Source organism: Haemorhous mexicanus, chromosome 9 (assembly GCF_027477595.1).
Source record: "Haemorhous mexicanus isolate bHaeMex1 chromosome 9, bHaeMex1.pri, whole genome shotgun sequence".
Lineage (NCBI taxonomy): Eukaryota > Metazoa > Chordata > Aves > Passeriformes > Fringillidae > Haemorhous > Haemorhous mexicanus.
Window position 1 is genome coordinate 30,668,023 of NC_082349.1, and position 139,671 is coordinate 30,807,693.

At 48.5% G+C, this 139,671-nt stretch overlaps 3 protein-coding genes across 11 annotated transcripts in view; 2 read left to right on the plus strand and 1 right to left on the minus strand.

The window, feature by feature from the left end:
* Positions 1 to 4,310: 4,310 nt before the first annotated feature.
* Positions 4,311 to 12,559, minus strand: SEC22B (SEC22 homolog B, vesicle trafficking protein). The gene is made up of 5 exons (XM_059854797.1): positions 12,394 to 12,559; positions 12,031 to 12,140; positions 7,613 to 7,773; positions 7,139 to 7,285; positions 4,311 to 6,340 (listed from the first exon to the last, which is right to left on the minus strand). The coding sequence occupies exons 1-5, from the start codon at positions 12,466 to 12,468 to the stop codon at positions 6,186 to 6,188; spliced, it is 648 nt and encodes a 215-aa protein (XP_059710780.1). The 5' UTR covers positions 12,469 to 12,559; the 3' UTR covers positions 4,311 to 6,185.
* A 281-nt stretch (positions 12,560 to 12,840) lies between these two features.
* On the plus strand, positions 12,841 to 90,372 carry PACS2 (phosphofurin acidic cluster sorting protein 2). Of its 7 annotated transcripts, none has more exons than XM_059854803.1 (24): positions 12,841 to 13,002; positions 39,531 to 39,618; positions 42,595 to 42,684; positions 46,487 to 46,612; positions 48,647 to 48,809; positions 49,877 to 49,950; positions 50,691 to 50,747; positions 52,956 to 53,015; positions 54,248 to 54,405; positions 56,123 to 56,213; positions 56,922 to 56,999; positions 57,734 to 57,855; positions 58,332 to 58,467; positions 59,098 to 59,202; positions 60,629 to 60,735; positions 61,447 to 61,601; positions 64,819 to 64,929; positions 66,847 to 66,955; positions 73,854 to 73,896; positions 77,321 to 77,363; positions 78,519 to 78,654; positions 81,820 to 82,046; positions 84,611 to 84,724; positions 85,667 to 90,372. In XM_059854803.1, exons 1-24 carry the CDS (start codon positions 12,875 to 12,877, stop codon positions 85,783 to 85,785), a joined length of 2,640 nt encoding a protein of 879 aa, XP_059710786.1. In that variant the 5' UTR covers positions 12,841 to 12,874; the 3' UTR covers positions 85,786 to 90,372. The 7 variants fall into 7 exon arrangements, with proteins under 7 accessions (XP_059710786.1, XP_059710787.1, XP_059710781.1 ...); XM_059854804.1 differs by having other exon boundaries at positions 56,925 to 56,999; XM_059854798.1 differs by having other exon boundaries at positions 12,842 to 13,002; positions 50,691 to 50,771.
* A 5,901-nt stretch (positions 90,373 to 96,273) lies between these two features.
* MTA1 (metastasis associated 1) overlaps positions 96,274 to 139,671 on the plus strand; it is a 74,695-nt gene continuing 31,297 nt past the window's right edge. Inside the window, exons 1-11 of one of the 3 annotated variants that reach the window (XM_059854808.1) lie at positions 96,274 to 96,469; positions 111,062 to 111,129; positions 113,466 to 113,559; positions 120,343 to 120,469; positions 120,639 to 120,702; positions 125,892 to 126,009; positions 127,580 to 127,682; positions 129,658 to 129,757; positions 131,188 to 131,376; positions 132,459 to 132,533; positions 139,165 to 139,223. In XM_059854808.1, the coding sequence (XP_059710791.1) occupies positions 96,442 to 96,469; positions 111,062 to 111,129; positions 113,466 to 113,559; positions 120,343 to 120,469; positions 120,639 to 120,702; positions 125,892 to 126,009; positions 127,580 to 127,682; positions 129,658 to 129,757; positions 131,188 to 131,376; positions 132,459 to 132,533; positions 139,165 to 139,223 (1,025 nt within the window). In that variant the 5' untranslated portion in view covers positions 96,274 to 96,441. The remainder of the gene's footprint in view (positions 96,470 to 111,061; positions 111,130 to 113,465; positions 113,560 to 120,342; positions 120,470 to 120,638; positions 120,703 to 125,891; positions 126,010 to 127,579; positions 127,683 to 129,657; positions 129,758 to 131,187; positions 131,377 to 132,458; positions 132,534 to 139,164; positions 139,224 to 139,671) is intronic. The other 2 variants (XM_059854807.1, XM_059854806.1) reach the window with 2 other exon arrangements.

A 139,671-nucleotide genomic window follows, 5' to 3' on the forward strand; every position in this document is an offset into this window, starting at 1 on the left:
AGGGTGTTTCATAGTTACAAGATGTCAGCAGCCAAGAGGTTTAAGAAAAGCAGGAGGGAGAGAGGCTTCCAACAAAACCCTCAGGGCTGGCAGCCTTGTGCCTGTGCTGCAAATAGCTTGTCCTGTGGCTCCTCTGCAAACTCTTACCAGCCACATGACTTGGCTTATGCCATGATTACCTTACCTGCCAGCCAGCCTGCCTTAAAAAGAAACAGAGAAGTGCAAAGGCATTCCTGCATCAAGCCCTGCAGGAATGCTCTGGGCTCCCTGTTCTGCCTCTGTTGCTAATCGCCGGGGGAATTTGTACCCTCTGCCTTGGCTGCCTGCCTTTGCAGCCCCTGGAGTATTTAAATTGCAGCTGGAGCTGCGCAGCTTTTACCAAAGCTGGTCTGACCTACAGAGTGGCCATTAAGCTCCCGAAATGCCCCTGGCTCTGGGCAGCAGTGGAACGAGAGGGATTTGTGGTCACCCTCGGGGTCACAGCCAGCACTGTCACGACGGCTGGCACCGTGGCATGGCCGTGGCTCAAGGAAGGGGCAGCTGCTCACCACAACCATTGGGTTCCCGTTTTTGGGTCTATATCCAGGACTGGCTGAAGAAAAGGGAATCTGTAACTCTCCTCTTGACCTTGAGCAGGCTCTAGGTAGCTGCAGCAGCGATTGGCAGCAGGCAAATCCCACTCCTCTCCCAGAGCATGCACAGCCCGGGCCAGCCACCCCTCCTGTGCCATGGTGAGGCACTGCCATGCAGGCACAGCCCCCAGAGCTGTGGGGGCACAGCAAAGCAGGATAGGGGCTTTCTCCTATTCCTGTGGCACCCAGAGCCCGGCCTCAGTCCCCAGACATGCTGTTATGTCCCTCCTGTCACTGGGCAGGAGCCTTGTGCTGCTCTGCAGCCAAACTGTGCCAGAGGCCACCCAGCCCCTCCTGGCCTCCCGTGCCAAGGTGGGGACAAGATGCCACCGCAGCTGCAAGGGGCTCATGGCTGTGGAGGGGGGAACATGAAACTGCAGGAAAGGTCCTGAGGAGCCACACACACCTCAGGGTCTCCAGGCTCGGGAGCCACAGGTCTCAGTGCACAGGATTTGGGGTTGCTGTAGCTCCTGCAAGCACGCTTTGTTCTGCTCTTCTATGCAAATCCTGTCCCTGCTGCCAATGTGGGGGTGCCCCAGCTGAGGAGGGTGCACTGCTGCTCCGTGCCGCAGTGGGGCTGGGGAATCCCGTTTGCAGAGAGCATGGGCAGCGTGCCAGGGAAGCAGAGAGTGCTGGGGTGGCCAGAGAGCTCCCGCAGGGCTGGGGGGTGAAGGGCAGAGGAAAAGACAAAATAGAGAAAAAGCAGTGACAGAGGAAACAGGTTTGTCATCTCTCTGCAGAACACTGGGGCACAGCCACGAGGGGTTTTCTGCAGCATGATCCAAAATTGCATTGGGCTGCTGCATGAAGCCATGAATGAGCTCTAGAAAGCCTCGTGACGGGCCCCAACAGCTCCGCTGGGGTGGGCAGGGGAACAGGGACTCCCCAACTTCTGCTTTGGCCCCTGCAGTGGGTTTGTGAGCTCTGACGTGAATGCAGCAGCTGGGAGCAGCCGTGTGAGCTGTGCAGGGCTCAGAGCTGTGGGCAAACCCCGGGGCAGCCCTGCAGGGCACCCAAACATCGAAAGCAGAGCCAGGAATACATCTGGGCAGCCGGGGCAAAGACCGTGCAGGAAGTGCAGGCTGGTATCTGTAGGGGAGAAGTCAAACCCCACCTCTCCCCAGTGCAGGATGCTCAGCGACCATCAAAGAGCTCAGGTCTGGGGTGACCAACAGGGGCAGAGAGGTGGGGTCAGGGCTAGGCAGGTGCCCCAAGTCCTGCCCTGGGGCTTGCTGAGTGCTCAGGACCAGCCCAGCTGCATCACCAGGGACAGGGGAGATGGCACAGCTCAGGGGTGCTCTGGGGCAGGATGTGGCACTGACTCAGGCCAGTGGAGGAGGGCTGGTCCCACAGTCAGCTGGCCCTGGCCAGCTGCCAACGCAGCACCCCGCCCCCAGAAAAGCCTTCATTTTTGGGTGGCAGAAAATCGACCTCCTCCTTTCCAAAAGGTCACATTGAGGCAACACAGCAAATGTGAGGGGAGGTCCCCTCCTCTGTGAGGGGCAGAGGGGACCTCCCAGCCCCTCAGCCTGGCTCTGTGGGACATGCCTCCCTGGCCCTGGTGGGATTCAGAGCCCTCCAGAGCTGTGGCAGCTCGCATCGGCCACACAGGGAAGGGGAACAAGGACCAGGTGCTCAAAGGCTGAACTTCAAGCCCTGCCACCCTGGCTGCTGCTGTCCAAGCACTTCTCTGGTGTTGAGTGCTCTGGGCAGGTGCTGCAGGCACAACCCTCCACACCACTGGGACATTCACCCATGGCAAAACAGCTTCCAGAAACCATGGAATCCCAGAGGAAAAGATGCTGGGACTGGATCTTTCTCAAAACCTACTCAAAAATGGGGCTTACAAGTGCAAGGAGCTTCTTCAAAGCAGAAGCAGCTGGTGCCCAAGTCAACAGTGAAACCAAAACCCTCCTGCTCCCAGAGTGGTGCCAGTGCAGAGAGCAGCCACAGCCTGTGCCAGGTGAGACCTGGTTTATACCTGACACGGTGGCTGGAGCACCCAGCCAGCTTTTGCCATCCTGCTGGTCTCTTCCTCTCCCCTCGTGCCCCACCCAGGTAGGTTTGGCAACATCTGGGAACCAGCTCTGCCTGTCTGCTCTTGCTGTGTCACTCAGGAAGGAAACGCCCATCACCCACACCCGGCGTGCCCAGTGGTGTAAACCCCACCGAGGGGAGTGGGGTACACAGCCCCCGCTCCCTGCAGCAGGCACTGTCCCCAACAGCACAAAGACACCCAGGGGTGCCCCGACCCGAGCTGAGGGGTGTCAGCAGCCAAAACTGACAGCTTTCGACCTCCGTGCTCACACGACGAGCAGAGGAGCTCCCAGGACACCCTGCACGAGCATCTTTTCTTTTCAGCTCTGTCTGTACCCCGTGCCAATATTTCCCCAGTGGCAATGGGCACACCGTGGGAGAAGGGAGAGCTCAGCTCAGCTCTGCTCTCTAAACCCACCCAAGCAGAGGCTCAGGTGCTACAGAGCCGCCTGGAGTTTGCTCTGCTCCCAGGTGGGTCCCACACGGGACAAAACCCCTCGTGTCTGCCAGGCTGGGGGGGCAGGTGCAGAAGTGGGGGATTGCCCTGCGGACAAGAACTGTTCAGAGCCTCTGGAAGCACAGGGGGACCGCAGAAGCAGAAATGGAGATGGTGCTGCCTGCGAGGTGACAGGCAAACGCCCTGCGGGAAGCGCCTCCCTCCGTCCCAGCCGCAGAGCCCCGGCTGCACGGTGGGATGAGGCCGGGCAGCACCGCCTGCTCCGGGGGCCCTCGCAGGCACATCCCCGCTTCACGGGGAGGCTGCGGCTCTTTGGGGTGGCCAGGGCATGGCGAGGAGCTGGGGGCGCCCTGAGGATGCGCTCCCTTTGTGTCCGCAGCCCCGCGCAGGCACTGCCATCTGCAGGCAGAGCCCCGGGCCGGCTCCGGCCGCCGCCAGCACCGCGACCCCCGAGCCGGCAGGGACCGGCCACCGCACACGCGGCAGCGAGTCCCTGCTGCAGGGGGACCCTCCCAGCCGAGAGCAGCCGTCATGAAGCATGCGGAGAAAAGGGCAGCGGCTTCTCCTCCCCTCTGCCCGAGCAGCCGGACGGGAGCTGCGCTCCCACCGGGCTGCGCAGGAGGCGCAGGGAGCCAGCAGAGAAAACTCGGTCCACGCGTCCCTCGCACGGAGCATCAGCAGCGCCCCGCCCCTGTTCGAGGGACGAAAGGGGGCTCCGTGTTTTGATCGCAGCGAGGAAATTGCTCGTAAGGTGTTCCCTGGAGCCCCAGGCTGGCCTGCGGGAAAGGAGGATTCCTGCCATCCCTCTAGGCAAGCAGCACTCGCAGTTCCGTACGGGGGATACACACCCCACTCACTCACTCCCAGTTCGTGCTGCTTCTCGGGCTGCCCCTATGAGCAGCGTGGCACAAAACTGTCCCCACAAAATTCTGCCCGTGCCGAGGAGGTTTCCTGCCAACAGGCAGAATTGTGCCAGCAGGGAGAGACCCCTGCTACAAACAACGTACACCTTCTCTGGCAGAAAATGGTCAAGATCACATCTTTCAACTAGTTCTGCCTCCAAAGGGGAGCCCTTATCCCAGGTGGTTCCATCTATGGGGTCTTCACTCTCCTGTGTTCCTGGAAGGAAGGAAAGCATCCCCCAGGGTCACAGGAATGAGACACAGGACACTCCACGCCGCAGAGGGGATTTTCAGAAGCATTTATTTCCCTGCTGACACCAGGGCTGCAGAGGGCAGCTGCTCCCTGAGCTGCCCTGTGCTGCAGAAACATCACCCCCTCAATCACAACAATGCACGGACGGGTCGGTGTCTGAGCGGTGAGACCTTCCAGCACCCACTTACACAGACCTACATCACTGGGACATTCACCTGGTAGGGACACCACTTAAAAGGACTTAAAATCATTATAATAATTATAATAAAGCAACCTACAAAGTAACACTTAGAGGCATCATGCAGAAACCAGATTACTTTAGATATATGGCAGCTCAGAGTTGCTGGGTTCATCGGTAGACAAGTGCTTGACTGCATTCTGCCAGTCCAACAAGGTGCCAAGCTGGGCAGCATTCCCAGACAGGACAACAGCTGTGCTTCCCATCCCGTGGCAGGAAACACTTCCAGGTCACAGTTTATACATCCAGAACTACACAAGGTTATGTGCTTGTAAAAGGTGCTGGGAAGTCCTGACACTTCATTCTGTGACACCACCTGCTTCCTCTACCAAGTGGCAGACATTTGAGTGCAGCAGAGTGCCTGAGCTGTGGGGTTTCTTTTTTCTCTCTCTCCTTTTTTTTTTTTTTTTTTAAATAAACCCAAAATCTGCTAAAAATGTTATTCTCAGCACAGGTGGACCAAAAAAAAAAAATTATATTAAAAAAAATCACATTACACTGGTGATATAGAGATTGGCCCATAAGAAAGAAGAAGCTCTGTACTATTGCCCCATAATGAGTTTTTCTTCACCTACAGTTTCAGCTTCCCAAGTGAGGTAGGGAGAAGGTGACCACGGGTAAAAGAGGTGGCGTTTCTAAAGGATTTCACTGTTTTGAAGTTATCTTAATCCTTCATGTAGTGTTCTTTACAGAAACACTGCCTTTTCTTCACAACAACATTCAGAGTTTTGGTTTTTTGGTTGTTTTGGGTGAGGGAAAGAGGGAGAAAGAAAACAAGGATCCCAGAGATGAAATGCTGGCAGTCTTGACACATTTTGGAAGGAAAGCACAGTTATAAAAAGGAAGGAAATAATGTAGTGAATCTGCAGCTAGAAGGGAAAAATAGAGAGTGCTGACATAGTTTGCACTGTGCCCATTCCAAGAGCATTGAATTACACACCCTGTTCATGTGGAAACATACTGTTACACACAGCTGTCAGGAGAGGGAGAGTGGACACTTAGAAACCTGGAGTTTAATTTTGCAGGAACCAGTTAATACAGAAACCTTCCACTGCCCCTCGAGTACTGGACAGAATGTGTTTTAAGGCATAGTTTAACATCCATTTCTTCCTAAAGCAATTTAAAGTGTAACAAGCCAGGATGTCAGACACAAAACACTCAACAGGTATTCTGACAGAGGTGAAAGCTGGTTTATGTACAGTGAAATACTTGCCTGCAAACAGGGGAGTCTTGAAAAAGAAAGAAAGAAAAAGAACTGCAGACCCAGATTCTAAAAAAGCAAACATTACCAACACAAGGAATGTTCATTAGAGTCCAGTTCCCACTATAGCTACTCAACAGGAGGATGTACAATATGATTATGCTAAACAGCACTGATTGACTGTTCCCAGAGTGCCCAGGGAGGGGGAACAATCTTGGGAGGCCAAACTCTGCAGTATCCCAGTGCAAGCTGCCTCAGAGGAAAAGCCTGCAGTCAACAAGCCTTCACACCTATTGTTAGGCTCCACTAAGAGATGCAGTAGCCAGGTGTCACCCAACAACTCCAGGACACTCCTGCGAAGGTGATGGTCCTGTGTGGATTCTAATGCACATCCCCCATGAGCAGTGTCCTGCACACATTCACCTGCCAGGCCACTGGCTTTCCCTCTTCCATGGCTGGGCCAGCTCACAGCCACCAGAACCTCACATAGACAATCAGCATGATGAAGAACACAGCTACGGCCGCCAGCTTGGCGTACGTGGAGCGCATGTTCAGGTACTTGGCGTCCTGGCGGTACTTCTTGGACAAACTGGACAAGTTGTTGGCCTTGGAATCAAGAGCTGTTCAAGGGAAAGGGGGGAAGAGTCAGGATTAACTGAAGGTTCCCCAAATGTTACATGAAGTGTACAAGTTTCTCTGGAGCAGCTGGAAGCACAGCAGTTTCACGTGGCAGGTGCCCCGTGCCCCCTGCTGCGCTCCAGGGCTTGTCCTGCTGGGATGAGAGCCACAGAGCTGGAGAGGGGCTGGATGTTGTATTGCACTAAACAGTTATTGAGCTGTTGTTTTGCACTGGGTGATTGGAGATTTGCACTGGGTAGTCCTCACATTGCACTGAACAGCTTGTTATATCACGTGGTTTGTTATTCCCCTCTCCCACCACATGGTCTGTCCCTCACCCACCCCTGTCCCCAGTACTCCCTGGTGGCCCGTCCCCTGGCCAGTCCCTCCCCTTGCCCCTCCTCACTGGTATCCCATTGGCCGTGGTCCTCTTCCTCCGCCCCGCCATTCCCCGGGTATAAAAGCCCCTAGAGGGGGCTGGCTGGCCTCTCCCCATGTGTGTTTTTCCCTCCGGTGGTTCTCAAGTCAATAAACAGAGGACATCCGTTCCCGTGGGGGCTGGGGTCCAGAGCTAGCTGGAGTGGGCCCAAGCAGCCCGGCCAGACCCGGTCTTACAGCTGGTCCCTGCCACAGCAGCACCAGCACCTGCCAGCTGTTTCAAACCACAGCTGATCCACCTGAAACACCCACTGCATCCACTGCTTTTCTCAGCAGGGTCACGCCTTTCCCTCAGGATGCTCTGCCCACCCAGCTGCCCCAGGAGACAGAACTGTGTGCCAAACACTGGCCACTCCCAGTACCTGACAGGGCCTCTCCTCGCTGTAAGACCTCCTCAATGTTGGCCACCATAATCCTCTGCACATCCTGCAGCTCTGTGTTGATGGAGCCCAGGTTCCTCCTCGCCCGGCTATCAATGTAGAGCTTCTTGGTTTTCTGGATGTAGGTGTCTGGAAGGAGACAGGGCTGTCAGGGGAAGTCTCACCTAGCACAGAGCTGCCTGGCTGCAGGAGTGGGAGCACTGCTGAGACAGCCAGAAGACTACACACAAATATTCACTGGAGCGAGGCCAAGAGACTAAAAGCAGGAAATCTGAATCTACGGACAGGCACCACTTCCATACCACTTCTCTATTCTCCTGCTCAGAACACCCGTGTCTCTAGTGCCAAGGAGAATTTGAGCTGTCAATTCCACAGGACAAGTTGCAGAGAATCCCATGGCTGCTGCTCCCTCCCAGCAAGAAGTTTCCTGACTAGCCACAGGGAGAGGGACCTCACCAAATTCAATGAAGGAATAGGGCCTGGAGACTGTTGGAACCTTCTTGCCATGCTGCTCATCAAACTCTGAGTGCAAGTCTTCCAGGTATGCAAAGGCCAGTTTCTTGGGGAATCCAGCTTCACACAGGACCAGGTAACACACTCCCTTCTCGATGATGTAGCTAAAAGAATGGCAGACAGAGCATTAATCAATCAATTTGGAACCTACCCTGTCAAACACCACCCTGCACGCCTCTATTCATTTGAGGCAATGAGAACCAGGTACAAGAACTTCTGGTTTTCTATGTCTGGATCAAGTGTAAACCCTTCTGCAAAGCAATGGCTTATATTTTCTTTAGCCAAAATAAATTTTCTTGTAGTCTCAGACCCTACACCCATGCCAACAGTCTTGGGCTTTGACTTCAGCTGAACAAAAGCTGACCTGTGAATACCATTAGCTTAACAAAATACCAGCAACAAAAGAGTTGTAATTTTGGAGTACAAAAAAGAGAACACCCTGCAGTCAGGAGAAGGGGAGCACAAGAAAGTTTGCCAGCAGAGTAGAGGGGAAGGTGGCCAACACGTCTCTAACTGGCAGCACAGCCAAGTACCCGAGGCCCACAGATGGGAAGCTGAAGCTCTGAGAGGAGGAGGCACACACAGGAGTTTGGTCTCAGTGTGCTGGGAAGGCACCCAGTCCCTGCCAGCTGTCCCTCTCCATTTCAGAGGGCTGGCTATCCCCTTCCTCACCAGCACCAGCCTGCTGGAGGGGTGCTGCTATGCACCTGCATCACCACAGGGGCAGCTGGGGAGGGGCACTGCTGCTAGGTGGGCTCTGGTGACCTTATGGGCTTGCCATGGGTGGGTGTGACTGTGCCACCAGTTCTCCAAAGCACACAGTGACACACCTGCTGCTGTGTAAAGCTGCTCGGTTTGCCCCTCAGCTGAGGGCACATGGGTCCTCTTCTCACCCACCACCAACCTTGAGATTATTTAGGCTTCACTATGTCACTCTGCTGCTCCACATTCCCAACCGAATTTTCCTCCTCACTTAGCCAGTACAAAAATAAAAGCTACAATACTCCCACCAAAACCAAGGGGGTGAGACAGTAAACAGCCCTGTAAACACTTCTGAATGCTTATCTTTATTCTTCAGGGTGGAGTGTGAATGCTACTTTTAGGTTACCTTCCTTTGACTTTCTGCATAATGCCATTAAGCATTAGTCTGGTTAGCATAAAGATTAGCAGTGTCTTAAAGAAATGATCCAGTCCTGAGGGCACTGTAGTAAAATAAGCAGCTTAAAATTTTGTTAACAGACACATCAGGCTTATAAAACAACTTCAGCCCACTCCCCACTGTTTCTCCAGATAGCCCAGCAGGACCATGTCCTTTAAATCAGCCATCCTCACCTTGTTCCTGGGCTCAGGAGTATCCATTTCTCTTGCCTCTATATGGCCCGTGTGTGAACCCTGGCAGCCTTCAAACAACAACAGATTTACCCCAACCAGAAGAAGAAACTCCAGCAGCCATCATCCATTCCACAGAATGTCCCCTTGTGCCCGTGACCTTTGGTCCTTTTTATGTTCCTCAGCTGGGACTGCATCACTTCCTTTACCCCTGGAGACCTGCTTGCCACATTGGGGTTGCTAAAGATCATCACCCAGACCTTGATTTAGCTACTGCCATGATGAGCAAGACTTGAGCAAATCTATTGAAATGAGGAGAACCAGTGTCAGAAGGGAATTCTGGCAGCACTGCTGGAGCAGCACTCTCCAGGTGAGAGCACTCAGAGGAACATGTCCCTGTTCCTGCTCTGTTTATCTCTGCCTGGCCCGGCTGGCTCTGCCTGGAGCTCTTCAGCTGCATTTCCCACTTGCTACTCCCTGGTGTGATATTCAGGGTGTTGGTCTGTCAGCACCACGGGGGAGCGAGCTCACCTCACTCTGCCCCAGATTCAGACAATTCTGTCAACTTCAGACCAGAGTTTCTGCACAGCTGGGCCTCTCAGTTTCATACTTTGTGTGCACCTCCAAGCTTCAGCACAGCACCTGCCTGCATGTTCTCACACAAGGGGCAGATGTGGCCACTTGCCACTGTTAACTCTGCACAGAGAGCAGCCTGCAGGTCTCCTGTAATCACATTGGACATTTTGAGAGAGAAAAGCTTTATCCTGGTAACAGTGGCAAAGGCCAAGGGTTGCTTTTAAATGACAGGTAGGAGTTACTTCAGCCATTCATCAGCCAAAGGTCACCTGCTCACTGACAGCACAGCAGAGCTGTTGATGCAGCCCCAGTGCTGCTGCTGCAAGGGTGACACAGCTCCTGCAGCTGAAACCTTGGCACAGCATTTGACAGAAATCACCCAAGGGCTCACAATTTCAACTTCAAGTTTCAGGAAGGCTCAGCTGTGCTTTGAACTGATGAAGCTGAAGATGTTCAACAGCACCTCAGCAAGTTCAGCAATACCCTGGGCAGTGCTGCTGACTCCCCCCACAGAATGCCCTGTCCTGCTTTGTGCTGCCCTCAGCAAGCAGAGCTCTGATCTGGCACAAGAAGATTGGTGAGCAGCGTGGCCATGGGTCAGCGTTATTTTAGACTAAATCTCGAATTCCCCCGCCACCTCCCCTCCCTGCAGAGGAAAGTTTCTGACCTAAAACTGTTCTTTTCACACAGGTCCTGCTGTAATGTCCCACCTCAAAGGAGGCAGAAGCAAGTGCTCTGCAGCAGCAGCTGTCAGTGGCCAGCAAAACCTATCCAGGAATAACTCAGCCCAGGAGGAGGAACACTCTTGTCCCAGCCAGGTAACCTGGCTGCTCCTTTGGGACAGCTGGCAAAACAGGCCTGCCCAAGCCCTCCCTCCTCATCACAACTGCTGTCAGTACAGCCACCACTAAGAGGCTCTGATTTCCTGGGCAAGTGTTGCCACCTTCCCAGACACCTCTCTGCTTGCATCATGGAGGTAACTCAAGAAGGGATTTGCTGGGATCTACACAGGCTCTATCCCAAGGCTTCACTGCCAGGCAGAGCAACACCCATGCTGTGCCAAGGAGACACTCAGAAACAAGGCAGTTCTTAAATTCTGTGAAGATTTAGCTTGTAGAAAAAGCAAGAGGAAGAGCAGCACTTAGCACTTAACTCCAGCAACAAATCCAACAGGAGACAGGGGTGGCCAGGCCAATCAGGGCCATCCTCTGACACTGTAACTCCCTATCAAAGGCAACCAGAAGCCCAGAGAAAAGATTTTTTTATAAATCTTGTCACAGTTAGCAGACAAAGACAACCACAAGAAAAGCATCTCCCAAAACCTCACGGCTTTTGCCAGAGATTGCCCATCCCAAAAACTCCTGTTGCCATCTCTTCATGCCTCTGAATCTCTGAAGAAAGGGTCGGGGTGGGAGGTTTTGCTCCTGTTGCTGGAGCAGAGGCCCAAAGCCAACCTTGCCCTGCATTCAAAGGCCACCTCCCCCTCTGCCAGCCACAGACACACACCCAGTCACTGGAGTCACCTGACACTGAGGGATCCTGCTGAGGGTGGCACCGTGGGGATCCTGGCACAGTCCTGCCACAGCTGCACAACCCTGCCTGGAGAGCTCACCTGGCACCTGAGACTTCCAACAGCCATTCCTGACATGGCATTAATCTGATTCCCAGCAGGATCCTGACTAAGTGCTGAAGCATTACTCTGCCAGGCAATGACATGGCACAGAAAGAAGCCTTTCCCTCCTCACACACAAGCTTTCCTGCTTTCCAGCTCCCCCTCTGTCCACTCCCCTCTCCACCTCCCCTGCTATTAAGGAGTAAGGATGCCTGACCTCTGTAAGATTTCCTTATTTCACACCCAAGCTCTCTTGCAGGAGTACTACTGGAGAATCCCAAAAGCGCTTCTAAGTCAAGAGCTCTCAAAGAGTTAAGGAAATTAATTAAACACACCCAACAAATCTAGCAACAAGGAGACTGAATTTACTGGATGAGAGAAAGAAGTCTGTCAGGTATTAAGACAACAATAATAGAAATATTCAGAGATGCTCGATGTGCTTGTAATGCATGAAAGCTGATCTCTCACGGGGCACAGAGAGGACAGTCCTGTGCAGCAGGAGCTCACAGTGGCACTGCCACACTGGCTGTACAAGGACAGATCTCTTTAAAGAGAAGACACAGGCCGCCCAGAAGATGCAGTGAAGGCACAACAGAGAGTGCAGAGAGACAAAAAGGCAGGGAGGGAACAGAACCTGTACTGTCTGCAGCACAGGCAGAACCCCGAACCTGCAGGAAAACCAAGTGCCAGACACCTGTGCCAAGCAGTGCCAGCTCGCACACTCCCTTTGGAGCAGGGCTGACAGGCAGCCCCGTTTCCAACAAACCCCCAGGCCGACTGAAGGAGCCCTGGCCGGTTCCCGGGGCAGCGGAGCCGCGATCCCCGCAGCGCTGCCGGTACTCACTGGAAAGCCATGGCTCCCGCCTCCAGCGTGCATCGCGTCGGGGACTGCTCGTTCAGCTTGCGGAAGAGCTGCTTGGCCTGGCTCTGGTACTGCTGCAGGTCGCGGCCTGACTGAGGAGGCAGGGAGGGAGGAGAGCGGGCTGCTGGGCCGGTACCGGACACACCGGGGGGCTCCGGGGCTGCCGGCACCGGCCCGACAGCACCGGCGGGCTCTGCCCGCCCCACCCGCCACCACCGGGAGGCAAACGCCGGTGCCGGAGCCGCCCTGCTGTGAGAAGGCACTGCGCGGCTCCCGGTGGGTCTCCCCCCGCCCGCTCCGCACGGATACACCGGTCCCTCCCCGCCCGCGCCCCGCCGGCCCCACCTGCTCGTCCTCTTGCATGGAGGCGGCGAGGGGGAGCCCGTCCGCCACGCGGGCGATCATCGTGAGCAGCACCATGGTCGCGCCCGCCGCCCGCCCTGCCACGGAGCCGCCCGGAAACTGCCACCGCCGCTTCCGGTGCGCGGCCGCCGCGCCGGCGGCACTTCCGCCCGCCCGTGGGAAGGGCGGCCGCTCCGCGCGCGCGTGCGCCAACGCTAGGCCACGCCCCGTATAGCCGCGCCCCTGCAGGCGCGCCCCGTTAGAGCGGCGCGGCCCCGCTGCACGGCCACGCCCACCAGGGTCCGTATGGCCACGCCCCCTCAGCAGCACCGCCCCGTTCCAGCCGCGCCAAGTAAGCCCCGCCCCCCGCCCCTCACCGCCGTGGCCCCGCCCCCGGCCCCGCCCCGTGACGCGCCCCCCGCGGGCGGGGCGGGGCGTCGGCGGCCCGGCGCGGTGGGCGCGCGCCAGGGCGGCGGGCACAGCCATGGCGGCGGCGGCCGAGCGGAGCCGCCTCAGCTTCCCCGGCGGCACCGGGGCCCTGGGGCGGCCCGTGCCTATGAACCTCTTCGCCACCTGGGAGATCGACGGCTCCAGCCCCAGCTGCGTGCCCAGGTAACGGGCGGGCGAGGGCGCGGACCGCACCCCCTTTCCTCCCCAGCTTCGCGGCTGCTCCTCGAGCCCCGTTCCCATCACCTGTGCGATCCTCCCGCAGTCGCAGGGCCCCTTCCCACCCCTCGCCGCCACCGCAGTGACGGGCACGGCTCCTCCCGTCCCTTGCGTGGCTTTTGGGATGGGTGGCGGTGCGGGACTGCCGCCCCTGCGGAGGGCGGGGGGCTGCTGCCGGTGCTCAGGTGTGTGCGGGGTCACCTTCGCGGTGCGTGTCCCCCGGCAGCCCCCGGCGCGGGCTCTGTGCTGGAGGCAGGCTGTGGCTCCCCCGGCCCCGCCAGCCCCGCGCTACCGGCGCCTTTCCCCGGGCAGTGCCCCGCAGGGATGGGCTCGGGGTGCGCATCCCTTTCTCCGGGGATGGTTCTTCGCCCTCTGCCCGTCTCCCTCCGTCTCCGTGCCTCTGCCCTGTGTAAACACGCGGCCGTGCTCCCTGCCGCGCTGCTTTTAGCCCGCATGGCAGGCATTCCTCTTAGTTTTTATAAATTTTGCGCTGTTCAAGCCTAGCTCAGACCAGAATGCCTCTGCGGATTTAAACGTGCCGGAGACAAATCTTTGAAGCGCTTCTCTTTATCTTTGTTTGTTCGTTTTGTTTTAAACGAGGACATAGGGAGCGAGCAGAAAGGAAACAGAGTCATCAGGCTGACCTGGCAGGGACGTGAAGCTCTGCAAGCTTTACAAACCCCCCCAAATCCCTCTGTCTGCTGCGCCATCCACACAGCGGGTTGGACTTGGTGGCCATGCCCCTGTATTGCAGGGACGAGTAGCTATCATAAACACCGTAGTGATCTGACATCGTGGGCAGGAAGAGAGAGGGGTAGAAGCAAACCTGAGTCCTGCTATTGCAGGTAATCTGGGTTTATAGCAGTTTATCTGTGCTAGCAGCACCTCAGGCAGCAACTTTTTCAGCTTGTGTCTCGTTCAGCCTTTCTTTTTTGCAACGGGAGATCTCAGGCTCTGGCACCCGGGGGAATGTGCCCCTCTTCCAGGAGTCCCTTTGCTGTGGAAGTTGTCACTTGGATGGGAATAGCTGGAGGAGCAGTTGGTGCTTTTTCATTTTGCACTAGACAAGAAAGTGTCCCTGCTCCTGGCAGGGGGTTGGACTTAAATGATCTTTAAAAGGTCCCTTCCAGCCCAAAGCCTTCTGTGGTTCCAGTGCAATTGGCACTGTCCCTGCTGTGCAGAGGACACGGGGGTTCTGACAACAATTCTCTCCACGGCACCCTTTGCTACAGGAAGGCAGTTGGGTTTCCATCCCATCCAGCCTTGTAACAGTGGCTGTTAAACAAATAAAAGCCCAAACGTCCGACACTGTCAAGGACTTTTCATTCTGCATTATCATTTATGCTGATACTTGCAGATCTGCAAACGAGCTCACAACATAGCCTGCTTGTTTGCAAATCTGTGGATGACCAGAAAATGCAGTGTAAGGACACTGACCCTGCCTTGGTGTGGTAGGGGGTGGGGAGCACAAGGGTGGGTCCTGGGTGCTGGAATTGTGGTGGGCAGCAGATGGGAGGCAGCTGGTTGAGGTGCCTGGAGGAATGTGGGGAATGCAAAGCCCATGTGGATATCTGGGCAGAACTGGGCTTTGAGGGGGAAAGTCTGGAATTGCTGAAGCGAGCTGTGAAGCAGGGGATGATGAAAGTGCTCAGATTGCCTGCCCTGAGGAATTGGTGGAAGAATTGGGGCACTTGGGACCTTGTAGGAATGAAGCTTTTGGTTGAGGGAGTTGGGTGTGGCGGTGGGTCCCTCTGCTCTGGCCCTGCTGTTACCATTACCTTTGCTGGCTCTTCCTGGGTGCCCTTTTCCCCTCGAGCCAGGGGGATGAGCTCCAATCCAGCTGCTGCACCTGCTGCTGCCGACCCTGTGAACCTGTCTTTCCCCAGATGTGGAGTTTTCTGCTGGACACAGCCCACAGGCTGGGCACAGGCTGCACTTGTGGCTGTGGGTGCTGGGTGGGTTTGTTAACCCAAAGTGAGGTCAGGAGCAGCTGAAGTTGCAGGTTCTGCAGGGGTATTGGTCCTGTGGCACGGTGAGGTGTGTGCTGGGCAAACACCAAGTTCTGCAGCAGTCAGTGCTGCTGTTTCTGGTCATTGATCAGCATGCTTTGTGCTTCATTATGGGCTCTGCAACAGACCCTTCTGTCAGAGAAAGCAGGAGTCTGAAAACCTTTAAGTTATGCCACTGCCTCTGCCTCTTAAATTCACATGGTGATGATTTTTACTATGGCACAATGACATTTAAGGTTCTTTTATTATAAAGCAAGAGATACTAGAATGAAATCTGCGTGGGAAACCATATCCCAAGTGAGCTTGCTGTCCCATCGAATGTCTGCTGGGATGTGAGGGGTGGATGTGGAGGAGAGTGGGCCTTGCTGTGTGGTCAGACACTGTGGAACTGCCTTGGCCTCTTCTGAGATTTCCACCAGTTCCCTTCTGGGTCTCTGTTGGCAGGAGACGCTTTCCAAGCAGAGAAGAGATTTGAACTTGGCACAAAGTCAGAGGATTCACGGAGAGGAGCGCGTGCTTGGGGAGGGAATGTTGCTTCCTTCCCTTTTCCTTTTGGTTCAATAAATCTTAGCCCGTTTCTAAGGTGTTTCTCCCACCATGGCCTGGAGCAGGAGGGGCTGGGTGGAAGCAGTGCCTGGGGTGGTCTGTGCCTGCACTGCTCTAGGTTATGGGGGTGGGTGCTTGTGTGGATGTGTGTGTGCTTCAACATGCTCTGGTGGGTGATTTACTGAAAGTCCACTCAGCTTGGGTGGGGTGTCAGCAAAATCTGGAAGGCTGCCTTGGTGCATCCATGGAGTTTCCTTGTGTGAGAAGGCTGTGTCTAAAACTTAAGGAATAATAGTAGGGAGGAGTCATGGTGGTGTTCTGCAATTGTGTGCTTAGTGTGAAACATGAGGTGAGGTGGTGTTTTGAATTTGTTCTGGCTTCTCTTACTCCTCTGCCATCTGCACAAGTGATTTTATGATTTATTCTTCAGCACATGTAGCTCCTGGGAGGTTTGACCATAGCGTTTCTGAAATGCAGCTACTTTCTTTTAGTCATCTCAGAAATGTGACTCAAAATGTCTCACTATCTGGGCGTATCCACTGCATACCAGAAGGGAGAGATGCCTACCTTCTCCTGCTGTTTCTTTCTTCTGTGCCCTGACAGACTTTTCTTTGAGGAAGGTTACATTACATAACTCCCTACCACCTGTAAACACTGAGAATGATCAGCAGAATGATCTTCTGCTGACATGCAGCAAGAGGATCAACACCTTCTCCTCACACTGAAAGAGTAGAAGTAAGAATTTTTCTGTGGATTTTGGTGTTGGTTTCTTTACCTTCAATCTTTTGTTGAATCTGTGGGTGTGAATGGCAGGATGCAGTACTGTCCCATGTTGAAGTAGTCTCACGAGGAGATTAGGTGGAGGTTGTCCCGAGGAAGAGAGGTCCTGGGGGGAAAGGTTTGTTGGAAGGGTCTGCTGAAGCAAGGGAAGGCAGCAATAGCCACTATTCCCATTTGGAGTGGGTTTTGTTTCAGGCTGCTGCCTTAGCTGTCACAAACTGGTAAAAGTTGCTGCTAAGCTTTGAACTCTAAAGTGGATTGAGAGCAAGCTGGATGTGGAGCAGGTGTGACCCAGTGTCCCTGGGGGATTGAAGGAAGAAATCTGTGGAGCAGACCAGTGCAAAGAGTGCCAGAGGGCTGGGGTTGCTGACTGGGCACTGCCTGAGCAGTTCCCCTGTTGGCTCCCCTCTGTAGCTTGCCTGCTGGGTGAGGACATGCAGAGGGGTTCCACACACGTCCCCTGGGCCCACGGGAGGCTGGGGTGTAGGGTGCTCAGGGCTGTGGCATGGCCGTGCAGCACTGGGACATGCACAGCAGCCCTGGTACGGCCATCCCCAGGGGCATGGAAAGTGATGGGCTGAGATTCTGGATTCAGGCAGCTGAGTGGATCCTAACAGCGTGCTCCTGCCCCAGGCTGTGTGCTCCTCTCTCTCTCTGCCAGCTCCCATCTTCCTCCACTGGCCTGTCTGGCTGTCTGCCTCCAGTGGGCTAATGAGTTGCAGGGGGCTCTGTGAGTGTGGAAAGGTGACAGCACTGCAGTTGTGTGACAGGAGGGACACAGTGAGGACTGCTGGGGCATGGAGCCACTCCAGCACTCTGCAGGTTTGCACCCATACCTGGTAATTCCCTCTGCTAGCAGAGTGTTGAGGGGCTTGTGACCTCTGTGAAGTCCACAGCTGACTGTCCCTGTGAGGATTTGCCATGAATTCACTCAGAAGTGGAACACTTTGCCCTTCAGTGTGAAGGATGCATGCCTGCTCTGGGAATGGGAGCTTCTCCTGGTCAGTGAGAGCATGTTCTGACCTGGCTTGAGCAGTGCCAACTGTGCATCGTATCATCAGAGAAAGGGGAACAACTTGCTAGAGTAAGAATTATGATCAGGTGATGCTATGTAATTAAAAACACTGATTAATTCAGATAGAGAAAGATGTTAATGTAAATGTATCTTAACCTTCTATTCTGTCGGTATGTTAACATTTAGGAGAGAACTCTTCCTGGTTAGGATAACTGCTGGCACATTCATTGGGAGCTGACAATAGACTTTCAGTACATTTGGAGCTAGGAAAATGTCTAATTACTCAGATGACTAGGTACATTTCAGAAGTGCTTATTTGGAGGCTTTGTTTTGACTTTGTTTGAATAGCATGAAATGCCTAACATTTTACCTCGAAAGGAAATTGAATACCAATGAGGGCACAGGACAGGCTTAAAAAATATCACTGAGATGATGCTGAATGTGTGAGATGTGTGAGGAAAAATATCCATGACTGAGCAATGGAGATAAACTGCTTGGAGTAAAGCACAGTGGCCAGAACCAACCCTTCTTCCTGGAGATGGAACATCCTATTTCTCCTCCTTAGTCTTTGGGGAAGAGATCAAAGCCAAGGGATCCCTAAGTGTTCCCCATGTAAATCCTATCACTTCGTATGATCCTGCTGAATGTAGCTTGGATGCTTGTGTTATTCAGTGGAAGTGTTCTGTCTAGAGGCCGAGTGGTTTGTTGGAGTCAGAGTTCCAGTGAGACCTATTTTGAGTCACTTTTTTAAGGTGAAGCTTGTGCATGTCAAGAACAGCTCTGAAACAGATCTTAAAACCTCAGAGCTGCTAGCCAAAGTCTCTGGATAGGATTTTCCATGGTTTTCACCTGGATGCTTCGTGCATGCCCAGTGCAGAAGGGTGGTGGGAGTGGAAGGAATGGGCTGCTCTTTTGAAAGGCCTCTTTCCTTGCCTTCCACCGAGTGAGGGTGCCCAAAGCATCTTCCCCTCGTGTCCCCTGGCAGGTCTGGCCTGTGCTCCTGCAGCCCTGCTTGGCAGAGGTGACCCTGCAGCTGCTTGTCCAGGAAATAAAAGCTCTTGTCAGATGGGGCTGTTGATGCTCCACCTTTCATCAGCTCTGAGCAGGCGGACAATTTCTGTGGCAAGCTTGTGGCTGTATCAAATTAGCTATGAAATGATTTGCATAATAGATTAATCAACCAGCAACCAAACATCCCTCTTTTCTGCCAAGAAAAGAAAAGCAACAACTCAGCTGTTACAAGAGGCCATTATGTTCCTTGCAACCCTGAATCTTTCTTTTTTTCCAAGAGCGCTCCGTGTTGTGGCCTCACGCAGGAAGCTGGCCTGCTCGCTGCCTTCATTTGCGTCACATCTTGGCAGCTTTTTCCAATTCTTTTGGGCCAAATTTTGCCACCGTTATGGTGACCTTCCAGGGAGGGTATTTCCTATGGAATTGGTGGCTGGCTGCCAGACGACTCTGTGTTGCCAGGTCCTCTATTAGCCTTTGCCTTTCCATTGAAATTCCTCTGGGCCCCTTGAGCTCCTTCAGAATTGACCCATTTCCTTGGGAAGCTGGGGAGCAAGTCACCTCAGCACATAACTGTGAGTGGGCAGGAACTGGTCACCGTGGTTTATTTCTCCTGTGTTTCTACCTCCATATAAGCCTGCAGTATGGGTTTGCTAAGCTGTACAGTCCTCCTGCTGCTCCAGATGTGCCATCTGTGTGTCCTTGCCTGGCTGAAGGATGCCCAATCAGTGCTGGGGGAGTTTTCAGTCCGAATGGATCCCCACGTGCAGATGATAAGAAGCTTAACTGGCTAATTGAATGTGATAGCGTGAAGCTTCTCTCATGGTGAGGTTTAATTGGATTATGATACTGTACAGTGATGTGGAGGCTTGCAGGGCCTGCAGCCAGCTTCACTAGGAGAGAGTGGGTCCTTGCTAATCGCTCATTTGTTTAAAATAATGAATTGCCCAGAGAGCTCTGATGGGCGTGCACTGCTTGCTGCAGCCAGTATCCCTGGAGGAGGGATCCCTAAAAATCCAGGGGCTGCCACACATGTAGACCCTGCCCTTGGGCTGGTGCAGCAGTGGTGGAGAGCCTCCAGGTGAGGAAGAGACGAGCTCCTTTTGTTGGGAACACAGATGTGTGGGCTCTGTTTGTGTGCTGGAGTCTGGAACGCGTTTCCTCCTCTGCACCCAGCTCAGCCTTTCCCGCAGCCTCTCTGTGCCTGTGTCACTTGTCACAAGCTGTGCCTTTCTTTTGAGGTGGCCTCCTTGTTCCTTCTTGCCTAGCAGCTGCCAGTCTGCAGCCAGGCTGCCTTCCAGCACGCTTACTTGCAGGGCAATAACTATTTTTGATCAGGAGCTCAAATGCTTCCCCTGCCCCAGTGGGAAAGCAGTCTAATTTTTAGAGTACGCAGCAAAAGTAGAAGTGGGAGCAGCTTTTGTATGATGTGAAGTTTGTTTGGTGGAGGCTCTGGTGTGCACAAAGCAAAGCTGGGGTCTGCAGGCCAGCCGGTGTTTGGGGGCTCACCTGGCTCGGGGTGTGTGTGGCAGCACCTGTGTTTTGGGTGCAGTGCTGGAGCGCTTTATGGAAGTCACTGGCGGAGCTGCTGTTCCTGGGAGTTGTTGCGCTGAAAGTAACAGTGTTTGGTTTGCTGATGTTTCAAAAGGGTTTCAGACGTGCCTGATTGCTCAGATCTCATTTCAGAAGAGTTGTCAAGGAAAATAGCATTTGTTCTCCTGTAAGCAGATGGATTAGCATAAAATATCAGCTTTGATGTAGTGTGAAGTGTGCTCCTCAGCCATAGCCTTTGTACTGGTTTGGAGAGTTAACTGTTCGGCTCCTCAGCGTTTGAATGGGCTGGGAAATGCCCAAGGATGCTGCGTGCCAGGCAGGGAGCAGCACCTGGGCACTGCAAACTTTTGATTAACTTTTGTCCTGTTTCTTGCTGTGGCTCATCCATACAATCAGATAAATGTGATCACTTCGCTGTTTCTGGGAAATGGCAGCTTAGCCACTTTCCCCCCAGTGCTCTAAGGTGTGGGACCTCCCTCCCCGAGCTCTAGTTTGGTGTAATGATAAACCCGCTCCCCTCTCCTGCTTGTTTGCTTTTTTGGCAGTCAGGGGCTCTGGAGCCTGTAGGAGGAAAGTGAAATGCAATAGCCAAGGGGGAATGCTCGTGTTTAACCAAAACGTGCATAGCTCGCAGGTCCTTCTGGACCTCAGGGAGATAGTTAGTTAGTTTTGTTCTAAAAAGGAAAAAAAGGGAACAAACCTGGTGATCCATGGTGACTTTTTTATTTTTTCTTTCTCCTTTTTTTTAGTGTGTGTTGTTGGGGAGAAGTGGAGGTTTGAAGGTGGGAGGCTGTGAAGGAGCAGGGCATGAAGGGTGTGCCTGTGTGTGCAGGGTGAAACATTTTCACTGCTCAACGAAGCACTTTATTTTGCTGTTTAACATCTTCTGTAAAAGACACTGTCTGCTTTCATCAGATCCCTTTGCTCTGTTGAGCTGAATTGTTCAAAATCTTTTCCTGCTCTTTTTATTTTTCTGTAATGCCATTGCTGTGCAAGGGCTTGGAAGTGCTCCTCACTGCTGCTAAGTAAACATCATGTGCAGGAGAGAGATTGCTCAAGAAGGCATCTTTACCTCTGCAGGGAGACACGTGGAAGACTGTAAATGGAGACATGGGAAAACCATGGAGCTCATGACGTGGTTCTGGCCTGTGTTTCAGGGGTTTCTGGTGCAGGGCTCTCACTGATGGCCGAAACGAGCTGCAGCTTGCACATGCGCTTGTCTGCTACGTGTTTCCCAACAGGCACTAGGCCAGATCTAGATATAGAGCAGAGAAGAACTCCCATGGGGAGATTCTTAGGAAGCCTTATCTATATATAGTCCATATAAGTCTGTATCCCCTTTCTGCTGGGAGGACAGCCTGCCCGGGAGCGTGGTTAATGCGGACACGCCCCGGCTTCCGAGGGATCACGGCTGCGTGTCCTGGCTCCCGCCGCGCTGGGTGGCACCGGGAATGCTCTGCTGAGAGCCCCAGCTGTGCTGTCCCTGCTGGGGTGGCAGGCTGGTGGCACGCTCCTGTGGCCAGCTGGGCTTGTCCTGTGCGGGAGCACGAAGCTGCCGTCGGGCAGAGGGAGCAGCTGCGGGGCTGGTGGTGCTGTGCCTTCCAGCACGCTGCTCTGCTGGGCGCTCTCATTAAAGCAATGAGGTCGTAGCTTGGCAGTGACTTGTCGTGAGAGAGCTTATGCAGGGTTCTCATGCCAGTGCAGTTCCCTTTCTTGCAGCTGCTTACCAGGATGTTCTGTCAGAGGGACCTGCACGGACATTCTGCTGCTTTGGGAATGAGAAGCAATTTGCAGTGCTCAGCCCACCTGCAAAAAGAAACCTCAAACCGTGAGCAGGTGTCTTAGATCAGAAGTGGGAACACACAGTGAGGTGGACAAGGTGCCCTTTCACACAGCAGTGTGGTCTCCTATTCATTTCTCTATGGTTTCACCATTAGGATGTCTGAGGCCATTCGCAGCCTTCCTTTCCATTTAGTCCATGATGTTTTCCAGCTGGTGCACCACCATAGCTGTTTCCTAGCTGTCCTGGCAGCTGCTAGTGCCAGCCATGGAGGAGCACAGCCTTCTTTCTGCTGCAGAGAGTTTGCTGCCTGCTTAGCAGTTCTGCAGCACATCCTGGGATCACAGAAGTGAGAGTCTGGGGGAGCTTTGCACCAGCTTGAAATGTCAGCAGACAGCTCACAATGTTCTGTTGGACCGGCAGGAGACGTGGCTTTCTCTTTGGATGCATTTGGCTTTGGGATTGTGGGCCTAGGTCTTCAGAAAGCAGCTCCATTTTTTATGCTGGAGACATGGATTTGTTTCTCTTTTAGGGAGCTGGTCTGGTGGTGTAGCTCCTATGAAAGTCACAGGGTTGCTGGAGGACATCTCCTCACACACGATTTTACAAATATAGCAGGATCGTTTGAGGTCACTCAGTCTTGAGTTTCTTCAGGGATTGCACACTTCAGCTGGAGGCTGTGCCAGAGCTCAATTTGATTGCTTCTGGAGGGGCTGTGCTGAAAATGGGGTCTAATCTCAGTGTAGTCCTGCAAACTTCCCAGATCTTGTATGTGCAGTGTTCGCTTCAGCTTGTTGTGCGTGTCCTGATTTCAGTGCTGCCTCAGCCGTGTGACTGTGGTGGTGTGTAACAGACAGGTCCTTGCTGTTCTCAGCAGAGCAGCTGTGATTCCTGTTTCCCAGCATCAGGGCTGTCTTCCTCCTGTTCCATCTGGGCAGTGTGTGTTTGGGGGTGCCGGCATACCGTAAGGCTCCAGCAGCTGGCTCCCAGAGGAGCTCTCTCGGGTGTGTGCAGAGCTGTTGTGCTGTCCTGACACCATCCAGGTGAAGGTTAGAGGTGGCTTTTACCTGCTCCTCCGAAGCTGGTGTGCCTGGTGGCTTTTTGCAAACTACCCACTTGGGCTGCTGCTTGCCAGCACCTTCTGCCATGTGCCAGTGCGAGCATCTGTGAGTTCACATGGCAAAGGGGATCATCAGGGTGGAGGCTCCCTGGAGGAGGTGGGCTGTGCTCAGTTGGATCACTTCTCTGTTGTGCCTTGCATGATGGACCAAATAGTTGTGCAGGTAGAGTCTGCAGGTGAGCATGGAGCAAGGAACTCACTTAACCCAGCCCTGCACCACCTTTCTAATTCGGTGGAGTTTCTCTTCGGGCCAAGGAAATGACTTTGAATGACTGTGGGAGGAGAAGTCCAGCCCCTTGTTTAGAGGCTGATGTATAGCTCTGTGCTATAAACCCTGGGTGGTCCAAAAGCTTGTGTGTGTTCTCCAGCTCGGGGCTGCTCTGTCCGAGCTGCAGAGCGGGTCAGGCTGAGGAGATGGTTGCAGTGGAGGTGGTCTTTCCCTGCTTTTGGCTCTGCTGGGAAAAAGGCTTTGGGAGCTGTGAGATTGTCAGATAGACACTTTCTAACTTGGGTATGTGACAGTGTAACCAAAGCTGCTGGAGATTGCTGCGGATGGAACTGAATCTTTCACACCGATTCTTATGCAAATTTAAACATGTGCTCCTGGCTTCTAATGGGACACCTACAAACACAACCGGCTCCTTTCAGAAATCGGCATCTGTGCACTGGTCTTTAATTGCTCGTGGCTTTATAGTCAGGCTCACAGAAGTGCACCTGTGGTGGTTTCTCAGTGCTGTCCTTCCCCGAACAGGTGAAGTTTCCCTGTAGATTTTGCCCAGGTCACCTGTTGTGGTGTTTGTTGTTGACACTGCCCATTGCCACGCTGCTCTGGCTCAGGAGCAAATGAGCCTGAACGTTTCAGTGCTCTTTTCCTCGCTGATGTTTTGGGGCTCGTTAGAGGTAAATTAAATGACCTTGAGGTCTGCAGAAAATAATTTGGTGTATTTGAGTGCAAATCATCTTAAGTTTCTATCCAGTAAATCTATAACTGTGAATTGATGAGCCCATTAAAAAAGTATTATTTATTGGGGAAGATGGGTGTCTGCAACCTCCTGGTAGAGTTTCAAATTCAGGCTTGTTTTTTTTCATGCATGTGCCACGTGGTAATGGAGCAGTTGGTCAAAACCATGTGGACTTAATTTCTTTAAAGTACAAACAGCCTAGAAATGTTTGTTTATGTACAAAATAATCTGCCAGCGACTGTAAGCATTTCCATGTTTCTGCAAGAAATGAAGGTAATTATATAATCAGCAAAGATTCATATGGCTTAAATTGTCTTCCATCTGGCATTAGTTAAATTGATGTTTTCATCTGCATGACCTTTCAGGGTGGGGAGAAATTATGAAAATGGAAAACATGGCTGAGAAAGACCTTCCTTGCACATCTAGCCCATGTAAAGGCTGGAACAGAGCCCCTGAGCAGCCCCTGACAGCTGCTGAGGTCCATGCCACGGTCCATGTTACTGGCTGGTATTGTATGAGCTTTGAAGTGGGTGCTTTTACTTGACTTGAGGAGTTGCCTGTCCTGTATGCAGTCCTTCCCCAGTGCATGAAAGTATGGGCAGGCTAACTAGATTAACTACAGCAGGAAGAGCTTCCTTCTTAAAAGAAAGCTATTGTTAGAGCATCACTTCTCATAAATCTGAAGCACTTCTAATCCTGCCCTCCTCCCATTTCCACTCTTCCGTCTGCCTGCTAGTTTACAGTGTGCAGGGCTTGCTCTGAGTTTCTTGGGGCTGTCCTGCAGCCTTTCCCCTGTGATCTCTTCCTCTCAGATGGGCAGTTTCCAGCATCAAAGGATCCCTCAAAAGGACCTCTTTCATGAAAATATATCTGCGTGCTTTCTCGGTGGTAGAAAGATGATATGCTGCTTTCCCGATCAAGTTGCACCCACTGCCTCAAAATGAAGGATTTGCAAGGAAAGCTGAGAACTGCAAGAACTGGATCATATATATTTCATGTTGTTAGGGGCTGAACTCCCTTTTATTTGCTCTTCTACCTCTTCCCTATGCTGTGCCTGAGAACGTGCCAGAATTCAAGGTGCTCCCATTTCTTTCAGGCTGGGAGGATCAGTATCTTCTTTCTGCCATGATTCTGCTTTATTTTGCTTAATAGAGCTAAAGACCATTTCTGTAGACTTTGTCCTTGCTTCACAAATAGACTTTGAGTGTCTCCAGGTACTTGGATAAACTTTGCCTGTTCATGTTCAGTCCCAGTGAGGATTTGAGACAGCCACTGGCAGATACCAAAGCAGATCAGAGGATTTTTTCCTCCCAACATGTAGCCTTCAGCAGCTCAAGTGTAAAGCTGCTCACTGAGACAAAACTTTGGTGGCTCCTTACCCTTGGCCCAGGGGGATGTGCCTGAGGATCAGAAGCCTGGATAGTGCTTAGTTCAAGCAAACACATGGCACTTTTTCCAGGGAGAAGGGATTTCAGAGCTGGATTTTCTCAGTTCAGCCTTCAGTCAGCATGCTCCTGTTTTTCTGACACCTAAATGGCAGGTCCTGCTGGGTGTCTTTAAAAAAACCATTTGTAATGAGCTTTTATTGTTCATTCAGTTGTTTCCTTGTTGCAGGATCATAACCTAAATGTCCAAGAGGCTATTTGTGTTCCTGCTGCACCTGCATTCAAGGCCAGCTTTCTGCTGCTGGCCCCTTGCTGTGCATGTGTGGAGAGCAAAGTGCTCAGCTCTCCTCACACGTGCTGATGCACTTGGACCACTCATCTGCCTTGTCTGGGTTTGCATGCTTAGCTTTGTTTGGCTCCATTGCTCTCCTGCAGGTTCCAGTAGCCTGATTGCTGGTGTTTTGCACAGCCCTTGGGATCCAGGGAATCCCTGGATTAAGAAAACAGTTGCACCCAGGTGCTGGAGTACAGGATCTGGTCTGGAGCTGGGTTGTGGGTAGGTTTAGCCCGACCCCACCAATGTCCCAGCCACTGCCTCAGTGTTCTGTGGTATTTCCTTCTGTCCTGGCCTCTCTCAGCATTGCCACTGGCCCCTGCTGTGCCTTTCAGTCCCAGAAGCAATGCAGAACGAGCAGTAGAACGGCCTGGTGGGCATCAGTGAAGCTGTACTGTTCTTCACCAGCCTTCTGGGGTGCTTTGGATTTTGTGCACTCCTATCTTACGTAAACAGCTCTTGTCAGGAGAGCAGACAGGACCCCTGCTTTGCCAGGCAGCGTGCTGGGCCCTGGGCAGGTGCCAGTGTGAGGCTGCCACCACTCTCAGAGGTGCCTCTTGGCTCCTGGGTTTGCACACCCCTAAGGTTATTTCACTGTGCTTTGCTTTGCATCCACCAGGTTGCTGTATTTCTCTCTGGCACTGGTCAGATTTGCTGATGGTTCATATTTTAGCTGGGAAAAATGCCCCTTGTTGGGATTCTGGTATGTCTGTATACAGAAAAAAATGTTGAGTGGGCTGGGAATGGCTTCCAGCAAAGTTGTATCAGTTTCTTGGAGCTCTTTTGTTTGGTAGGAATTCCTTTCTCTTCTCTCCCCCTTCGCATCGCCCTGACAGCCCACCTCTATTCTTCAGGGGCTTGCTGAGGTATAATTCACAATTGAGTGATTGAAGTGAAATATGCACAGCTGCAGATCCATTTTTAAAGTGATGCTTCATCATTCAGGCATCTCTCTGACCAGGTTGGCAGCTTCAGTGGCCATCAGAGTGCAGGAACAAAAAAGGATTATGTTGAAAATGCTTGCATTTGATTTTTACCAGGCTCTGAGAATGTGTTGACCACTTGCTACTTTTGAGTGCAGATAGATGGGAAGTATCTGGAGCAGGGGAGATCTATGCTGGGGAAATATGTTTGTGTCCCTGAGAAAAGGGGATGTAGCTGAGTTTTCCTTTGCTCTCCCCACACTGTATTGTGCAAATCATACGATAGCTGGAGTATGATAAAAGACAAAAGTTAGAAAAATGCTGCGTGCTGCAGCTTTCCTCTGCTGTCGTGTTGAATGGAGAATTTTTGCAGCTCTCTTTCCCTCTTTGGATCCATCAGATGGCTTTTGTGATTCCTTGCTTTTCCTGGAGTGTGACAAAGCCCAGGGAGTGGGAGTGCAGGCAGTATCCTGTTACAGTCACCATGGCCCAGTGCTGCCAGGATTTCCATGGGGCTGCCTGAATCTCAAAGATCCAACGTCTGTTTATCAATGAGGTGAAAGGATTTATCAAGTATCTAGGTACTTGAATCACTAAACTTGAATTAGTGTAGTGGCAGAATTCAGTGTAGTTAAATGTAAACAGTTCTCTAATATTTGGAAATTCAGTATTTTGTCTTGTGTCCCACAGTTCCTGACTCTTGAACAGTGAGTTGAGGCTCCTCTAGCTTTTGTTTCTCTGTCCTCTGCCAGCAGACTGCTGCTGCTCCTGCAAAGTCTCCTGGGCCTACCTTGGTTCCAAAATTATCCCCGCATTTTCCAAGCTATTGCATGAGTAACTTTGGGCTTTTCTCCTGCGAGTGAATTCACTCTCCATCAGCTCTCCAAGAGGACCAGTTCTGAGTGGGAGCTAATCTGTGTTTGAGGTGGTACATCTGCAGACAGAGGACCCCACTGAGGATCAGTCATGGGGAGCCACCTGTGTCTGCAGTGTTCTTCTGATTCAGGTGTGAAAACAGAGAATGGCTTGGTACTTTGTAATCAGATGAACATTTATGTGTGATTACTTAACAAATGATAACACACATGGCTTAGTGAAAGGTCATGCCACGAAAACTGCTTCAGTTCCAGTGCTTCCCTTCAGCCAGTTTCAAGGTGCTTGCTGTGAGCAGAGCTCTGTTTCACGGGGATGGAAATGAAGGCTCAAAATAAACACCCTGGAAATGGTAGAAGATCTACACTGGTGCTCTCGAGAGGCTGGGCTCACCAGGATTGTGCTGGAAATATATAATGCACATAAATACATTTCTGTTGTGTGATCAGCCATAGACCCTGATGCAAAGGTTGATGTGCTTGGTATTACCTGTAGTCACTGGTGAAAATCAGATATTGAGTGGTCCTCTGAGGGAGGACAGCATAAAGTCAAGGATAAATCCCACCCTGATGTTGTGGTACTTGGCCTTGTCTCATCCCCAGTGGTGATCCTCAGCTGTTTCTGTGATGGACATGCTCTCTGACAGCCTGAGTAAGTGTGCCTGGTTCCAGATGTGCCATGCCTCATCCACCAGCACTGCCCACAAAATGATGCTGATATCTGTTCCTTGCTCTTAGCCTCACTGTCATGTTAGCATTAGCTGATTGCATCAGCAAAGGCATTACAGGAGAATGTTGTCAGGGGGCTGGGACTGCTCTGGCTGTGGAGTTTGGTCTCCATGAATGGTCTGATGGTGTGATGTTGTTTACAAATGGAGTAACTATCTCTTTCCTGCATAGGCTTCTTGGTAATCCCTCCCTGCAGTGAACCTTAATATCCTGCTGGAGAAGAGCAGCCTCTCATTCAAACTCAGCTTGTTCATGCCTCATTTACCTCAGTCTGCTTATTTTGTAGAGCATCTACAGTTTATCTTGATAAATCCAGTTTCGGTGGGAACTCACGGGCCTGATGAAAGGTTCTGAGGACTGAATGGATTATGATTGTTTTAAATTACTTTTTGTTTTATTGCTTGTATTCCACATTAAAACAGTCCTAGAGGAGTCTGGAACAAGTTCTGAGCATCTTGGAGCACCCTGTGTCTTTCAATGCCCACTGTTTTGCTGGCTTACACAGGTCACACTGATGTTTTAATAATATTCTTGGCAGATTGAACTAGCAAATTCAGGCACTTGGTTTGCTTTGCTGCTCCCTTATTGCTCTCAGGAATGAAATATCACCAGCAATAATGCTGAAGAACTGTAATCTCTAAATAATATTGTATCTCTGCTTGCCAGCTCAACTTCCCACGGCTGCTGAAGAGGTTTAGAGTATTAAGGAAATGCAAATGTTTTTCTGGAGCAAACCACTGTATTCTGCCTGCCACCACAAGTGTTTGGCACTGGGATTCTTCTGTACTTCTTCAGTAAAATTGTGGTTGCTTCTTTCCCTGATAAACATAAAGGTGATGTTAGCTTTCAGCAAAGAGTGTAAACAGAGTCTGAGTTGCCAGGTTTTCTCCCTTTTTCATGAGGAGCACAGAGAAATCTCAGTCATGAGGGGTTTCTACAGAGAAGAAAACAAACAAAAAACCTTGTGCTGAGTTATTTCCAAACAAGTGCTTTCTTTTTCAGTAGTGATTCTTTAAATGAGGGCACACAGGGTATATTTAGATGTAAAGAGACTTACTGTGGGGGAAGGCATTTTTCAGGTTTTGTTGAGAGACGTTTTGAGATCACCTGGAGACAGGGATTTTCCCTAAATGAAGCTGCTCTTCCTGGGAGGGGATCAGAAGTGGGCTGAACACTGGGGCTATTAACAACCCAGCTGAGGTGCATGTCCTGGCTGTCCCCCAGGCCACCAGGCTGGCCTGGTGTTGCAGGTGCCTCCCCTCTCAGGGCATGGGGAGGGTGTTTCTTGCAGTTTTTGCCAGGGCAAAATCTGCTGCTGCTTCAGTGTGAGGTCACCCCCACGGGTCAGCTTTAAAGCCTACAAGAGATCCCAGTTTCTGTTAATTTGTGCACTTTTGGTGAGTTCTGCAGTTTTCAGGGCAGTGTTTGGAGAGCTCATGTTGTGCTTGGCAGCAGGCTGGGCACTGCACCCTCTGTGAGCCTTTTCAGGCCAGTTCAGCTGGTTTTGGAAGTTAGGATCCTGCTTCTGGTTACTGCTGAAGTTCCATCCCTGGCAGCGGTGCTGGTAGTTTCACTTCAGCCATCCCACTCTTGCATCAGCTGGGGTAATGTGTTCAGCTGTTTGGCTTTCAGACTCTCACTAGATCCCTTATTTCTGTTCTCTGATGATTTCCTTCCCAGCTTATCTGTGCTCTTCTGAGCAGACAATGTGCAAATGAGCAAGCGCTGCCCAGAATATTTGATGGAAAAAATGCAAGGGATATGTGCTGGAGCACAGCTTCCAACAGAGGCATTTCCTTGCAAGGAGTGCTGAATGCTTTGGTATTTTCAGACCTTTTTTGACCACTGTTAATATTGGAAAGCTCCTCTCAGTTTGCACCTTCCTTTCTGGGGAGACAAATCTGCAAGGGACAGTACCTTTCAGCTGCTCTACCCTCAGTGTTTTGTTCCAGTTTGAGGGCTGTTCATCAGTGCTTCCAGCAAGTTAATGCTGAATGCCCCAGCTTTAGTGGCAGGATTTAGAGTTCTTTGTGAATTACATGTAGTGCTGATGGAGGCTGCTTTGTCAGCTGTGTGTAAAAACCAGCACTGTTCAAATAAACGCTTCTGAGAAAGAACCACCTTTCTTTTCTAACTGTTTTAATGTGTTGGGAGCATCCTTTGAGCTGTGGCCAGAGAACAAATGGGCTGCCATGTTGCAATCCCATGGTGAAGGCACCTGTGCACAGGTGAGGCAGAGCTGTGGGGCTCAGAGGTCAGAGTGCACAGCTGAGGTGCTGTGAGCTTTACACAGGGTGCTTGGCATAGCTGTAGCAATTCTAGAAATGGCCCTTTGTGGAGCTGGTGTTTCTCCTAACCTTCCTTCTTGACCTGCTGTTGGATACACTGAGTTTCAGTTCTCCTTCCTTGTAGTTCAAGTTGTTAGTTCCGTATTTTTGCATGCTGGAGAGAAATCATATTTTAGGGGGCTAAATAGTTCTCCTGTGTTTTAGGCACAATGGGAATTGTGCAAAACAATTAGGTTTCAAACTTTGGTAACTAATTTTGATACTTTGGTTGTCAGACCGTTCATCTCTGGGGTCAGGGGAGAAGGGAGGCAGCATTAAACAGGAGGCAGTTGAAGGAATAGTGCAGACCTTGGCTCTGAGAGTGTTGGGGTGGCTGGCTGCACATGCCTGTCTGGAAGAAGGCCAGAATGGCAGGCTTGGACAGCCTGGCTGCAGTGGGAATGGCACTGGGGTCTGTGAAGTGTTCTCCTAGCCTGAAAGCAAGCCTGCCAGCAACATGCTTTGCATATTTGATTGCTGTGCTGGCTAATACCAAACGTGCCATCAAAGTTCACAATGGTTTTCACTGCCCTGCCTTTACTCTTACAGGACATTGAGTTCTCAGTGAAGAAGCAAGCAGCATTTTGGGCTCTAAATTATGGCTGTGTGGCTCCCCCAGCTTGTATATGTCGGGCCACATGGCAAAGTTCACAAACAAAAGCCTCTTCATTGCTCCTTGATGCAGCTGGTTTAAATCAAGGTTACAGAAAGTGGTTAGGAATGGTCCACCTGTCCTGGCTTTGCTACCTTGGGTCCAGATGGGTCAGCAAAGGGAAAATCAAATTCAAAACCAACCATAAAACCCATCCCCAAAATTCATCTTAAAAAACTCCAACACCAGTTTTCAGACAGTCTGTTTATTTGAAACGGTGTAATGTGGTTGTCTTCCAAAGAAGCACCAAGTCTTAAGAATGACATGACATCAGGATCTTGGCTTTGAGTGGGAGGACCGTGTGCCTGACTTGCTAGTGAGCTTGGAGTTGTTCTTGGATGGCTGAGTGAGAAGTAATTTGATGTGACCCATGGTGCGAGCCAGTCTGGTCTCTGGGGTGACAGGTTGTTCAGCTCACCTCTGTGTCAGGTGATGTTGTGGGAGCTGTTTGAAGTGGAGAGAAATCAGGCAGAGAGGTGGCACGCTGTTCATGCCCTGAGAGCAAGTTCAGCTTTGGCTACACCAAGAAGCCATCTGTTTTTCCTTGACTGCTTTCCTAGCTGGAGGCTTCCTAGTCCTGCTTTCTCCTGCTGAAGAGATCACAGTGACAGATAACCCGAGCAGAACTGAGCCTTCTTTGCAAGCCCTTCTGAGTGAGCCTGAAGTCCAGGCTTCTCTTGGCATTGTTTCTTCCTCTTGATGGCTGATTTACAGACAAAGGGGAAGATCAGAATGTTTGAGGCAGAGTCCTTTTTCCCTAAAGATTTGTGGGCCCTGGGGACAGTGTGCTGTGACTGGGACTGTGCTGTCTCCCCAGGGTACCAGGTGGGGACAGGAGTGTGCAGAGCACAGTGGGCCCTTGCTGTGGGCTGTTCAGCAATGGGAACAAAAAGCAGAATGACACCAAGCATTTTGAAAGTAGAGTGTAAGAGTCCTTGGAGACCTGTGCTTCCTGCTATGGGAAGGAAAGCGCTGCATACCAAACCAGTGTGGCTGATGAGTGCTTGTCTCTGAAGAGGCGGCCCTGCCGCCTGCGGACGGGAGCTGCTGGGGCAGAGCGGGCTCGGGGAGCAGCGCTCCCTGCGGCGCTGGGCGAGGCTTTGCCATCGGGCGGCTCCGGAGGGAGCGAGCAGCCGCAAGCCGTCCGTCCGTCCGTCCGTCTGTCCGTCCGTCTGTCCGTCCGTCCGTCCGTCCGTCTGTCTGTCGGAGCCGCTGTTTGTCGCACGGTGACGTGCGGCGGTGACAGCCCCAGTTGCTGTGGAGATGTTGCTGCCGCCGCCGCTGCCGTGTTTGAGGATGCTGTGCTCAGTCTGAGGCGTGGATAGGGGAGGAGAGCGAGGGTTATCCGGGCAGGGCAGGTGCTGGAGAAAACCTGTGTCTTGAGGCACCTATTTAACCCTTTTATCTGCTGACACCTCTAACAGAGCTGGCTGCACAAGGAGGATTCCCATGGGTGTGTGCTGCAAGGCTGGGCGCTGCCTTTGTTCTTGCAACAGGGGCAGCTTGGGAGGGGGATGCTGCTGCAGGCCGGGCCAGGTGTGCTGCTGCTGCTGCTGCAGCAAACTGGGGCAGATGTGCTCTGCAAACCGCAAGGCGCATTGGACACAGCAGGAAGCCTTTAGCTGCCATGGTCCTTCTCAGCTGCTGGTGACTTCATGTGGCCCCTGCTAGCCCTGGAGGGCTCAGGGGCAGGTGGGAAGGGCTGTGGGCAGGCAGGGAATGCTCTGCAGCATGCCTGGAGCAGGCAGTCCCGGTGGCCAGCCTGCTGTGTGACAGGCGCTGCTGTCTGGGGCAGCTTGCACAAGGAAGGCACGCAAGGGTGAGCCAGGGAGTGGATGGAGGGCTGCTGGGTTTGTTGCAGCTGCCAAGGTCTCTCCTCTTCATTTCCCACCCCCTGATTTGTTTTTTTGTGTCTCCTCTCAGTCTAGGGCGTGTTCATTTGCTCGTTTGTGTATCTGTTTCTTTGCCAATGTGTGAGGCGTGTGGTGGGAGCTGCCTTCTTCCCTGGCTGGCTCACGTAAACACTGTGGGTTAGGTCTTTGCTTTGTTGCCGACTAGCTGAGAAATGAAGACCTAGCTACAGAAATGGCTTGTCCAGCCCACGTCCTAGATGCTCCCCCTCCCTGACAGTGGTGTTTTGGCAGAGCTCAGTAGGTGCTCAAATGGGAGATTGGCATTTCTGGGCTCTGCTGCAGTCCATGGGTGTCTCCTGCGAGCTTGTGAGACCCACGGCTGCCCCAAGCCTTTGGTCTGATGGATGTGGCTGTGCCTGGTCTGCCTCCATCCCCTTCCTTGGTGGTGCCTCTGGCTGCTCCAGCTACTACTGAATGAACCCAACAAATATCATATGTGTTAGTGTCATCTGTACTGTAGAAAATGTCATCCTGATGTCTGTCAAAGGAGCCTTAACCGTGAATCAGCTTTTCATTATTTGCTGACTTTATTCTTTAAAGCTAATAATACATCTTCCTACTGCCTCAAAACTTTGAAAACATTGATCAAACCTAATTCACAGTACCACAGGCACTTTCACTGATGCTCCCTTTGGTGTCAGGATGCTGTGCAGTCCTGTTGTTCTGGATGCTGGGCTTGGAAGAGGCAAACCAGAAGAGATGTATTTAACTGCATTTGTGCCCATGCCTGGCTCTTCAGGCAGCATGGTGTGAACACACAGGTGAGTTTGATCAACTCCTTTATACTCCGTAGTCTGTCTGAGAAACAGATTTAATCCCTGTTTTGTCAGTGGTTGGGTTTTTTCCTTCCTTTAAGTCATCCTGTGAAGGGATTTGAAATCATCAAATTGAAGAGTAAGAAACCAGTGTATAACAATGTGTGCAGGAACTGAGATCTGACTAAGCCCAACAGATGTGTGAAGAGCTACCCCTGTATGTGTGAAGAGCTACCCCTGCTCTTGCTGAGATGATTTCCTAAAGGAAGAGAAAGCTGCTGGTTCTCAGTAGCCCAGTCCAGAGCATGTAGCTGGAGCTGAGCAGTGGGTGTCAGACAGGCTGATTTCCTGCAGGTGTGACTTGGAACACATCACATCTTGGCCAGGTAGTCAGAACAGTTGTGTGTGACACAAGTGCCACCAGAAATTCTGCCTGGCTCCCTGAAGAGTGTGTGGAGCTGTGGAGGTTTGGCTTTAACACCTGTGTGTCTCACCAGCAGTGCTGTGTCTCAGCAGTGCCCTTTCCTGCCCAGATTACTGAAGCACTAAGAAATGAGAAGTGCCAATGGAATATGGAAACTCTGCTTTTTGAGTCAGGGTTATTTGGCTTGCAGGGACCCTGATCCCCTTGTGCCCTTGGTGAGTCCCCTAGAGCCAGCCAGCAATGTCTTGACCTACTGAAGGAAGACATTTCTCAGCATTTTCCAATTGTAATGCTGGATTAGAGTATCTAAATTCAGATGTGCTTTACTCCTTGGTCATATAAACTTCAGGTAGCAAATCTGCCCATGGGGAGTTCTAGGATCTTGTAAAAATTCTACAGATCTGCACAATTTTAACATGCCTACCCCCTTGTGCTTGCTCAGTTTGGAGCAGGCATATATGTAATTTATTTGAAGTGAGCAGGACAAGTATTTCAGCTATGAAAGGGTAGTGTCTGGCTGTACATGTGTGTCCTTGTGAGGTCCTGGGTAGAACCTGTTGTGTAAAATAAGCTGCCATCCTCCTACCTGGCTGAACAAGACCTGCTTGCTCCAGCATTTCTATAGATCTTAGTCTCCAGAATCTTAAGAGCTTAATTCTCTGTATGAGTGCTGGGAAGAGGATTTCGAGATCCTTGAGAACAAGAACAATGAAAATACTGGCTCTGCAATTGTTTCCTGGCTCCTTAAGCCTTACTCAAATGGATCTATAGCCAGAACAGCTGATTACAGGTCAGCTTAGTGAGAAATGTGAATGAAGGACTATTAGGTTTCTTTGCAGGTTACTCAGGTTATGTTTCTGTCATGACAAAAACTGGGGTGCCTGACCTCCTCTTTTGATTTCACCTCGCCTGGGAGCTTCCCTGACAATGGGACCAGGATTAGATCATGTTGAGGGAGTTGTCTCATTAAGCTTTGGAAAGTGAGGAAGCATCTTCCTGAGGCTCCTAGTGCTGCCCTTGACCAGAGCCCAGTGACATCAGAGGACAGTACTTCTGCCCTGCCTTCTCCCCTAGCTGGCTCTTAGGCCAATACAGAGCCCTGCCTTTGGCATGTAAGTGCAGCAACAGGTTTGTCTGTGTGCTCTTCTTTTTGTCCTGAGAAGCTGCTGGTGCAGCTGGCTCTTGGTGTGCTGCAGACATCCATACCTTCCTGAAGCAGCTGTGCCCCAAAATGCTGTGCAGGGCTCCTGGCTGGGGCCTCTCCTGCACAGACACCCCCGTAGCTATGTGCAGGATGGCTCTGTTTGTCTGGGCAAGCCGTGTAGGGGGGTGTTTCCCTCCAGTTCTCCTTCCAGTGGCTCGTGGTTTATTTTGGGACTGATGTGGATGTAAAGCGTCAGCTCGAAGCAAAACACTCAGCGTGGGTGTTGAAAGCACCAGCCTAGGGGCTGCTTGCTGTCCTGAAATGCTGAAATAACTTGGATGAGGTGAAACTGTCCAGTGGCCAAACGGAAGCCAATTCCTTCCTTATAGCCATTGGCTGGTGGAGGTTTTCAGACCTCAGAGGAGAGTGCTCCTGGCATGGAACACTTTCTCTAGGAATAGTTCTTCACAGCTCTTAACCTGGACAAAGGCTATCTGTGTACTACAGTCTTCCTGCCCCAGCTCCCCTCTTGTACTTGGAGTCCCCTGTAACTGTGGTGCATCCTGTTATTATTCTCTACTTCTGTGGGGTTTAATTAAAATGCAGGTCTTTAATTTTTAATTTTTCCTTCCTGTTGATTCGACTGTCTCTGCGTGAATGAGGTCTCGGTGCAATTACTGTGCTCCCTGTGGAGAAACAGACATTTAATTCAGCAAGGCAGACTTTTTCTTGGAGGGGGTTTATTTTCCTGATCTTCCTACTCAGAGGGATGCAAAAGCAAAACATCCAGAGAGTAAAGAACGTGACACTTTATTTGGTTGTTCTGGACACGTTTGCTGCATCTCAGTTACCGAAATGTTGTGTTCCTTGCAGAGAGCTGCCTCCTTAAGCAAAGGGCTTGTGATGAAGCTGCTCAACACAACTTGCATTAGCAAGGCGAGCTGAAACCATTGGGTCAGTCGAGGTTTCTCTTCAAAACTCTGTTCTTGCAGCAGTGTAAAATTGCAGAGTTTTATTGTAGCATTAAGCTGTCTCATGATTTGTTGACCTGAGAACAGGACCAGGCAAGTACCTTGTGCCTGCTTGCCATGGGGGCACATCAGTGGCCAGAGGCTCCTGCTGCTGTTTGGGACCCAGCTGAGCTCCTGGCAGGGAGATCAACTCTGAAGCTCCAATAGAAGGTGGAAATATTGGTGCTCAGATTTCCACTGTCCTTATTTAAGTCTGCTTCAGCTAACTTGGTGCTTTTGCTAGCTGAACTCTCCTTGTGCAGCTGTAGGTCACTGCTGAAACATGCAAAGACAGGATTTCTCTGCACCCCCTGAATTGCAATCCCAGGCTTTCAAAATACTTCAGGTTCTTTCAGCTCCAGACCTGAGGCTTCCTCAGTTCCCCTTGTGTGTGCTAGGTTATTTTCTCTGTGTTCACAGAGATCATATCTATATGTATCAGACACTTCCAAATGTAGCCTTGTTCTTTCTCCATGTCTTTCCAGCTCCAGCCGTGTCTGTTGTGTTTGACTTACCGGTGTTTAACCTAACAGGCTTGTTGATAGAAGTGACTTGTGAGGCTGATCTCTCTTTTGACCCCTGAGACTTGCTGGGAGTACAGTAAAACCTTGGTGGAAGAGAAGTACAGTGTTATCAGAGGCAGTTCTGGCACCCAGATCCTTGCTGTGCCTGTGAGTAGTTCGGGATCCTCATGCTGGTGGCAGGGACACACTGTGCATGTGCCCTCTCATTGTGGTTTGAGTAAGGTATGGCCCCTCTCTGCCACATCTTCTGAAGATTCCTTTGATTTGTAAGCTGCCAACTTAGACCCAAATAGTGTGTTGAGGGTCAGAGTGATTTGATGGGATTTAAACTGATTTTTATCCATCCCCCACACACCCTGCCCCCCGCCGATGGAGAGGATAAACATTCCATTGTTTTTTGTGTGAAGTGCCTTTTAGTACCAGCAGCCCAGCAATAGGGGATGAAGAAAGCAGATGTGTCCCATATCTTTTTAAACTGCTTTTGTTTTTCTGATCACTGTAAAGGAGGCTTTTAATTTTTTAAATTTTTTTCCCCCAAGCAGCGAGTGCTCCACAGGGTTTGATCAAAGCTCATAAATGATGAATTGAAGGAATGCCCGGCGGAGAACAGAACACCCTCCTTGTGCTCTGCTCCGTGTGCTGAGAACACCATTGTTTCTTCCCGTACCTTTTCCATCCTCGAGCTCGGGGCTGGAGAGAAAAGGCCTTTGTTCCTTGCCTGTCAGCTGAGACAATGCCAGTGTGTTGTCCTACCTCTGCTCTCAGCACCTGACTGGCCGGAGCTCTGTGGGTTTTGGCAAGCTGAGCACAATTGTCCTCCAGCTATGGTGTTACAAAGAAAACAAAGGGCTTCACAGCCTCCCTGCTCCAGATCCTGGCCCACGTGTGTCTGTCTGTGCCTGCTGCTGCCTTCGGGATGTGCAGGGAGAGCCAGCACCCTCGCCTGTGCTCCAGGCTGACAGATGCTGCTTCACCTGACTCCCAGTGCACACAGGGGGACAGGAGGGGACAGAGGCCCAGGCAGCCCTGGTTTTTTGTACCTCCTGGTAATTTCTGCAGCATCTCTGGCTGTGCTGTCCTGCGATGCAAAGCGCTGCAAAGGAGAGAGCTTGTAGTCCTCTCCTTCTCTTGGTTTTTGGGGTTTTAGCAGGAATAAGATGAGGAGGGAGAACAGATGGCACGGGTTGGGGTGGAGAAGAGGCTGGCAGTGACTTGTTTGGAGATGTGCTGGAGTGCAGACCATAAGCCTGGCTCTTTCCTGCTGCTGGCCTTGTGTGAGAGACCAGGCAGAGCCACGGGTGCTTCATGCTTCAGGGTGAGACCAGCAGTACTTGATTCAACACCTGCCTCTGCTCCTGTTGGGAAGAACCTTTAGCTGCATCTCTCCTGCTGTTTTACACCCTGGCTGATCCTGTCTACCCTCAGGCATTGCAGCAAATCGGTGGAAAAGGTGGTGGAGGTGCAAGTCAGCCTTGCAGTGCTGCTTTGTCAGGCACCTGGCACCAGTGTGAAGTACTGTAGCTCAAGTGCAGGCTTCAGTCAGTGGCACTTGTGCCAAAATGCAGCATCAGCTTCTCTTTCATTCCCATCTACTGCTGGGCTTCACCCCTCCATGAGCAGCCCTGATGTTACACTTGATCTGGGAGAAAGAGCTCGGCAGTGGGTTTGAGAAGAGCAGTGCTGATGCCTGCTAACATTCCATGCCAGAGGCCAGAGATGCCCATGCCATGGAGTAAGGGCCTGACACAAAGGCAGTGCTGGCTCCTGGCCAGTGTGACAGATGATGTCTAGTCACTACAGCCCGCCCAGCAACTTTCTCTGGCCTCTGCCATCCTCAGACTGAGCTGTCTTGGCTTCAGGTTTATCTTTGCCTGAAGTTTGTTTGTGGGTATGCTTTCTGAATTCCCCCAGCTGGTGGTAACTTCTGTGAAACTGTGACAGCACCAGTGTTCCCATTACCCAGAGCCTGAGCTGGGCTGCAGAGGCTGATTTCCATCTGCTCCCAAGCTCCCTGTGCTGGGAGGCAGAAGTGCAAACAGCTTTAACCAGAACAATGTAGCATTGCCTGGGTGAAGAATGTGATTTACTTGCATATGTGTGGCATGTGAACACCAGGGCCAGAGGGCACCACTTGAGTCCTCTCCTTTCTCTTTCCTTTTTTTCTCCCTGCCCTTGCCTGAGCCACTTGCTAGCACTTTTGTTTGGGGGTGAGCAGAAGAATGTGTGGGTTGACAAGATGAGGTGGGAGCGAGATCTTTGGGAGCCAGGAGTCTGAAACTGAAAAAGCCAACAATCTAGGAAAGCCTTGTAGACAAGTTTAAAATTAGATTGACCCTATGCTTTCATATTGCTGGAATTTAATTCCTCTGACCCTGAAGCTTTTGGTCTGACTCAAAGCAAGGGTTCCCAGGCTGTGGGCAGTGGAGGCCAGTGCTGTCTGGGGCTCTCGTGTGGCCGTGGGTCTGTATCAGAGACAGATGCACCCCCTGGCCACCTCCTTGTATTTATGAAAGGTTGGAGAAGTTCAGTCTTGGGAAGCCAAGGGAGCCTCAGCTCATATATTTCTGCTGTCTTTGTCTCAGTGTGGGGAGCTTGTGTCTGGAGCCTCTTCTCCCTCAGACTGGGATACTGCTGCCCGTAAAAGCTGATCAGAGCTTTTCCTTTTTCAGACATGATTGTAACTGTTTATCTTCTGTTCCTGTTTGCAGGTTGTGCAGCTTGACTTTAAAGAAACTGGTAGTCTTAAAGGAATTGGATAAGGAGCTTATTTCCGGGGTCATTGCTGTCAAAATGCAGGTAATTACTGCCCAGTTCTAAGGGTTGTGCTGTTTGACCAAGAATACTGGCAGGTGCCCAAACTGAGCTTTACCCCCACCTAAGGATCCACAGACTTCTTCAACTTCTGCAACTTCCATGTTGCATCCATAGACTTCTTCCCAAGTCCATCAGCATGTTCTGGATCTGTGTAGACTCTTTTCTGACCCTTCTCCCATGTTCCAAACTCATTTCACTGTTGTAAGTGAAAAGTATTGTTCACCAATGGCTCAGCATGAGCTTATCTGCATGTAAAAATGCTCTTCACAGATCACATGTCCCCTTTTCTTCCTGAGCTGGCACTAAATCCAAGCCTGGATCTCTGTTTACCAGTCTGGGGCTGAACATCTCAGTAACTGGGTCTTGGTTTGGGGGAGTCTGGGCCTTCCCCTGCTGCTGGGCAGCTCTGCTGTCGAGTCTATAGCCAGGCTTGTCAGTGGGTTTGTAGGGTGCCTGTACCGATTAATTGCTTTTCCTAAACTACAGTTGTCACCCTAGGTGAATAACCCAGGTCACAGCAGATGTTTGTGCTGTTTAATTAGGTGCCTCCATGTAGGTCACTCTGCCTGGAGGCGGGCTGGGGAGGAAGGGGCTCAGTGCATCACAGCATCGGCTGGGCCCACGTGCTCCCATCACTGCAAACCCCTAAGTGCTTAACCAGGAGAAAAGCCTAGCAGACCTATAAGTAGAACATTAACTGGCCTGAAAAGCTGCTGCTTTTCAAATGAAGAGCTAGGCAAACCCCTGCAGAGAGCTGGTTGTGTCAAAGCACGCAAAGTCTCGTTTGGAAGGTGAAATCAGGAAGAAAAAACATATAGCTGAAGATTTAATTGGTATCTCTCATCTCTGAGTGATCCAGCTAGGATAAAAATGGGCCCCTCTTAAGTTGGAGGGGGTTTGTGCACCCACGGCAGAGGGCAGAAAGGCAGGGCATTGCTTCACACACCTGGGTTTGTGGCAGCCTCAGAAGAAGTGCTGCTGTGGGTTTCCAGGCTGTCAGATACTGCTTATCAAGGCTGAAAGCTTTCCATATGTTTGTACTCCTAGATGATGAATGCATCACTGTAAGCACCTGAGGCTTGTCAGAGACTGATCTATGCCCAGAGAGTGCCAGACTTGGGTTGAAGAATTCAGAAGCTTTTATTAGAGCAAGACCTTCTTTTCCTGTCCAGACTACTGCTGCCTACACTTTCTGTAGGTGGAAGCTTGTCCAGACCCCCAGATCCAAAGGGAATTTTAACACGTGGGAGTTTCACATCCCATTTTGTGTATGTGTTGTGGTCTGCATTGCTGCAGGGTTCAGGCACTGGAACCTGAGCAGTCCTCTCCACACCAGGCCCTGCTATTAAAGTCCCTTCAGAGCTTGCAGGTTATGATGCTGATGCTGACAGGCTTTTCCAGGGATGCTTTATTTGCCAGCACTCAGGTTTCTGACATGGCTGTTGTTTGAGGCTGGTGGTACTGGACCATCAGATACATGGTCTCTGTCAAATGACTGCCTTTGTGTGGGGAATTGCGTGCAAGTTGTCAGACACCAGAGCCCTTCCAGAGGGGATGGCTGAATTCAGACCTAATGAGAGCATCTCACCTGCATCTCCCATGTTTCCTTGCAGCCTCCAGAGCAGAGATGTTCAAAGAGCTGCCAGCTGTATTTCCCAAGCAGTTGTTCTGTTTATCTGCTGCGGTCTTTTAAAAGCAACTATATTTGGTCTTTCATTAGATTTTGGTTGCGTAACCAGCAAAGCAAGATTGCTGCCATTAGGAGCTTTGCACAAATGGAGCAGCTGCCACTGCTGCCAGTGGCCAGGCTGGCTGTGCTTCACTGGCATGTGTGCTGCTTGTCCTGGGGGCAGCCCGGGGGTGCCTGGCTCTGCTCTGTTGTGTGCTGTCAGCTCTGTTGGAGCTCAGGCACCTCGGTGTTCCCAGAGAGGAGCTGGAGCTGTGCAGGGCTGAGGCAGCACTGCAGACTGTGGCCTTTGCTGGGGCTGCCTGAGCCGTGCCTTTGGGGACGAGGGGATGTAGATGAGGCTCTGCTGCTGTCTCATCTCCTGATGCTCTCTGAGGCTGATGGGGCAGACTGCATTTCCTCCTGGATGTAGCTTGGAGGTGTTTACCCCCCTCCCCAGTCTGTCTCTGATTTCCCAGATGCTGGTTTTTCGAGAGCTACATTTCTGTGCTTCTGGGAGACCAGCCCATCTGGACAAAGCCAGATCTGCAGCCTCAGCAGAACGCTGAGCCAGAGACCTCTGAAACTTGCCACTGTGTTTGAACAATGCAGAAGGGTTTGCTGGGCAGCAGTCTGTCATGTTTTCCTGCTAGTTTTCCTTCAAACATTCCCTGAAATGAAATGCTCACACAGTAAATAGCCTGGTAACTCTGTTAGCATAAGGCAGCCCACACACACAGGGTTGATTTGGAGTTGCCCTGTGATACATTAAATCTCCAGACTCCACTGAGATGCTTAGTGAGTTTTTTCTTTAATATCCCTAGCTACTGGCAATTGTTTAAACAGGTTGAAGTCCCCATTTTCCCCGGGGAGGGGTGTGTGCACAAAAAGAAAAGCCCAGTCTGCCATGGCTAACGCCAGGATTAAGACATGATGCTGCAGCCTCCAGACCCAGGAGACGAAGAGCCTTGGACCTATTGGCTCAAGTGAAAATAGGAGACTTCGACTCCGGGGATGGGGGTTGACTCACAGCTTTTCAGTGCTGGGGTTTGGCAGAACAAAAGCTGCATTGTTGCAGTTAGGGACAGTAAATATGCCCAAATCTTTATTAGTCAAATATCTCCCTTTCATCTCATTAATATTTCACAGAAGTACAAGGTCAGAGCCATCCGTTCACTTCTCTGTGGTAGTCCCTGACGACGTTTCCTGGTGTGCAGTAAACAGGGCTGGGATGGGATGTGAGAGGTGCCTTCGGGGCAATTCACCCGCTGCTGGACTTTGTTTCCTTGCAGGGCTCCAAGCGCATCCTGCGCTCCCACGAGATCGTGTTGCCCCCGAGTGGACACGTGGAGACGGAGCTGGCTCTGACCTTCTCGCTGCAGGTAGGCTGGGACGGCTGCTCCGGGGCTGCTGCTGCTCCCCCGAGCTGCTCTGCAGGGAGCAGGGCTGCCTGGTGCCTCGGGGCTGCACGTCCTGGTGAGCAGCAGCAGCAGCACAGCTCGTCTGAGCGGCCTCTCAGGGCGCTGCCTCCCAGCTCCTCCACAGAGCATCCTGGAGCAGGAAGGCTTTGCAGGCTCTCCTCTTCAAGGCATAGCTTTGGCAAGAGCTGAAGCACAGCGAGTTGGCTCTTTTTTGCCTTTTGTTGCCTTCTTAATGAGCAGGCAGTGGAGGATGGCAGCCGTGAGGGTGGTGTGGAGTGTCAGGCTGACAGAAGGCAGTAGTAGGAATGAGTCAGGTGAGTCTCTGATTTGCAGTTGCTGAGGGAGGCACCATTTGGGGAAGCAGGAGCAGTGTGCTTGTAGTTACTCCTGGCTCTGGGGTCACAGGAATAGCTGTGAATTGGAACAATTGCATTTTTTGGTTTCTCCTTTCTTCAAAGCCTGCTGCCCGGGTGCTACCTCCTGAGCAGGGAAATAAGGTAAATAAGGGCTGGCTTGCTGAAAGTGAGAGAGGATCCTGCACACGTAGAGCTGAGCCAGACAGACCTCAGGAGAATTCATACCTGGCTTATCTTTGTTTTGTGACTGTGGGTTAGATCTTGACTTCAGGACTTTAGTTAGGAGAGAGGATCAGGTGATGGTGTGAGGCTGGTTGTTACTCAGACCTGTGCAAGCTGAAGCAGGTAAGCTTTCACTGCAGACAGATGATAACCCTGCAGCTGCCCAAGCAGATGGCTGGGTTAACTGCAGCACTGCATCCCCTGTTTTGTGAACAGGAGTAACCAAGCTGCATGCCAGGAATATCCACACCTGGATCCTGTGGCTGCAGCTTTCCCATGGCTGGGAGCAAAGCTGTAAGACAAGCCAGGTCTCCCTCTGCCAGTCCTGTATCAGCAAGGAGCAAGTCTGCAGATCTTTTAGGAATTCATTTGGATTGTGGTGTGTTGGGTTTTTTCCTGAGGCTCAGAGCAATGCTGCAGCAGGATGCAGAGCACTGCCTTTAACTCTGTTTCCTCTGATAGGGCTGGGGGTTGAGCCAGAGCAGGGGACAGGGATGGCTGTGGCACTGAGCCTTCAGCAGAGTGGGTGAGCTTAAAGCAGAGAGGTGCTGCTGGTCTCTGACTGCAGGAAGGGTTGGTGGTCTTGGATGCAGTAAGGCCTGGGAAGCACTCTTGAAAGGGCACAGCTGGATTTTTATGGCAGCTTTTACTGCTGCTTAATTGGACAATGGCTAAAAGCTACTTCTAGCTAGCAGCCATAGCTTAATTCAGCTACAATCTGAATGTAGTGCCTGGGATATATTTGAGAGGGCTGATGGGCCACAAAGTAAAAGCATGTGGGTGTTACAGAGCAGGGGTTTGCTGTCTTGCAGCAGTGTCTCCACATTGCAGTCAGCTCTCGACACCGAGTGCTTGGCTTTGTGCTGCCTGCCTGGATTTGCAGCCCCTTGTGCCTCTGTGCCACCTGTCTGCTCAGTTCCTTCTCCTGGGTGACATTCCTGGCCTTTGCAGGGAGCATTCCCTTGCCAGAGCTGAGCTAGGGCTGTTCTGCTGGCTGGTGCAGCAGTGAGCAGCCCCTGGTGTTTGGCTCAAACTGAAGGGAGGAGTTTCCTGCTGCCCTGTTACACAGCTGGGACTGGAGTTTGTGCCCTGTGCAGTCCTGCTTCTCCTCCTAGCTAGGGCTAAAGCTAAGCCAGCAGCAGCCCTTCTGGCAGGTGAGCTGTCATCACCCTTCCTGCTGGAATGTCTGCTTCTCCTGACCCACACTTCTGAGGGTTTCACAGAGCCCGGGGAAATTCCCCACATATTCCAAACACAGTATCACAGCTCTCTGGCATTAATTAAGAGCTCTGCACTTAATTCCTGTCTTTAATCTAATAGATCTTTCCAGATGGGAGAGATTACATTTTTGGGGCTTCAGAAAAAGTCTTGCCCTGACTCTCACTGTTCTGGTGTGTGCATTTTCTCACCCCACAGAGGTGCCTTGAGGTGTTTGGTCCTCCCTCTATAAAAGCTTTCAAACCTTTTGAGCCAAACTGTTTTCCTCTCCAGTCTCTGTCATGGGCTGACACTGAAAAGTCTGTGTTGAAGCAGTTCTGGAGAGTTGATAAGTCATGGCTGGTGTTAAAAAAGCTGGACTGTGCTATGCAAATAGCTCATCTTTTCTTCTGGAGGGCCTTGCTTTTGATGGAGGAGCTGAGTGGCCCGAGTCCCTCAGTTCCTTCCTTTACCACCTCTGTGAATGCTCATCAGAGGTGGCCAGGCAGTACAGCTGAGAAAAACAGAAACTTGCACATCTGTGGACTTGGGCTGTTTAATCCCAGAAAACTGGACACATTCAAACTGAGCTGGCCTGGCACCAAGGGTGACTTGGGACTCCAGTTCTAGGTTTGTACTTAGGCAGCCTCGGTGTAGCTCCAGTGCTGTGAACTGAGAGAAAGGAGTCCCTCTTCCCTGTTGCCCTTCCAACGTGTAGAAGGGTCCCAGAAGCAAGGAAATGATAAATCTGAGTGTGAAAGGTGCCTCTGGCTTTTTGAGCCCCTCCTGCCCCTTCTCTCCAATAACTTCTTCCAGCCTTCCTTAGGGATGTTGCACATCTGTAGAGTCACAGGTGTTTTGGGATTGTCTTGTAGCTGCATGGATTGTTCCTCTCTTTGCAGTGCCTCTGCCCAGGGCAGGGAGCAGTAGATCCTGCCCTTGCAGGGCAATCAGCTAATTAGTATTCTCCTTGCTTGGGTGGCCACTGCTCCCAGCTCCCTGCCGAGCAGTCAGGCTTGCTCTGGACTGCAAATTAGTATCTCGGGGGTTTCTGGTGGGGTTTGCTATTTGATTTTATCAAGTGTTTTGATGGGTAGGAAGTTAATTTTCATAATGTCCCAAGGCAAAAAAAGAAAGTAGTTCTTCTCTGCAAGAGAAGCATCCTTTGCTTGTGAATGTCCTCTTTGAGATCCCAGCAATTAGGTTCTCCTGCTTATTTAGTACTGCTTATTTAGTACTATTTATGTTGGATATTTGGAGCACATGTCCCAGTCTCCTCTCTTCTTGGGATGAGAACTGGTCAGGTTGCTGCTTTATCTTTCCCTGAAGACTTTTCTTCCTTTGGACAGCTTCTCCTTCATGGTTATGGTTATGGTTAGCCTTACTCATTCCCTAATAGTCTCTGCTTGGCTTCACAGCTTTCTCTTCCTGGGGACTTGCTGAAGGAGGTGTATAAACAAATGTATTTTCTTGTATGGAACGTGCCTTGGGAGGATTTATGTCTTTGCAACAAAACCTGGCAGTAGGACAGGAGTTTTTTTTCTTGACTTAATTACTTAAAATACAGCCAGTTGAGAGGTGTCCTTGTGCTGGAGGGAGGGCAGTGTCTTGCCAAGAGAGTGGGGGTCTGTGGCTGTCCCTGCCCTGCCCACTGCTTGTGCAGGGCAGCCCGTGAGGGCTCCACTTCTGGGCATCCTCTGCTGAGCTCTTGGGGAAAGTGTCTCCTGGAGGCTGCTCACCTCCCTGGGCCCAGCCCTTCCCAAACTGCAGCTGCTCTGAGGGCCTGGGTTGTGTTTTTGGAGTGCCTGTCTGAGCTGTTTGGGCAGAGTCTTCCCCAGGATAGTGAAGAATTGTGCACGGAGTGTGAGTGAGCTGCAGGCACTTAGAAAAGTCCTGGGGCTGTTCCTTGGGAATGGAGGTTATCCACGAGGCTTGGGAGACATTGCCAAGAAGCAAAATGAACTTTTCCACTGTGTTTCCCACCTCAGTACCCTCACTTCTTGAAGAGAGAAGGCAACAAGCTCCAGATCATGCTGCAGCGGCGGAAGCGCTACAAGAACAGAACCATTTTAGGCTACAAGACCCTGGCTGTGGGATGCATCAGCATGGCTGAGGTGAGCTGCTCTTCACAGGGTCTGCTTACACACCTGGACATCTTCCCTTCTCTCCAAACCCACTGTTGTCACTTGCCTCACTGAGAAGGACCTGACAGGATTTCAAATAGCTGTCTTAATAGCTGCAATCAGTATTCACAGGGCAATATTTTAACCAGATTTTATTACTGAGCAATAATATTGAGCGTTTTCTGCCTACATATGTTAATAGCTAAAGCTTTCACAAGGATAGCTTCTGACCTTTTGAGGGCTTTGTTATTGTTTTGTGGCTTTATTAGAGTTAGGGGGTCCAGATCAAAAGTGCAGAATGAGACAGAGTCACCTGGGCAAGCCTTCCAGCCCTGAGAAGTGGTAAAGTTAAAGCAAGATTTGCTGTGCTTCTCAGTGCCACAGTATGAGAGTTCAGGATTGAGTAATTTCTCTCATTTGCTTGAAAAACCTTTGGCCATTGGTATTTCATGGCTGTTGGTAATTTAGGTGGAGCTCTATTCATGAGAAGTAAATGATAAAATTAATGCTGGAGTCGAGTATGGATAAATTATTCACAAGGGCTTTCTGAATGGCATAGCTCCATGCTTTGTTACTTCATGCCCTGTTTAATCTCTGCTGTTTCAGTGTCTGAGTGTTTAGAAATGGGCTTAGCAGTAGCAAGTTCAGTTTCACACCAATATTTTTCATCAGACTGCATTCTGTCAACAAATGACTTTTATCCAAAATAAGCCAGTGTTATGCTGTGGTGAGTTATTATTACATTAAATAATTCACTCTAAAGAGTGCTTCTCTTGTGTGAGTGCAGCTTCCCTCAGCCCTGCAGTGAGTGGTGAGCTCCTTATTTGAATTGGCCAAGTGCATGGTGTTGCAGCTAACATTTTTCCTGTACTGTTTGATTTGTTGGACAACCAGAAAGTAAATAGTGCTGTAAGGCAGAAAACATGTGGGTCCATTAATTAGAGTCACTGGTGAACTTCTAAGTGTTGGGCATTTGCTGCTGCTACATGTGGTTTTTCTTATGTCTGTTTGTAATGTCAGCTGACTGGGGTCAGAAGGTCAAAAATGTTCAAAGGTTCACCATGTTAGGAAATAGTTCCTTTCCAGCTCATCTGGAATATTTATGAAACTGAAGTCTTCAGGAAAACTGATTTTACAAGCCTCCCCCCCTCCCCTTTGGAGTTTATAGGATGATGACCCCTAAACTCCACTGACTCATTTCTTAAAAAAAAAAAAAAAAAGTTCCCTTGAGCTGTTGAAACAAAGCAGGGAATTGGAGTTGAGAGTGAGCAGTTTCAGAGCAGGGGGACATGTGTTCCTCATCAGCTCAGGTCTGTTTAGGTCCCTGTGAGGAGGGACAGAGCAGCCTGGTGTGTGTAGGAAAGCTGCTGTAAAGGTGAGGGAATGGGCTCACTCACTCTGGTGGAGCAAGAGAAGATCACAAGATTCTGGGGAGAAACCTCTGAGCTGGGAGTGGCAAAGGAAGGAGAAACCTGCACCAAGATGTCCCTCTGCCACCACCACTGACTTGTTTTTCATGATCTGCTGCTTCATTGTCCTGGGGTGGGGGCTGGTTCCACTGAGATTCTCGTGTCAACTCTCCACAGCAAGGATATTTTGCTTGAGGAGGTACTTTACATCTGTATCTCACCAAGAATTTTTGCTTTTACGGGCTCTCTTGTTTGGTTTTAAGACAATATCAAATTCCTTCCTTAGGTGTTCAGAAGGTGGGTAACTTGATAATTCAAATCAGTACTGTGCTGGGGAAGCAAGTACATAGTAATGAGGTAGTCAAGTACTCTGCTTCAGGGGTGAGCTAATCAGCTGTTAAGCCCAGAATGTTTTTTGTTTCCTTCCATCACTTTCATTAGCAGTCAGATAAAATCTCAACTAGCCTTGTGGATTGCCTGCAAGTGGCTCCTGTGGTTACAAGGTCCTGGAAATGTAGGGTAACTCCATTAACATAAATAACTCTTGTAGTATGCAAATGATACAAGTTTAAATACACTTCAGTGCAGATTTTGTTCTGCTTAATTTCTGTCCCAGGTCATGCAGCACCCTACAGAAGGTGGCCAGGTTCTGAGCCTTTTCAGCAACATCAAAGAGGCTCCAGTGAAGGTGGCAGAAATCTGGATCTTCTCCTTGTCGAGTCAGCCAATCGACCATGAGGACAGCACTATGCAGGCCAGCCAGAAAATCAAGTCTACAGGTGAGAGTCCAGCCACATTCTCTGAGGACCAGTGTCTTCCTGAACCAGCTGGAGTTAAATTACCCCACCTGGGCTTGGATGCTTCCTGGGACAGATGAGGACTGGTCTGCACAAGTTGCTGTGTCTCTAAGTGATCAGTGCAAAGAAAACCCACTTTGCAAAAGTGCTGCTGTGCCAGCAGGGAGTGTACCAGGGGGAGGGGACTGAATTGTCAGAGCTTCTCCTGCATGCTGCACCACACCTGAGCCATCAGCAAGGCTTGGCTGTGTGCTCACCAGTGCTCTCCCAGCATTACTGGTGGATGGTTTGAGAGCCTGTAGCTTCTCACCTGGCTATCAGTGTTCTATTCAGGAGATTCACATTGAAGCTACTCTTCCATCTTCTTTTGCCTTTGAGTATTCTACAATAAATTTCAGTAACTTTAGATGAGACCTGCAAGCCTGCAGCATGTTTTGCTGGGGATGATGGCCTGGCTTATCAAGTTTGAATCCATGATGTTGTGCACTGTATAAGGAAGTCACTGGGTTCAGACTTGTGGTGATGTTTTTATGTGGTACAGCCCTCTGCCCACTGCTGTAAGAATGACCTGCTGAAGGTAATGCACGTGTGGTGTTTGTGTGTTGCTGCCTGGGGCTGGGCAGCTCACCTGAAGGGGTATTTCCATGAAGGTTTTGTCGTGTTTCACTTGCCCCTTTAAGTCAGCTATGCACATGTTAGGGGGAAAAGTGAATTCCCCTGTGGAGAAACCTCTTTACTTGCTGCTGTCTACCAGGTGGTTGGTACTTTCCAATGGGAGGAAGTTTCCTCCTCCTACTAAAAGGAGGAGGAGCCTCATCTGTGTCCTGCTCCTTCCTTCTTACTGGGTGTGTTTCTCCTCATTCCTTTCCTCCAGACAATTCCCATCTCACTGGTCTAGCACGGATAGATGCCTGCTAGTTTATCTTCTCCTTGTGTGCCTCCTTTCTTGATTTGTGGCTTCAGCTGGCCTTTTCTTCTCCTGAGATGAGACCGTGCCCTCACCTTGAAGGAGTTTCACAGGATCTTTCCCCTCTTTCCTTCCCTTTCAGACAACTATTCCGAGGAAGAGTACGAGAGCTTCTCTTCTGAGCAGGAGGCCAGTGATGATGCCGTACAGGGCCAGGTACTGTTCAGGGCATGGCTTCTCCCTGAGAGGGCTCAGTGGAGCATCTGCACTCCCAGCTCCTGCTTGAAGCTAAAAGCCTATTTCTGTATCTCAACCACGCCAGTGTGAGACTGTCACCAAGTGCTCAGCTGCAGTGGAGAGGGCCTGCACAGTAACCCATTTCTTCTACTATGCTGTGATTTATCTGTTCACGTGTTTGGACTTGAGCTCCCTGGAAAAACATTGGCATCCTTGTGCTTCTCTGCTTAATGGTCAGGGAGTCATTTGATTGCTTCTGTAGTGCTCATTGGATTCAAAGAGCCCAACTGGATCCCCAGCTGTAATTAAAGAGCCAGTGGGGTCTGAGGCAGCCTTTAGTCTTTAATACCTTTTGCACAATAGGTCCTTATGGAGAATCCCCTGACTAGATGTGAGATGCTTTTGAGTTCTTACTTGCCTTTAGACTCTGGCATCACCTGTCAGAGGGTACTGAGAGAGGGACCCACCAAGATGTGGGGCTGTGACTCTCCTTGTTCCTTGAATGTAGAGCTAGGGCTGTTTTGCTTCTCCAAGCTGTTATTCCTGTCCCTGCAGACCTGTCTCACTTCCTTTTTCCTCTACCATCATAACTGCAATTAAGGCAAATGCTGGATGCCTGGAAGACACAGCAGCAGGTTCATCTGCATAGAAGGAACATTTTTAAATGCTCATGTGTCTCAGAATGACCAAGGTAACACGGGAATCCTCTTTCTGTTCAGGATTTGGATGATGATGAGTACGAGATGGGGAAGCCCAAGAAGCAGCGGAGATCGATAGTAAGAACGACGTCCATAACCAGGGTCGGTGGAAATCAGTTTTACTAACACTGATGGGCTTTGGCCAGGATGTGCAGTGCATGTGGCTTGTGGGAGAGCAGGCACGCTGGCCCAGCATGGAGCTTGGGGGCATGGTCACAGCATGTGAAGAGCTAGAGAGAGCAGCCAGTTCAGGCAGTGGGACCATCCAAGGTGTGTGCATGTCTTGAGTGTCCCTTGGCTGCAAGGTTAAGGAGCTCCAAAAGTCATGCAAATGTATGAAATTCCATCCTCATGAAGAAGCCAGTGCAGGATCCATGCTCATGTAAGTCCTGAAAGCAGCTCTAAGTGAAGGAAAGCTCTCCTATTTGTGCTCTGCATGAGAGAGGCCAGTGAGAGGTTCTCAGAATGAAGTGGCTTAGTCAGGGGTTGGAGCTTGATGGATAAACTTCAGGTGGTGCATGTGGTGCTGAGGCAAAAGAAGTAGCTGGATATGGTATACATAGAAGCTTTAGAAAGATGCATGTGGCTGTCCAACCTCCCTCACAAGCATGGGTGTGCCTGCAACGCTGCACTCGTGTGGAGCAGGGACTTGTGCTTCACCACCCCATGATCTAAGGCTTTTTCTGAAATCCATGTTTTGATGAGGTCTGGTAAAACCCTGTTTTGACCTGAATCTGTCACTATGAAGATCCTTCCAGTGAGACCAGGAGTGTGCTAGTTTGTACCCTCGGTGTCTGTATTGTTTTGAACAGTGACCAGTCAGGACAAAATCCACTGCTTGGTATTAAGCAAGGAACCCATAAGAGGAATGCCCTTGCAGCCCTGACCTCTGAACCCATGCTGAGGGTCCAGATGGTGCACAGCTGGGTTTGGTGATGCCAGTTAAGTTACCATCAGGCCAGCTCCAAACCAGATCTGCTCTCTATGAAGCCATTCAGGCCAGCAAACAGCTCCTGCCATGTCACCCCAGCTGCTGCATGCTGAGTGTCCCCCCTCTCCGTGGGCTGCTGAACTGGTCCCAGGTGTTGTCATGGATGGGTCTGCTTGACACCCTGAGCCAGAGGAGAACTGTCACTCTTGTGTCAGGGTGTCTTGCTTGACACCCTGAGCCAGAGGAGAACTGTCACTCTTGTGTCAGGGTGTCTTGCTTGACACCCTGAGCCAGAGGAGAACTGTCACTCAGCCTCAGGGATGCACTGGGGATGGAAACAGGGCTGTCGTGGGACAGTGTGCTGGATTTATGTCACCTGAGCTTCAGCTGTCTGGAAGGTGGCTGCAGCTGCAGGATAGGAGCTCAGAGATAAAGGATGCAGTCTGTGTGAAGTGTCTGAGGCCAGAGTTGGGAGTAGACAGTTAGACTGGAAAGACCTCATGAGAGTCAGCAAATGAGCAGCTTTCTTCATCTCAGAGTGGCCTGGTGCCAGCCATTTCACCTCCCTTTCCTCCTGACACAAGGATGCCACCTCAGCTGCTCTGTACCAGTACTGAGACCTGGGCCCTTCTCAAGGATGTGCACATCAGGTTTGTCAGTGACAGGCAGAGAAGGGCTGGGCAAACCTCAGCTCTTTGATCCTGCAAAAGGGGGAGCACCTGGGGGTGAGCAAGCACAAAGTGGGGGCAGCAGTTTGCCTTGTGTTGTTCTGGCCTTAGTTCCTGCTGTGCCCAGGATCTGGGAGTGTGACTTGAGAAACATTTGTGTGATGGGGCAACTGCTGAGGATAAGTGCCACAGCTTTTCACCAGTGCTGCTAGTGAAATAAGTGAACCTGCCATGCAAACTCCTGCAAAAAAATCCCTGTACTTTGGTGGTAAAAATCACATTTGTTCTTGGGGTCACTGGGTAGTTCTCTATGTTGGCTCAGCCTTGTTAAGAATCAGAAAAGTTGACTTTCAGGTGTTTTCCAGGAATATATCAAAAAGGCTCAGGGAGGTGATCTGGCAGATAAAAATTGTTATCCATTGTGTGTCCAACCAAGAGTGGAGTGCCATCTTTCAGATTTACAGTGCTCCTTGGAGTGGGACCTACCATTGGTGGTCATGAAGTTATCACAGGTGTGGAAAAGCTGATTTCAGTGTAAGGACAGCAGGGAGGTGGCCTGTGGTGCCAGGTGCTGTTTGATTTTAAATAGCAGGGTAGCACCAGTGTCAGATGTGTCTGGCTTCTTGCAGGCTGGGAGAAATCAGCTCACTTAATGCTTTACTTATGTAAAATGTCTTTAACTTGCAGCAACAAAACTTCAAACAGAAGGTTGTGGCATTGCTGAAGAGGTTTAAAGTGTCTGATGAGGTGAGTAATTCCTTCTGTAGACCTTCCTGCCTCGTGTGCTGCCCTCTGCTTGGTGCATCTTGCTTTAGTCTTGAGGAACACTCCCCCGTTTCCTTCTGTTCCCTCCATTTTGTTTTCAAGTCCACAGTGGATGTGACCTTTCCTTACACCCTGGCCTTGCAGGCAGGCTCGAGGGCCAACTTCTGAATGTCAACAAGCATTTTGTAGATGCAGTTTTATCAAAAGCAGATTTTGGCAGCCCTGTTTGTACCCATTAGTTTTGCAGATTGCTTTGAAATTATCTTTGACCCGTTCAAAGGCAAGCAGTCCAAATGGTGTGTATTGCCATCCTGTTTGATCATCTTACTAGAACAGCCAGGCAGGACATGAAAAACTTGGATAGGGAGCTCAGTCCACAAGAGTCAGCTGCTTGGTCAGAGCAGAAAAGGATGAAACAGGTCCAAACCCCCAGAAACCTGTGTAACAAGAAGGATCTAATACAGAACCAGTTAACATCTCCTTTGGCTGCGTGGCTGTGTGCTGATTCTGTGGCCTGTGGGAAAGAGTGAGTAACTCCTCGTGCTGCCTTACTCTTCCAAGCAGTCCTGCTAGCTTTGCTCTTCTTCCCAGGTCAGCTCGGCAGAGTCAGCACCCACAGCTGGGAGCTCTGGCAGCCGAGCTGGTGCTTTTTTCGGGAGCTGCCACTCCAAAAGCAAGCTCTGGACAGGCACAGCCCCTGCTTGCTCCGGGGTGTGTGAGAAGCAGGTTCAGTGGGAGGTGTTTGTTCTCCCTGCCTCGGCGGTGGCAGCGGATCCTCCTCCAGGTTTCAGGCGCCTCCTGTGGACATTTCTGGGTATCAGATCGGCAGGTGTCAGGGCAGCTTTTTCAGTAAAAACCAATGCGTGCTACACTGTTGGGAATACTGGAGTTTTGTACTGGTTCTAGGAAGACTGAGATTCCTTTGGAGCTTTACAGCTTTGTTTATAGGATAGGGTTGAATAGTGGCCATAACCAACGGCATGCTCATGGGTGCCTGGTCCAATATGTAACTCCTGCTTAACCAGGCCTTGACAAGCTTGATCCAAGACAAGCATTTCTCATGTACTTAATGTTCCTTGGATATAGTAGCCTAGCACCAGGAATAGAATCTTACTGCCAGGACTGGTGTACTGCAGTGCTGGGGGGAGCAGGGGAGACGTGGGATCAGTCTGGCTCCTAGCAGAGCTGGTGATGCCTGGTTTTGTCCTGTGTAGGTTCTGGATTCAGAGCAGGACCCAGCAGAGCACGTTCCAGAGGTGGAGGAGGATTTGGACCTTCTGTATGACACGCTGGATATAGAGAATCCCAGTGACAGCGGGCCCGAGATGGAGGATGATGACAGTGTCCTGAGCACTCCAAAGCCAAAGTTAAAGTAAGTGTGAGGCAGCTTTTGCTGGGCCAGAGGGATGGCTGGCAAACCCCATCCAGTCTGCTGGGGTTTGCCAGCTTGTAGCTTTGTCAGCCATGTGCAGTGTCAGATGTTGGTTTTATTCCCACTCTTCTGTGTTTTTTCTTTTTCCTCTCCTGACATGGTGGTGTTAGAATGGGAGTGACAGCTTGTGATCTAGAGGTAGGGTGTGTGGGGTCTGACTTCCCTTCAGTCCCAGTTCTTCCTTGTTGCCTTTGCAGATGTTCTGCTGCCCTGCCACCTGAGCACAGGGAAGGTAGAAACAGGAAGGAAATGTGTGCTAAGGCAGGAGTAGAGGCAGAGATAAACAAGGCACACTGTCTTTCTGGAAAGACCTTTCCTATAATAACACCCTGTGTGGAAAGAGAGTCTTTGCAGGGATTAAGGAAGCAGAGCTGCAGGAAACAAGGGGATTCCTCGGGGCCCAAAGGCACTGACTGCAGCACACAGGGATGTGCTCCTGCCTGTTCTTCAAGAGCTCCTGTGGGTCAGTCCCAGCACTGTGGAGCTGACCTGGGGGTTGCTGGCTCGGGGTCTCGAGCAGATGCAGAGCCCTGAGCTAACAGAGCTGTGTCACACTCTGCTCAATAAAGACTGAAAATGTGAGACTGAGCTGCACTCCTGCTTCTGGCTGGTGTGTGGTTGCATGCTCAGACCCTCAGTGTGTGCTGGCTCTGAAACAGAGACTTAGGACCACTGCAGCTGGTCAGTACAGCATCTGCTGAATCTGCTAATTACCAGGTGTCATTATAGCCTCATTAATGTTGAATAACCTCGTTGGGCTAAGAATAGATTCTGGGTCTGGAGAGAGCTGTTCCCTGTCAGTGAGCCAGGAGATGCCAAGGACAGACTGGGGCAGCAGTGGAAATGGTGGGGGTGCTGGCATGTGAAGGTGTTTGGTGCTTAACCCAAGATACCAGCCAGCTGGTTGGCCCTACCATGAAGGGACTTGAAAATTGTTGTGTTGTGATAAGCACTGCTTTGAAACGAGCCAAAATGTTCCACTCTGCACGCTGAGAGTTCATATCCTGTTCCTTGGAGCTGAGGAGCAAACTGTGCTGGGCTATGTGATTGCTGGAGTAATGCTGGAATAAGAACTTAATGTGTGTGGTCCTGGGGAGACACTCTGTAGTTTCCTAGGTCCAGTTCTGGTGTTCATATCTTGAAGAGGATGTGATAAATGTTGATGCCTTTGAGGCAGGTTTTTCCCACAACAACAAAAAATCACTTCCTTACCTTGTAACTGAGTCTTGTAGCCTGATGTGATGAGCTGCATTTTGAATGGAAGCACAATCTGATTGTGTGTGGTACCTTATCTTACTGAGCAAATGTGTAATTGGAGCCTAGGGCTGGCAGCCAAATCCAGATACAAGCTGGAAACAAAATGTATATTAGCCCAAGAATCACTTACCCAGGAGCAGAGTGTTGGGGTGTGGGGGAAGCAGTAATTCAACTTGCTGTATGTCAATCAAAAGCTAGATTCAGGAATGCCTGGACTTTCTGGCTTCTCTTACTGTCCTGGGCACCCTCCTCTCCTTTCAAAAGTAGCCTGTTTTACTGGAGCCAGTGGGGAGCAGTAAGATCTTCTGGGAACTTTTGCTGCTGCTTTGCTGTGAGTGTGGTGGACTTGCCCTGTCAGTGTTTTTGGTAATAAGAAGTGGATTTTCCTTTTCTTATTCAGACCTTACTTTGAAGGACTGTCACACTCCAGCTCTCAGACAGAAATTGGTAGCATCCACAGCATCAGGAGCCAGAGAGAGCCACCGAGTCCTGTAAGTCACATTTCAAGTGTTACCTCTCTGCACTCTCTCTAATTGCATGTGTAAATTAAAGCACCCTCTCTGACACCCCCAGCCCCCAAAGATTTGGATGAAGAGATACAAATTTTCTGCTAAGAAAACCCATTTGGACTTTTTAGGGACTGGAGATTTTTTTGGCCAGTTTGGGGTTGGTTTTTTGTTTCTTGTTTCTTTGTTTGTTTTTAAATGCAAATATGGTATTAACTCAAAGGTGCATCTTCAGGTTATGTATTGAATACTTGCTGATGGTGTAAATAGCTTCAGATTCCCATGTGCCTGAAATGACTGCCAGAGTGGGAGATGTTTGCCTGGGAGTTTTAGAAACTTCCTAGCACTCTGTGGAGGAAGTTTTTTTTGCTGTTGTTGGGATATTTTTCCTGGTGGCTGACAGTGAATGGTCAGGGGCTGCTCAGCTACTTTTCCATTCCCTCCTGAATGGGCATCAAGTGTCAGTCCCATCCCAGAGCCATTTCCTTGCCTCTCCTGTGTGTTGTGCATCAGCTTTGCCACATCCCACACTGATGTGTGCAGTCCTGGTGTGAGCAGGGAGCACTGCTGGCCATGCTGCAGAGCTATGTGATGTTTAGATGGAGAAGCCTCTCTTCTGAGCTGCCTGACCCAGAGAACATGGCTGGAAACTGTGCTGGTGCTAAACCTCCTGAGGATTTTTCTTCTCTCAAGCAGGTAGAAGTGCCTGAAAAGACAAAGAGTCTTGGAACCAAACATGCAGGCGACAGTGTTTCTGACACTGTCCCTTATGTAAGTTGAAAATGCACGTGTTGACCTTCCTGCTGTCAGTTTGGGTGTCAGCTGTGGGCTGCATTCTGTGGGGTGCATTTGGCTGTCTGTATAGCTGCACATGCAACTCAACTTCCATGGGTAAAGTCAGCTGCAGTGAAGATAGCACTGAGTTCTCCTCTTGGCCTTAGTTTGGAGCTTCTTGTCTTTCAGCCTTCTGCAGGTGAAATGCTTTATTTGACCTTTTGCTCAAACAGCCTGAGGAAGGCTGGCCCGAAGTTTGCTACTGAGCACGTACAGGATGCTCAAAGCTGTTCCATTTTATCAGACAGAAGTATTACTTTAAGCTGAGTTGGCAGAAATCAAGCTGGTCCTGGGGTAGAAATCCCAAAGCTCAAGTTGCTCTGCTGGGAACGTGGGGTGTGTAACATTTCTCTCATGTCTTTCTGTCTTTGCTAGTTCATTTGGCTAAGGTGAATTCATCTGCATTGCATGAGGAGGCATGTCCCTGGCTTTGAGCTGTGAGAGTGCCTGTTCCAAACAGCATATCTGAACACCTTTCCTACCTCCAGCTCCCTGTGAGGCAGAGCTGGGAACAGGTAGCCCCAGATAGCCACTGCTGGTTTCCCCCTTTTGGCAGTGAGAAGGATGTCTGGAAGAGGCAGGCTCAATGTGTCCCAGCCAGAGCTAAGCTCCCAAGGTGAGACAGAGGGGAGGGTTTGTTCCTGGTAACTCTGTTCCCTGTGTTTTTGCAGGAGTCTAACCAGCAAGCTGAGGTCCAGGAGGCTGAACTCCCCACTCCAGATGTGTTTGTGGAGAAGCTCCCACCCAGCGGGAAGATCACAAAGACAGAGTCCCTCATCATCCCATCCACCAGGTACAGGGGACAGGGCTGTGCCTGCTGCAGCCTGCTCGGGAAGTCACCTGGTGTTAGGACTTGGTCAGGGTGGCCTTAAGGCAGTGAACTGCAAGGACTCACTCCCTGTGTTTGGGCACTTGAGCGATGGGTCTGGAGCACTTGATAAACGATTGCCCAGAGGTACTCAGTGCTGCTTTGGGTGTGTGACTGCAGTTTGCCTGGCTGGATCTTAGGATGCTAGTGTAGCAATAGCAGAGAGGGGGTGTGGGTGTCAGCACGGGCTGTGGAAGTCATCCTGGAACTCCTGGGAATGTGCTGAGCTGTGAGCTGTGCTGTCAGAAGCAGAATCAGCCAGGCTCAAGCTAGCTCAGATCTCCGTGCAGAATTCCCCAGTGCTTCTGCTGGCATCTCTGAGGCTGCCAGACGGGTGGTGGGGCTCAGGGGGCTGTGTCTCTCTCAGCAGTGCGCCTGCCCTGGCAGTGTAAGTCTCCCAGCAGGTCTGAAGGGAAGCAGACGGGGCGCCGGGGCCGCAGCACCTCCCTGAAGGAGAGGCAGCCGGTGAGGCCGCAGAACGAGAGAGCCAACAGCCTGGACAACGAGCGCTCCCCGGACACCCGGCACCACCTACAGGTGGGCGTGACACTGCTGCCCCTCCAGCCGCTCGGTGTTCCTCTTCTCCACTGTCTCCTTTTCCTTCTGGTTCAAGCTCTGTCCCTGCTGGGAAGGAGATGGGCCCCACAGCTTCAGAAAGGAGGGTACTTATGTCTTGGCTAAAATTTTATCTTCCATCCAGTCTGCTGGGGTTTGCCAGCTTGTAGCTTTGTCAGCCAGCCATAAACTCAAAACACTGGAACAGATTGTTAGAATGAGAAATGAATAGGGATGTGTTGAGGAATTACTCCTTTGAAATGAGGCAGATTGCTAGGGACTGTCTTGTGCACAGCATATGTGTTGTGCTTTTGTTAGCTGTGGGATTCACTGATTTCCCTCCTTGAAGGAGATTGTTCCTGGCTTTTATGAATCTTAAGTTCCTGGGCTGCTGTTAGTTGGTATAAAGTGATGTAAGTAAAAGTGCATGGCAGAGAGTAGTGGCCAACAAATCCATGGTGGCTAATACTGAAGAAGCTGCAGAGTGTCCAGTGTGCTTTTGCTAGTAGGGTGACTGGCAAGCATGCACATCAATTGCAAGAGCTGGAGCTGGTGGCTTGATGGCTAAAGCTGACACCTCTTACTATTCCTTCTCTGTGTCTTTATTTCCAGATCCCCAGGAAAACAGTGTATGATCAGCTGAATCACATCCTGGTTTCTGACGACCAGCTGCCAGAAAACATCATCCTTGTCAATACATCTGACTGGCAAGGCCAGGTAAGGGCAGGAGACATTACCTGGAGCACAGTTCTCCTGCACTGTTCTTCCTCAGGAGCGGACAGGCCTTGAGCTCTGCACTAACCAAGCAGGGTCTGCTGCCTGCAGAGTGTTCAGTGCCCACAGGCTGGATTTCATCTGGCCAGGAGATGCTGGGATCTTATAAAGCTTTGCCACCTGAGCCTTTCCACAGAGGTGTTTTCTTCTCCAAGCAGTGCCGTTCCTTCTGGTTAGCAGCACACTGGGAATGTGGCTAAACCCTTGCACTCAAAAGCCCCCTAAAGTATGGTAGACTGGAACAAAGGAAGCAGGGAGGTCTGACCGTGTGGTGCTTTAGGCTGAGATTTCTGAGCACAGGTGGTGAACAGGAGAAAATATTTTGGATCAGCTCTGTAGCCATGTACACGTGCCTGTGACTGCTGACTGCAGGAATCCCCCCATCCTTGCTGAGTGATAGTTGTTCAGGAAGGAGAACCCTGAGCAATACTTTCTTTTGCTGACAACGTTTGTTACGAATTTGGAACAAATCTTGCTCCTTTTGGAACCTTATTCTGAGAAAGCAATACAATATGTATGGAAGAGGACCAATGAACATGTGCTGAGTGGCCGTTGCCTGGGGAACTTGTGCCAGGCTTGTGGAGTTACATTGTCTGGTTTGGCTTTCTGTTTCTGGAAGAACTAGGGTCTCGATGTGTGAGAGAGCAAAACACCATCTGAGCTACTGGTTCCACTTTCACTATTCTTGGAAGACAGAGAAATGCCTTCTAGAGATGGAGAGAAGGTGTTGTAGATCATCTTCCAGGGGTTCTGGCAGCTTGTGCCTGCAGTATCAGAGGGCCTGAGGGATATGGACTGGGGTGTATGGATTAGTCATGCAGAAATTGAAGGTGTGAGATAATTACTGAGTGCCATAATTAATGTCCATGTTTACATGAGGCGTGTGGTGCCCCCATCAGCTGCATGGAGGGGAAACAGTCGCTCACACGGAACATGGGTGTGGTAGCACCCTTCCCTTTCTTCAGTGTTTCAGGGTGGGCAGAACACTGCATTTCTTTAAAATGGAAATCAGAGAGATGCAGCTGCACTGCCAGAAGCAGGCAGGTAAACAGTGTCTGCTCTTTCCTAGAGCTGTCTGCTCAGTGAATGGTCTGCTGGCCCTGCCCTCTGCAGCTCTAAAAACTGTGCTGCATGTTTGGGACGTTGTGTTGTGTCTGTCAAGATGTTTCCATTTTTCTAGAAGGAGAACTTTCCTTTGGCTGCTATGCAGGGAAGAGGCATTTGTGAAATAGCCACATCACCTTCAGACACAGGGAGAGTGCCCAGGAGTGGGTGTGAAAATACCCAGGAGGATGAGGGAGGCACATTTTCTTCTTGTGACAAACTGTACTGAAAAAAAGGACTAAAAAGTGTTCTGTTCTCTCCTCAGTACCTTTCAGATGTCTTGCAAAAGCACACCTTGCCAGTGGTCTGCACATGTTCCTCTGCTGATATTCAGGCAGCTTTCAGCACAATTGTCTCCAGGATACAGAGATAGTAAGTTCTCACCTTGTTTGTGCTGTCTCAGCCCTAAAAGCCTCTCAGCTCCTGTGCCCCAGGACTCAGGGAGTTCATTTCTCAACTACTGCATGAAACCTTTCCAGTGTGCTCTCCTGAAGTCAGAATTGAATTGTGTGGCTCTTCAGCACTCACCACTCCTGCTGTTCTGCCCCGTGTGGGGCATGCAAGTCACCAGCAGCAGTGATTACCAGAGACTGTGCCTTGGAGGCTGCCTTGGGGGTGCAGTGCATGCACCACTAAAGCATGCAAAACAAACAAGGGGGTTTTAAATAGTTCTTGCTCTCCCTTCCAAACAATTCCCAGCTTAATTCTTCAGTTCTGAAGGCACTCCCTACTTACCTGCTGGGGGCTGGGGGTACCTGAGTGTGTTCTCTGATCCAGCAGTTAGTAGGTACATCCTAACCTAGATAGTTGAGCCCAGCCCTTTAGAATATCAAAATGTGCAAAAGAAGGAGCAGGGAGACCAATTAAGGAATTACTGAAGAATGTTGTGTGTTATTAATAATGTTTTAAGCTGCTGAGAATCGTTGCAATATTGCCTTGTGTATTGGACAAACTCTCTTCTGCTATATTTGTTATTAACCAGTTGTTTTTGGTTTGGTTTTTTTTTTTTTTTTTGCTGCTTGTTTTGTAATTGTGCCTGGTTGAAGGCACAATTACAAATATGTTTCCTCTTTTTCTGTCTAGCTGTAACTGCAATTCACAGCCTCCAAACCCAATTAAAATTGCAGTGGCAGGAGCCCAGAATTACCTCAGTGCTGTGTTGAGGCTCTTTGTAGAGCAGCTGTCTCACAAAACCCCCGACTGGCTCGGCTACATGAAATTTCTGATCATCCCTCTAGGTAAATAAGGAATGATGTTTCTTCACAGGGAGGGGAATGGGTGAAATCTGCTGTGTTCCCTCAGGAGAAGCCTTTCTGGAGCTTTGGCTATAGGTTAAATGAGGCAAATTGTTACATGACTGTGTAGTGCTGGTGTTGCTGCTCTTGTGGGAGTGAATTCCATCTCTAAGTTCCTGATCCAAAGTCTGCTTTTGTTTGAAGCAAGGGGTTAAGTACTTCCTCCCCATACATGGAGACTATCTTATGCACAGAATATTTTTCTGGAAACCCTTTTCCCTGGCTGAAATGTTAAATTCAGTGGGCACCACGTTTCCCAAAGCAATAACTGTTCTGGCCTCCCTGAGCTTGACTCAGAAAATGTTAAGAGGAGGGGTTGAACATTTTTAAAAGGCTCTGAAACTGCTGAGAATTTGAATTATTCAAATTACATGCATCTCTTGACCTTTACTTTTCGTGCTGGTCTGCTCCGGTTTTTCCCTCAGTTTTCCAACACTTTATCTCTGCCCTTTCAGCAGCTCAGCAAGCCTGCCTGGCTGGAACATTCCCCAGCTTGGATGGCTTGTGGTGAGGGAGGTAGAGTGCACTGATAGCAGCACCAGGGTCCTGTGCAGTCAGAACCATGAGGAATGTGGTGGTGGCAAGGTCTGGGAAGCAGGGGAGTCGCTGGTGCTGTGGGCAGGGACACCTGGGCTCTGCTGGTGGGGTGAGTCCAGGGCTTGACTTGTGTGGACAGAGAACTTAAGTGATGCAAGCCACAGAACACTTGGAAAGCAATTTTTACCAGTGTTGATGGCAGTTCCTGTAGGAATCAGAAGCTGCTGCCCAGCACCATGAGCACCAGTTAGGTGGAGTTAGGCTGACCATTCAGTGGTGGCATTTGCAAAAGTTAAATAAAAAAGGTAGAGGAAAAGAAAGAACTAGATCCTTCTGCAAAAAAAAGGCATTTAGTTTCCAAAGTGGTTGGCAGGGTGAGAAAAGAGAGCCCTTTAGGGAGGAAAAACAAAAAAATATTAATTTCTGCAAGGTTAAATGTGCTTTGAATGAGAATCTGTGTCTGAGACTTTGCTGCTCACTTGCTGACTGTCTCCTGGCTTCAGAAAAAGAGTTTTCTGTTCTGCATTTTTTTATGATCTGAAAATACTCTGTCTTTGAAAGTGAAACACAAGATTTAGCTAGTGTTTGGGTTTAGGTTGGTTTTTTAATCTTAAAACTTTGTTTTGTAATCAGAAAAGAAAAAAAAAATAGCCAGGCACTTTGATAATGAAATGCTTTAGAACTGTGAATTCTTTTTAGATTCTACTTTAAATATAGCAACTTCTCTAACAGGATCTTTTCCACAGAAGTCTGCAGTATTTCCTGATTGGATCAAGTGCTTATTTCTGGCCAGCTCTCTGGCAGTTCATTAAATTGATTGAGGAGCCACCTCTCATTTCTGACAATTGAAAAAGCACCAAAGACAGAATGGTGACCATGCCATAAATGCCTTAAAGGAAAAGCCTCTCTGCTGCTTGCAATACCTTTGAAATAGGGTTGGTGGTGAACTAGGGTTTTTCCACGGATGGTTTTACCTTCTGAGTCCACAGCTACACACTCCAGTGACAGAAGGATCAACCTTCAGTGGCTTCTTAGCAATCAGAAATGCTCAGTGTCTGTAAACATAAGAACTGGGGGATTCGGTCCTGCTCCATGCCACTGATTCCATCTCTGTAAGACTCCTCTGCTGTCTGAAACACTGTATCATAGCTGAAAAGGGGAAAATAAAATGTTGAGGGGTTATTTTGGCTGTTTGGGGTATTTTAACATTTTATATAGCTCCCATGGGTAGGACTTTTTGGGAGCCTTGCTGCTGACTGCTTGTTTCCATGTGCAGTGTGTGGGAAAGCTTCTCCAGCACGGGGTGCAGAGCTGTGCTGTGTGTCCTGCTCAAATCTCCACTGCAGGGGAAATGTGGGGTCCCAGCCTTCTATTGTCCTGAGGGCAGCTTAGAGGCACCTCCTGCTTTCACCTCTCTTTGGAGGCTGGAAATCAGCTTGGAGGGTTGGAGCACTGAGACACTGGGTTTATTGTTTGGGGGTTTTTCCACCAGAGATTTCCTGGACCATGGTGAGGACAGCTAAGCAGCTGGGGTCGTCTTGAAGGGATTTGTCAGGTTCCAGTTAGCAGCTGGTAACTCAGCTGTCTGAAAGTGTGGCTTAATGGGAGAATTTGGTGTGCAGGAAGGATGAAAATCATGTGATTAAGAGGAGCTCTGAGGCTGCTTCATGGCTGAGTGTAAATGTACAGGGCTGGTGCTGAGCCTGGCTGCCAGGTGGTGGCTGGGCAGGGTGATCCTGGCACACCTTCTCTCCTCTGTTCAGAGACTGTAGAGGTAGTTGCTAGGGGGTGTTGTCTGTTTTGGGGACACAAATGGCCTAAAATAATGAACTCTCTCAGGGCAGAGTTTGTCACTTGAACACCTTCTCAGTGTGAGTATGCAGTCAGAGCTCCATGCAGGGCTGGAGGCTGGACACACAAAGCTTCTGCAGGAGGTCTTTCCATGCTTGTGGAGGAGCTGAGCCACAAGGCTCAGCCAGAATAAGCAGGGATCTGCTGCACGTGCCAGTGTTCACTGGGTGCTGCAATCCTGGGGCTCTGCGTTCTGCCTCAAATTGCAGCCTATTTATTGAGCTCAGAGCCCTTCTCCACAGATTAAACAAGCCTCCCTGGGTTGTTTTTCCTGCCTGGGGGCAATTGCCTCTTCTCAGTGTTGCAGAACAGATGTGGGGTACAAATGGTGCTTGGAGGAAGGGGTCTGGCCCCTCTTGGCAGAGGTGGCCTGGCTGTGCTGCAGCCTGTGGGCAGGAAGGGCTGTTTGGGAGAGCTGCTTGCAAAACTGAGAGACTGACATGGAAACCTGTAGAGCCTTTGTGCCTTTCAAATAATTTATTTCCTCAGCAGTTTCCCAGTCCTATTTTCTTTGGCCTTTTAAAATTTAATTTGTTAGGGGGAAGGTGTCAAGTGAAAGATAGCAGTGTGTTGAAGCAGTCTGCACTGGGAAGTCTATTTGCATGCTCTTGTAAAGATAAGCTGGACTAAATGACTCGGTTATAATTGAAGAAGTTTATTTCTGAGGTGTCTAGTGTAGTTTTGAATATGGAGTTTAATTCCTTACAGATCAAACCCACGCTTGTGTTCAGTGCTGGAGAGCACAGCTGTGATGATTTCCTTTCTTTCTTAGGCTCTCATCCAGTGGCCAAGTATCTGGGGTCTGTAGATTATAGATACAACAACTTCTTCCAAGATCTAGCCTGGAGAGATCTGTTCAACAAACTTGAAGCACAGACCACTGGTAAGACTCTGTATCTGTCTGGCCTGTGTGGGATGAAAAGCTTGAGTGAGTAATTTTAGCAGAGGTCAAGTAAATACAAGAGGAAGCAGACAAGTGTTTTTGTTCCTCTTTTCTCCTCACTCCACCACATTCCCATTTCAGATGCTGACCTTTCTAAGGCTTGTCCATGGTGGTTTGCAATCAGTTATTGGCTCCCAGAGGCACTTACTAGCTGCCTGTGAGTCATGCTGTTCTTACCTAGCTCTCAGCTTTGTTCTTTGATGTGGAGGTCTTGCTCCTAAGTTCAGTACATTGCTTTCCTTCAGGAACTGTGCAGCCTAAAACGTTTGGAAAACTGGAAGCTCTGGGAAGATTAACTTCTGTTAGTTGTGTGTGAGAAAGATCCTGCCAGCAGACTTGAAAACATTCTCATTAAAGAAGAATTTTGTTCTTCACCAGTGTGGTAACAAGTGGGAGCTGCCCTAGGTCAGACCAACAAGTTCCTGTTCTGATCTGAGTTTGTTCTAGGCCAGATTAAAGCCTTACTTCAGTTAAGGTACTAATTTGTTTAAAATATGAATGCTTACAGTTTCTTCCTCCACTTCTTCAAGAATGGAAAGAAACAGGAGAAAGGAGGATTTGCCACATTCAGGGCTACATGAAGGCTTGAGATTTGATGCTGTTGTGGGCAGCATTGCCCACACAGAAATTTCATTAGAAGGAAAAAGCTTTGGACTTTGTGTAGCACCATGAGTGTGGAGAGATTGCAATATGGTTCTCCCTGTTGGAATTGCAGAGTTCCTGAGACTCTCAGGATGCTCCTGGAAGTCCTCTAGCCATGAGAGGAGGAGAGAGACCTCTTCAGGGGTAATTGTTCAGAGCTGTTTCCAGCAGATGGGGACATGGCTGGACAAGGCCTGGGGCAGACTGTTCTGAAGGTGAAGTCAGCCCTGTTTGGAGCAGGAGGCTGGATTAGAAATCTCCTATCCAAGCTACACTTTCCCTTAATCTTGAATTCAGGGAGGAACTGGTGTGTCGAACTGGTTTCCTGTAATTGCTTGGTGCACTTGAAAATGCAGAAAAACGTCCCTACAGACTTGATTTTTGTGTCTGAATTAGGAATACTTCATTACCTATAGAAATACAGAAAGAGCCATGTCTGTTCCTTAGTTAGTTCTATGAGGAAACCATCCAGCTATGAGGAAAAGTCCACCTCATTTCTGTATAGTGCAGACTTTGTACATTGTGCATTTTTGTCTGTGTGGTGGCAGCTGCACAGGAACTCATGTAATGGTACAAGGAGATCTGGCAGAGAACCATAACTCTTACCAGTTCACTGTTCAAATACAAAGAGTCTGAGTTGAAATGCCCATTTTAAAGTATGGAAGTGCCTGTTGAAGGTCCCTTGTGATCGCACAGTTGAGGCTCTTTGGTTGAAACCAAAGAAGTACAGAAGGCATTTAGGAAATGTCTTTTTGTCAACTTGAATGAACCACAGTATCACAAAATCACAGGATCTTTGTGCTCTTCCTACCCTTGTGTGTCCCACAGTCTTTTTGGCCAACTGAGCAAGACCATGAGTTCATTAGAAACTCAGGTAACTCAGTGCTGGTGTACGAGCAGCTCACCTGGGAGACATGGCCAGGCACTTTCTTCTGCAGACACCTGCAGTCAAGGCATGAAAAAGTCTAAAGCTGACTCTGGGCAGGAACAAAGAAAAGCTTTTAACAAATCTCAAAGACCCCAGATTCGGTCAGAAATGCTGCGTACAGATTCAGCTTTACTGTGCTCTGGGTTAGGCAGAGCTTCTTGTGCAAGGTGCAGAGCTGGCTGGGCACCACCAGCAGGTGGAGGACAGGGCTGGCAGTGGTGTGAGGGAGGACAGGGCTGCCAGTGGGCTGAGCAGTCACTTGAATGCTTTTCCCTGTTTCTCTGCAGTTTCGGAAGCGCCCGACGTCGTGTCGCGGATAACGCAGTACATAGCAGGGGCAAACTGTGCTCACCAGCTGCCCATTGCTGAAGCCATGCTGACCTACAAACAGAAGAGGTATGACCCCCTTGTCCTGCTGGCTCCCAGCACAAGTTGCTGCTTGAGAGCAAAGTGCTTTTCTCATGTTGTGCCAGCAGTCTGAAAAGCAAACGGCAAAGCCCTTGGGAGCCTGCACCCAGCAGTGTGTCCCAGTCAGGGAATTTACAGCAGCAGGGTTACTTTAAGTGCAGAGATTCTGTTTTTTTGAAGATATATGAGGTTTGGGGAAGTGCAGGCTAAGCAGGATGGGGATGGACAGCTTTTATGTGCTTAGGTTCCAGAGATCTCTCACCACAGCCACCTTAGGTGGGTCAGACTGGACCTTGGCATTCTCCCACACATTCTCTCTTTTGTGAGACCTGACCTTTTTTACATTGGCATTTAGGGAACTAATCCCCTTTCTTCTTGGTGTGTAAATAGCAGAGCTTCTTGCAGGAGAGACAAAATCCTTGTTGATTGGCAGTTGCAAGCTACCAGGACTCCTGCTGGGGAGGGCTGACATTCACCAGATTTCATTTCAGCTTTTCTTAAGGGATAAGCAGGCTCTAAGAGGGAGGACTGGGGACTTAAAACAAGATTCAGGATAGGGCCTCCTGTGGCCATGGTCCAGGAGGAAGAGTAACTGTCACTGAAAGGTAGAGAAGCACTGTTATCATTCTCCTCTGTCCCTTAGATAGATTTGAACTCAGCTGATGTGAGCTTCCTCAGTTAGGGGCTAGCAACTCCCTATGAGACATGGATGTTGTTAATTTTTAATTACTTCAATTAGATTTTTCATTTTTGGTCCATTAACATCCCTTATTAGTGTCTTCTTTGCCTAAGAAGTGGGAGAAATTGAAAGTGTGGGTAGCGTCACATTTCCTCCTTTTTTGGGAATTCTCACAGTATATTGCTTTTGCATTCCTGTGGAATTCCTGTCTGCTCTCACATTACTGTGCAGAAATGATTCAGTGAAATTTCACCCATTCTACATGTTTTTCCTGTATTTCCAGACTGAGTAGTCAAGTAAGAGACTAGTCTAGTCTCTTCATGTATTTTTGACTTCTGTTAAAGTTAACGTGATAATAAGGATGAAATTTCAAGAGCTACAGAGCACTCGAAGCTGTTGCCTTTAGTTTTGCATTTAGTTTTTGGTGTGAAGGCTTATCCTTGGTTAGCAGCAGGAAGCTCAGACACCCCAGTGCAGTGGGAATCCCTTCTGAGGCTGCCTGGTTCTTCCTCTGCACCCTTCAGGTGCTGGGTTCTGCACTGCTTTCCACTGCCTCCTCCATCCTGTTACAGCTTCCTTTTTGTCATTAACACACATTTAAAGGTTTTGAGTTTCTAATGTGTCCAGAAGGTCATTTCAGCACTTTGTTGGAAAACAGCTGAAATGTATTTGAGCAAGCCCTGCCCTTATCCCTCCCAGCAGTGTGCAGGACTGCTTTACCAGGCTGGTCTGATCCATTCGGGTTTGACACCCTTTGGACTCTGGTGCCATGCCTGAAGCTGTTCACAGTTTTCATTTAGGAGGTTATTGGGAAGAGAGATTGCTGAAACTCACAGTCAGACTCTGGCATAACCTGCAATCTCTCAGTATTTCTGTGTGTCTGCCTTAAAATAACTTCTGTTTTCAGGTCAGTACCCCATGAGCAAAGGAGAGTGAGTCGGAGGCTCTCAGTGGAGCATGGGCAGTTGTCTCCTGTGTGCCTTCTTTAGGAATGGGGGTCTCTGTCACTGGCAGCAGCTTAGGAAGGGTATTGTTAAAAACAACACAGAAATTGTGTCTCCATTAGCACTATCTAAACAAATGCATCACTTTGTTGTAAGTATAATAACACATTTATCTTTTTCTTTGGTTGCTTGCTGAAAAGGAAAAAGAGCTTTCATTTTGATTTTACCATAAGGTATCAGTTCCTTTTAGGCTCCCTCTCCCAGCTCCTCTCTCTTTTCCCAGTGAACTGGTGATTTGTGCTTTGTTTAACAGCTCCTGCAGGTCTGGGACGCACACTTTGTGCTTTGGGTTGAATTCTGCTCACTGCTTTGAAACCATGGCATCTGCTGGCAGAATGCATCATTGAAAGTGACTGCTGTGCCTTTGGACCACACATTTGGGTTCCTAGGATGTAGAACGAGTGGGAATGAAGGAGTTGTTCAGAGAGTAGCTTAGAGCACTACAGCATGGAAAAGGTGGGGTTTTTTCCTTGCTTTTTCCCTTAGCCATCAGAACATGGAGCATAGCTCCAGAAGGATCAGGATTGAGAAAAGGCTTTTGCATTCCCATCTGTCGGAGCTGGAGTGCTGTAGGTGGCACTCAGTGGCTCAGGGTAGGGGTCAGCTGGGCAGTGCCCGAGTGCCAACCAGCAAGTCTCCTCCCTGTCATCAAAAATCTGGGGACTAGTCTCTTACTGGCAGAGCATCCCAAACATATGGGACTTCTCTGAGCTTAAGAAAGAGAAGACAGATGTGTGCTGGCAATGAAGCTGTGCTCTCTGAGCTGCCTCCAAACCCCCCATGCTCTGCAGAGTCCCCTGCTTTGAATCATATGATTATTGGGCATTTTTTATTTTGTACTCAGCACACAAAGTTACTGCAGCTCTCTCCCCCTTGAGGCCAGAGGTGAATGGCTTCTCCAAGGCCGGCTTTCAAGGCAGTGGTTCAGGTAGAAACAAGCAGCACTACCTACAAATTCATTGTAAAAGAAATCTCCCAGAATCCTGGCATTTGCTCTGTTAAACAAGTCCTAGTGGTGCAAGGAAAGCCCAGCCAGTCTCTAGGATGTAGCTGTATGTAATGAGCTGCTTTTCAACTCTCTTGCCAGCTGTCCCTGTTCTGACTGACCCCGCTCTCTCCCCGTGCCCTTGTTCTGTTTGTCATGGCAAAGGTTGGCGCATGAACTGCCTGTGGTGGACTGCAATGGTGCCAAAGCTTTGTCCTGGTCTTCTGCAGCATCTGCTGACCTTACCTGAAAGCACAGGGGCTGGCTGTGAGGAAGGGGGTTCACAAAGGAAATGAAGTGCCATTGCAGCTCCTCTGAGTTACACTGGGTGACTGACTGTGTCTGTGAGCTCTGGGAGAAGTCCTGGTTATTGAATTCCGAAGGAACAGTGCAATCCAGGCAATACCTGGGGAGCTGAGACCCTGTGGATGGGGTGGGCCTCTCACCAGGAGGGGCATGTCACTGATATGTCTCTGCATTGCTTTCTTGCAAGAAACCCTGTGGTATTTGAGGTCTGAGAATCAGCTCTCACACATTCCCAGTGCAGCTGGATTGCTGGGCTGGTGTCACCCACTGTAATTCAGTGCCCAGCAGAGCTCATGCCTTGTGGCTTCTGGATAGCCCTTGCATGAATCTGGGGAGCAGCCTGGCCGTTGGAAATGGAAGCATTGTTCACTCGTCAGGGCAAGGGCTGGATCACTGCCTGCCTGGTTATGTGTTTACCAAAAGCTTTCGGGAGCACTTCCCAGCTCTTTCTCCCAGTTCCCTTGTATTGGAGGGCTCCTGGGCAGTAGGAAGCACAGACTACACTGATCCTGCCTGCCGTGTGTCTCAGAGGCCCTGCAGGGCAGTGGCTGAGCAGTCCAGGTCATTGCTCTGAGTGCTTCTCCTCAAACACACCCTGCAGCAGCTGCTGGATGTGAATCTGGCTGGCCAAGAGGGGCCTGGTCCCTCCTCTGGCTCAGCAGAGCTCATCTTATCTGCTGCTTACTGCAGGAAACTCCTTTGGCAGCTGCTGGAAATGCAACAGGAGAGCGTCAGAGGAGAGTCAAGGCTCAAGAAATTATGGATGTCCTGTTGGCTATGTCCAGCCCACCACAGGAAAGTGAAGAGTGCTGGAAAGGAGGTTTTTGGGAAGGCTGAGGGGAGACTCATGTGATGTGTCATGAGGACCTGGTGTTGCTTTGTCCCTTGTTTGGTTTGGCCCTGGTGGAAGCAGGACAGTGGAGTTGCTCAGTGGGCAGGACAGATTTCATGTCGTAGGTGAGTGAAGAGCTGGTGGTGGTGGCACCTGGCCTGAAATGGCCCAGAGTCCTGCTAGTCCTTCAGTGACAGAAGTCTGCTCTTTTCTGTTGCCTCCTTCAGGACTTGACTAGAATAAAGGTGGTGCCTGAGACCCTCCTGCTTAGAGAGATGACACATCAATTACTGCTAAAAATCACAAACTTGGGCCAAGACTGGGTTTAAATTACAGCTGAGGTACCAGGGCCTTCAGAAGCCCCGTGGGTAAAAAAAAAAAACAAAACCTTGGACATGTGAGGTTAACCCTCTGCAGCCTGGGACTCTGTGCAGCTGAGATAATGAGGGGAAGTTGCCTTTCCAGAGATGGGAGATATTTTAGTTGCAGGGTTGTGGTAGGAGGAAGAATCAAAGCAGCAGTTACCAAGGTGAAAGGATTCTGAATTCATGTTTTGGGATCTTGAGATCCTGAAGAACAAAAATTGGGAAGAACGTGAAGGAAGAAATGAAGAACAAGCACAGTCATCTCATCTTTTCTCTCATCCACAGGAAGAGCAGCTGTTTTGATAAGCTGCATTTCCAGAGACACATGTGCAAGAGCAGAGTTCCCAGGAGGACATGTGACAGGACTAAGCTAGCTGAGCTGAAATCCAGCTGGGTTGCTTCAGGAACAGCCTGTGCATGGCTGTGAATCGTGATAAATAGTGGCCAAAGCAAATGATGTATTTCAGAGTTGCCCCTGAGCTCTCTGCAGTGGGAATCAGAGCTCCCAGGGGAACGAGAATGAGTTTTCTGCTGGAACTGGACATGGTTGGTTTGTTCAGAGCTCTGAGCAAAGCCATCCAGTCGCTGAGAGATGACTGGGTGGCTGTGGTGCTTCCCTCACTTGGTGAGTGGGACTCACTTTCTGCCAGCCTCCAGGCCCAAGGAGCTGAAGGAAAGAGAAGAGAGCTGAGCCTCTGTTCTGTGCCTCTCCCAACAGCTCTGTGGTTTTCTCCTTTCCCTTTGCAAACCTGGAGCTGGAAATGTCCTGTTTGAAGGAGATGTGTTTGCTGGGCCCTGCAGTTGTGTTTGTGAGGATGGGACCTTCCTGCCTTCCAGCATGGAATCAGGGACTTGGTCACTTTGTCCTGTGCTTGAGGAGAACAGCGAGGGTGCAGTGCCTGAGGGTGCGAGGTACGATGGGAGCAAAGGCCCTGGCTTTGCCTTAAGGATGGAGCAGCAGACCTGAGCCAGAGCAAGAGGCTGTCTGCAAAATCCTGTTCTGCTTTGGACCAGAGGGAGCTCTGGCTGACTCATGTTCACTGCAGTTTTATGGCATCCTTTCCTTGGGGCTTAGAGGAAAGTGTCCAGCCTGTGCTAATCACACAGGTTAACAACCTTTGTGCATTTGGTGCATCTCTGATCCGTGCTGGAAACAGCACAGAAATACCTGCAGTATTTATGCTACTCCCTGCTAAATTCTGGCTGAAAGCAATGCTGGATGGATTTTTCTGAGCACTGGGGGATGCACAGGAAGAGAAACATGAGAAGTCTCAGTATTTTTCTGCTTCCTACCTGTTTCCTGTGCTCAGTCACTGAGAAATGGGTGTCCTGCCTGTGCAGTCACTTCCCCCTGCTGAACTGTAGTTCCTCCAAACATGTGGATGGATGTGCTCCTGCGGTCTTCTCCTCACCCTGTGGGTCCGTCTCTGACCTCTGTTGCCACTGAAGGGATCAATGGCTCTGCAGGCCCTTCTGGCCTGCCTTCCTCCTCGTCCATCTCTTCCTCCTCTTGTCTTTGCCGAGTCTCCACCTAATTCCTGCTGGGTTTGACTGTGGCCTTCATTGCCGGCCTTTCTCCACCCTCAGCCTCCTGGCGGGGCCCAGAGCAGAGTGGCTCTCCAGATGCGTGTGGTGCTGTCTCCGGCTGTTTGTGGGGCTGCTGTGCCCTGGGCTGGGCTGGGCCCGGCTGTGGCTGCGTGCCCCGGTGCCCGAGCCCCCTGTGGGGGGCTGTGCCTGTGGAACTGCCGGCCGCAGGGAGGGCGTGAGGGCGCGGCCATGCCGCTGCTTCAGCAGTCACGGCGTGTCACGGCGTGTAACGCGGCAGGGCCGTGGCTCCCGGGGCACTCGGCTCCCGGGGCACACGGCTCCGAGGGTGATGAGCCGGCCGTGGCACACGGCTCCGAGGGTGATGAGCCGGCCGTGGCACACGGCTCCGAGGGTGATGAGCCGGCCGTGGCACACGGCTCCGAGGGTGATGAGCCGGCCGTGGCACACGGCTCCGAGGGTGATGAGCCGGCCGGGGCACACGGCTCCCGGGGGCCGTGCCGGCCGTGGCACATGGCTCCGAGGGTGACGAGCCGGCCGTGGCACACGGCTCCGAGGGTGACGAGCCGGCCGTGGCACACGGCTCCGAGGGTGATGAGCCGGCCGTGGCACACGGCTCCCGGGGGCCGTGCCGGCCGTGGCACACGGCTCCGAGGGTGACGAGCCGGCCGTGGCACACGGCTCCGAGGGTGACGAGCCGGCCGTGGCACACGGCTCCCGGGGGCCGTGCCGGCCATGGCACACGGCTCCGAGGGTGACGAGCCGGCCGTGGCTCACGGCTCCGAGGGGGGCCGCCGGGAGGCCGCATGGGCGCAGCACCCCAGGCTCTAGTAAGTAAGACCCAGCGCTCTGTGTTGTGGTGGCACAGATCCGTTTCCTCGCAGCAGGAGGCCGTGTGTCTGTGGTGACTGCCGTGCCGTCCAAGCATGTTTCTCTGTGGAGCGTGAGGGAGGGAAGAAGAGCCTTTTCCCCAGAGACTGCCGTAGGCTGTGCTCCTCCCGCCCTGCAGGCTCCTGGTGCTGGCAGGGGCCTCGATAGGAGGAGGCTGGACTGGCGCTTGCATCCTGTCCGTCCCTGCTGCATGCTGGAATGCCACCTGTGGAGTGAGTGGAGTGAGTACGGTGCGGGGTGGAGGCGAGCTGCTAACAACTCTCTTCTCTTTGCCTTTAGCCCCGACGAAGAATCTTCGCAGAAGTTCATTCCCTTTGTCGGGGTGAGTGTTGTCGTGGTGATGCTGTCTCAAGCAAGCTGGAATATGTTCTCAAGTGTTAACCTAAACTTACCAGGAGTTGAGCAGAAGCCATTGGGTGCTCTAAGGCAGATGATCAGCATGACAATCTTATGGTTGGGTGCAGCTGCCTGATATTTAAGCAAACCTCTAAGACACTTCAACAAACTACAGGGTGTATTTTACTTCTCAGACAGGAATGTGATGTGCCCCTGGAAACCTGATCATAGGGATGCTGTGCCTAGCATTGCCCTGGTTGATTGTTTTGGCCAAATTTGCTATTCCAGTGTAATTTCTCTGCATGCTTGTCACTGGTGGTCTCCCATCCTCTTAGCATCCCATCTGTTCCTGGGAAGTAAAGAGTACATCCCAGCAGGAAGGCGATTTATACCACTGTTATTTATTTGGGATAGTCCCTCGTTTTCCCCCCTGTCCTTAAGTGTTCCTATCTGAGGTGCAGAGTGTCTAGATAGGGCCATGTTTGTTCTTCTGTCACTGTATTTTGTGCACTGCGTGCTCTTTGCCTTTTCTAGCTTCCCTCCCCTTATTTGATCATGCTCTTCAATTCATTAAGTTTTAGGTGTAAAGTCATTGACCTGCAGCCAGAAGAAATCCCTTGGCTGCTCTTCAGCTCTGGGATGTCCTCTTCCCAGTTCCTGCTGCTGCCTTGCCCACTGGCCTTGCTGTGCCTGCTCGGTGTGACCCTGACACGTCCCCTCTGTGTCCCCTGGTGCGTCAGAGCTCCTCTGAAATCCCAAGGCATTTAAAGAGCTTAGTCTCTCTTGCCCTCAGGCTGACCCTGCTTTCACTCTGGTGTCTCCTCATTGTGAGTGTCTCTCTGCAGTATTCCAGTCTGCTTTTGTTTGTTGATGGAGAGATGCCTTCTGAAAGGTGGAGAGGCACATCTCCCCAGTTTGTGCCCTGCTGATGAGCTTTGCTGCCAAGTTGTATCTCCCATGAGCTGCGATTTCTAGTGATGGACTGTTCTTACAAAACAGCTGTTTCACCCTTCCCACTAACATGGAAAGCCTAGAGGACTTGGAACATCCCAGACTGTTGTTGGGCTCTGCAAGCTTTTTTTCAGGACTGACTTAGTCCTGTATTTTGTGCAAGCAAATGGGGCTCAGGGTGTTTATCCAGTTTCTCTAAAATTATTGTCATCCTGACATTAGCACTGCTTTTCCAGTCTGGATTTGATTATCTGAAAGTGGTGGAATTGCTTTGTTGTGTACATACCTTTGCCAACTTCCCAAAAAAACTTGCCTTGAAAGCACAGCCTGACTTCCTGTGTCACTGGTGATGAGGGTCACATCGGTGCTGCTTGCTCCTGATTCTGAAGCATTGCTGACACAGTAATGCCCTGTGGAACACATCTGGAGAGAGTGAAAGGCCAGTTGCAGGTGTCTCACAAAGTCTGAGGCTGGACATGAGCACTGAGGCTCTTCCCTTCAGCTGCAGCCTGCTCAGAGCTGTTGGACAAGGAACAGACGGAGCCAGTGACTTCTGGGTTTGCAGCTGATGTTGGCTGCACTCTTGGCTTTTGGGGTGCAAAACCTGGTGTCCTGCAGCTGGACTGTGCAGTCTCTGACCCAGAAATGGGCAGGGCAGTGCCATGCTGCTCAGCTGGGCTCAAAGTGGTGGGAGTGGAGCCTAACAAGGGGCCAGGCAGGCACAGAAGCCAGGCTCAGGCTGCCTTGGGGCTGACAGCCACTTACCAGGGGAGTTAACAGGATGTGCCTCTTCCTGGAGGGACAGGGGGGCTGACTGCTGCAGCTTTCCTGGATGGAGGCCTGCTGAAACTGCAGTGTTCTCATGCACCTCCCTGGGTGGAGGGAAGGGAAAGTGGTTAACCTTGTGTTCCTCCCATGTGTCTGAACTTGAGCATCTTCAGTCAGCCAACAAGGAGGAAAAGGCCAGAAGAGATTTCCTGCCTGGCTTGCAGATCAAGGTGGCTGCAGGCAGTTTTCTGTGTTGCTTGTCCCTCCCAGAACCTTGCTCCCCTTGTTCACAGCCAGTGACAGTTTGTGGAACATCCTCTTAGTGTTTAACACATACAGCACAAATGGCTGCTGCACTGCAGTGCCTGATTTGTTGGCTTTTGGGTGGATATGGGCCAAACGGAGCTGCAGCCTCCTCTCCCAATCCAGTGAGCCCTCAGAGAGCCTGTGTACACACTGCTGAATTCATGGTGGCTTTTTCAAGACTGAATCTAAATGAGAATCCACCAGAGAGCCTGCTAGCTCTCCAGGATCTACTGTTGAGCATATGTCTCCCTGTCCTCCAAACTCTGCAAAGCATTTTGCTTCTAAGAATTTACTTTTTTTTTCTTTTTTTTTTTTTTTTTTTTTTTTTCTTTTTTTTTTTTTTTTGGACCCTGTATTACAGAAATGTGCTCCCTAGAGATGTGGTCCAGACATGGTCATGTCTGAACTTAATGACCTTCTGTTTTCAATCCACACAGCCTGTGTGACATCGTTGCTCATTCTAAAGCAGTTTTTATTGACCTGAGCTCCCTTGGCAGATCTTTCCCATTTGTCGGCATTTGTGTAGGGTAGACATTAGCCCTGGAGACAAGTTTCTTAAGGACCTTAAAAAGGCTCTCTTCTCTGCAGTGTTAAGAGTGATGATCCCTCTGTACCATAGCAAATGATCACTGCAGAAGGTCTCTGCTTTTATATCACCAAGGGCCAGTTTATCTTTCTAGGCATAGTGTGTTCTTGGGAGTTTGTTTGCAGCACGTTCTGTTCCACAAGCTATTGCCAGTGACATTTATCATTAATCTTGATGTACCAGCTGGTGACTGGCCACACACATTTGTGCCCTTATTACAGTGTGATCTGGATCGTTCTGACCTGTCCATGTGGTGGTTTGTCCCTGTCTGCCTCCTGAGGCCTTGGTAGGGGCTTTATCTTCTTTGTTGGACACTTCCCTTGTTTAGAGAATAGATAACTCTGATCAGAAACTGTGCTTTGTTGCTTCTGTGGTTTCCTCACAAACCCCAGCTATGCTGCACCCTGGCAGTGGCTGCTCCTGAGCAATGGAAGCAGTGTGTCTGTAATTAGCAGGTGCATCAAAGCAGTGCTGAAGGGATCTTTCTGACCCTTCTCCTCCCTGTAGTTGGCATAGCTTGGACAAAGCTGTCAAACCTATGGGCTGTGCAGAGCTGAGCAGGTCTGTGACAGCTCTGCAGGGTCTGTGCTGTCCTTTGTGTGGGTCAGGTAAGGGCTGTGAGCTGGCGCTGCTTGGCTGGACATTGCCAGGACCTGCCTGGCTCTTAGAGGACTCCTTAGCTACTCTGACTGCAGGGGCAGTGCCATGGGGAGTGCAGAGAGGAGCAGTGCTGGGATTTGGCTTCCTGAAGTTCAAGGGGCTCTTGTTTGATAGAGCTCTTCTGTTTTGCCCCCTTTAGGTGGTGAAGGTTGGAATAGTGGAACAATCTTCTGCAACATCAGGTAAGGACCATCTTGTGTGTGCTTTCTGTGTGCTGTAGCATGGGAGCCTGACCTCACAGGCTGGGCAGACTCGTGCATCAACAGTGCCTTGGAGCTGGGGGGTGGAATTAGATTTTATAACTCCCAGTGGTTTGTCTGCAGATAGAGAGCCCTCTCTTGGGAGAGGCCCTTTTTTCTTTGTTTCTTTACATGGAGCTTCAGGCCAGCTGAAATTCCCACACCTACATCCAGGGAAGCTCTACTCTCATGTTTGTGCAAACACCATTTTTCTAGTGTTGTCAGTGGAGTGGATTCACTGTTACACTTGTTTGAGGTTCCTGCTTCAGCCTGAGGAGGCAGTTCCTCAGAAGTTCATGCCTGTCTCCCTGCAGTGGGCTCAATTGCTGAATGAAATTGATCTCAGTGCCTGGAAACTTCAGGGTGGGCAAAATTTTAGACCCATTTATTTTTTACTAGGGGAGTGCAAAGCTGGTGTGCAGAAGGATACTGTCTGCTTACGTGCACAGACATGGAGTGGTGCTGCTTTGTCAATGTGAACTTATTTTTTTTCCTCCATGTGCACAGGAGTATTGTTTTCCTTGTGTTGGGATTGTTTCTTGTTTTGCTTCACTGTCAAACCCAGATTCTTGTGGCCTGGGTGACACACGGGTTTGTGCATGGAGGCAGCTCTTCTGTGGGTCACTCCTTGCTGCCACAGTGCTCCCACCATCCTAAAGGGCCAGCAGGAAGGGGATGAAAGCTTGGTTGTGGAGGCAGATGGAGTGGGGAGATCCCTGTGGTCGCCCAGAGGTGCTGGATTCCAAGAGTGGTGCTGCTCTGCAGTGGTTGCAGGGGGAGATTCCCTGTAGGAAGGAGATCAATGGGCTGGGCTGTGGCTGTGCAGGAGGCTCAAAATCAGCTGGGAGCAAACCCTAGGAGAGCAGATGCCAAAGGAGGAGCCCCAAGGAGTGTCAATGTCTGTGGCTGCCTTGGTCCCAGACACACAGAGCCCCTCAGAAGTGTGCAGCCAGTCAGAACTGATGGGCCAGCTGACCTCTGGATTGAATCTGAGCAAAGCCTGTGCAGCAGGAGCGTGGACAAGGAGATTGAGCTTTATCCCAGTGTTCTGTGCTGTGAGACAAACCCAGACAAACAGTTTGACTTCCTTTTTTCAAGGTGACTCTGATGACGCAGCTCCCTCAAGTTCCGTTGTCCTTTCTTCCACCCCGCCTTCCGTGTCTCCTGCTGTGAAAGAAGCCTCCCCCACGCCCCCTTCCTCACCATCTGTTACAGGCAGCTTCTCCTCCCCAAGGTAAACCATGTTTTGTCATCTTACAGCTCCATTGGCTGGCTTATCTGGCATACACATGGCTGAGAACTCCAGAGGAAAACCCATGGTTCTTCCTTCATCCCTAGCAAACATTTGGAGCTGTCACCTTTCCCCTTCCCTTCTGCCTCTGGAGTGACTGTGTCCTTGCTGAGGCTGCCAAGGGGCTGGGGAGGGCAGGGGGGATTTTGCACTTAGTGGGAAGGCTGCATGTCTCAAGGGCAGGATTCTCTTGGGAAGATATGTATTAAAAAAAAATTACTGGCTCTAAGTACATGTGGGTGCCAGGCTAATCCCTCATGATTGTTGTGTTTGTAATGGCCAGGTGAGTGGGAGGTCAGAGGGACTTTTGAAGGAGCCGATGACTTTCTCTGTGAGGGTAATGCTGGCTGTTGTAAGGTGGAACTGCAGCTCCCATTCACGTGTGTGCCTGAAAGCACATCTGAACAGCCAGGGGATTGCACCTACGGGTAATATTAAGACCTGGTTTAGCTGAAATTTTTAGGAGTGAAGGGAGGAAACCCTTAGAAAGCTGCCAGTAAGACTTGCCCTGGCCAGGACTCTTCATTTTGTTGCTGCACAAAACGGTGGTGTAACTGTCTAACACTTTGTGTGCTGCTCTAATACTCAGAGGCACTTGGTGAAGTTCCCCTTGATTTTGTTAACTCCCCTGAGCCTCTAAGGGAACATAGCAGCAGTCTTGTGAGAAGGGGAAACTAGAAGCATTTGAACTCTGCAGTTTAGGAGAGGAAAGGAAAATGATAAACCACCCAAGGTGTGCAAAGTCAGGGGGGTTGGGTTTGTAGAGGGTGGCAGAGCACTGGGACAGATACCCAGGGAGGTTGTGGAGTCTCTGGAGACATCCCAAACCCACCTGGATGCATCCCTGCATCATCTGTTCCAGGTGACCCTGCCTTGGTAGGGGGGTCACCTGGGTCACCTCTAGAGGTCTCTTCCAACCCCAGCAGTTCTGGGGTTCTCTGAAGCTGTGGCACAAGAGCTGAGGGCACACAGTGACACTGCAAGAGCTCAGTTAAAAGGGAGAGAGGAAGGGACCACATCTGCCCCTGCTGCTTCTGTGGCAGCAGCATCAGCAGGTCAAAGAGGGGTCAGACAGATTCACAGAGAGCAGATCCATTAATGGCTACTAAAGGATGGTACAGGGACCTCTCCTTTAGCATCCCCAGTCCTGTGGTTGTCAGGCTGTGGAAGTGCCAGGGCATGCTCTGAGGCTGGGCTAATGTGCTCTCCCTAAGCAGCATCCCCTGCTGTCCCTGTTGGGGACAGAATGGGGACCTTCCACCCCACCCCAGGGTGCCCTGCAGTGACCTTTAACCTCTGACTTCCTAAAGTGCCTTAAGAGTTCCCTTTTAACAGGAGGCAATGGAGATGTGGAAGTGCCCCTTTAGGTGCCCAGCACTGGAAGGTGTTAGTGCCTGTTCACCTGTGCCAGGGCCCAGTTCCCAGGCCCCTCCTGGTGTGTCCCTGTGGTTGGATGGCAGGAGAGCCCTGTGTGCCCCAGCAGCAGCTGGCTGGCAGTGCAGAGAGCTGGGGGCTGGGCAGGCTCCAGGGAGCAGAACTGAATTCTTGTGTGTGAGCTTTGTGTGCGGGTTTTCCAAAGGTGGAAGGGGTTTGGAAACTGGTGCCCCCAAGAGTGTAGGGTATTAAAGCTGTGAACCGTGGATGTGAGAAATCTGAAACTGATACCTCAGCTCTAGGAATCTGGTATTTTTGGTTTCATACTGTGGCAAAATCATCAAGAAATGAGGAAGTGCAGGTTCAACATTGTTCCATCTCCCCTGATCTCTACGTGACAGCACAGGGGATGGAGGGTGGCCCAAACTGAATGCCTGAGCCACCTGTTTAGCTGGGAAGGGAACATAAAATCTTGCCTGGGCCTGGTGAATATTGGGATGCTTTGTCTTTGTGACTGAGTTGAAAAATGTGAGGCAAAGGAGACTTACAACTCCAAAGCATCATCCTTAAAGAATCTCACTTCTGAGTATTGCCCTGAGAACCAAAACCCTGGTTTTAGTCATCAAAGATGAACTCTGCTTTGCAGTCTGACTTTTAGCTGACTAAATGGCAAAGAAAAGGAAATTATTTGCTGAGAGGACTGTAAGGATGAGGTGTCCTTGTTTTACCTTGAGTTCCTTATTAGATGGGTGGTGCAGAGGGATGCATATTTCATTCAAGATCCCAGATTTATCTTCCTTAACAACTGCCATTTCTCAAACTGGGGACACAGACTGGTAGATAAATTTAGGTTTTTGTCTAGTACTTGTGTATTATTCAACGCTGATTGTCACTGTAGGAAGAAGTACAGGCTGACACTTGCAGTGCACTTCACCACTGCTGAGTGGTGAAGCCCTGCTCCCCTCAGGGTTATCAGTGAGAGGCAGGGGCAGGAAAGGGCTGGAGCTTCCCAGGCTGCTCATCTTACCTTTGCTGGCTCAAGAAAGGGCTGGCAGCATGTTTTGGTGATGTACAGCTGCCATCACATGATACACAGAAGTTTTCAACAAGAGAGCATATCCTGAAATCTGCTATTGTTTAGCAGACGTCACAGGGCTGACAGAACATTTTTTTCCAACAGTGGAATTCCCCTGCAAGTGGCAAGGCTTGGGGATAGGCAATTGCAAGAAGCAAGTCAGGGAGACTGGGAACTGAGGGCCTGACGTTCAGGGACATGCCAAGTCTTTGTTCACCCCAGCTGAGAGTTGGTTTTGGTAGTGCTGTGCCTGGACAGAGTCACTCATCAGTGCTCAGGGGGCAGCAGCAAGATGCTTACAGCCTCTTTTCCCCACTCAGAGATGAAGTAATCTGGGCCACCTCTGGAGCTGCCTTTGCTGCTGTGTCACAGAATGCAGCATTGTCTAGGGAAAGTGCTTGTGTGCTCCCTTTCCCACTGCTCACCCTCGTGACTGCAGCAGGTCAGCTTGTCTCGGCTCACTGAGGTTCAGGGCAGTGGGACCCAGGCTGCCTCTCTCAGGGGTGACTTCTTGGGCTTCTGTGATTGCTGAGTCTCACTATGAAATGTCACTGCCTGATTGCCCAAAGAGCCAGCTGTTTATCCTCTGACCAGCAATGCAGCCACTCTGACAAAACCCTGCTGAGAGGCAGGAATTACCACCTCCTCTTGTTTCCCAGCCAGGGCCTCGGTGCTGAGTTGATGGGCCTGCAGGTGGATTACTGGATTGCAGCTCCAGCCGTGGACAGGAAGAGAGACCCAGAGAAGAAGGACCCCTCCAGCACCAAAAACACACTGAAATGCACTTTCCGGTCCCTGCAGGTCAGCAGGCTGCCTGCCAGCGGCGAGATCGCCACCACGCCAACCATGTCCATGACTGTGGTGACAAAGGAGAAGAACAAGAAAGGTAAGGTGTCCTTCTGTCCCTGTCATGTTTTCTGAAAAATCCCTTTGCCAGGATTTCTTCTCCTGGGAAGCTGAGAAGCCTCAGAAAAGAATGAAAACAGTAATTATCTGGTTGCTTCTCCTGTGTTTGGCTGCTTTGGAATGTGGTCTGGACATTGTTTACCAACAGGTGCACGTTTGATTGGTTTCCTGTGAATTGTTTTTAGTTAATGACCAATCACCATCAGCTGTGTCAGGCTCTGAGGAGTCAGTCATGAGTTTTTATTATTCATTCTTGTTAAGCCTTCTGTCTGTATCCTTCTCTTTCTTTAGTGTAGTTTTAGTATAACACATAACACAATGCACAACACACAACATAACATAATTAATATCATAAAATAATAAATCAGCCTTCTGATAACATGGAGTCAGATTCCTCATCTCTCACCTCGTTCTGGGGACCTCACAAACTCAACATCCTTCTGTCCCTGTCCTGCTGCTCCAGAGCTGCCTGACTTGTCAGTGCTGGATTACAGCACCTCAGTCCTATTTCTATCCCCCAAATCCTAATCAGTTGATGAGGAGTGACTGTGTGAAGTGATAGAGTTTGAAAGGGTGGTTCCTCTGTGTGAGGTGAAAAGGGGATGTGTTCACCCTGATGGCTGAGGCTAGCATGGTACAGCCCAAAAGAGCAAAGGTGGGGACAGAGCAAAGACATGCAGAAGGCCATGCCTGGACAGTTTCCCTGTGTTCCTTGGGAGCCTGCTGGTGCTGTGTTGGGATATTGGATTCGATAAGAGGCAGCTTGTGCCCCAGCAGCAGTGAGGGTAAATGAGCCCCTCCTTTCTGGCAGTGTGCTGGAAACTTGGGATAGCTTTGCTTTCTGGGATGATATCCCCATCCTAGGAGCCTTTAGCTCAAAAGAGCCACAGAGAATGAAAGAGGCATGTAAGGGAAAAGAAAAGCCCAGCAAATATCAGTGACCCCTGTGAGGTGACAAAACAGGAGTACCCCCTGAACGAGAGTCTAGGGCCTCCCACTCTCCTCCTGCACCCACCGCCCCACAAGAGCCAGTGGGGTGATTCAGAACCTGGAGCAAAGTCCTGGGAGGAGCAGCTGAACTGGGGGTGTTCAGCCCCGAGAAAAGGAGGCTCGGGGTGACCTTATCACTCTCTACCACTCCCTGAAAGGAGATTGGAGCAAGATGGAAGTCAGTCTCTTCTCCCAGGTAACGAGAGACAGGGCATGAGGAAGTAGCCTCGAGGTTTGCCGGGAGATTTAGATTAGCTATTAGGAAAAATTTCTTCACCAAAAGGGTTGTGAAGCTCTAAAAGGGGCTGCCCAGGGCAGTGGAAAAGCCACCATCCCTCCATGCTTGGAGGTATTTAAAAGATGTATAGATGTGGCACTTGGGGACATGGTTTAGTGATGCAGTCAGCACTGTTAGATTAGCAGTTCAGTTCAATGACCCTGGAGATCTTTTCCAACCTCAGCAATTCCATGATTTTATAATTCTTATGCTTTTGCACACAATGCTTTGTGGGTCAAAAGGAAGTAGAAGATAAATACTCACCTGCTCTTAAACTTGTGGTTTTATTTTCTCAAAACAAGCTAACAGAATGGCATTTTGAATGTTGTCAGTGATTTTGTATTTGCTCTTGGCCTTGGTAATGTGAAACATTTTCGAAATTGTGAACAGCTCTGCAACAAATTATTTTCAAGGGAGCACAAGGCAGTTCTGCATTTATATTTCGCCTGCCAGTAGCTGTCCTTCACAACATCCTCTGCCTGTGGGCCTGGAGGCACTCCTGCTGGACTCTTGAGAGAAGTCTGTCAGACTTCTCTCAGAGTCCACCAGGCTCGGAGAACGCTCTCCAGAAGGCTCCAGAGGCTTCTCCAGAAGCCTCTTGGACTGCAGGACATGGGTGCACAACCCTGGAGCCAGGTCACTGCCAGGCCAGCACAGCTGTGGCCCTGCTGGTGCTGGAGCAGCCAGCCCTGGTGACAGCCTTTGTGAGTGTCCTGCTGTTGGGAGAGGCAGTGCTGAGACACTCCAGACATTCTTCCCTGAGGTGGCCCAGCCTGCAGCAGAGGTGTTCAACACCACCAGCTTTTGTGAAACCAGTTTGTACATCTTTGCTCATGCATTTGGACAGTTCTTGGACCCTTTTTTAGTTCTCCTCATGCCTTCCCTACCCACCAGCTGCCCCCATTTTGTAAGCCCTCCTGCTCTCCAGGTGTCTGTGCAGCCCAGGCTGTGTTGGGCCACAGTCAGTGCAGCAGGCCTGGCACTGCAGATGCAGATGTTTTCCCTGCATGGTGTCCCAACAAAGCAGGAGTTACTGAAGGTGCCCTTTGGGATCAGGATTATGAGCTGGGAAGGCTTCACAAAGAGACATTTAGGAATAAGATGCTCATATGCATCAGTGATGGTGCTCAGCACTGACAGACTCCTGCTAAAAAGGGAGGATCTTAGGAGCAAGACTTTTCAGACAGGAATGTTTAAATGCAGAAGCTCAAACAAGAATCAGTGCAGCTCCTGTGAGTGGCACAGATTGACCTTGTGCTGGTTTGCTTTTCTTCCAGTGATGTTTTTGCCCAAGAAAACAAAGGACAAGGAGGTCGAGTCAAAGAGCCAGTGTATTGAAGGAATCAGCAGGCTGATTTGCACAGCGAAACATCAGCAGAACATGCTGCGTGGTGAGTGCAGCACTTGCATCTCTTTGGGTGCTGGGGCAAGGCTCACATGCTGTGATTGTCCTCCAGGCAAAGGGCTGAGCTGGTGTCCTGCCCTGTGCCCTGGAGCCAGCGTGGTGGGGATATTCCTGGGGAACGGGCTTCGGTGTGCCCAGCAGGGGGGACGGCTTGAATAGGTCTGGGATGTGGAAAAATCCTCCTTTAGCTAGCTCTGAGTCAGTGCTCTGGGTGAGGACGAGGGTTAGACAGGGCTCCATTCCCCTCTCTGTCATCCTCTGCTTCTCTTGCACGTCTGGTGCAAGTGTTGGTTGGTGGCAGGTGGTGACATTGTGGCTGCTCCTCTGGGCAGGACACTGGCACATGCTCATGCCACAGAAGGAGCCATGTATGCATCTTTTACACAGACCTGGAGTGTCTGTCAGTGGAGCTGGGCATCCAGGAGCAAAAATACCCCTGTAGCTTGTTCAGTTAGTAATCCCCAACAGTGGGGCCTGCTTGGGTCACCTCCTTCATCCTGCCCCGGTCCCTGTGAGACTGGCAGGCATGAGGGATGCTCACAGGACATGTGTCACCTCTCTGGGAGACATGGATGTCCTGGGTGAGAGTGCCAGTGAGGAGAGACTGATGGCCATCTCTTTAAGAGCACATTTGCCCAAAAAAGAAAACGAAGTGTGCTTAGGAAATCTGAGAAGCCAGGTCAGGTGACACTGAAATCAGAGCTCTGGTGTCAGTGAGCAATGCTGGAACAACAACCTGAGCTGTTCTCCCCAAAGCTGGTGTGCTCCTCAGCCTTTCTCCCTGTGAGTGCAGCTGAGTGGGGTGGAGCAGCTGAGCGTGGCCAGGCCTCCCTCTGCTGACTGCAGGGGAATTCTGGCAAAGCTGCCTCAGGCTGGCCCCTTCCCCTCAGCATTTCCTAACTCTGCTCTCTTTTTACCCTCCCTGCAGTCCTGATCGATGGGGTGGAGTGGAACGACGTCAAGTTCTTTCAGCTGGCAGCACAGTGGTCCTCTCATGTCAAGCACTTTCCCATCTGCATATTTGGACACTCCAAATCCAACTTCTAGCTGTGCTCGGAGCAGGGACCTTCTGCCCATCCCGAGGACGGCGCACCGGGAGCCAGGAACTGCGTGCCAACGCTGACTCGCCTCGCTCTGCCCTCTCCTGCAGAATTAATTACAGATGTGCTTGGATTACTTTTGAATTACTTTTTTCTATTAACTCTTAAGTTTACTACAAAGGAAGGAAACCCCTTTAAACAAAGGCAAAAAAAAAAAAACCACAAACAGCCAACAAACCAGTCTTAAATATAGATGTGCTGACAACGTGAAGTCGTGGGGGAGTTGGCAGGAGCAGGCAACCTGCCCAAGAACACCTACCACTTACGAGCAGATAGCTGAGTAACTGCACTGCTTATTAACCTGAGACCTCATTGGTGTGAGTGGGCTGGGGGAGCCATGGATCAGCTCGAACAGATTTTGCAGGTCATGTGCCACGTGTGTGGCCCCCACTCTGTATTTCTAGGAGAAAAGGATGGCCAGTCTTTCTTCCTGCTGTCGAAGGATGAGAGATCAGCGAGTCTGGAGAGAGTTCAGCTGTCTGGTGTGGAAAACAAAGCCAATTGCAGAGTTAGGGAGGTCTGGAGAGGAGATCCCCTTCGGAGGATGAAGCCTGCCATGAGGAGAGGCAGGTGTTGGTGCTGAAGCGATGCCTGAGGAGGGCTGGGCAGGAACAGGAATTAGGGAAACACTGAGCGTAAGGAAACTCCCGTGTCCTAGGTCTGTGACAATGACCAAACCTGGCCAGTCTCTGCGTTCCCCAGCTGGCTGGGCTGCTGAGGGGCACCACGTCAGTGGGGTCGCTGCTATTTACATACTCACACCGATTATTTACCTGTCAATAAAACCTCGTCCAGCCTCGAAAGGGAAAGGATTTTTTTCAACAGCTGCAGATTTTTTTTAATGCTTTCTAAAAAAATAAAATAAAATAAAAACAAAAAATAACAGGAAAAATATTAATTTGCCAAAAAAACCCCCACAAACCCAGGAAGATGAGCCGTTGGCTGTGGAGTGATGCATCACTGTAGTGGCTGGACTGGGAGCTAGGCAGGCACTCTGTGTGTCCAGCTGCCTTCCTGCCCATGTGTCACACTGCACACCTGAGATGGCTTGGGCTGCTCTGTCAGGTGCTGGCTGGGATGTGGGCAGCAGGGTGTTGTTGCCTTGTGGAAGAACAGGCATCTCTGGCATTTCAGGGTAAGGAGCTGAAATTTCTGATGGGCCCTTCTGGGTCCTCCCTTGTGGGCAGGCCAGGCTCTGTGAGCATTTCCAGAAGGCACTTTCTGAGGGCAGTGATGCTTTTCAACTGTTTCGGTTTTTTTTTTCCCTGATCCCTTCCCCTTGGGTTTCCAAAGGCTTGGAGAACCCTCTTTGCGCTGCACGGCAGGTCCTGCTCTGCCTGGGGACCAGCCGGGTCCCCGGGGCAGGTTCTGGTGGTGTGCTCTGCTGGCAGGGAGCTTCTGAGGTGAGAGCTGCATCTGGTGCCTGTCACAGCTTGGGCTGCTTCAGCAGCTGATGCCGTGAAACCTTTCCCAGCACAAGGGCACCCTCCGTGGCCAGGGACTGGGTATTCCCTTCAAACCACGCGGGGAGCGGGATGCTGCCCCCCGCCTGGTGGCACACTGCTGGGCAGGACACACTGTCCAGCTGCAATACTTTGTTCTTCCTGCCTGCTGTAGGCTGGCTCCTGGTGTGGCAGAAGCTGGGCTGTAGGGGGATGTTGTTGTGTCCCTCAGCTGATGTTTTTGGGTGACCTGAGCTGATGCTCTGGGGCTGTACAGTGTTGCCTAGCAGCGGCAGCGTGGGAGAGGGTGTATAAGCACATCACATCTTTATCGGGGCTGTTGCATCAAAAAAAAAGCTTTGTAAAGGAGATTAGTCAGTGTGTGATTTCTCCCTCGAATCTCACACTGGTGTGACAAGGGTGATTGGGCTGGGTTCCAGCTGTGTGCAGCCTGGGCAGCTCTGGTGGTGCTGCTGCAGAGGTGGGTTGGACTGACCGACTGCAATAACTTTGTTTACTGGGGGGTGAGGGGAGAACCATCACTGTGCTCCTCTTTGTATTTCAACCTACTGTAAAGAAGAAATCTGGTAGCTAGGACAGGGTTTCCAGAGTCCTGCCTATCAAATGTGTGTTGCCCTGCTGTACTCTGTGTGTGTGTGTGTGTGTGTGTGTGTGTGTGTACGTGTGAGAGAAACACTTCTGCTCGTTGCATTTCATGTTGGTTTGTGTTTTGTTCTGACTTTATACAAGCAAATTCATCGGGAGACTCTCTGTACACCTGAGGGCTTGATTTCCCCTGTGTGGAAAGCTGCTGTTGCTCTGAACTGCGTCTTCCATGCAAGAAAACACCCCGACTCCTCAGCCTTGTTATCCCAAAGGGAGTCAGCAGTGGCAGGCTGGGCCTGCCTTTGGGCAGCTGTGTGCCCAGGGGTGGCTGTGGTGTTTCCTGGCCCTGGAGGCAAGGGCTGGCATGCAAATTTGATGGCACAGCTCTGATCAGGTTGTTGTGCCTCTGTTGTTTCTCCTGTGAAGCCACTTTGTGCAGCTGTTTCTTTCCATGTCTGGAGTAGGAACAGGTTTCTATCTCTAAGAAAAATGAGTGTCAAAGCACATGGCTCAGACTGCTTTGGGAAGGAGCTTTAGATCTGGTCCCATGAATGAGTGACTGATCTCAGGTTTCCCAACTTCCCCACAGTTTCTGGGGAAGTTTCTTGCCACGAGTGAGCTCCACTGACTTGAAGGGTCACCACTGTGGCACAAGGAAAAGTTTCTGGGGCAGCAGAGGGCCCGTGCCTGCAGAGCTGTGCCAGCCGGTGGGGTTGGGTCGTCGTGGCCATGTCAGTGAGTGCAGAAGGATGGCTTACAGCTCTGTGCTCAGCTCTGGAGAGTTTGGGCAGGGAAGGTACATTTCAAATGAAGAAACTCAGGGGGGCTGTCTCACTCATGCTTGCTTTGGAGCTGTGTGGCCTGGCAGCGAAGGCAGGGCCTGGGGTGGGCAGCAGCTGAGTGGATCTCTAGCCAGGAGGTGCTTTGAAGGTGGTGTCCCCTGGTGTATCCCTTTCTCTGTGTCCCAGAGCTCACCACAGCCCCCCACAGGGCCGGTCTCTCCTGCCCCTCTGGCTGTGGCTTCTCAGAGCTCTGGTTTCTTTTCCAGCTGCTGTGGGCAAGGCCCCCAGCTGGCTCGGGGGTGAGCTCTGGGAGCGGCTGGCTCTGCGCTGAGCTGACCTAGTTTAGCAGCTCCGGAGAGCAGATGAAAGATGGAAGGGCTTTGTGGCGTCGTGTTGCACCCTGAGTGCTTCCTGCTCCTCTGGCTTGAGTTTCCTGGAGACAAAGGCTGGGCTTCAGCCCTGCCAGCACTCAGCCAGGGCTGGCTCTGCTGTGCGCTGGCGGTGTCAGGGACACCTCGTGTGGCTGTTCCAGCTCCCTGCTGCAGTTCCCATCCAGTTCAATTGTCACTTCCCATGGCAGCGGTGACTGCAGAGCCCTCCTGCATTCCACATGACTTCGGGGAGAGCCGTGGTCTCTTCGGCTGTGTTTTGCTGCTTTAGTTAGAACACGAGATAAAGCTTGTGGCTTTATCCTGCAGGGAGGGCAGGGGTAGGTGGCTGGCAGGTTTCTGGGGCTGAGATGTGCCTGTTTGCTTTCCATCATCACACTCAGCCAGGAGTCACACTGCCCTGTGCTTAACGTGTGATTGCAGCAAAGGCCCTGTCGTGTTTCTCAGCAGCAGCATGTGCTGGTGGGAGCACTGGAGAGCCAGGGCAGAGGATGTTGCTCCTGGAGACTCCGAAGTTAAGAGGGAAATCATGTCAAGAGGTAGAAGAAACAGTGGTCTTTTCCTGCTGCTTGGTGTGCTAAGGGGTTGGGAAGCTGGGATTAGGACAGCGGGGCCATGCAGCCGTAAAGGGCTGGGGCCCTGGAGCTTTCTGGAAGTTAGGTTGGATGGGTCTGTCCTCTTCATCTGGGGGGGTCTCGATCTCAGCAGATACTTGAGTAGCAGCATTTTAATATAACACTTCCTCTGGGCTTAACCTGGCAGGAGAAGGCCAGAAATGAGCGGCAGCATCTCCTGGAGGTTTCCTGGAGCCTCTTCAAATTGTATTCTCATGGGAGATGTTCCTGGCCGGGGTGGCTCCTGCAGGAAGGATCACTCTGGTGCTTTGGGGCAGACTGGGGCGGAAGGGCATGTGCCAACTTGTAAAGCAGCAGGTTGCTGGTTTCCTTAAGGTAGAGGGCCACTCTTCTGGGGCCACATCCAGCCAGCTGCTGGCTGAAGCCCTGGCTGGACAGTGGCTGGAGCATGGCCTGCCTGGCTGTGGACGTGCCCCAGCCGTGGGGAAGCACCTGAACTCTGGGGCTGTGTGCCACCCGGCTTGTCCGGACTGCGGCGTGAGAGGGGACGTTACCACTGTGTAGATTCCCGAACTGTCCATCTGTTTCATTGTTGTATTGTTTGGGTCCTAGGGTTGTTTTTTATGAAGACAGATTAAATGTAAATAGCCTTTTTTTTGGAACAAACTGCAACGTGCTTGACCTCGTCAACTATTTTATGGTACTAATGCAACACTAATAAAACTGGACATGAAAGCACACACCTGTCCCCTGAGTCGTCTCTCAGCAGGGGCTGCTCTGGCATGCCCAGGGCAGTTGTTTGCAGGAGGAAACAGCAGCATGGCTTTCTGCCCTGGGGGTTCTCTTGTATTAATTATCCAGCTGCCACTTCCAGGGCAGAGCTGGTGGACTGGCACGTCCTTCCCAGCACGGAGCCCTCCTGTAGTTTTTGCAGCCCTGCTGCTCTCCCGGCTGCCTCCTCTCCCAGAAGGATCTGCTCACCTCCTGCAGCTCTCCTGGATGTGACAGCCCTCTCCAGCACTCGGTCCTTAGCTCTGCACAGCAAGGAAGGACCAGGCTGGGGCCTGTTTCTGATCTGGGGGCTGTCTTGGATGGACACAGTGGTGTTGGGGTACCAAGGGGGCATCTCAGGGGGGAAGACTGAGGCTGTGGGAGCCTGAAGCTGTGTGTGCTCCTGGGAGGACTGGGACAGGGACAGGGATGTGTGGGATTCCAAGAACCTGGGCTTTGTGCTGGGAAGTCAGAAGGCGAAGAGATGAAGGAAAGAGGAGAGCTAAGCTGTTGTTTTGACGAAGGAAGGTGAAGAAGAAATTGTGAGGAATGGGTCCATGGCCACGGTCCTTAGGATCCAGGATGTTGGAGGCAGAATGGGAATGCTGTGCTGGAGCAGCCTGTATCCTCATGCTGTCCTGACCCAAGGGTGAGGGATGGAGGGGTGACAGCTGGTGGGGCAAAGAGCTGGGGTGAAGGGAGCTCCTCAGAGCAGGCCAGGCTGCTCTCCAGGGACACAGGTCTCGGTGGATAGCTCAGATCTCGGCGTGGCCTGGCCAGGTGCAGATGCATTTATGGCCCAAGCCCTTTGCTGGAAGAGGGGACACAAAGCCCATACATGGTGGCATGGAGAAGGCATTGGATCATTCCAGGAATAGGGGTAACTCAGGAGAGGGCAAGATCAGTACTTTGGAGTGCAGAAACAGCACCTAAAGCCATAGGGAGGGTGGTGAAATGGGGGGCAGGGGGGCACCATGAGAGAGCTGGGGGAGACAAACATGTGAAGGCTGTGTTCTGGCTGTGTATTTTCTGCACAGGTTCAGCTGTAAACTTGCACTGATGGCCTGGCTTATGAAAGAGGCACATCCTGAGCATCACCTTTTAGAGCCCATGGAGGAATTTGTCCCAGCAAGTGAATATGGGTGTGAGTGGAGAGGACTGGGGTGGTGGGAAGGCTCATGTGTGCTGGGGAAGCAGAGGACCAGCCCCACATCAGCAGGGAGAGCACCAAGCCAAGTGCCCTTGGCACACTCTCCTGTTGCCTGGAAGAGAGGAGGAGTAAATGTGGGCTGGGTGGAACAAGACTGACTTTGGGTCGGAGTGTATCAGGTTGCATGCAATGGGCCTGGAGAGCCTCCCTCATTCACATGCACTGGGACAGATGAATTTCTGCCAGGCAGCCTAGGACTGGGCTCTCAAAGCACTGGCATCTTTCTTTTGCAGGTCTGGGCCCTTCTCAGACCACGTGCTCAGACCTTCACGACCATGGGAGAGGTGTCAAATGCAAGTGCTGCCCTGCCAAGATGACCAAAAGCCCTCTGGAAGCTCTGGGTTTGCACGGTGGGAGTCGGTGGCACCCATGCGAGTGGGGTGTGGGAGATGGGGCATTGCAGGAGCTCGCTCCTTCCCAGGTGGAGAGTGGCAGCTCCACCTCGCCTCCCTCCAACTGCACAACACCCTGGCCCCGACCACAGCTGTTGCTTAACCTGGAAATGGAACAGCAGGGAGGATCCAACAAGTTTTTCTCGCTATCGTTTGAAACACGATTTAGCGTTAGGAAAAAGTAATCAACGCCGTGTGACCGTCCACTTCTCCGTGGGCAGCTACCGAGTGTGCTGGGATGCGATTTGTAAATATTTGTTCTGGATAATTTTTCTGTGTCCTGCTGGATTATTTTCAGCTCGGCAGAGCGGCTGCAGCAGCAGCCTGGGGAGGCCAGCCCTCGTGTCCTGCGGTGTGCCCGGCGCCTGTGCCGGCACGCGCTCCCCGGACGGCTCGGCAAGGAGGAAATATCTCAGCCGTGCTCCCTGGCGCACTGACCTTTTTTGGCTGACCGACTTTCACCCCCAGAAGTGTTTTCCTCACTCAGCCGTGCTCCTTGTGTGTATTGGGAACTTAAAAGCGGAGCCCTGTGCCCTCCTGGGATCTGAGGGCTGTCAGAAATTTGGTGATTAGGATTGTTTTCCTAGCACACAAAGCAAATTTTAACAACAGCCCTGTTCTTTCTGAAAAATATGTGTGTTTTGGCAGATGTCAATGTTTTGGGGGTCTTATGTAGGTGTTTCAGTACTTTGTGAGAAGCGTGTTTAGAGTGCAGGCAGCAGCTCTGCCCAGACCATACCCACTAAAGGGTATGATTGTTTGCACTGTTGATCACATACTCCAGCAAAGAGTTTAATGACAGATATTTTGTGGCCATCCTCACCTGTGTGACTGTGTGGAGAGATCCTGGAGTGTCACCTGGTTTGGGTAACACCAGGTGACTCTCCAGCTCTGTGCTGGAGCCAAGGGTAGTCATCCTGCCTTGCCTGAGAGGTCAGCAGTGCTCTAGGTCTGCTGCTGCTGGCCATCAGGTAGCTTTTCATTGAGCTTCACCATCCGGCCTTGGCCACCTGCATGGAGAAGTCCTTGGGGGATGGTCTGTCACCTTCACTGCTGCACTTTGTCGGCTCTTGCTGGGGGACCTGCTGTAAAGGTGTTATGTACCACAGAATGGTGGTTTCTTGGGGTGTTTTTTGGCATCAGCCAGTTCCTGTAGGAGAGGAAGTGGCAGTGGCAACGTGCAAGTTTTGCAGAGTGATGTGGAGCTAACAGCTGTTCAACAACTGTGTAACCACTGCAGGGCTGCTGAGGAGATACCTGGACAGGAGCTGTGCAGGGCTGAAGAAGGGATGTAGCTGTGTGGTGCAGCCCTGGTGTGCCCAGGACTGGTGACACCCACAGGTCAGTGGGCAAGGGAAAGCTAAAGCCATCATTTCACCTCTCAGGCTGAGGAGGAGGAAGTGGGGGACACAGCGTGGCAATGGGGGACACAGAAGCACAGAGGGGACCCACGTGGGAGTGAGCAGGAGGTGTGTGTAGGGCTGGAGGGATGTGTGTGGGAAGCACACAGGTGTAGGTGTGAGCAGGAGGGGTGTGTAGGGCTGGAGGGATGTGTGTGGGAAGCACACAGGTGTAGGTGTGAGCAGGAGGTGTGTGTAGAGCTGGAGGGATGTGTGTGGGAAGCACACAGGTGTAGGTGTGAGCAGGAGGGGTGTGTAGAGCTGGAGGGATGTGTGTGGGAAGCACACAGGTGTAGGTGTGAGCAGGAGGTGTGTGTAGGGCTGGAGGGATGTGTGTGGGAAGCACACAGGTGTAGGTGTGAGCAGGAGGGGTGTGCACCAGGAGGGATGTGTCTGTGCAGGGACCTGCTGTTCCTGTTCCTGCCCTGTGTGTACACGGCCTGTGGCCGTTGGGGGTGTGTGAGGAAGATTCTGTGTGTGTGTGTGTGTGTGTGTGTGTGTGTGTGAGGACAAGGCAGTAAGAGGCCAAACAAAACCACCAGTGGTGCCTGTACATGATGGAGGCTGTGTGTGAATACTGGTGCACAAGAGGGACCGTGAGTCAGGCACACACGTGTGAGCACAGGTGGTCTGTGTGTCAGCCTGTACCTGAGGGCAGTCTCCAGGTGGTCTGTGTGTCAGCCTGTACCTGAGGACAGTCTCCAGGGGGTCTGTGTGTCAGCCTGTACCTGAGGGCAGTCTCCACTGTGTGTGTAGGGCTGCCCATGCCATGTCAGGGCTGGTGCACGAGGAGAGCAGAGCCTCTGTGGGGCCGAGAGCTGTGTGAGGGTAGGGGTGTTGTGTGTGTGCACAGGCAGTCAGTGTGTGCTACAGGTGTGTGCAGGCAGTCAGTGTGTGTGTGTCACTGTGGTGTGCACAGGCGGTCAGTGTGTGTGTGTGCAAGCACAGGTGGTCTGTGTGTGTGTGTGTGTGTGCAAGCACAGGCGGTCAGTGTGTGTGTGTGTGTGAGCACAGGCGGTCAGTGTGTGTGTGTGCAAGCACAGGTGGTCTCTGTGTGTGTGTGTGTGCAAGCACAGGCGGTCAGTGCGTGTGTGTGTGTGAGCACAGGCGGTCAGTGTGTGTGTGTGAGCACAGGTGGTCAGTGTGTGTGTGTGTGCAAGCACAGGCGGTCACTGTGTGTGCGTGTGCGAGGACAGGCGGTCAGTGTGTGTGTGAGCACAGGCGGTCAGTGTGTGTGTGTCCAAGCACAGGCGGTCAGTGTGTGTGCGTGTGCGAGGACAAGTGGTCAGTGTGTGTGTGTGTGAGCAGAGGCGGTCAGTGTGTGTGTGTGCAAGCACAGGCGGTCACTGTGTGTGTGAGCACAGGGGGTCAGTGTGTGTGTCCAAGCACAGGCGGTCAGTGTGTGTGTGTGCAAGCACAGGCGGTCAGTGTGTGTGTGTGCAAGCACAGGCGGTCAGTGTGTGTGTGTGCAAGCACAGGCGGTCACTGTGTGTGTGAGCACAGGGGGTCAGTGTGTGTGTCCAAGCACAGGCGGTCAGTGTGTGTGTGTGCAAGCACAGGCGGTCAGTGTGTGTGTGTGCAAGCACAGGGGGTCAGTGTGTGTGTGCAAGCACAGGCGGTCAGTGTGTGTGCGTGTGCGAGGACAGGCGGTCAGTTGTGTGTGAGCACAGGTGGTCACTGTGTGTGTGTGAGCTCAGGCGGTCAGTGCGTGTGTGTGTGAGCACAGGCGGTCAGTGTGTGTGTGTGCAAGCACAGGCGGTCAGTGTGTGTGTGTGTCCAAGCACAGGCGGTCAGTGTGTGTGTGTCCAAGCACAGGCGGTCACTGTGTGTGTGTGTGTGCAAGCACAGGCAGTCTGTGTGTGTGTGTGCGAGCACAGGCGGTCAGTGTGTGTGTGCAAGCACAGGCAGTCAGTGTGTGTGTGTCCAAGCACAGGCGGTCAGTGTGTGTGTGTGTGTGTGTGTGTGTGTGTGTGTGCGCGCGAGGACAGGCCGCGTGCGTGTGCAAGGAGAGGCTGTGAGCGTGTGTAGGTGTGGTGTGCGTGAGCAGGGGCGCTCTCTGTGTGTCTGTGCACAGGCGGTCAGTGTGTGTGTGTGTGTGCGAGCACAGGCGGTCTGTGTGTGTGTGTGTGTGTCTGTGCACAGGCGGTCAGTGTGTGTGTGTGTGTGTGTGAGCACAGGCGGTCACTGTGTGTGTGAGCACAGGGGGTCAGTGTGTGTGTGTCCAAGCACAGGCGGTCAGTGTGTGTGTGTATGTGAGCACAGGCGGTCAGTGTGTGTGTGTGCAAGCACAGGCGGTCACTGTGTGTGTGTCCAAGCACAGGCGGTCAGTGTGTGTGTGTGTGTGTGTGTGTGTGTGTGTGCGCGCGAGGACAGGCCGCGTGCGTGTGCAAGGAGAGGCTGCGAGCGTGTGTAGGTGTGGTGTGCGTGAGCAGGGGCGCTCTCCGTGTGTCTGTGCACAGGCGGTCAGTGTGTGTGTGCGTGTGCAAGCACAGGCGGTCAGTGTGTGTGTGTATGTGAGCACAGGCGGTCAGTGTGTGTGTGTGTGAGCACAGGCGGTCAGTGTGTGTGTGTGTGTCTGTGCACAGGCGGTCAGTGTGTGTGTGTGTGAGCACAGGCGGTCAGTGTGTGTGTGTGTGTCTGTGCACAGGCGGTCAGTGTGTGTGTGTGTGTGTCTGTGCACAGGCGGTCACTGTGTGTGTGTGTGTGTGGGTCGGTGAGGAGGCCGTGCCGCCCCCCGCCCCGCTCGCTCCCGTCCCGTCCCTCCCCTCGCAGGCCGGAGCACCGCCCTCACATGCCGCGGGCGGCTCTGGCTCGTTCCCCTCCTTCCTTCCTTCCCTGCCGCCGCCGCCGCCGGGCCCGGGCCACCGCCCCGCCCTCCGCCTCGCTCCCTCCCCGTCCGCCGGCGCGGCCCCTTTAATTCCCCCGCTCCCCTCCCCCGCTGCCCGCTCCAGCCTCCATTTTCCAGCGGATCCGGCACCTGGAGGCGGCGGCGGCGGCGGGAGCGGCCCGCGCCCGGCACCCGGCCCGTTCGCGGGCATGGCCGCCAACATGTACCGGGTCGGAGGTAAGAGCGGCCGCGGCGCCGCCGCCCGCCCCTGCCGCTTCCCGCGCGCGGCCGGCGCTCGGGGCCCGGCGGGGCAGGCCCGGGGCGGGCGGGGGCCGGGGCGGCCCGGGAGGGGGCCGCGGGGCAGGGGCCTGGGGGGCTGCCCGGGGGAGCGAGGCCCGGCGTGGGGTTACGCGGGGTGAAGGGCTGCGGGGCCCGGCGCGGGGCGGGCTGAGGCGCTGTGCCCGGGGCTGGGTGAGCCGGGGCGGTGGGCGCAGCGGGATGGCCGAGGCGAGGGGGGGCAGCCGCGTGGGGCCCTACGGAGCACGAGGGTGCGGGGGGACGAGGCGTGTGAGGGCCGAGGTGGTGGGCGCTCGGCGGCTGGGGCAGATGCGGGACTGGGGCGGGGTGGGATGGCTGAGCGGGGCTGCAGCAGAGCAGCCATGGGGCCAGGCCCCGGGATGGGGCCCGGCGTGGAGAGGCTGCCCGGATGGGGGGTCATGCGAGGTTCTCGGCGTTGGGGAGCCAGGAGGAGTTGCTGCCATAAGGAGCACAAAGATGGGCAGAGGCTGCTGGTGGACCAGGGGGCTGGTGTGAGGCACGTCCTGCAGATCTTGGCCTCCCCTTCCACTCTTGCTGTTTTGTTGTGTGCTTTCCCATTAGTCTTCTGTTCAGGGTTGTGCTCCTGTCTGATTGTGCTTTGTTTTGGCTCACGTGAAGAGAAAGGAGAAGCAATGGGGTTTGGGACTGTGTTTTATGGAACATAAACTGAGGGTGGTCTGGCATGAATTTGTGCTCAGCCATTTTCCTTCATAAAAGCTGTTCTGTGGAGCTTCCTTCTCCCCAGGACTATAGGCTGTACAGGAAGATGTTTTTGTGGAGTTCCCTCCTTTTCAAAATGCCCTGTTTCTTGTGGAGTTCTGCAAAACCGAAGTAAAGTAAACAAGAGAAAAAATATAACGAAGGTGGCCAAGCCATCCTGTCTGGCTGCTCTCCATCAACAACTATTTTCTGTTCTGTCTGCTCTTCTGGTCTCCCCTTACTTTTTGAAAAATGCAGCTGCTTTTGTTGTGTTCGTACTTTTTTTCTGGTTGCACCTGGTTTCACAGTGGTATAAGAGCTAACTCTTGGCTGTCCCAGCTTTGTGTCTTGGGTTGCCCAAGCTGATAGCATGCCTGTAGCATTATGTTGGTTTGGAGGTGCTGAGAGTAGGATGATGGGCAAGATGAGTTGTGGAAATTCACTCTGGTATGACTTGCAAAGGGAATGGTTTCCTGGAAATTCTTGTCCAGTATTGAAAGGCCAAGTCTTGTGGGGAGTGTCATCTCTTAGCATTTTGTATGGCTAAATCTGTACTGTGGATCCCACAGAAGGCAGGAAAGCACCTCTGGAGGGCTCTAGATTGACCTCCTGCTAGAAAAGGCCCTGGTAGGTCTGTGTGCTCAGGGCTGTATCCATCCCAGGCTCTAAGAATGGGGATGCCACCCTTACTTTGGACCCTGTCCAGTGCTTGACCATGCTTATAGAAAATATTTGTTTCCATGTGCCTAGATGGATTTTCTCTTGTTCTGGCTGGGGTCCCCCTTCCCATTATCCCTCATCCTGTCCCTGGTTCCAAGCAGGGCTGGCTGATCCTTGTGGGATGCCATTAGTAACCAGCAGCCCAGTGGAGGTTGCAACTGCTGAAACTTTAAACCTGATGTTAGTTTTCCCCTACCATTATCATCCAGTGTTTCAAGTATTTTTGTTTGAAGGATGCTGTGGGAGGCTTAGCAGGACCTTTGACATGAAGTCAAGGTGTCCAACACCCCCTGCTCTCCCCTCAGCCACAGAGCCAGTCTCTTTGTCCCAGATGGGGTAGTCATGTTGGTCAGGTGGGATTTGCCTTTGGAGTATCCGTTTTGGCTGGTCTCAGTTACCTTTTTGTCCTTCCTGCACTTGGAAGTGTTGCCCGGGATTTGCTCCATAGCCTTTCTGGGCAGAGGGCAAGGCAGCTGGCTGATAGCCAAGGTTGCAGTGCTCTGTTATGGTCCATATGGATGAAGTCTTGATTTGATGTATTACCAGGATCAACATATGGATGGATGCAGCTGTTTCTGTGTGAGAGCTCTGTTCAGCCTGAGCCCAGGAGTGTGTGTTATCGAATTGTTTCTGACCTCTGGTGCTGCTGTCTCCCACTAATGGTTTTGTGCACTGAAGTTGTGTGTGAACTCCAGGGCAGGATTAAATCCGGGATGGGATTTGTGCACAGTCATTTCATACACTTCCCATTGGAAGACAAACACTCAGCAGATAATCTCTTATTACACTTGTGACTACCAATGTGCTGTGTGAACTCCAGACCGAACAGCTGCCAAAAGCAGCTTGCTCACTACAGATCAATACTGCTCCTGGAAGTCTCCCCACTCAGAAAGGATGGTCACTGCTTTAGGCCTGGGCATGAAACAGCACACATTTTTGTTTTCAGAAGCCAGTGGTGGGTTGACAACAAGTGGACATGAGGTGTCTTGTTCTCCTCATGTGTTCCTGGGCAGAGGAGCTGAGGAGCCTGTGCTGTGGGGGCTGCAGTCTTCCCCTTTGTGTTAAGAAGCAGAGTGACCGTGCTGGGGGGCTTAGGAGCTGCCCCTTGAATGGTTGTCAGGCTCTGTGGGTAAGTTGGCTGGTGGCATCCAGTCGTTTTGAGAGAGCAGCTGGCTCTGCTGGATCCTGCCAAATTTCTCCTGGTAGGTTTCTGATGGGAACGGAGTTGGTTTCCAATACAAATGGGACTGTCACAAGCTAGGACAGTTCAGGGGGTTGTAAAACTTTGGAAATGTGTGGGGAAGAATGCCAGGGTGTCAAATTCCAAAATGAGATGGGGGATCTTAGTTGTTAGCCTGTAAGAAGCCCTGGAATCGTCTGCCTCCAGTGTGGCAGAAGTGAAGATTTTCTTAACAGCTGCTGTACAGCCATGAAACAAATGGCAGCACAAAGAAAGTGGACTGCTTTCTCTTGGAAGGAGTCATGGTGGGCTGGTTTGCCTCTTCATGGAGAGGACTGGCAGCCTTCACGATCACAGACCGTATGGGAATGTTGGATAAACACCAGATCAGAGAAGCTTGGGACCTCTGAGCTGGAATTTGGGGCCTCTGATGAAAAAATGCACGTGGGAGAGACGTGTTCATTGTTCTAGCTAGTGCCAGGCTTTGCTTCCAGGAGAGTGCTGTGTCAGCTGCCTGGAAGGGAACAGGTCATCTTGGTATCAAGAGACTTTCCAGCAGGTATTCTGTCTCTGCCTTCTCCAGGAGAGTTTAACTCTGGTGTGACAAGTACTCCTTTAGTGGTGGCAGCTGACTGAGCCCCACTGCAGGTTTATGAACCTATGGCCTTCCCTTGATGCAGTGAAACAATGATGTTTTGCATTTTCATCTTGCACTGATTTGAGGAACTTAATTTTTTCCACCTCCCTCCTCCTCACTTTTTGTTTTTTCCTGGATTATTTTTAATCTTGCATCAGCTACCCAATCTGGTTCACTGTGGGACTGTGTGAACAGCTGAATGGGCTCAGTGGGAGGGCAGGGAACAAGGGGATGGGGAAAGAACGGATAGGAAGGATGGAGGAAAAACTACTGAAGACAGCACTTCTGCTGAGATGAATATCAGTTCGTACTTTTAGATGGGGTCTTTTATGTGTTTTTGACTTTTATGGGTTACCCTCTTGTTTGGGGGCATGCTTAGCTACAAAATTATCACCTTTTTGAGTCTGTGGTACATTTAAGGTATGTTTAAATGGCATTGAGAGATCTGCTCACAAGTCAGTTAAGCATAGAAGTACTTGCTGCATCTGATGCCTTTGAGGGAAGTGGTGACCCACAGTGCTTGACGTGGGCACCCAAGGTTCACAGCAGCTTTATTCCAGGATGCTGGAGGCTTAAGCTCCAGAATTTACTGGCTACTACTTTATAGCTGGTGGCAGTGTGTCTGTCTGACTGTGCTGCAGTCACCCATCTTTTATCAGTGTAGTCCCCACAGTTTTTAAGAATGGTGGTATGACATCATCTCTCTGCTACCATGGGGTGCTGTTAATGCTCGGCTGGGGACTGTGGTTTGACCTGCCCCCATCCCCTTCCCTACTCCTGCTTGGCAGCCAGGCTCCTGTGGCAGCCTACAGCTCTTGGCTTCCTTATGCTGCCACAGAGCTGGGAGCACTGCGATGGTGCATCAGTCCTCTTGACATCACAGCAATGTCAATAATAATTGTTTGAGCTTTCCTGGTAAGTAACCGAGGGCTCTTAAGGAAGCTTGCATAGAACATGTAGCTGGAGTCCGAATCTGAAGCAAATTCAGATCATGTAACTGCAGGATCACTTGTAAACCTTCTCCTGTCCCCTTGCTTTGCTGTCAGGGTATATTGTTTTAGGGGACAAGAGGGCTTACTGTGCAATATCCTTGTTTTGGTTGTGCTTGCTGGGTTTTTGTTTTCTAACTTTGCAGGTAACCTGAGCTGGGAATGGGTTTAGTAGAGATGTATTAAATAACATGTAAAGATAAAAATGAGACTTTATTCTTGAAAATTGCTAAAAGGCTTCCGCCATCATTGGCCCTAATAAATTTAGGACAGCTTCTAGCTTATCACCTTTCAGCAGCAGCTAGGCAGTGGGTTTCTTCATCTTTTCCTTTCATTGTTTCTAGTTACACAAGTTTTTCTCACGTGTTTTGCAGTCTCCCTTTCCTTCCCTGCCCTTCCTCTCCCCCATATCAGACTGCTTCAGCATTTTATTGGAAAATGATGCATGGGGGAGAATGTTGTCAGCCAGCTTAGGTGTGTTTGGGGGCTAGAGCTGTGACAATTCTGCATTTGTAATGGCTGCAAGCCATTTACAGCTGGCACAGTGGAGTGACAGACTAAGTTTGTTTGTGCTCTGTGGGTGAGTTGAGGCTGTTCTGGGCTGGTGGGTGAGAGGCTGTGCCTGGGCAGTGTTCTGGGAGGGCTGGGGGCACCGCTGGAGCTCTGGGGAGAGGCTGGGGCACTCCTTGGCAGTGCCTGTTTTGCTCCTTGGTGTTTTGCCTTTCAGTGATGGTGAATAAAAGACACTTGATTAATAAATGTGGAAAAAAGACTCTTAAACTTATTTTGTTTAACTAGGAAGATTTTGGTGAATGTCAAAATGTTCCTTTCACTTGCATCTAGTTTTTTTCAAGCAGCTTTTCATGTGTAAGCATCCTGATTTCTTTAAAGAAATGGGATGTGTAGTCTCCCCAGTTGGATGAGGAGAGAATGAGATGGTTGCTGGTTTTACTTGGATTTATAAACCATTCCTGAGCAGTTTGGGGTCACTTGAAGGCAAAGGTATGAACTGTTGGAGGCTGGCTTCTGGTAGTTCTGGGCGTCTGCTGGCAAAAAGTAACCTGTGAAATCAGTGTTACTTCTGCACCAAGTCAGGTGTTTTTTACGCTCTGTCTTGTTGCTTTCCAAGCACATTATTTTTATTATTTTTTTTAATCCCCAAGCAGGTAAGTGAGCTAGTCCTGCAGCTGCTTTGCCTCAGTTTCCCATGAAGTTTGGGTAACAGGAACTGTTGGGAGAGGTGCTCCTGTAAGATACTATGCTTCTGGGTGTTTGAAGCTCACCATAAATCCAGTATACAAAGAAGCCCTGCTTCAGAGTGTCTTTGAAGGTCTGGAATGGTTTCTTGTCCCCTCTTTACTTGTAAATCCAAATCTGGAAGGACCTGCAAAGTACTGGTCAAGCTTTTGGGCTGTCGCCCAGCCTCAAAGAATCCATTCTCATGTTCTTCTCTTCCAGTTCTTTGGCTGGACCTCCTTTAGGAAGGAGAAGCATTTGTGAAATAATTTTTACTTGGCATTGATCAGTGAAGCAAAGCAAAGATGTTAGTTGGTGGCTTTACAGTGAGTTTGCAAGTAGAGGAAGGGCTTGGGCTTTTCCAGTCCTTTACACGTGTGTTACTTGCAAGCTGTTGAGTCTTTATGGTGCCTGGGCTTCTGTGGCTCTTGTTCTGTGCATTGCCAGATCAAGTGTCAGATGTGGCCCATGGTAATGTTTCTGTTCAGTTGCACACAGTGTGCTCTGATTAATGTGGGGACTTTATGCTTTCATGCAGGATGTAGGAGGACAGATGACACTTGACCAAGCATAAAGTTCGTGTGGTGTGAACAGATGATTCCTGATTTAGCACAGGGCTTGTCTTAAAGAGTTAAGTTGTCAACATCTGGGGAAATTTGAACCAGCTGAGTGAGACAGTTTCTGTGGATGTTTCTTTTGGTAGGGCGTCACTGGAAGGAATTGTAGCTGTTCTCTCCTTCTTCTGCCAGGCTTAACACACCTTGGCCTGGCTGTGCACTGGAGCTGGGCAGGACTTGGCTTGGTTGGAGACACTTTTTTGACCCATGTGAGTGCCTAACTGTGTTTGCCATGTGCAGGCCTCCTGCCATCCAGGGAGAGGCTGTCACAACTTGAGGGGGTGGTTTGAGAGGGTGGAGGATGAATCAGCTTCACTGGCACTCTAGTTTGAAGAAACATCTGCAGAAACGCTGGCAGGAGTTTACACTTTGTCCATGTTTTGCATTGTGAAGCTGTGATGTTTCTGATTGGGCACTGAACCCCCACCTTTGGACTTAATGTATTGTCATACCATGGCCTAAACAGTTAATTCACGTTGACAAACCGAAGTTCAGTGTTGCCCTTAAAGAAGCAAGCAAACCTAAACAAGAAACACAACTTTTTTTAGTTTGTTTTTTTCTCAAGGTGATGCTAAACTTGGTGTCCTGAGTACTTCAGAGGTTCTTGTTTTGCAACTCTTGAGATTCTTGCAGGGAACACAATGCTAGTTTCTTGTCATCATCCTTGCTGCCTAAATATCTTTTGGAAAAGAATGCTTTTCTTATCTGTCCTTAGCAATGACAATTACAACGGAACAGGCTGTTTTCTTGGCTGCTACAGATGGTAATTTTTGTTAGGGTGTAGCTTGAGGATACTCCTCTTCCATTCCCCCTACCTGCTCCAAATACTCCCCCATGATTTAAGGAGCTCTCTCACTAGTTTCTCTGTCTGCTCAAGTGACCCTTCTGTAAATTAGACCGTCCTGGCCTTCCCTTACAACACGCCTTTGGGGAAAGGTTTTTCTTTTTTTAAGCCTGAACTATTTCCATGGTATTGACGCACAAAGAATGGCACTGGATGCAGCTGAAATTACATAGGCTCACAACTTTGCTGCTGCAGAAAATGTTTGTATGGCTACATTCTTGGGAACTGAAGTGGCAGAAAAGGCAGTGCAGAAAAGGCTTTGTGTCCAGAGGCCTTCAAATTGTGCTTCGATGTCTCCTGTAAAGCACAGGATAAAAGAAGTGGTTCTCCAGGAATGTTTAGCATAGGCTTGTCCTGCAGGAAGCTGGAGGGATTTGACTCAGTGAACCTGAGGTGTCAGTGCCACATGCAAATGTGCCTTAGTTATAGCTGGAATATTGGGAGTGGATTAATTAAAATTGGTTTTCTTGAACTGCCATATAATTGATTTCTAACAATAAAATTGCTTCTTTGTCCTCAGGGTGCTTTGGAAGCCTAATTTTGTTTCTAGGATTCTTGCACGTTTTCTTTTCTAGTCTTTTTGTACAGACTTTTTGTCTCCTTTGGGGTGGCATCCCTAGTAGCAGTTACTCCAGTATTGCAGTTCTTACCAATGAGTGACCCATGAAGTACAGCTGGCACCCATCATCTTTGTCAAAAGCACCAGCACACTCCTGTCCTTTGGTTTTTTCCATAGATGTCTGCAAGTGAAAACAGCCAACAGTGCTGTGAGGAACAGAAATAAGGATATTGACAATATAGAAGTTGTGGGTTTTCTTCCATGAGGTGGTTCTTCCCTTTCTTCTGTTCCCCCACTTGGGAATTTTACACTTTTACTGGGAATGAATGGTACCACCTGTATGAGCTTTGGGTCTCATGCAGAGCTGAGATCTTCAGTCCCTAGGCCACTGCTGTGAGGCAGAATACCTACCTTCTTCCCTGGCAGAGAGGGGAACTATTTGGGAGCACACCTGGCCATTGTGAATCAGGTTGGAAGTTAATTGAGCCCAGGACCTGCCTTGAGCAGCACTGACAGTAGGGGAGTTGGGAGGTGCATCAGAAAGCAAGGACTTCTGCTAATTCCTCCAAACACTGTGGAATCTCCAGTGATTTGCTTTAAAACCCAGTCTATTAATTGTTTCTGAAACAGGAACCATTTAATATCTCTGTCTTACCTTTCTCACTTGTAGTTTTTGTATCCATGTCTTCTATATAGGGAAAGATGATCAGAACTTAATTATCTTTGAGACTTCTGTCCATTTGTGAAATGTCTGAACAAAGGGTTCAGGAGTTAATAGGGAAGAACTAATGCATGAATAATGGAGTTGCATAAACCTTGTTTCACTAAGAATCAGGCAAAAAAAAAATGATACTAGATATCTGGACAGGAATTTTTCTTGCCCCCTCCCTTGACATGATAGAAAACAAAGAACAGAAGACATCTGGGAAATTCCAAATATCATAATGTTTCAGAGTTTAAAATGGATCAAGCAATTGACAGTTTGTCCAAGCAAGTTGCATGTCATTAACTTTGATTTATTTTTCTTTTGACTTCAAAAATAAAGGTATGTCTTGCCTTGAGTAGATTTCTGTATGGAAGGTACTTGAGTTTTTGTTTATAGCTATTACAGGTCCTTCAGAGTTTGGTGTTTTGGTGGTTTTTTTTGTTGTTGTTTGGGCTGTTGTTGTTGTTGCAATAACTCTTGCTGTGAGACCTGGCGTGGATAAACAAGTGTATCAACCTTTTTATAGGCCTGTACATAATCTGTAGTTCTGTTATGTGGATCTTGCCATGAATTCCTTCTCCTTTGACTTGTGTTTTGGGTAATATTGAATCTGGATTTTTGGAGGCCTGTCAGAAAAAGGGATCCATAGGTTACATCTCAAAACAGCCAAGTAACATTGGCTGTCCCTTTCTAATTCTGCACACTTGGAAGAAAATATAACATGAACCTTTTGTTTACCTTGTGAATGTGTAGATAGTCCTTGCTCAAGAAACAGAGCAAAGCTGGCTTGATTTAACTGGGGTACTTCAACTCATCCTTGCTAAATTTAGTGATGGTCTGCTGTTAACTGTGGAGGGGAGATGTTTGCTTTTGCCATGTCCCTCTCTAGCTGGCTACAGGTATTTACACATCTCTTTTAAGGAGTTGGGTGGCAGTGGTGCTGTTTCCCATAGCATGTGCTGCCTCACCCTCAGCTTGATGCATCCAGTGCATGCAGTAGCCACAGATACTGCTGTCCTGTAATTGCAAATTGAGCCTGTGCTGACAGTGTATCTTTAATACCTTTGTTGATCCATGAAACTTGTAAATACCTGGTTTGTGTGTATTGCCAGATGTATTAGACCCCATGATTCCTTTTGCAATAGAAAGAACTGTTTCAGTTTTGCCTTTCTGGTAATGAAAATACTGTGCTGGTGAGGCTTTCTCTGTTGAAACTCTGCTCAGTAACTCAACATTTCATCTGGTGACTGCTGCTGGGAGTGTTGCTGCTTTTTGAAGAGCCAGAAGGCAGTAGGACTTGGGCTCTGCCAGGTGATTGCAGGACTTGTTGGGTTGCCTCTCCAACCTCCTCTTTCACACCAAGAGGGATTGTATTATCCAGAATGTAAAATGATTGACAGTTTAGGGACAAAGCTGTTGAATAATTTGAAAACTGGAACTTACTGAAGGAAACTGGCCCAAGGTTGGAGAGCCCACAGTATGAGGAGGCATAGATTTCCTGTAAAAGAAGTCATAAAATAAGGAGATCATCATAAGTTTATGCACTCTCTTGATGCTGATCTCTAATTCGGGGCAGCAGCTTTGTGGGCTGGGGAGGGGAAATAGCTGCAACTGTGAAGTTACTTCTTTATCTTGTGTCTGGAATTGCACATTGTACCCAGCAGTGGCAGTGAGTGTGGGAAGAGGAGGGCTCCAGCCTCCCTCATATCCTGGGTACGTCTCTGGTGCAGTACTCACTGTGTAAGACTTCTGGGGGATGAGGTAGGGAATACTCAGCCAGGTCAGTCCTCAGAAAGCACTTGTATCTTGAAAGGCAAGTGTGTGTTGGGAATGGGAAGGATAAAAATACTTTTGGGCATTTTTGCAACTTGATCACCTAAAAGCCCATAAGGTTATTAGGTAGCTCAGACATGTCTAATCTTATAAATATATGACCTCTAGACAGTGTGTGTTATTTGTTTTGCTGTACCCCCTCCTGATTTTCTTTTCCATGGACTGATGTAGACATAAGCAACAGCTGACATGAAGAAGACAGAGGGGGAAGCACTTTGGCAATAATGTCTTAAAAGCATATGAGAGCAAAAAGAAATTCTGTTATGTTAATTGTGAATTGAGAACTGTTATTTTATGCCTTTATGGAAAATTTTCATCTTCTGTGCTCTGTAGGCTGTCATTCTAGTTTTAGCTGCTGTACTTGTGTCTGTGTGTTCTAGCAGTTCAGTCATTACCTGTGTAATACAGCATTGCTTTCTGGCAAGTTGTGTTGTGCATATTCAGAAAAAGTATTATGGGATATAAAGCCCTTTTTTTTGCATAGGTTTCTATATGTGGGTACTTCTGCTCTATAAAAGCATAGGCAAGGGGAAGAGCTGCATTTTGAGTTTGTCAGAGGGTGATGATCTGTGTGATGGTCCTTACTGCCTTTTGGTATTTCCACACTTGTCAGTGATTGTTGTAAGCCTGATCACAGATAACTGTAACATGCATGAGTGATGCCATTAATTATGGTCGTGGTATGGATGCACGGCTGATTAATTCGGGGATGGTGAGCTGAAGCCAACAGCTGTTGTGAAGGTATGGGGTTGAAACTCTCTTCAGGCAGCTGGGTGGTGAGGGAGTTGCCTTCATGTGCTTTTTATGGTGGTTAGGGGGCATCTCATGCTTGTGGAGTGCAGAGCAGTTTCAGACTAGTCCTTTTCTTCAATTTTGTAAGTAGGAAAACAAATAAATTGGCAAGGATAGTCAGTTGTGTTTGAAGGGCCTGACTTGTTTTGTTTGCTGTCAGGCTCTACCTTTCTGTCCCTAGACCTTATATTTTTTTTTAATGAACTCTTTTGTCCTGTTCTTAGTAGGAGTTGAGTTGTGTATCTCCCTGTTGTCTAGAGACTAATTTTGTCTCCTTCCCCATCCCCTCTTTCAGCCCAGGGTAAGGACCCCTGGCAGCTGTGCACATACATGATGTCTCCCATTGACAGCTGGATTGTTGGGAGTCTGTGGAAGGTTTCTCTTTATTCTGTGTGTGTGCACAGGCATCTGCAATTGTATTCACTGCCCTGAAAGCAAACTGGGAATCATATCAGTTGGGTAGGCAGTATGAGAAAGGGTGCACTTCTGTGGCATGGGAGGAAGCTGGAGGTGAAGTGGAAGAGCTGCTCAAGGAGAAAGGCAGTGTTTTGGAGTGTAGGGCCCAGTGGTGTGCCTCCTTTAAACCTTCTGTGCAGGAAATCAGTCTTCCTGGGCTTGGATGCTCGTGGAGTTTCAGAACTGCTCTCACCAGCCCAAGCATCAGTTTGGAGAGTGTTTTGTTGAACCTAAAATTTCCATGTTGTACATGTGCAACAAGAATTCAGACCATTCTCTGTGCAGGATAGCATTTTAATTTTAGTTCTAGTATTTAAAATCTTCATGAAAAATGCAGACACTTTCCTCTGATATGCATTATTTTGTGTTATGTCGTTTGCAATGTGCTCTGCATTACTTGCAGTGAGGAAGAAGCCCTTTTTCAGGTAATTTGAGCAATGGGAAATAGGTCTCCAGTAGTTGCATGGATACTGGTGAAATGCTTAGCATAGTTGTGGAATTAGTCCACATGGATGAGTTGTACTGGGCTGTGGATTTGACATGGTGAAGTCATCAAGCACTGGCCCAGGACTGCACCTCTGCACTGTCACGTGTCAGTTCTTGGAGCATCCTGAGGGACAGGTTTGGTTCTGCCTTTGTGCCAGCAGCATGCAGAACGTGGTGGTTCCTGTGAGCTTGGGTTGCAGTTCTTGGTCACACACTGTGGGTCTGGGGATGCTCCTGCTGCTAGCCAAGACAGTGATGGGGGGTTTATTATTCACTACTGTTGGATACCACTGTCAGCTGTTCTTTGGTAAACCATTCATCTGGGATAAGCTTTCTTTAAATCCTTGCCAGATTTTACAATCAATAAACTGTAGTTATGTAAAAAATCAAGTTAATGTTCACTTGAGGTATAAAAGGTGTCTTTGAGAATATATGCATGTACATGCACACAAAAAAGCTGATTAAAAACTATGTCAACTATGAGCATTTGTAACAGCCACCTGAAACCCACGGGAATAAAGTCAAGGTTTTATTTTTGAGACATAAATTGACATTTTTAGTTTTAATTTATAATTTTCAGGCACAGTGCTTACAAAAATAATATTTTTGCCTCTGCAGTCAAAGTACCTGAAGTGAGGAGTAGCTGGTTGTCTTAGGATGAGCTCTTTCCCTCCAACCCTGCAATAATTCCTTTCTTCACTTGTTGGAGCCTTCCGGTGAGAAGTGGCCAGTGAGCTTGGAGAGGCACCTTGAGGCTTCAACATCCTCTGCTGCACTGCCCTTGTAGGTTGTGGGTGGTTCAGCTGTGAGAGAAATAATTTCTCTTTACTCTGCTGACCAGTAAATTGCTTAATGCCCACCATTGTTATTTCAGTCAGCAGTTGTTACTGCTGAAGCTGCCAAATATCTGTTTGATTTTGTGACTTCTGGTAGAGTTGGTGATAGTAATGTTGAGCCTGTTGTTTCCTGTTTGATGTGCTACACAGAGCCAGTGTTTGGGAATGGAAATTTAGGATCTAGTTACTTGGGTGTTTTAACCATTTCTGGTACCAGCCCACAAAGTTTTCTATGAACCAGATGTCCAAACTCTATTCCTCACTTGAGATCTTACATCAGTTTAAAGGCTGCAGGGATGTGATATTTAAGAGGAACTGACTCTTGCAGTCAGGAGTAAAGTTTTGGAGTTGCTCAGGTGCTTGTTGGTGTGTGTGAGGATGGCTGATGGTAAGTCTGAGAGGCCTGGAGCACAGAATGCACAAAAATATCAAAAAGTGAGGGTGCTATTTCAGTGCTTCTAAGCCCTGGTTACACCCTGTGGCTCAGTAACCCTCTTCACTCCAACCAAGACCAGGTTGGGACTTCACTCTCAAGGTGTCTTGACAACAGCACCCACTTTTTGACAAGACAAGAGCTTGGAAAATAGGTTTGTTAAGAATTGTTGCTCTGGGGATTGTAACCCCTGGGATTCCTGGTTAGTGAATCACTCCTAAGGCAGCCAGCCCCGCTGAAGGGGCAGGAGGGCACTTGGGGTTTTGCAGGCAGTGCAGGAGCAGCTTCCTTGGGGTCATTGGCCCCGTGGTCAGTGCTGTGCTTTGGTGTCCCACACAGCAAGCAGGTGGGTCTGTAAATCCAGGGAGACCTATGGAGAAGGGGCTGTAAGCAGCAGTCTGAAAAAAGGTGTGTCTGCAGCTCGAGTGGAAGGGCTGTGATGGATAAATGCCCTGATGGATCTCTGGTCAGCCCAGAGATAAAAGGGTCCCCTTAACTCTCCTGGTGCAGGTTTTTCCAGGAGCAGAGACCTTTGGGGGATGTCTTCCTTCCTCTGGGCTGGGGAGGAGGGGGCAGTGTCTGTGCTTTCCACAGCCCTCTTAACAAGGATTTCAGGGGCCTTGAGGGTCACCCTCAGGAGCTGTCCCTGTTTGAGCACTGCTGGACACCCGATCACCCCAGCATCATGCTAATGCAGGCATTGCCAAAGATCACCTGAGGCGTGCCCGGGGCTACGGCTGTTTTCCTCCAAACACAAATGAGCTGGGAGATCTGGAGGGAAATCATCATAGATAGTCCTGGAAGGAAGTGTTGTCAGATCTGTGTGCAAGGTCAGCACCTTGTCAGCAGGAGGTGGATTCAGTCCCACTTTGTCTCTGTTCAGGCTTAGGGTTTGGCTTCTAGAGTACTGGCAAAGACAGGCCAGCCTATTCAGAACTCAGGAGCATCTTTCTTACAGGGCTGAAGCTTGGAGTTCCCCAATACCAAATCATTTATATGGCGCTCATGCATGTTTCTGTGATGTTCTTGCTTTTTGGTGGGTTTTTGTTTTGTTTGTTTGTTTTGAAGGCACTAGCTTTTGTAAGAACTTGTTTTTTCTGATAACTTTAGATGTTTATCCCAAAAATACAAGTATTGCTGATAAGTCTGGACAGTGATATGGAATTTTGTTGAAGGCATTCTAGGATCACATAAGTGTAAAAGATCAAGAAGTAGAGAAAAAGATGAGAGAGAGAAACTATTTGTGTTCTAAGGAAATGAGCCATACTTGTAAACTGGAGGGGAAGAGAGAGCTCACATATAGCTGGTGAGAAGTGGCTGGATTTTGATAAGAACAGGAAGCAAGTAAAGACAACAGTGTGATCTAAGTGGAAATAATCTGATCAGAGAGCAGAGAAACATCACGTGCTTTGCTTTCCAGGCTCATAAAGGTTATGATTTGATTTTTAGCAGTTCATATTTTAAAGAGTCTTTTTTTCTTTTTGTCAGATTATGTCTACTTCGAAAATTCTTCAAGTAACCCCTATTTGATACGAAGAATAGAAGAGCTCAATAAGGTAAACATTTTTTTCCATCAAGTCTTTGAAGTTAATTGAATTTATGATCTGCTTGATTTGATTAAAATCAAAACAACTCTTTAGCAGTTCTCTGGTAATTAGAAGCTTAAAAATACATTTGTTCTCTTATAATTTTCTGGAATCCTTTAAGACCTTTTGTTCTCCTTTGGTACGAATGACATGTCATTGTCAAGGTGATGATGCCCACCTTTAGGTCAGGTTTCTGCAGTTCTTCACTTCCATGCCAGGATCATGGGACATAAGGAAAATACAAGAGTTTGCCTATGGAGAGCTTTAATTTGGTTTTTCCTGTGGGAGACTCTTGCTTAGGAGAAAGGTTGCAGCTGTGATCTGCTTGCTCAGACTTTGTCTTTGCTGGTTGTCCTTTTGGGCCAGTGAACTTGATCTGCCAAATTCCCTTTCAGTGGATTGAACAGGGAAGCATGATGGCTTCTGTGTGGGAAGGCAGCTGAAGTTTGACCTGGCTGAGGAGGAAGAGGGTTCTGAAGCCACTGGCTGTATCCTAAACACACCATGTGTTCAGGTTTAACACGGGCTTTAGGGCAGCTCTCACAGAAGGAATGTCACATTGCTGGTTTGGATTTGGGTGTGCATTAACTGACTGGTATTCTTCTTCAGCCCCCAGTCATGGAAAAGCATGTACTTCTCAAACAGTTTCTTGGAAGAGAAAATGTATCAATTTCGAGACCAATAAAAATCTGAGTGCTGGGACATCCTTGGTAACCCCATGGAAGTCTTTTATAGAAATACCTTTAAGTCTCTTTTGCCTTATAGAAACAGGAGTGAATTCTTCATTCAGTGGATCCCTATCCATGAGGTATCACTGTCTGTATTCCAGTCCATTATAGGGTGCAGGTTTGTTGATCACTTTCCTGTAAAGTGGTTTCCCCTCTTAATCTTCAGTTTCATTCTTCCCCTCACCTTTAAAAAAGATGAACTTTCAACCTAGATGCCCCATCTTGGTGCAACTCTTGCTTGAGCTGTGATTTCTCTGACCTACACTTTAAAAAAGTGTGTTTCAGGTTGAAATGAATCCTAGCTCATTTATTTTTAACTGAGTGTAAATGAAATTTTGGCAATTAAATAAATCAGATCAATTTACATGGAAGCTGTCTGTGTTTGAAGCAGAGGGTTCCTGCCTTTGTATTTTAGTTTCTCAAAATTTAAAAGTTCTGAATTATTTGCCAGAAGAAGGTAGAAATTCTGAGAAATTAGTGAAAACTTTTGGTCTCTAAGGGAAATATCTGTGCATGTATGTGGTATCTGTGGTTTGTTTTTTTTTTTTTTAGATTTCTCTTCTGAAAACTGGTATTAGAAAAGTTGAAACTTTTCCTTCATGCAGGTCTTAGAAATGAGCATGCCCATAAATTTTTATTTTGTTTCCTTCTGGACACATTGCTGGTTTTACTACCCTTTTTTGGAGACTTTCCTAGCAGGGAATTTTTATCTTCTGCTTTTGGGAACTGTGCCTTCATTATGGCTTTCAAAGAGTCTTCAGTAGTAGGCTCCTACTATTGAGTTACTTTTGTATTATTTGATGTATTTTAGAGATAGTAAATTGGCTGGAGCTGATACAGACCACTAGGTTTATTTCCCCTGGAGTTTGTAAAAAGCCCTTGCACTGTTTGACAGGTGCCTTCTTACATTTGATCACCTATCTCATTTTCAGAGTTTTAAGTAAATAATCTTTCAAAAATTCTGACTTTTTTTTGTATGTTGTCACTGAAATAGAGTTTATTGTCTGGTGCAGCTTCTTTGGATCTCCTTCAGTAATGATTTTTTGGTGTGTTGGTCATTATTTAGCTCACCAGTGCTGTCGGAGAATCTCGTGTTGTTTCTTTTGCAAAAGTAACAATGGCTGAGTTCTTTCTTGCCTTTCTACTGCCCTGTACTGTTTTGGAGAACAGCCTAGGTCTGAATTCTGTTATTTTTCACCATTTTTAAAATTAGGTTTTTAAAGATTCATTTGAGTGCTGTTTAATATAGGCATCACTTCAAAAGTAGCAAAGTTGCTTGTTAATAGGTTGCAATGGCAGGGAAGCCTGGTTTTCTCCACTTGAAACATCTGTAACTTAAAAGTGGTGATTCCTCAGGAGCCATTAGGAGGGCAGAGCCAAACTGCCTGGAGTTTCCCTTCCCTGGAATGGATCCTGCAGGAGTTTGTGTGTGAGGTAATGTGTGCAGCTGGAGGTGCTAAAAGCAGACACTGTGTAGCTCTTGTGCAAAATTCCCGATAATTTATCGAGTTCCTGCTTCAGAGTGTGCAGTTCTGCTCTTGGTCAGGGGTCAGTTTTTTCTTGTGTTCCCTGTTTCAGACTGCCAATGGAAACGTGGAAGCAAAGGTGGTGTGCTTCTACAGGAGGAGAGACATCTCAAGCACGCTCATTGTGCTGGCAGACAAACATGCAAGTAAGCTGCTTTGTGTTCCAATGACATTGCTTCTGCACAGAATTGTCAGACAATTGGATATTTCAAGTAGCAGTATCATAAATGTATTTTTTTTCTGTAGTTATCTTTAGCAATTTGCATTACTTGTTTGGATGACTTTTCTCTTTCTACCTGACTCTTTTGTTTTGTTTTGTTTTCCCCTTTCCTTAAACCTTTTAGTACCTCATTTGTGTATGGTTGGATTTTGGTGGGGACAAGACAGAAGGTTTCAGTTAGGGCTGAGTAATGACATCTTATTTGCTCCACAGAAATGAATTTTTTAATTTTTGGGGTGAGTGAACATATTCTCCCTGTTAATATAACTTCTCATGAATTGTTTGGTTTGGTTTGTATATTAAAAAACCCCTCAAACACTATTAGAGGAAATCAAGTAGACTGATTATGGGAAGGCAACTTGAAACATGGCCAGCTTGAAACCTGACTAACAGGATTTCTCTTTGAATTTCAATATTAATAATATTTCTTGCAGTGACACAGCTTTTGTCTGAACATGCTCAATAAATAGACTTTGAAAACAGAGAATCTCAGACTCTCCTATCACTATTTTGAATACTTAAAGCCCTTTTGTTGGGAAACAAGTGGAGTGACTAAACTGTTTTTCCTCTTGTAAACAACAAACTGTGTTAGGTGTAGCTGTTCAGATTGTTTAAAATTTAGCAAAAACCATGGACAGCCTTATGAATCCTTGTAATTCAGGGCACATCTATAAATGAGAGGGAAGCAATCAGAAATGGGCATGTCAGAACTGTGGTTTAGCTGGCAAGCATCACTGTCTTTTAATGTGCTTCTTGGTGTGTGTATCAATGGAGCGATCTGGGGATTGAGTCAATCAGATACTCAGTTTTAGTGAGAAATAGAATGGCTTGCTGTGTTCTCACTGCTTAAATCCACTGGGCAAAAGATGCAGCAAAACGAGTCCCTAACTGATAAATTTGAGTATTTTCTGTTGTAGTCTGTCCAAATAATCCCTCCATTGCAGCCATACCTCGGAAAGAGGTTGTGGTGTTGAGGGAGAGTCTGCTGTGTCACAGAATTGTGATGGCAGGCAAAGCTTTTTTGAGATCTCTTCAGTGCAACAGTATTCATTTTATCTGAGGATCCTGAAGCTCAGTAGGAGCTTCACCACAAACAACGTGGCTATTGATTCCTTCATCTGTGTCTCACTTCACTAGCTTCAGTAAAGGAAGCAGGTGGGAAGGGTTCACAGAAACACATATCTGAGACTGAAAATGAAAAATAATTTGAACCCACATAAATGCTCTTTGAACCTGCAAATGCTGATTTCTCTCTGTGATAAGAAATCTAAGTGGGTTTTTTTTATTGCAAACAAATAATTCATTGTTCATACATGTTGTTTGAAAGATGGCAAAATTCTTCTGTAGCAAAATCATATTAATAGAGCAACCAGAGACAACTGAGCCTGCCTCTTAGAGTAAATTTCATTAGTAACTAGCATTTTCTCCAGTATCTTTCTTTCTGGTGCAGAATAAAAATGCTACTGAATGACTTCCATTTATTTAGATAGATGTGCTGCTCTGTGCTTTCTGTTCCTCATAAGAAGGGAGAAGAGAGAGCAAAATTAAGCTTTTTGGACAGCCATTAGTTCTTTACTCTGAAAAAAAAAATCAACATCCTGCATGATATAATGAAATTAAATTTTATAGATGCTAAGATTCTCGTACAGATATTGCACTCTGTCACTGAGTTCATTTCCATAAAGTCTCCTGTTGCCTCATTTTGATGCATTTGCAGTAGATGTACGTGTCTGCATCGCTGATCTTTTAACTGCCTTTGTTCAGCTGATTAATGGAGCTTTCTGACTGCAGACATTTCTGGATTCACACTGTCTTCTGTTGAAGATGCCTTTATTTTAGACCTACTGTTGAGATCAGTGCAGTGAGAGAGCAAAGCAATGGGGAGATACAGCCAGGGCATGAATGGAAGAATTGTATGGATATTTTGTTATGTTTTTACTCTTCCAGTAAAGGAAGGAAAAAGATGTAATTGTGAAATTAATGTTTTGGAGTTAAAAAAAATTAATTAAAGGCTACTTTTAGCTTGGATGATCCATCAGATACCTGGAACAGGCAAGTCTGAAATGTTGTCTGTTCTCATAAGTCTGTATACAGAGAAATATGTTGGAAGAGCCTTATTCTCTAGCTGGTGACTATAAATTGGTACCTGATGTATGTAACCTGATTCTAGGATTTAATCTATGATCTTACTATTTTTATCATATGATGTAAAGCTTGTCTGGGCTGTCCTATAAATCTTTCAGCCTTATGATGTCTTCCATGCATTGTTAGTGCTTTTTATTCATAAGCCTCTTTAATCATCTCACAGATTATTTTGAGAAGTTTCTCCAACTGTTTCTGAAATGAACTTGCTTCACCAGTAAGACACTGTTTTAAGTTCTTGCTGAGAGACTTAGAAAACAAGATTGCAGACTGGACTTGGTGGAAGAGAAATGGGAAAGATACTTCACTCCTCAACCTCTTGTTGGATGCTGTCACTATGTATTTTCTTTATATAATGTCTTACACAGTTTTTCATAATTATTTAAATATTTGCAGCCGTGACTGACCAGTTGGTAGTGGTTGGGGAACTGACATAGCACTGTCTGAATTGGCAGATTTATGGTTGGTTTTCAGCAGGTGCTCTCTAGCACACATGGCAGCTTGGTTTTGGAAGTACCAAAGCTTCTGAAAATAGATGTTTGCATATACCTCTGTGCCTAAACAGGTAGGGAATTAATTGAGAAATTTTTTTACATTCTAAGTAACACCAATCTAAATGAAGTTTGACAATAGCTTCATGAATTAGCTCTTTTTACTTCTTCCATTGTATTTCCCTTCTCTCTTTTCTCCCAGCCCCACACATGCAGGTTTAAGAGGAGTCCAGTTCATATATCCACTAATGACACCTTGACTCAGTTGCTGCTGAGAGGAGGGAAGTGTCTTTTTTCTCTTTGAGGGAGGATAGGATATAGGTGTCCAAAATAGTGTCCTTTTGCTACCTGACATAGTGGCCTTGGCTGCAAGAGGTGACCACCAGAGGTTCATGGCAGGGGACCCACACTGATCATGTGGCACACTCCTTCTCAAGTGTCAAGGTGTAAGGATTCCTGCCTGCTCAAACTTTCTCCATGTTTTCTACAGCAATGAGTCAATATCTGGGTTCTGGTAGAGAAAAAAGGAATAAGGGCTACAGCTTCATACAAACCACTTGGAACTGAACCTGGAAGAAGGAACCTGGTGTTGTATTTTAATTTATTCAAAGACAACATTTCTAGAATGTTCCTCCAAGGTCCTTAGTTAAGCTATTAAAGCAGCCAGAGTTGCAGCTTCCTTTGCTGTTGAAGGAGCTGTTGTGCAGGTCAGTAGCATTGGTTTGACTGTGTTTCCTGACTTTTTTTCTTTATTCTTTACATTATTTTGTTAGTTTTAACCTTGCTAACTAATTCTTCTGTTCCTGCAGATTGTTTCCCAAGTTGGTAAACACTGGCTGCTCTCTAAACCTGATTTCTGTGTCTTGTTTACCTTTGTGCCTTTCTGAATTCTGTCATGTAGCTACTTGTGACACCCATAGTGCAGAGAAAGGGCTGCTGCTTTCTGCTTTTGATGCTCTGGAGAGCCCAATCTGATCTGTAGCAAATTGCTATTCTTTCTCGTGTCTAGCAAATATTGATGTTTAATTTCACATCTCACACACCCAGTCATTTTAAATTACAATTATTGCCTCTTGGGTTTCTCCTGCCAACTCGAAGTTTACTCTTTCTAATTATTTTCCCCATATATGTTAGCTTTCACACAAGTCTTGCTGTTTGTGCCTAATCTGCCTATCTCTTGTTCCTAATATAAGTCATCTTCAAGCTTTGTTAATGTGCTATTAATGATTCTGCCATTAAAATCAAATAATACTTAATCTAATCCACTTCTTGCAGCATTCCACTGGCTACTGCTGCATAGCTGATATATTACTGTTTGTATTAAGATTAAATGTTTAGTTTCAAATCTGCACAGGCACATCTATCAAGCAGAAAGATTAATTTGAAGTAAGGCTTTATGAGAGCTCTGAAGTCCCAATGTACTGCACCTCCTGTATTCCCATACCACTTATTTCACACTACTGTAAAGAATGCAGGCAAATCTTTCTGAGTATTTTATAACTATGTGTTTCTATTTTTTTAAAGTTTTTTCCTCGGATGCCACCATTCTTGATGGTGGTGTTTGCTCCAGTTAGTGTGAGTGGGTGAGCTGTGGGAAGGTGAAATGCAGATATGTCAGACTTGTCCTGGAGCTGGGGCTGGGACAGCTCCTGTTGTGCTTCATGGTCTGACTCAGCCTGAGCTGTCTGGGTGAGGTGTTGGTGGGGTGTGAGGTGCTGCTGGCTGCTTTTTGTTCAGCAGCTTTTGCCTGACTTCAGTGAGGGACAGGTTCCTGTCCCAGATCCAGTCCTTCTCTCCTCCATCCCTTGGTTCTCAGTACATTGGTCAGGTCAGTTTTTTTCAGGGTTAAATCATGGCTGTGATAAAGGAGAGACAATGTTCATATGGATTTGTTTGTTTGTTGTTTCTTGGAATGTTCCTGCCTCTGTCTGGGGGTGCTATGACAGTTTTACTGTTATGTTTGAGGGAATTATTTGTTACCTGTAGAAATGTCTGTCTGTTTTTGAAAGGAAGTGTATTGTGCTTTTTGGTTTTGAGAGGCTGTTCATAGCAGAGCTGCCATAAGAACATGTGTGCTCTCCATCTTCTGTATTTTATTACAAAAGACACATAAGTAAAATACTACTTGGAAGGCCAGTCTACCTGAGGGGATGCAGTCCCTGGGATTAGGTTGGTTGTGCTGGGTGCTTTCCTTTTGTCTGTAGATTTCATTGGCACAAAGGGGTTGACATACTTTTTAGAAAAATGTAATTTCTAAAAGCTGTAGGCTGTCATATATACTGAAGATACAAACTATTTTAGGTTGCTCCTCGTAGTATTTTCCCTGCATTACCCAGTGCACTACTATCATTTCCAAAAGTGCTGCAAGTACAGGGATGAATTCTCTTTTCCTTTGTGCATCCTTCAGCTTTCAGGCAAATGAGCTTCTAACTTGCTGATTGTTCGTGGATTGCTGCTGGTATATTTACAGTGTAGGATAGCAGCCACAATATTAATTTTCAACTAAAACAGAATCCACTTCAGTAAATAAATTGCAGACCCATGAGAGGGTGCAACAAATGGAAATATGGTGTTCTAGTTCCCAGGAAAATATGAAAACCTAAGTATATGCTGCTGTATGGTTACCAGCTCATGTGGTGTAGCAGCTATTGTGTGTTGAAGTCTGGTTTAATTATGCTGCTCTTTTTTTCCTTCCTTGCTGGAGCAGCCTACCTGATGAGCAAATAAACTGCAGGTCTTTTTTTCAGGGCAGTAAAATGGTGATAAATTGTGGGCAACCTGAAGGGTACATAATTTTTTGTCACCACCTTTGGTTGTAATGGTGGCCTGTTTAAAACTAAATGTAATTTTAGTGTTTTATAAAATGGAGATCTTTGTTTGCTTTATTTTTGGGATAACTATGGGGATTGTAGTTAACTAATCTTAAGGGTATATAAATCATAACTGTGTCTGTATGTGTTTCTCATTAGAAATGTTTTTTGGCAACAACTGTTGAATTAAGCTGGAGGCATAAGTCTGCTCTTTGAGAGTAATGCTGCTGTAAAATTAAGAGTTTTACAATTCATGCATGAGGCTTTACAGCTCATTCTACTACAGTCTGGGAAACTTTGCCTGTGGTTTTGCAAAATACAGGTAACTGCATTAATTTCTTAGAGAAGGGAAAAGTCTGGTCTCTTCTTTCTCAGCCATTTGTCATGGAGGATCTTCGGAGTTTTTTTCATTGGGTGTTTTGCCCTTTACAGCTTTAGCTGGCATAAGTGGCAGGATACTTCTTAACAAACACAAAACATACCATTTATTTCCTAAAAGAAAGATGCCTGAAGATGTTTGGGATCAGTTGCATGTCAGTGTGGGTGGGATTTCATGTTTTTACTTTGGTGTATGTTTGAGAACTGGTTGGATGGAGATTGGCTAGCTCCAAGGCAGAGCTGGTGGATCCTGGCTGCTGCAATGCAGGAGTGCTGCAGTTGGGTGTGTGTGGTGTGGGTTGGGTAAGGAGGGTGGCAGGAGTGGCCTCAGGCACTTGGTTGCATTCCAGTTAATGCTGTGGCTGTGGCTGGGGTGAGGAGAGTACAAAATGAAGCTAATTAAATAAACTGCCCTTTCCAGTGGGCATTTCCTGCAGAATTTGTTAAAGCTGGCATGGGACAGTGTGATGTCCTGAAAGAGGAGTAGGGTTTATGATAACTTGTGCCTGGCAAAGAGGAAAGACTTCACTTTGCCTCACTCATCATGTGTCATCTTCTACCAGATGAATCTGATGCCCTAATGGTCTCCAAAAGCAGCTCTCTCTCTCTCTCTCCAGAACTTCTCTGTTGGTAGCAGATTTGTGTGCCTTTCAGCTTGGTGTGACCTCTGTGTGCCTGGGGTGATTTGATGGTGGTGCTGAACAAATAAATTCTTCACAGGCATCATTTCAAGAGTCTGTACTGATCATGTAATTGTTCAATTGGCCAAAATGTTACCTCTAATCTGATTAAAGTTTGTTATTTAGCAAAGGTTTTGGAGCAGGTCATTCTGACTTGCTCAGTCAGTCCTTGTCTTGTTCTTGATCAATTTTGTCTCTTTATGACTAGGAGAAATGGAAGAAGAGATGGAAAATCCAGAAATGGTTGATTTACCAGAGAAACAGAAGCATCAGCTTCGACATCGTGAGTTGTTTCTCTCACGACAGCTGGAATCTCTGCCAGCCACACACATTAGGTAATGACTGTTTTCTGCCATTTTATTAAAAAATCACACAACACTGTTATTTTTCAAGTGCTCTTCGATGTAAGATCAAGTTCTGTGTACAACTCTAATGATACCATCTCGTGAATCACACGAGCATTTAAGATGTGTTTTTTCATGAGACGTGTTTCTCTTTTTTTAGGGGCAAATGCAGCGTTACTCTGTTAAATGAGACAGAATCCCTTAAATCGTATCTGGAACGGGAGGTAGGAACCATTTTGTGCATTGTAAAGCTTGAACAGTTTATTCTGGCATAATTTAGGTTTGGTGCCTATTTGTAAGTCTTCTAAAAAGAGTTCTTTCATTTCTGCATGTTCTGGGCGTTGACAGTGGGAAGTTTTAGGCTCTGAACAATCTTCGTTCTGCATAAAACTTTGTGGGTCTGGGGGCCAGACCTTGTGTTTACACCCCTGTGTGACAGTGAGCTGCCTCTCCTGTAAAGAGAACCCAACTTGCTCATCAATGTGGCAGGGCTGAGAGTTCCATCCTGGAGGCTGATGTCCTGGGAGATGCTGTAACTGTAGAGGAGAGAGCAAGCTGTGCTTCTCTGTATTTGCTTTATCCTGAAATCATACAGATTTATGTTAATATGCCTTAAGCTTGATCTTGTCTCAGATCTTTGAGGAGCTTAGTTCTCTGTTCTTTGAGTTCACTGGTCAAAATACTTATCTGGACTCCTTCATAGACCACCACTGACACTTAAATCCTTGAAAACCTGCTTGTCAGGTGACATCTGACAGAAATTTACCCAGTCTCTCTTTAAAGGTATCTCAGACCAAAACTTGAAACTGAATTGTCTTGCACAGTTAGACACCATTCAGAATATAAATATTGGGCTTTACTTTTTCAGGTATTTCGTGATTTTAAGTTATTACCATTGTATTTTTTAAAAGTTGTATTTCTTTACCTTTAATTGTGGCTAGACCTCTGGCTGCCGGCTGGGTTAGACAGTCTTGGAGTCTGACAATCTGTGCGAGATTTACTGTGGAGATTAGCAAAGAACTTCAGGATATTATTATTTGATCACATCTGCAAGCAAATAATTTGCATTTGAAAACGTTGAAATGTTATACAAGAGAGGAAATCTTGTAATTAAAACCAGTAGGGTGATGGCCATTACTGGCCTTTAAGAAAGGAGAAAAGAGGCCATTTTTTGCAAGGAGCATACTGCAGCCTCTCTCATAGCTGGGCTTTCTTTTTAAATGCTTTTGTAGCTTTCTTCAGTATTTATTTAAGCATAAGATTAGTTTTAATCTGATACTGTAGTTTGGGAGAATTTTAAACAAGGCACAGGGATTAAATAGTTGAGTTTCTCTTTGGAATGTGAAACCAAAAAATGTCGGCTCTGCTGAAGGCTGCCAAATGGCAGAGCATCAAACAAGGGACGTGGTATTCAGCAGTGCTTGTAACCAGCTAGCAGCCCAGGATATGCCACTTTGAAAGCACAAGTTAATCAAACTGAAATGATTTCAGATTTTTTGGTACCCAGCTCTTAAGTCGTGTTCTCAGTTGCTCCCAGCATGTTTTTATTCTCACTGGTGTTACAGGTAGGTGTGCTGAGACTGAGGGGAGATGCTTTCCTCTGATCATGCAATGCTCAGTTGTAGATGCATGCACAGAAAGATAATTTTTTTCCCATCCTTTTGAACTTTCAAAATGCAAGATGAGTGATGTGGGTTATTTTTAGAACTGAGCAGGCACTTAGAGATTTCACAGAATGAGAGAGTTCCCTGAATGTGTCCTGTCACTTTGCATGGCATTTTGCTGTGGTGCAAACTAACTTGGACAGATGGTAAAGAAATTAAAAGCTCAGGAACACAAATATGCTTGGGTGGAGAGTAAAGAGATGAAGAAAAGGAGATGTTGCCCAATGGGCTCCTAACAGTGGATGGTATTGTTTTGAACTGTTTCTTCTTTCCCCATGCCTCCTGTTCTTAATCCAACCTTTGCTTTCAAAATGTTTCAGGGTAGTTCCTTTTTTCCTAGCATGGCTTCAGTCAGTAAAGCCTAAGCAGTTCTAGGGAACCTTTTGCTTGATTTCCTGAATGTTATGACCAGTAAAAGTAGGCTTTCAGCCCAAGGCTGTCTGCCTTGAAGCAGGTTAAACATCCAGACCGAATTTTTGGGGAGATAGTAAGCAAAGCAAAATTACATTTTTGCTATCTCTATTCTCCTCCTCCACCCTCTCTCTGTCACCTTCCTGAGGAAGATTGCCTTGCACGTTTGGAAGGCAGGCTGAAGAGGACCAGCACTGACTCTTTCACTCTGCCTGTAAAACTGGGTTTGTAGCAGGAGTGAGGAATAGCAGGAAAGAGAGGGAAATTAAAAGCAACTGGAAAACCTGAATTTTCTATAGACACTGAATTCCCATGGAGATCATAGCCAATTGTGGCAAAAGCACTAGATTTCCCTATTCTGCTGAAAACTGTTTGGAATGTACCTCTATTTTACTGCTCTGCCTGGCTATATCCAGAGGCTTGTGTGAATTTGCCTGCTGAGCAGATGTCTGGCATATCTGTTCCTTTTGGTAGCCCCCTAAAAATAAAATGTTCTCTAGTTAAAATATATCAAATACATGAAAGTAAGTTTGCAAGCTGCAATGAAGTAACCATTATTTCTGTGGTGTACTTTGACTTTTCTTTCTCCAGTTACTTGGTGACTTTGGTTCATGACTATAGCTGTGGGTACCTTGGTGGCTTGGGTAGGGGAGCTCTGAACAGGTATGTCTCTAGCAGTTGAGAGAAGCAGAAAGTCATGATTCAATTTTAACTCTTGGCAGGTCATGTTAATTTTTTCTGAACGTTCTGGGATCTGAAATGAAAAGGGAAAACCCTTTTCTTTTTTGACTGCTGCAAATCCAGCATACACAGTTTGACAGCACAAATGAGTGTGGAGGATTTTGAAGAGCAGCGTTATTTTGTTGTGAACATCACTCTTGTGAAACCCTTGTGAAAAATTGTTCTCATCACATAGTGGTGGTCTGGAGTTCACACATGCTTTAGAGTACACAAGGATCTGGTTTGTTTCTTAGTTTGCATTGGCACCAAGCTGATGTGTATTCATGTTTTCAGCAGTCCCACTCAGTCTGCAGGAATGAATCTCATGTCTGTGAGGGAAGATGGCAGTGGTGTTGAATTACCTCGAGGGGTTGCAGTCTGTAGAATTCACACTTGGGCCCCCAGGCTTCCATCTCTCCTCTGTTGAGGAAGCTCTGGATGGGGAGAAGAGACCAGAGCATGTTCATTCTTTTGTTCAACCTCATTGATTTGAGACAGAACTGGACAAGACATAAATGGATGACCTGAAACTAATACAGATTTTGTGGAAAAAATTCATAGTGATAACCAATAAAAGAAAAGCAATAGGGCATCTAACAATCAAATATCATGGGAGAAACCTCCACAATATATGACCTTCCTTGGCCAAAAAAGACTGAAGAAATTGCCTGTGGAACTGATCTTCTTTGGGGCTCACTGTGTTGTTACACTGCAGTGTGTTGCATATTTGCTGGGCAAAGCATTAAGGTTGCACTGCATATACTTTGTCCTGCAGTCAGGTATTTTGGGGGGAGCTGGAACAAATTAAACACTGTATTTATCCTGGAAGCCTGTGAGACAAAAGCTTTCCCTATGTTTTATTTCCACAGTGATACATTCTCAAAATATTGCAATATCTTGAGCTTTGAGTATGTCAGGGAGCAGGAGACCCAGATTTCTCTACATAGATGTGGTATAAATGAGTTTTCATGTGCTCTGATGCTGCCTTCTGGCCGTAGGTTGATGTAACTTGACCCTGGTGTCTGTGGGAGTAGGAGTTTTTTCACAAGTATCATTTGCTTAGGATGCAGTCAAGTCCTCTGACCCTAAACCCAACTGCAGACAACCTTTCCAGTTGAAGTTCACTTGTCTTCCAGAATTTTTGCCATGTTACTGTGGAAACTCACAGCAATTCTTCTTTTTCTGAGGCTTTGCATGACAGATTGGGAGACTCTCTTTTCCTTTGCCACCTCTTCATAAAGCTGAGCAGGGCTTGAAACTCATGCTGGTTTTGTCCTAATTTTTGTTGCATGCTGTTGACACATACAAATATAGGGAAAGGGAAAAAATGAGGTGAGCATGAAATGAGATGTATTTAAACAGGGTGCCTGCTAGTGCCAGAGAAATAAGGGGAGTGAAAAAATAAGCCAGAAACCTGAGATGTGGAAAATGGCACACTGCACATCCTGTTTCTGTTCAGACAATTCTCCTTCCTGATGAGCATGTTGCTGTGGACAGAGGTTACAAAAAGTCTGTTGTTCCATGTCCTACCAGAGCTTTAATCCTGCCCAGAGCTGCTTGCTGTACTTTGATGGAGCATACCTGGTCAATAGCTATAGCTAAGTACTTATCCATGCAGAAAAGTTTAATTACTTAAACTGTACAGTTTTAGGTAGTTAAAAATTTTGGCTGTTTCCTTTCTCTGCCCTGGCAGAACATTTTCATTCTGGAATGCCTTCTTGCTTTAATTTTACACACCAAGGTAGCGGAAGCCAAGCAGCTATTTTAGCCTTTTCCACATCTACTTGAACAAAAGCAACAAATTAGTGGATTGCCACCTGCAGCTAATTACTGCTGCTGCCAAATCTGCTGTGCTGCCCCTCTCCTAATAACAAGCAGAAAGAGACGTGGTGCTTTAAGCTTAGATGGTAGCAGGCAAGAAGTTGGTCAGCAGCACATGGCTGTGCCAGGGAAAACTGAGTACATCCTGGTCTGTATTAGCAGGAGTGTAGCCAGCAGATGGGGGCAAGGGGGTCATTCCCTCCCTTCATCCCTTGTGAGACCACTTGTGTAGGTTTTTGTCCCATTTTGGGCCTTGCAGCATGAGAGACATTGACAGATTGGAGCAAGCCTAGCAGAAGCCACTGGGTTTGTCTGGGGCTTCACACCTCTATGGGGTTGCATTAGTCTGGCTGTGACATTCTGGAGTTATGCTTCAATTTGTGCTGGTATTTCTGTGTGGATAGGTCACTGATGTCTAATCCTCCTGGTTTGGAATATGGGAGTTGCATGGGATGTGGCAATTTTATGTTCTGAAACAGCTGATGCGACTAAAAATTGTCTCCTGGCCCTTCTGAGCCTTGCCTGTGCAAGAGGAGCTGTGTTCACTTCAATTTCAGAGGCTGTCTGTTGAGAGAGGCTGATGTTGAGAGCTAACACTCGCAATATAGAAGAAAGTAGCAGCACTTAAATGGAGTTTTTAAACTGATAGTTCATTTACTTTTTGTTCATCCAATTTTTAAATCTATATGTAGGTAATGAAACCACACTTAAACTGTAAAAACTTGGTAGTATGGTTGCAAAGCTGAAAGTAAAAGCTAATAACGCTGTTTACCTTTTTGCTCTTGTTTTATTTTTAGGATTTCTTCTTTTATTCACTAGTGTATGATCCTCAACAAAAAACCCTGCTTGCCGATAAAGGAGAGATTCGAGTTGGAAACAGATACCAGGCAGATATAACAGACTTACTAAAAGAGGGTAATTTCTGTAATTTATTTCAATTGTCAGGAGTTCATGTTGAATGTGGCCACTTCTCTGTGTGAGGCCTGCCTGGGTGTGGGAGATGGTTTCCACTGCCAGGCCATGTGTGCAGCAGTGTCTGGGTTTGTGGAGGCTGTTGCCCACTGAAGGCAATTAGTTCTCTTGCAAATGGGTCTTTAAATGGGCGTTTGTCCAAATCATAAAAGTTGTTGAAATAAATTGAATTAATGGGCTCTCTCAGACCTTGCACTCTTTTTATTAAGAGATTTCAGAATTTCCATGGGAAACACAAATTTCCATCACATCTGTAAAGCCTTTTGTGTTTTTAATCAAGCCTCATTTCCCTATAAGAGCCCCTCCCAAATTGCTGCCAATTAAATGCTGTCTGCCCTCATCAATTTGCCCATTACTGCTTTGTGCCTTTTCCCTGGAGCCCTCTCCCCATCCTAGTGTTTGCTGCCAGCCTAGACTTGTCACCTGCAGAACAGGCAGGCATGCTGGCTGGAGCATGCCTTGAGACTTCAGTCTGTCCCCACTGTCATGGAGCAGTGGGACCATGGGGATGCTGGCCTGAGGATGAGGGAGAAGTAGCAGGAACCAGGAATATTTATCAGATAGTAACTAACTTTAGATTTGCCTCTGCACTACTCTACAGATCCAAAAGTGGGTGGAAAAACAGAGATGAGGAGTGTTTGGCATCTAGCTGTTCTTTCCTGAGCCCTGTGTAATGCAGAGGGAAAGGTCTATCCATAAGCTTCTCCTAGGAGAGAGATGGTTGTGACCTGTGTTGGGAAGATCACATCCAGTGTGGATGGGCCAGGGTGTGGAAGCAATGAGATGCTTCTGTCTTTGCTCAGAAGCTCTCCTGACACTGTTAGTCTGTTAAGACAGAAAAAAAAGGGTCAGGATTCTTGTTTAATTTGTCTATGAAACCAGCATTTATTCAACAGCTGGGCAAGTCTCCTAAGTGAGGATGAACTAATGTGAAAGGCATCCTGTTCCCTCAGTGGGCCAACATGGGGCTTCGGAGGAGGATAACTGCCAGATGTTTTAAAGGAAGCAGAAAGAAAAAAAGTCTCAGTAGCTCCTGTATTTTACCAGGGTATTCTGGCTTGTTCAGACTCAGGAAAATGAAGAGTGTCTGATGCCATGGCTTCCCCCCTAGAAAGCAGTTGAGATGGGTTGAACCAGCTACTCTTTTCCTGCTCAGAGCAGCTTGGAGTGTGTCTGTTTTCCTGGAACTGCTGCAAGATAAAGGAGGAAGACAGACGAGCTGGGGAAAGAAACTGTCTAGTTTGGAGAAAGATGCACTCTGTTTCCCATGACATATCCTCTGACACCAGTTTGTGAAAATCTGATTGCCCAGTTTGGGTGAGCTGTGTTGCTGTGTCTGTCAAGCTGAAATTGTCACATACAAATCAGTGAGTGAAATTTTCACAGTGGCCTGTCAGGCAGAGTAACTGAGATGGGCTAACAGTGCCATTATTGTGAGATAAAAAAAGAATCTAGAAAGTACTCATATTTTAAAAAAGCCATACTAAATACTTCTGATTTGTTTTTCAACCAGGTGAGGATGATGGAAGAGATCAGTCAAAACTTGAAACAAAAGTTTGGGAAGCCTTTAACCCACTAGTAGACAAGCAGATAGACCAGTTCCTGGTGGTAGCACGGTAAGAGCATTTAACCTCTCCTTCGAAGTGTTTGTAACTCTTCCAAGCACTTTCATTGTGTTCTTTTTTGTTTTATTAGCATGAGTGCTGGTTCTGGTTGCTTGATTCACTTGCTCCATTTTAAGATGAGGTACATTTTACATGCCTTCGTGGGAATAGCATGACTTTAGGAGCAGCTCCTCAGATTTACAACTTGGTTTCATAAAAGCAAAGCAAGTTGCATGTGAAAATGATCCTGTAATTGGCGGGGCTTTTCAAATACTTTAGTCAGCATGCAGAAGACTTAGTGAATTGAATTCTTGGCAGTTCTTTGCTCTGTCCATTTACTGCTTTTTCCAAAACCAGTGACACTTTAACATCCATTAATGGTTTGCTAAGAGTTCTGGTAAATGCTTATGATGAGCTGAGGATACTTTCTAATGCCTAGATTCCAAGAGGTAGGCACAATAAAATAAAACCCTGCAGATCTCTACTGATGTTGTTTTTATTTAAGCCCAAAGCAATCTCTGTTGATCAGCTCTTCCTTTATAAAAGCTTCTTGAACTAATTCATTGGTATCCATTTCTATAAACAGAAGCCTGTATTAAATTTTAGGCTCTCATAGCAATTGATGACTGAATAATTTAGGGGGAAAAAAAAATACACAGTAACACTCTCCAAATTCTCTGTGTTTTAGGTGGTACTTGTATAGGTGAACCCTGGTTCTGTCTGCCTTTTTTTTCTCCCTTCCCCCTCTTGGGTTTTCATGTGGTTTGGTTTGTAGTGACTATGGAGCTGCTTTGTGATGGGCGTTTCCACCTTCTGGTGGCAGAGCTGGTTTTCGTGGCTCTTTCTGGCAGCCAGTGCTGCCCACTGGGTTTGCTGCTGCAAGGTGCAGGCTGTAATGAGAATCACTGCAAGGATGAGTGCAGGAATTGCTTCTGTTCAGAATCAGCAAAGCGTTCCAGTTTATAATTAGTTCTCACATGCAGAAGTATCAGTTCTGCTGAAGCTGGGCACGGGGGAGTTGGGGCAGGGGTGGGCATGGTGACTGGGAGGCTGGGAAGAGGGCGAGGTGTGAGTCACCACAGACACTCCAGTGGGGGAGGCTTGTTTGGATTTCGGCCCAAATTAGATGTTTGATGACAACTACTTCTCAAACATTTACCTTTCCTGCTCCTGTGCTGCTTGGCAGCAGTGTGTTCCTCTGTGCTCTCAGCTGCTTTGGAGAAGTGACCTGAGAGGAGGGGGAAACCCAACCCGCCTATTTTGTTGTTGTAGTTGCTCAGACGAGTTCAGCTCCAGTTCACTCTGCAGCAGCACGAGGGCTGCACCCATGTGGTGTAGCAAGTAAGCGGGGGAGTAGGAATGTTGAGAACCAATGCTTGTTACAGGTTTCTCCAACTGATTTCTTTAGGAGTAAGATGAAGAGCATGAGGCTTGTGGTCTCAGATGCAGAGATGATGATTTGTGAAGTGTTTGAGAATTGTCGTGGTATGCAGGCTTTATGAAATATATATATAATACAATGTTAAGTTGTAAAATAATATTGTTTCAAATTTTCTGAAACTTTTAGAAAAACACTTGCATTGTTGCATTGTTTGTGTCTGATCTTGGCAGCTGTCTCTGTACCTTTTGGACAGTGCAGTGCTGCTTTTTGCCATTGTGAAGGAGACTATTGTCATTCATAAATCTTGCAGCTCAAGTCTGTGGGGAGATAAGGGATAAGAGAGTAGCCCAAAACTCCCTGTTGGTGACCCCTGAGTCTTTCTCTGTTTCCTCTGCCATGCCTGAGCCTCTTCGATCACATGAACTTACTAAAGTGCTCACAATAGCAAACCACTTTTGGAGAGAATGGTCTCTGGCTCAGAATGAACAAACCATGTAATCTTGTAACTGGGAAATGGAGTCTGCTCATCTCAGACAGTGCTGGCTGGGTGTTTATATTTATGCTGGGTTTGCACGCAAAGTTAACGCTGTGTTTAATTTCTTTCAGGTCTGTTGGTACTTTTGCTCGAGCCCTGGATTGCAGTAGTTCTGTCAGACAGCCAAGTTTGCACATGAGTGCTGCAGCAGCCTCCAGGGACATCACACTGGTAAGATTTTCTTTAGAGGACCTTAAGTTTGTGAGAGATGCAAAATACTCACCTCAGCATTAACAGTTGGCAAAGAGGAAAGGACAGATGGATTGTAGTTGTGACTTGCTGTGAAGCAGACCCTGCTTTTGTAAAGGAATCCTTTAGTTACAGATGAAGTAACTTTTTCTGGCTTTGTGCCTCTTATGATCCATCATGGATAATACTATGAGGCAATTTTTTTTTTGGTTGGTTTTATTAAAATAGTCTGATGACATGCTTGACAGCTCATCCCTTGCATGGACTCAGTAGCTCTCTTGAGAAGAATACAAATTGTTGTCTGCCTGTCTGTAATGTTACAATGCCAGAATGCCATTCTTCATCACTTCCCCAACACCAGACTGTCACTGGCATCCTTGGGTGAGATTGACCAAGGATGTCTGGGGGAAAAAGCTTGTGGTCAGATAAGGAATGTCAGTTGATACTTTTCTCTTTGACTTCCACTGTAGAGTACCTGAGTAGTAGTGATATTGTTAACATTTCATAACCATAAATGTTGCTGAGTAGATCGAGGAAAGGGAAAAAACTTGAACTTTTATGCTACAGAAAGTTTAATGAAAATTTGAATAAAATATCTGAAGTCTCCAGAGAACTGTTATCGAAGTCTCACTTCATTATTGGAGTAATGTAAACTTACATGTAGAACAAATTCTAGTCTAGAACAGTGTAGGTTAATTATGCACACTGGTATGATGAAAGGCAAATAGCATCCTGATTAAAACTGCAGAAACATGGAAATAAAGCCAAGCTTTCATTTACTAATAGCAATTCCTCCCTCTCAGCATGTTCTCAGCCCTTATAAATCACAAGTTGCAGACAGCCGTAGCTCGGCTTTCTGAGGAGTAATTGCCCCTGAGAGTCATTCTTTTTTCCTATTCAGCTGTGATGTGTGACTTAACTTGAATCTTTGTTGAGGTTTCTGCCCTTTGGGGGGGATGTATACATGTGTTGCTGCTCTTGTTTTTCATATATGAAATTTTTGTGGATTATTTGACAAAGAAAATGCATGGCTGTGTCTGTGAGGAAACGCCCTTGGACCTCTTGTCTCCTTGCCCCATCTGGAGATGGTGGCTCAGTCCTGGGGAGAGTGGATCTATCCTGTGCATATTCTCACCAGCAGTGCTGCAGTGGTGCTGCTGGTGAGGAGCTGATAGGAATAATTGATACACAAGGGCTTGTCCTCCACAAACCTCATTATTAGTGAATGTTAGGTTTTACACTGATAACTACAGTCAGTGTGAAGTTGGAACCAGCTTTTACTGACTTTTCCTTAGGTACAGAGTACCACACCTTCACATCTCAGTGCAGAATTTGTCATTGCTGTTTCACTGTTGAACATTTCCCCCCCAGATGCTTGTCCTTACATTTCTTTCTCCTTTCCAACCCCCTAGTTCCATGCTATGGACACTTTGCACAAAAATGTCTATGACATTTCCAAGGCAATCTCTGCACTTGTGCCACAAGGTGGGCCAGTCCTGTGCAGAGATGAGATGGAGGAGTGGTCTGCTTCAGAGGCAAACCTCTTTGAGGAAGCACTAGAAAAATATGGAAAAGATTTCACTGACATTCAGCAAGATTTTGTAAGTATATTAAAAGGTGTCCCTGTGGTGACTGGCTCTGACTGGTGGCAGAGCTGGCTTGCAGCTTGTGTAAACTGTGTTCTTCATTGTGTGAGCAAGGGGGCTTTGAACTGGAGTGTGTCTTGCTGTAAAGTGGGGAAAGGCAGACCTCATACTGGTGACAGCCTGGTGTACAGTCAGAATTTCAGATCACAGATGATAGTTTTTCCTGTAGCAGCATTAATTTAGGATCATTTGTTCCACTACAGCTGAGGGAGGATGTAGGAAACTGTTGTGACAGCTGAGCTGCTCTAGAGTAATTTGTGTTTGAAGGAAGATAAGTATTTGGCCTTCTTTACAATGTGGTTTCAGAAAGGGCCTTTTGAAAGTTTTCAGAAGGAATCCTGGGCATCCAAGGAAGTGTCCTGTAGTTTGGCCAAAGCACCACCCTAGGTGCTCAGCCTGCAGATTGAATGGAGCACTGTAAGGAGAGCCAAGTTTCACTGTGTCATTGTTCAGATGCTCTGGAACAAAACAAGTAGTTTCAGTGTTGTTTGTCCTGTGCTCTAATCTATCAGAGGGACTTGGAAACAGCAACACGCTCTGTGGTGCTGATGAAATCCTCATGCTTCTCACTAAGAGAACGGAGCTGGCAGGGCACAATTCTGTTAGCAGTTTGTTTTGCTTTGGTTTTTTTAATGGGCCAGCTCCACTGAAGCCAAACGTATCAGAGCTGCCATACTGTAGTTGTGACTCTTGCTTTAACTGCTGCTGAAGCAGAGTCTGAGCCTGTGGGATTCCTTTCACATTGTGCCTCTCTGGAATGGTTTGCTGTGAGCCAGTGCAGCATGGAGATTTACCTGCAGCCTGTTCCACTTTTACAGTGAGAGCTCAGAGTATTTTGAAAGGGCATTTAACTTAGCATGGGTCCCACATGCATCTAATCTGCTTTGTAGATTCAGACTGTTTTGTTTTTTTTTTTTTTGAGGAGGGCTAGTAGTTGCAAGACTGCTGCAACCATCAGTCAGAAGAATCCTGTGAATTTCAGTGAGACTGTGGGTCAGCTCCCTTCAATAAATGCTGTTTTTCCTTTGTGTCCCCAGCTCCCATGGAAGTCCTTAACAAGCATTATAGAATATTACTATATGTGGAAAACTACAGACAGATACGTTCAGCAGGTAAGAGAGTCAGAATCACCTCCTTCATTCCAACAGAAGTTGTTTTTCTTGCTTGTGAAACCAAGCTTTGTTTCTCTATTCTCCCTTGGGGTTCAGCCCTTCCAACAGGTGAGTTCTGTTATGATCAGAACAGTCTCTTGTCCCTAAACTCATCAGCCCTTCTGTAGATACAAACAGCATTTGCTAGTGTGCATTCTTTTCATGTTTGCTCAGAGCTTTCCAGTCTCTGGTTTGGAATTCAGCAGAGGAGGGAAGGCAGGGCAGTTGCTTTTTGACTGTGGAATTCAAGGTTCCCTTCAGTGACTTCTTGGAGGGGCAGTTGCTGTGCAGGAGCCCCTCCCTGATTCCCCAGCCCTGCTGCCCATGGCTTGGAGGGCAGCTGCACGAGGCTGCCCCGTGTAAGCTCTGAGTGAAGTGTTTACCTGGGTAGTGTCACTGGCTCAAACTCCCAGACTTGTTATACTTGAGAATCAACTTCTGAGCATTGTTTACAATCATTTCTATCTCTGTTTGTTTAAATACAAAGGCTTTCTGGTCCCTGAAATAAAGCAAGCACAATGCAAGCAGCATGCAAATTCTTGAAGAGTATCAGTTGCTGAAAACTACTCACAATATTTGACAGGAAAACTGAGGAAAAGAAGGGAGAAATTTAGAATGGGTTTTTCATTATAATTATCAGTCCTAAGATGAGGCATCTGATTGAAGTATTAGAAAAAGTGGAATTGTGACAGTGTCCTGCCTTAACTTGTTTCCTTGGAAATCAGCCTGGTGTAAAGACTAGGTGCCTGAGGCATTGACCAATGTTTGCCATGTGCTGTAATGTGATTTTTACCATTTTCTTTCTGGCTGGGGCACTGTTGAAATTAGAGGTACCCTCATGACAAATGAGAACTCTTTTTTACATCAATTCTATTTCACTTTTAATAAAAGTATTAGTGACATCCTCATTCCACAATTTCCCCAAGTTCATTCTTTGACTGAAACTTTTCATTCCAGTTAGGAAGTGGGTGGTAGGAACATGTGCTGGTGATGGAAGCTTGCATGGTGGAGCAGAATAATGCTCATGGTTTTTCCTTCCCCATTGTTTTCTCCATTTTCCTAAAGTTTGCTTTTACATATGCAAAATTGCAGAGGAGATAATTACGTGAAGACTTTAATTATTTGCTCTTGCAGCAGTTAAAAAACCCACTAAGCCTAGAGTTTCTTATACTGGTTTGTTCTGTTCCTGGGCACTGGGTTTTTTCTCATGGTTATGCTGCACCTTACATGTACTGCCCAGGAGTTTACCAGGGTGTAGGATTTGGGGAAAACTTCCAGTTAGAGACTCAGCACTTAAGGGACAGTGTAAGCTGAACAGGTAGAAGTTGCAGGGCAGAGACATCACATCAATTAGGTCTGAACTGAGCTGAAGACCTCGTCTCAAATTCCCAGCTTGTACAAGCAAATAATACCATGAAACATTTATAAAAATGAGAGAGCTATCTATATGTAACCACAAAGAGAAAGCATAGGAAGCTGTAGTTCAAATAATGGTGTATTTCATTTATATTTTAGTTGATGAGTGCAGTCTCTTTGACAAAGTACATCTGTTGCCATTTTTTCCATCTGTTCTATGCAGACTCTTCCCTTGGTCTAATACAACAAAATGTTTCTGAGGCTGACAGCATTTTTGTCTAATATATAGAAAGTATCCCAAGTAAGGATATGCAAAGTGTGTACCTCGAGATTTTGCACTTCCACTTCTTTCCAAGAACATTATTAAATATTTTATTGCAATATTAAATATTATATTGCAAGTCTGTATGTTACAGGGTTTAATAAAAGTATTAATAACTTGCTTATTCTTGTAAAATCTTTGGTTGCATGAACATTATAAGTGCATTTAAATTGTCTATTTCTGTCAGTTAGAAAACACAGCAATGAAGATTTGTGTCACCAACCAATTGCCTGCTAGGATGAAGAAGCAAAATTTAGTTGGGAGCTGTTTGCATCCTTCTGGCTTTCTGCATTTCCCTTGATGTTTTCTTGGCATGAGGGAACACTGCCACAGTACTGAATCACAGTCTCTCTGTTTCCTGCCATTGAGGAAGGGACATTTTGAGTTGCCTTTGACAGAAGGCCTGTTCTGAGAACTGAACAGTAACTTGTACTCCTGCTTGGTGTACCTGAGATCAGAAGGCTCAGTGCAGCACTGCCTTGTCTTGTGAGTAGGACACTGAGAGGAGATGTGTGCAAATTGGCTTCTTTTGGAACATGCACTTCCATCTCTTACCCAGTAATTTTTATTTGGCTTTAGCTAAACCACACTTTCAAAGATTACCAGCATAAGGAGGAGCTCAGTCATCATCTGGAGAACTGACCCTCCAAGAACAGAACTGCTAGGACTGGTTCTACTACCATGTCAACACAGGATTGGTGTTTTAGTGCAGGCTCCTGAATGCCTGTTCACAGTGATCCCAAGAGCTGTCCTGTCAGTAACAGCCTTTCAGAGCTGTCATGAACAAAATGAGGGTGGTGCATTCCAAATTCAGTATCCTGGGTCTCCTTTGAACGTGTTCTTTTCCTGGGACAGATTTTCTGTGTCAGTACACAAGAGTGTCTATTTCTGATTAAGGAAGGTTTGAAATGGCTTTGACTGTTTGACAGCTGTTTGTTGACTTCTCCCAGTGATTTGAGAGCTCTGAGGGTTGATGTGGTGTTTGGCTGTACCTACATTTTCATTTGGTTAGAGGCTGAGTTCTTGCATAGTTGTGAATTCCAGGGTGATTTTTTTAAAGACTAAATGCTTCTGCTGTTGTGCTTATCATTTGGGCAAGTCCTGAAAACTTTAAAATATTAAATTTTCCATAGCTTGAGATAAGCTTGAGACATGGTAGTGGCAGATGACTGTTTGAATTAGTCACATTCTTTCCGAGAGTTAAAGGCTTTAATTTACTTTTTCCATTTTTATTTGTTTCTGAGGAGCAGGTAACTTCAAGGGGAAGATCAAATACTATCAATTTCTACTGTTCTTTTTTTTTTATGTGGAAGTGGCATTAGAGAAGTATAGGAGGAATAGACAGTGAAAGTTGATTTTAAGGTCTTCATGGTGAGAACACACTGGGGAAAGTGGAAATGCCCTTACAATTGACTCCACAAAGTTGAGATCTCCGGGTCAGTCTTGATGCAGATAGAAAACATCTTTCTGAAGGGATGTAAGCCTGCTTTGTACCTAGCCCAGAGCTGTGAGTGATGTCCTAATGTACCAGCCTTCCTAAAGGTCTGTGTGCTGAAGTGTAGAAATAACATCAATGAAAGGTTTTTCCACGTTTGTGGGGTGTTTTATCCCCAGACACCTCCTGTTAAACCTATGGGAGTATGGCACACAGTCACTTCCTTGCCCAAACTGCCAGAGACCATAGGTACAACCCATCCATTCTGAGGTGTGTTGCTGGAGCACAAGCAGCTGGGAGCACTTCTCCCAAATGCATCACAGACTAATTCCCTCTTCTGTCCCACCTCTCTTACCTCCGTTATGTGTTCAACACTTGTATGCTCTGAGGTTTGAAAAAATAATAAACAGTGTGAAAGTTCTCCTCCGAGCCCACAAGGTGTGATTTGTCTTTCCTATCATAAACCAATAAAGGCTTAATATTTGAGGATATCTTTGGCATCCCCATGCTATCCACCAGCCCAACTCTTGTGCTGTGCATGTTGAAATATCCACAGTGCTCCTGGGTTGCTTCTGTTTCCTCTTTGTAAATGTTCACTCTTTAGAAAATGACCCCAAACTTTTGCTCTGATATGTCGCCTATTATAAAACTCTTTCAAGCTCAGTGGGTAGGATGGCAAATCTGGGAGAGGACACGTAAAAGACAGATGGTTGCACCAACTTGAATGTACAGTGCTTAGTGTTTTAATCCTCTGGTCCCTGTGGGATAGATATGTTGGTAGTATCTTCCTTTTATAGATGGGGAAAATATGATGAGGTAAATAAGAGGATATACTTAAGATCTGTGTATATAAATAACTCAGTTTTTTTTTTAGGCCAAACTACTAGAAAAAGTTACAGATGTTCTGGGTTTTTCTTGGGAGTGAGGACATTCATAACTACATCAGACAGCATTAAGAATTTATAGCATAAATATGCTTCAGGCACAGATCAATTAATAACTGGCAAAGGACCTAGCAAAGCACTCTCTCAGAGCAGGGATTATTCTGAAATTGTGCACAACTACATTGCAGGCACCTTTCTTTTGTACCTTCTGGGATCAGTCACTGCCAGAAAATAGGAAACCCATCATATCTGGTCTATTGATTGCCCACAGCCTCAGGTACTTAGTGCAAAGGCTTTTCTTACCCAGGACATTGTGGTGCCTTCTGGAAGCCCTCAATTTTCCTGGTGTGCTGTTTGTCATAGGGGTGTGTGCCCTTTGTTGTGTGCTGTGCTGCTCCCCAGGCAGCAGGAGGAGAGGAGGGTGTTGTGAGGTCCAGGTGACTTAGGGCAGTTCTTAGCTCAGGGCTTGCTCCATGGTCATCAGTCACAAAGGAAACCTGTGGGGTGAGGTTAACATTCATCACCAGTTTACCAAAATACTGCTTAATACCCTAAATTAGCCACATCCCCAAGGCAAGTGGCTTTATGTTGTACACAGGAGAGTATTGTAGTTACTGATAATGTTTTGTGCTTGGATGAAGCTCTTGCATTCATACATCTCCAAAACTGTCATAACATAATGATGCCAGACAGTCCCCTTGGGAGATTTTGTCAAGTGCAGCTTTTTCCTCTCAAAATTTAGAAACTTAAAAAGCACTACAGTCCTCTCCCAGAGTAAGTTTCCTGAATTTCCAGTCTCAAGGAAATTGGATTCTGGTACTGGTCATCAAGCAGTATTTTAAGCTGTTTGGCAGTGTCTGGTGTTGGATTTCCATGTATTTCTTGGGGGCACTATGAGCTCTAGAGCTGTTCATCTGCTGATGTCAGTGCCTGTGTCAGTCTGTGCCTGGAGCATGAAGTCCTCTTTTTCAGCTGAGGCTGCGTGTGGAACAGGCTCCAGTTCCTGAGCTGAAGGGCATCTGAGCATGCATTTTGTTAAGAGGATGATTTTTTTTTTATGTAGTGTCTCTGGAAGGTAGAGGAGGATTTCTGATGCTGTTAGGAGAACCGTGGTGACAGCACTTCTTGGGGCCCCTCTTTGGGTGCTTTTGTTTCTTACATCAAGATGCTCAGTTATGGTGTCTTGAAAACATTCACTTTGAACATGCAGTTCATATTCAGGAGAGCCTCTTCAGTTCCATCACTGACTGGCTGCAAGATGTGTGTTATTGATTCCTGCACATCTGTGGGATTGATAAGGCTTGTCTCCAGCAGGTCTTTGTTTGGGGTCTCTTGAGGCCAGTTTTCAGGCAGCAGTTCTTGTCCTGGGTGAAGTTTAACAGAGGCAATCTGGGAAACTGGCCCATGCCAGCAGAAAGGAGTCAGCCAGGAGTGCAGCTCTCTGTAGGTGTAGCCATTGTCTTGGGATAACTTTCAGAGCTTCTGTCTTCTCATTCCTTGCTCTCTTGTCTGACTTCACTTTGATTTCTAAGGTAGGGTGACTGTTACTTGCAGGAAAAAGGAAGAGGGGAGTTCTTCAGTGGTCCAGAGAGCTTTGGTGAGGAACTGTCAGTGTGTCCTATGGAAAATTGTTGTTTAAAGCTGTTCTGATAAAAGCTTTATGCTTACAGGAAACATTTACTTTGTTGTTTCTTCGTGTGTCTGTGGTGTCTCTGTAAAAACAATTTTTATGTTTGTCCAGCTCCTCAGTGGCACACTCTTCAATTTTATTATGTTTTCTGATGTTTCCTGCTTCTATGAAAATAGTGACTTGAGCTTTACAATTATTTTCCTAGACTGTGCCTTGAGGCTGCTGCATAGCAAATGTTAAGCTAACCTGTTGGTCTGGAATATCCCCATGCTGCTGGTTTGTCTGGAGAACAGTGTCACAGCTTTATGCAGACAGCTGGGATCAGCTTTGAGCAGAGCTTGAACTAAAAACCTCCAGAGGTTCACCCTAAATTTATTTAGCAAATGTAATAAAGAGAGAACTTGAATCTCAGAGTGTCTCTCTTATTGCTTAAATGGTGAAGGTATGAGTTATAAAAGGAGTTATTTACCTTCCTAATGTTGAAAGGGAAATATCCTGTTTCACTGAGCCTTCAGAAATTTAGGGGTATTAACACGAAAGTCTGACTGAAGCTTTGAATTGGTGCAGCTGTTGAGGAGCTGTGCTGGAGAGGCTGTATTGCAGTATCTTTTATTGTCCAGCTGGTGAATGTTATCATGGAGAATTGACAGTGACATGTCAGATTTTCTTCTGCTGGGGAAATAAACACTTTTCTAAAAGGGAATTTGATTTGAAGTTAATGGGAATGAAATGTTTATCCTCATTTATATTTGCTTGGTATGTCTTTGACTTTTTTTGAAAAGCTACATAGTTATGTGATGCCCACAGTTGTCCTCAGTGAATATTTTCTTGTTGCAAGGAGATTTAGTGGTAGCTGCTCAGTAAATAACTGCTGATGTCTTTATGGGTTTACTACTTGACTCAGGTAAGATGGCTCTTATTTTCTTTTTTTTTTTTTTTAACTGTTTTCTTTTTTCTATTCAAAGAAACGATTGAAAGCAGCAGAAGCAGAAAGCAAGCTAAAACAAGTGTATATACCCAACTAGTAAGTATCTCTTGTTTTGTTTTCTATCTCATTGTAGAGCATTGTTTTGTTTTCTGTCTCATTGTGTAGCATTTTCCATGTCCTACCAATATTATTATTTCCTGGTTAGGATGTTGTGCTAAGTGTTGCTCATTTCCTGCATTCTCTGTAATGTTCCCATCCTGAAGTGACTGTTAGTTATCCCCTAATCTTTATTTTTGTATGGACTGGGAGTTGGGGACTTGCTGGCAGGTCAGCATGGTTGTGAACAAAAGGGTAGCTAATTAACTGCTTAATAATCTATCTGTTTTTCTTAATTTTTCTCAGCAGTGGATCACCAATGCATGTTTGCGATATATCATTATATATTAAAAATAATGTATAATTATTTATAGGTGTACATATATTTTAAAACAAAATTTTTAGTAAAATCTGTCCTCTATGGCATGTCATCTGCATAGCCTAGTCA

Coding starts and splice junctions, on each gene's coding strand:
- SEC22B (XM_059854797.1), bottom strand. CDS start 12,468: ATGGTGCTGCTCACGATGATCGCCCGCGTGGCGGACGGGCTCCCCCTC. Junction 12,141..12,393: donor CCATGCAAGAGGACGAGCAG/GTGGGGCCGGCG, acceptor CTGCCTCCTCAG/TCAGGCCGCGACCTGCAGCA. Junction 6,341..7,138: donor GCGAGGAGAGGCCCTGTCAG/GTACTGGGAGTG, acceptor TCCCTTGAACAG/CTCTTGATTCCAAGGCCAAC.
- PACS2 (XM_059854798.1), top strand. CDS start 12,875: ATGGCGGCGGCGGCCGAGCGGAGCCGCCTCAGCTTCCCCGGCGGCACC. Junction 49,951..50,690: donor ATGATGCCGTACAGGGCCAG/GTACTGTTCAGG, acceptor CTTTCTGTTCAG/GATTTGGATGATGATGAGTA. Junction 59,203..60,628: donor CATCTGACTGGCAAGGCCAG/GTAAGGGCAGGA, acceptor TTCTCTCCTCAG/TACCTTTCAGATGTCTTGCA.